The 112,246-nt window shown below is 48.9% G+C and overlaps 2 protein-coding genes across 2 annotated transcripts; both read right to left on the bottom strand.

The window, feature by feature from the left end:
• Nucleotides 1-3,952: 3,952 nt before the first annotated feature.
• LOC135536904 (unconventional myosin-XV-like) lies at nt 3,953-63,306 on the bottom strand. Its single transcript, XM_064963126.1, has 11 exons — nt 63,276-63,306; nt 62,249-62,384; nt 50,011-50,126; nt 45,733-45,851; nt 45,245-45,386; nt 42,165-42,276; nt 22,484-22,686; nt 22,075-22,263; nt 14,773-14,845; nt 4,735-4,808; nt 3,953-4,015 (listed from the first exon to the last, which is right to left on the bottom strand). The coding sequence occupies exons 2-11, from the start codon at nt 62,262-62,264 to the stop codon at nt 3,953-3,955; spliced, it is 1,107 nt and encodes a 368-aa protein (XP_064819198.1). The 5' UTR covers nt 62,265-62,384; nt 63,276-63,306.
• Nucleotides 63,307-63,397: 91 nt separating this feature from the next.
• LOC135536901 (unconventional myosin-XV-like) lies at nt 63,398-106,571 on the bottom strand. Its single transcript, XM_064963122.1, has 8 exons — nt 106,459-106,571; nt 82,822-82,889; nt 79,832-79,942; nt 75,563-75,638; nt 71,804-72,014; nt 68,117-68,210; nt 67,873-67,996; nt 63,398-63,703 (listed from the first exon to the last, which is right to left on the bottom strand). Exons 1-8 carry the CDS (start codon nt 106,559-106,561, stop codon nt 63,552-63,554), a joined length of 939 nt encoding a protein of 312 aa, XP_064819194.1. The 5' UTR covers nt 106,562-106,571; the 3' UTR covers nt 63,398-63,551.
• Nucleotides 106,572-112,246: the final 5,675 nt, after the last annotated feature.

Here is a 112,246-nt window from a genome sequence, read left to right as displayed (position 1 = left end):
AGACATCCTGACTGGTAGGGAGGGTTATAGATATAGTTAGGGTACCTTGGTAGTGGACTCCAGGACAGAGCGAGCAGACAGACAGACAGACAGACAGACAGACAGACAGACAGACAGGTATAACAGACATCCTGACTGGTAGGGAGGGTTATAGATATAGTTAGGGTACCTTGGTAGTGGACTCCAGGACTAGAGCGAGCAGACAGACAGACAGACAGACAGACAGACAGACAGACAGACAGACAGACAGTGGACAGGACAGAGCGAGCAGACAGGTATAACAGACATCCTGACTGGTAGGGAGGGTTATAGATGTAGTTAGGGTACCTTGGTAGTGGACTACAGGACTAGAGCGAGCAGACAGACAGACAGACAGACAGACAGGTATAACAGACATCCTGACTGGTAGGGAGGGTTATAGATAGTTAGGGTACCTTGGTAGTGGACTCCAGGACAGACAGACAGACAGACAGACAGACAGACAGACAGACAGACAGGTATAACAGACATCCTGACTGGTAGGGAGGGTTATAGATATAGTTAGGGTACCTTGGTAGTGGACTCCAGGACTAGAGCGAGCAGACAGACAGACAGACAGACAGACAGACAGACAGACAGACAGACAGACAGGTATAACAGACATCCTGACTGGTAGGGAGGGTTATAGATATAGTTAGGGTACCTTGGTAGTGGACTCCAGGACTAGAGCGAGCAGACAGACAGACAGACAGACAGACAGACAGACAGACAGACAGACAGGTATAACAGACATCCTGACTGGTAGGGAGGGTTATAGATATAGTTAGGGTACCTTGGTAGTGGACTCCAGGGACAGACAGACAGACAGACAGACAGACAGACAGACAGACAGACAGGTATAACAGACATCCTGACTGGTAGGGAGGGTTATAGATATAGTTAGGGTACCTTGGTAGTGGACAGGACAGAGCAGACAGACAGACAGACAGACAGACAGACAGACAGACAGACAGACAGGTATAACAGACATCCTGACTGGTAGGGAGGGTTATAGATATAGTTAGGGTACCTTGGTAGTGGACTCCAGGACTAGAGCGAGCAGCAGACACAGACAGACAGACAGACAGACAGACAGACAGACAGACAGGTATAACAGACATCCTGACTGGTAGGAGGGTTATAGATATAGTTAGGGTACCTTGGTAGTGGACTCCAGGACTAGAGCGCAGACAGACAGACAGACAGACAGACAGACAGACAGACAGACAGGTATAACAGACATCCTGACTGGTAGGGAGGGTTATAGATATAGTTAGGGTACCTTGGTAGTGGACTCCAGGACTAGAGCGAGCAGACAGACAGACAGACAGACAGACAGACAGGCAGACAGGCAGACAGACAGACAGACAGACAGACAGACAGGTATAACAGACATCCTGACTGGTAGGGAGGGTTATAGATATAGTTAGGGTACCTTGGTAGTGGACTCCAGGACTAGAGCGAGCAGACACCCTATAACAGTCAGGACAGACAGACAGACAGACAGACAGACAGACAGACAGACAGGATGTAGAGACATCTCTGACTGGTTAGAGGGAGGGATATATAAGATATAGATTAGAGTAGCCTTAGCCTCTCTGGACTGTCCTAGAGGTTAGAGGTCAGGGAGGTCAGATATACACTAACCCTATAACAGTCAGGATGACAGTAGCCCAGCCTCTCTGACACTGACAGACAGAGGTCAGGTCAGATATACAGACATCCTATAACAGTCAGGATGTAGAGTACAGCCTCTCTGACAACTGACTAGAGGTTAGAGGTCAGAGGTCAGATATACACTAACCCTATAACAGTCAGGATGTAGAGTAGCCTCCAGCATCTCTGACAACTGTCCCTAGAGGTTAGAGGTCAGAGGTCAGATATACACTAACCCTATAACAGTCAGGATGTAGAGTAGCCTCAGCCTCTCTGACAACTAGAGGTTAGAGGTCAGACAGTCAGACACACTAACCCATAACAGACAGATGTAGAGACAGAGCCTCAGACAGCCTCTCTGACAACATCTCTGAGGTTGGTAGGGAGTCAGATATACACTAACCCTATAACAGTCAGGATGTAGAGTAGCCTCCAGCCTCTCTGACAACTGTCCCAGGGTTAGAGGTAGAGCGAGTCAGATATACACTAACCCTATAACAGTCAGGATGTAGACAGAGCCTCTCTGACAACTAGAGGTTAGAGGTCAGATATACACTGGTAGGATTATAGCCTCTCTGACAATAGGTTAGAGGTCTTAGTTTTTGGAGCTGGTGTTTCCTGTGACCTGTTTCATCACCTGGCAGTAGGCTTCATCTTTCATCAGGACTCCCCACTGTGGCGACACAGACAGACAGACAGACAGACACACACACACACACACACAGACAGACAGACACACACACAGGTATAACAGACATGAGTGACTGGTAGTGAGTGGTTAGTAGATATAGTTAGTTCTGTCTGTCCCTTCAGAGGGTAGTGGAGTCCAGGAGTAGTGAGTGAGTGAGACAGTGAGTGACAGTGTGCAGACAGACAGTGAGTGTGCAGTGAGTGTGTACCTTTAGGATCATTGAGACCAGGTCCTGTTCTGTCTGTCCTTCAGAGGGTGGTAGTGAGTGTGTGAGTAGTAGAGTGAGTGTGTGAGTGTGTGAGGGTAGTGTGTGAGTGAGTGAGTGAGTGAGTGAGTGTGTGAGTGAGTGAGTGTGTACCTTTAGGATCATTGAGACCAGGTCCTGTTCTGTCTGTCCCTTCAGAGGGTAGTGTGAGTGAGTGTGTGAGTGAGTGTGTGAGTGACTGGTGAGTGAGTGTAGTGTTAGTGAGTGTGAGTGAGTGTGTGAGTGAGTGTGTGAGTGAGTGAGTGAGTGTGTACCTTAGGATCATTGAGACCAGGTCCAGTTCTTTCTGTCCCTTCAGAGGGTTCTGTCACGCCTTGGTCTTAGTATTGGAGCAGCTAGAGCTGCCAGTCTGCATGGAGCAGCTAGAGCTGCCAGTCTGCATGGAGCAGCCAGAATTGCCAACATGGAGCAGCTAGAGCTGCCAGTCTGCATGGGACAGCCAGAGCTGTCAGTCTGCTTGGAGCAGCCAGAGTTGCCAGTCTGCAAGGAGCTGCCAAACTGTTAGTCTGCATGGAACAGTCAGAGCTGTCAGTCTGCAAGAAGCCGCCAGAGCTGTCAATCTGCATGGAGCAGCCAGAGCCGCCAGTCAGCATGGAGCAGCCAGAGCCGCCAGTCAGCATGGAGCAGCCAGACAGACTCTTTCAGATCTGCCAGTCAACCAGACTCTTCCAGATCTGCCAGTCAGCCAGACTCTTCCAGATAGTGCCAGTCAGACTCCAGACTCTTTCAGATCTGCCAGTCAACCAGACTCTTCCAGATCTGCCAGTCAGCCAGACTCTTCCAGATCTGCCAGTCAGCCAGACTCTTCCAGATCTGCCAGTAGCCAGACTCTTCCAGATCTGCCAGTCAGCCAGACTCTTCCAGATCTGACAGTCAGCCAGACTCTTCCAGATCTGCCAGTCAGGACTCTTCCAGATCTGCCAGTCAGCCAGACACTTCCAGATCTGCCAGCCAGCCAGACACTTCCAGATCTGCCAGTCAGCCAGACTCTTCCAGATCTGCCAGTCAGGGAGACTCTTCCAGATCTGCCAGTCAGGGACTCTTCCAGATCCGCCAGTCATCCAGGATCTGCCAGATCTGATAGTCAGCCAGGATCCGACAGTCAGCCAGGATCTGCCAGATCTGATAGTCAGCCAGGATCCGCCAGTCAACCAGGACGGATCAACTGCCTGGCTAGGGGGCTTATAGATCTAGTACTGGGCTTCTTTCAGTACTGGGATGCCTCCAGGAGCTGCCCCTCAGTCCCGAGCTGACAGACAGTCCCGACAGACAGTCCAGAGCAGACAGTCCCGAGCTGCCCCTCAGTCAGACTGCTCCTCAGTTCAGTGGGGTTTGGGTAGGACTATTCGGCCATGGTCGGCGGCGTAGGGTGGATCATCCCAGGACTAGAGGGGAGGCATGACATTTATGGAGGGGTCCAGAACACCGCCACCATGGACAGACGCCCACCCGGACTATGGTTTTGAACAGTTAGGGAGTCCGACCTAGGGGGGACGCCTTGGTCTTAGTATTTTGTGTTTTAGTTAATTAGTTGGTCAGGCCAGGGTGTGACATGGGTTTATTGTTTGTTGTAATTCTTAGTGGGGTTTTTAGTTATTGGGATTGTGGCTGATTAGGGGTGTGTGTTGCACAGACAGACAGGCAGTTCTCAATCAGAGTCAGGTGATTCTCGTTGTCTCTGATTGGGAACCGTATTTAGGTATCCTGGGTTTCACTTTGTATTTCGTGGGTGATTGTTCCTGTCTCTGTGTTAGTGTTCGCCAGACAGGCTGTATAGGTTTTCAGTTCCGTTTGTTGTTTTTGTTATTTCATGATCGTCATTTGTTCTATTAAAAACATGAGTAACCAACACGGCATTTCGGTCCATCTCTTTCGACTGGAACGCCGTTACAGGTAGTGTGAGTGAGTGAGTGAGTGAGTGTGTACCTTCATGATCGTTGAGACCAGGTCCTGTTCTGTCTGTCCCTTCAGAGGGTAGTGTGAGTGAGTGAGTGAGTGAGTGAGACAGAGAGTGAGTGAGAGAGTGAGTGAGTGACAGGTAGTGAACAGACAGTGTGTGAGTGTGTGAGTGAGTGTGTGAGTGAGTGAGTGAGTGAGTGTGTACCTTTAGGATCGTTGAGACCAGGTCCTGTTCTGTCTGTCCCTTCAGAGGGTAGTCTCCCATGAACTTCATCACAGCTGCAAAGTGAAGAAGGTGAGACAGATTAAAGGGCAGAAACAAGCAGACAGTCACATTACATGTTCTATGAGAAATAAAATAACTACACTGAACAACAAGCAGACACAGTCACATTACATGAGAAATAATATAACTATACTGAACAACAAGCAGACACAGTCACATTACATGAGAAATAAAATAACTACACTGAACAACAATATTAACACAACATATAAAGTGTTGGTCTCATGTTTAATGAGAAACAAAAGATCCCAGAAATGTTCCAGACGCACAAATAGCTTCTTTCTCCCAAATGTTTTGCACAAAATTTGTTTACATCCCTGTTAGTGAGCATTTCTCCTTTGTCAAGATAATCTATCCACCTGACAGGTATGTCATATCAAGAAGCTGATTAAACAACATGATCATTACACAGGTGCACTTTATGCTGGGCACAATAAAAGGCCACTCTAAAATGTGCAGTTTTGTCACAGATGTCTCAAGTTTTGAGGGAACGTGCAATTGGCATGCTGACTGCAGGAATGTCCACCAGGGCTGTTGTCAGAGAAACTTCTCTACCGTAAGCGGCCTGCAACGTCATTTTAAAACATTTGGCAGTACGTCCACCCGGCCTCACAACCACGCCAGACCTCCACATCCAGCTTTCCACCTGTGGGATCGTCTGAGACCGGCCACCCGGACAGCTGATGAAACTGTAGGTTTGCACAACCCAAGAATTTCTGCACAAACGTCCAGAAATCATCTCAGGGAAGGTCATCTGTGTGCTCGTTACCCTCCCCATGGTCTGCACCTGACTGCAGTTCGACCCTCCCCAGGGTCTCCACCTGACTGCAGTTCGACCCTCCCCAGGGTCTCCACCTGACTGCAGTTCGACCCTCGCCAGGGTCTCCACCTGACTGCAGTTCGACCCTCCCCAGGGTCTCCAGACTGCAGTTCGACCCTCCCAGGGTCTCCACCTGACTGCAGTTCGACCCTCCCCAGGGTCTCCACCTGACTGCAGTTCGACCCTCCCCAGGGTCTCCACCTGACTGCTGACCCTCCCCAGGGTCTCCACCTGACTGCGGTTCGACCCTCCCCAGGGTCTCCACCTGACTGCAGTTCCACCCTCCCCAGGGTCTCCACCTGACTGCAGTTCCACCCTCCCCAGGGTCTCCACCTGACTGCAGTTCGACCCTCCCCAGGGTCTCCACCTGACTGCAGTTCGATCACCAGGGTCTCCACACTAACCCTATAACAGGGTCTCCACCTGACTGCAGAGACCCTCCCCAGGGTCTCCACCTGACTGCAGTTCGACCTCCCCAGGGTCTCCACCTGACTGCAGTTCGAACAGGGTCTCCACCTGACTGCAGTTCGACCCTCCCCAGGGTCTCCACCTGACTGCAGTTACCCTCCCAGGGTCTCCAGTCAGGATTACCCTCCCCAGGGTCTCCACCTGACAACTGTCCCGACCCTCCCCAGGGTCTTACTGAGACCCTCCCCAGGGTCTCCAGACTGCAGTTCCACCCTCCCCAGGGTCTCCACCTGACCCTACCCTCACCAGGGTCTCCACCTGACTGCAGTTCCACCCTCCCCAGGGTCTCCACCTGACTGCAGTTCGACCCTCCCAGGGTCTCCACCTGACTGCAGTTCGACCCTCACCAGGGTCTCCACCTGACTGCAGTTCTGACCTCCCAGGTCTCCACCTGTCAGTTACCCTCCAGGGTCTCCACCTGACTGCAGTTCGACCCTCCCCAGGGTCTCCACCTGACTGCAGTTCCACCTCCCCAGGGTCTCCACCTGACTGCTCGACCCTCACCAGGGTCTCCACCTGAGCAGGTCAGACCCTGCAGGGTCTCCACTGACCTCACACCAGGGTCTCCACCTGACTGCAGTTCGACCCTCCCCAGGGTCTCCACCTGACTGCAACACCCTCCCCAGGGTCTCCACCTGACTGCAGTTCGACCCTCCCCAGGGTCTCCACCTGACTGCAGTTCACCCTCCCCAGGGTCTCCACCTGACTGCAGTTCGACCCTCACCAGGGTCTCCACCTGACTGCAGTTCGACCCTCACCAGGGTCTCCACCTGGCAGTTCGACCCTCCCCAGGGTCTCCACCTGACTGCAGTTCGACCCTCCCCAGGGTCTCCACCTGACTGCAGTTCGACCCTCCCAGGGTCTCCACCTGACTGCAGTTCGACCCTCCCAGGGTCTCCACCTGACTGCAGTTCGACCCTCACCAGGGTCTCCACCTGACTGCGGTTCGACCCTCACCAGGGTCTCCACCTGACTGCAGTTCGACCCTCCCCAGGGTCTCCACCTGACTGCCGACCCTCCCCAGGGTCTCCACCTGACTGCAGTTCGACCCTCACCAGGGTCTCCACAGGGTCAGTTCCGACCCTCACCAGGGTCTCCACCTGACTGCAGTTCGACCCTCCCCAGGGTCTCCACCTGACTGCAGTTCGACCCTCCCCAGGGTCTCCACCTGACTGCAGTTCGACCCTCCCCAGGGTCTCCACCTGACTGCAGTTCGACCCTCCCCAGGGTCTCCACCTGACTGCAGTTCGACCCTCCCCAGGGTCTCCACCTGACTGCAGTTCGACCCTCCCCAGGGTCTCCACCTGACTGCAGTTCGACCCTCACCAGGGTCTCCACCTGACTGCAGTTCGACCCTCCCCAGGGTCTCCACCTGACTGCAGTTCGACCCTCCCCAGGGTCTCCACCTGACTGCAGTTCGACCCTCCACCAGGGTCTCCACCTGACTGCAGTTCGACCCTCCCCAGGGTCTCCACCTGACTGCAGTTCGACCCTCCCAGGGTCTCCACCTGACTGCAGTTCGACCCTCCCAGGGTCTCCACCTGACTGCAGTTCGACCCTCCCCAGGGTCTCCACCTGACTGAGTTCGACCTCCCCAGGGTCTCCACCTGACTGCAGTTCGACCCTCCCCAGGGTCTCCACCTGACTGCAGTTCGACCCTCCCCAGGGTCTCCACCTGACTGCAGTTCGACCCTCCCCAGGGTCTCCACCTGACTGCAGTTCGACCCTCCCCAGGGTCTCCACCTGACTGCAGTTCGACCCTCCCCAGGGTCTCCACCTGACTGAGTTCGACCCTCCCCAGGGTCTCCACCTGACTGCAGTTCGACCCTCCCCAGGGTCTCCACCTGACTGCAGTTCGACCCTCCCAGGGTCTCCACCTGACTGCAGTTCGACCCTCCCCAGGGTCTCCACCTGACTGCAGTTCGACCCTCCCCAGGGTCTCCACCTGACTGCAGTTCGACCCTCCCCAGGGTCTCCACCTGACTGCAGTTCGACCCTCACCAGGGTCTCCACCTGACTGCAGTTCGACCCTCACCAGGGTCTCCACCTGACTGCAGTTCGACCCTCCCCAGGGTCTCCACCTGACTGCGGTTCGACCCTCACCAGGGTCTCCACCTGACTGCAGTCTGACCCTCCCCAGGGTCTCCACCTGACTGCAGTTCGACCCTCACCAGGGTCTCCACCTGACTGCAGTTCGACCCTCCCAGGGTCTCCACCTGAAGTTCGACCCTCCCAGGGTCTCCACCTGACTGCAGTTCGACCCTCCCCAGGGTCTCCACCTGACTGCAGTTCGACCCTCCCCAGGGTCTCCACCTGACTGCAGTTCGACCCTCCCCAGGGTCTCCACCTGACTGCAGTTCGACCCTCCCCAGGGTCTCCACCTGACTAAGTTCGACCTCCCCAGGGTCTCCACCTGACTGCGGTTCGACCCTCACCAGGGTCTCCACCTGACTGCAGTTTGACCCTCACCAGGGACTCCACCTGACTGCAGTTTGACCCTCACCAGGGACTCCACCTGACTGCAGTTCGACCCTCCCCAGGGTCTCCACCTGACTGCAGTTTGACCCTCACCAGGGACTCCACCTGACTGCAGTTCGACCCTCCCCAGTGTCTCCACCTGACTGCAGTTCGACCCTCACCAGGGTCTCCACCTGACTGCAGTTCGACCCTCCCCAGGGTCTCCACCTGACTGCAGTTCGACCCTCCCCAGGGTCTCCACCTGACTGCAGTTCGACCCTCCCAGGGTCTCCACCTGACTGCAGTTCGACCCTCCCAGGGTCTCCACCTGACTGCAGTTCGACCCTCACCAGGGTCTCCACCTGACTGCGGTTCTGACCCTCACCAGGGTCTCCACCTGACTGCAGTTCGACCCTCCCCAGGGTCTCCACCTGACTGCAGTTCGACCCTCACCAGGGTCTCCACCTGACTGCAGTTCGACCCTCCCAGGGTCTCCACCTGACTGCAGTTCGACCCTCCCCAGGGTCTCCACCTGACTGCAGTTCGACCCTCCCCAGGGTCTCCACCTGACTGCAGTTCGACCCTCACCAGGGTCTCCACCTGACTGCAGTTCGACCCTCCCCAGGGTCTCCACCTGACTGCAGTTCGACCCTCCCAGGGTCTCCACCTGACTGCAGTTCGACCCTCCCCAGGGTCTCCACCTGACTGCAGTTCGACCCTCACCAGGGTCTCCACCTGACTGCAGTTCGACCCTCACCAGGGTCTCCACCTGACTGCAGTTTGACCCTCACCAGGGACTCCACCTGACTGCGGTTCGACCCTCCCCAGGGTCTCCACCTGACTGCGGTTCCACCCTCACCAGGGTCTCCACCTGACTGCGGTTCGACCCTCGCCAGGGTCTCCACCTGACTGCAGTTCGACCCTCCCCAGGGTCTCCACCTGACTGCAGTTCGACCCTCCAGGGTCTCCACCTGACTGCAGTTCGACCCTCCCCAGGGTCTCCACCTGACTGCAGTTCGACCCTCCCAGGGTCTCCACCTGACTGCAGTTCGACCCTCACCAGGGTCTCCACCTGACTGCCTCCACCCTCCCCAGGGTCTCCACCTGACTGCGGTTCGACCCTCCCCAGGGTCTCCACCTGACTGCAGTTCGACCCTCCCAGGGTCTCCACCTGACTGCAGTTCGACCCTCCCCAGGGTCTCCACCTGACTGCAGTTCGACCCTCCCCAGGGTCTCCACCTGACTGCAGTTCGACCCTCCCCAGGGTCTCCACCTGACTGCAGTTCGACCCTCCCCAGGGTCTCCACCTGACTGCAGTTCGACCCTCACCAGGGTCTCCACCTGACTGCAGTTCGACCCTCCCCAGGGTCTCCACCTGACTGCAGTTCGACCCTCCCCAGGGTCTCCACCTGACTGCGGTTCGACCCTCCCCAGGGTCTCCACCTGACTGCAGTTCGACCCTCCCCAGGGTCTCCACCTGACTGCAGTTCGACCCTCCCCAGGGTCTCCACCTGACTGCAGTTCGACCCTCACCAGGGTCTCCACCTGACTGCGGTTCGACCCTCACCAGGGTCTCCACCTGACTGCAGTTCGACCCTCCCAGGGTCTCCACCTGACTGCAGTTCGACCCTCACCAGGGTCTCCACCTGACTGCAGTTCGACCCTCCCAGGGTCTCCACCTGACTGCGGTTCGACCCTCACCAGGGTCTCCACCTGACTGCAGTTCGACCCTCCCCAGGGTCTCCACCTGACTGCAGTTCGACCCTCCCCAGGGTCTCCACCTGACTGCAGTTCGACCCTCCCCAGGGTCTCCACCTGACTGCAGTTCGACCCTCCCAGGGTCTCCACCTGACTGCAGTTCGACCCTCCCAGGGTCTCCACCTGACTGCAGTTCGACCCTCCCCAGGGTCTCCACCTGACTGCAGTTCGACCCTCACCAGGGTCTCCACCTGACTGCAGTTCGACCCTCCCCAGGGTCTCCACCTGACTGCAGTTCGACCCTCCCCAGGGTCTCCACCTGACTGCAGTTCGACCCTCCCCAGGGTCTCCACCTGACTGCAGTTCGACCCTCCCCAGGGTCTCCACCTGACTGCAGTTCGACCCTCCCAGGGTCTCCACCTGACTGCAGTTCGACCCTCCCCAGGGTCTCCACCTGACTGCAGTTCGACCCTCCCCAGGGTCTCCACCTGACTGCAGTTCGACCCTCACCAGGGTCTCCACCTGACTGCAGTTCGACCCTCACCAGGGTCTCCACCTGACTGCAGTTCGACCCTCCCCAGGGTCTCCACCTGACTGCAGTTCGACCCTCCCCAGGGTCTCCACCTGACTGCAGTTCGACCCTCCCCAGGGTCTCCACCTGACTGCGGTTCGACCCTCACCAGGGTCTCCACCTGACTGCAGTTCGACCCTCCCCAGGGTCTCCACCTGACTGCGGTTCGACCCTCCCCAGGGTCTCCACCTGACTGCAGTTCGACCCTCCCCAGGGTCTCCACCTGACTGCGGTTCGACCCTCCCCAGGGTCTCCACCTGACTGCAGTTCGACCCTCCCCAGGGTCTCCACCTGACTGCAGTTCTCCCTCCCCAGGGTCTCCACCTGACTGCAGTTCGACCCTCCCCAGGGTCTCCACCTGACTGCAGTTCGACCCTCCCCAGGGTCTCCACCTGACTGCAGTTCGACCCTCCCCAGGGTCTCCACCTGACTGCAGTTCGACCCTCCCCAGGGTCTCCACCTGACTGCAGTTCGACCCTCCCCAGGGTCTCCACCTGACTGCAGTTCGACCCTCCCCAGGGTCTCCACCTGACTGCAGTTCGACCCTCACCAGGGTCTCCACCTGACTGCAGTTCGACCCTCCCCAGGGTCTCCACCTGACTGCAGTTCGACCCTCCCCAGGGTCTCCACCTGACTGCGGTTCGACCCTCCCCAGGGTCTCCACCTGACTGCGGTTCGACCCTCACCAGGGTCTCCACCTGACTGCAGTTCGACCCTCCCCAGGGTCTCCACCTGACTGCAGTTCGACCCTCCCCAGGGTCTCCACCTGACTGCAGTTCGACCCTCCCCAGGGTCTCCACCTGACTGCAGTTCGACCCTCCCAGGGTCTCCACCTGACTGCAGTTCGACCCTCCCCAGGGTCTCCACCTGACTGCAGTTCGACCCTCACCAGGGTCTCCACCTGACTGCAGTTCGACCCTCCCCAGGGTCTCCACCTGACTGCAGTTCGACCCTCCCCAGGGTCTCCACCTGACTGCAGTTCGACCCTCACCAGGGTCTCCACCTGACTGCAGTTCGACCCTCCCCAGGGTCTCCACCAGACTGCAGATCGACCCTCACCAGGGTCTCCACCTGACTGCAGTTCGACCCTCCCAGGGTCTCCACCTGACTGCAGTTCGACCCTCACCAGGGTCTCCACCTGACTGCAGTTCGACCCTCCCCAGGGTCTCCACCTGACTGCAGTTCGACCCTCACCAGGGTCTCCACCTGACTGCGGTTCGACCCTCACCAGGGTCTCCACCTGACTGCAGTTCGACCCTCCCCAGGGTCTCCACCTGACTGCAGTTCGACCCTCCCCAGGGTCTCCACCTGACTGCAGTTCGACCCTCCCCAGGGTCTCCACCTGACTGCAGTTCGACCCTCCCAGGGTCTCCACCTGACTGCAGTTCGACCCTCCCCAGGGTCTCCACCTGACTGCAGTTCGACCCTCCCCAGGGTCTCCACCTGACTGCGGTTCGACCCTCACCAGGGTCTCCACCTGACTGCGGTTCGACCCTCCCCAGGGTCTCCACCTGACTGCAGTTCGACCCTCACCAGGGTCTCCACCTGACTGCAGTTCGACCCTCCCCAGGGTCTCCACCTGACTGCAGTTCGACCCTCCCCAGGGTCTCCACCTGACTGCAGTTCGACCCTCCCCAGGGTCTCCACCTGACTGCAGTTCGACCCTCCCCAGGGTCTCCACCTGACTGCAGTTCGACCCTCACCAGGGTCTCCACCTGACTGCAGTTCGACCCTCCCCAGGGTCTCCACCTGACTGCAGTTCGACCCTCACCAGGGTCTCCACCTGACTGCAGTTCGACCCTCACCAGGGTCTCCACCTGACTGCAGTTCGACCCTCACCAGGGTCTCCACCTGACTGCGGTTCGACCCTCCCCAGGGTCTCCACCTGACTGCGGTTCGACCCTCACCAGGGTCTCCACCTGACTGCAGTTCGACCCTCACCAGGGTCTCCACCTGACTGCAGTTCGACCCTCCCCAGGGTCTCCACCTGACTGCAGTTCGACCCTCCCCAGGGTCTCCACCTGACTGCAGTTCGACCCTCACCAGGGTCTCCACCTGACTGCAGTTCGACCCTCACCAGGGTCTCCACCTGACTGCAGTTCGACCCTCCCCAGGGTCTCCACCTGACTGCAGTTCGACCCTCACCAGGGTCTCCACCTGACTGCAGTTCGACCCTCCCCAGGGTCTCCACCTGACTGCAGTTCGACCCTCCCCAGGGTCTCCACCTGACTGCAGTTCGACCCTCCCCAGGGTCTCCACCTGACTGCAGTTCGACCCTCCCCAGGGTCTCCACCTGACTGCGGTTCGACCCTCACCAGGGTCTCCACCTGACTGCAGTTCGACCCTCCCCAGGGTCTCCACCTGACTGCAGTTCGACCCTCCCCAGGGTCTCCACCTGACTGCAGTTCGACCCTCCCCAGGGTCTCCACCTGACTGCAGTTCGACCCTCCCCAGGGTCTCCACCTGACTGCAGTTCGACCCTCCCCAGGGTCTCCACCTGACTGCAGTTCGACCCTCCCCAGGGTCTCCACCTGACTGCAGTTCGACCCTCCCCAGGGTCTCCACCTGACTGCAGTTCGACCCTCCCCAGGGTCTCCACCTGACTGCAGGGTTCGACCCTCCCCAGGGTCTCCACCTGACTGCAGTTCGACCCTCCCCAGGGTCTCCACCTGACTGCAGTTCGACCCTCCCCAGGGTCTCCACCTGACTGCAGTTCGACCCTCCCCAGGGCCTCCACCTGACTGCAGTTCGACCCTCACCAGGGTCTCCACCTGACTGCAGTTCGACCCTCACCAGGGTCTCCACCTGACTGCAGTTCGACCCTCCCCAGGGTCTCCACCTGACTGCAGTTCGACCCTCCCCAGGGTCTCCACCTGACTGCAGTTCGACGTTGGAGCTGACTTCAGTGGGCAAATGTTTACTTTCAATGGCCACTGGTTTCAATGTGCCACTGGTACCGGGCATCGTGTGGGCGAGCGGTTTGCTGATGTCAACGTTGTGAACAGAGTTCCCCATGGTGGAGGTGTGGTCATGGTATGGGCAGGCATAAGCTACATACAACGAACTCAATTGCATTTTTTCAATTGGGACAACATTCCACAGGCCACAATCAACAGCCTGATCAACTCTATGTGAAGGAGATGTGTCGTGCTGCATGAGGCAAACGGTGGTCACACCAGATACTGACTGGTTCTGATCCACACCAGATACTGACTGGTTCTGATCCACACCAGATACTGACTGGTTCTGATCCACACCAGATACTGACTGGTTCTGATCCACACCAGATACTGACTGGTTCTGATCCACACCAGATACTGACTGGTTCTGATCCACACCAGATACTGACTGGTTCTGATCCACACCAGATACTGACTGGTTCTGATCCACACCAGATACTGACTGGTTCTGATCCACACCAGATACTGACTGGTTCTGATCCACACCAGATACTGACTGGTTCTGATCCACACCAGATACTGACTGGTTCTGATCCACACCAGATACTGACTGGTTCTGATCTACACCAGATACTGACTGGTTCTGATCCACACCAGATACTGACTGGTTCTGATCCACACCAGATACTGACTGGTTCTGATCCACACCAGATACTGACTGGTTCTGATCCACCCCCCTACCTTTTGATTAAAGGTGTCTGTGACCAACAGATGCATGTCTTTATTCCCAGTCATGTGAAATCCATAGATTACAGACTAATTAATTAATTTAAATTGACTGATTTCCATATATGAACTGTAACTCAATAAAATCATTGAAATGGTTTCATGTTGCGTTTGATATTTTAGTTCTGTATATTTGATTAGAAGCCACTGGCTAAGTCCCAAATGGTACACAGTTCCCTACATAGTGCACTTCTGGAGCTGTGGTCTAAAGTAGTGTGTAGGGAATAGGGTTCCATGTGGAAACAGTGTTGTCTTACCCAGGGAGATGTCAGCTGCCACCTTGTTCATGTTGCTGTCTGTGAAGTCTATCAGAGACTCCTGGAGAGGGGACTGGGGAAACAAACACTCAGAATACACACCCAGGCTGAATACTCAGAATACACACCCAGGCTGAATACTCAGAATACACACCCAGGCTGAATACTCAGAATACACACCCAGGCTGAATACTCAGAATACACACCCAGGCTGAATACTCAGAATACACACCCAGTCTGAATACTCAGAATACACACCCAGGCTGAATACTCAGAATACACACCCAGGCTGAATACTCAGAATACACACCCAGGCTGAATTCAGAATACACACCCAGGCTGAATACTCAGAATACACACCCAGGCTGAATACTCAGAATACACACCCAGGCTGAATACTCAGAATACACACCCAGGCTGAATACTCAGAATACACACCCAGACTGAATTCAGAATACACACCCAGGCTGAATACCAGAATACACACCCAGGCTGAATACTCAGAATACACACCCAGTCTGAATACTCAGAATACACTCAGAATACACACCCATCTGAATACTCAGAATACACACCCAGGCTGAATACTCAGAATACACACTGAATACCAGAATACACACCCAGGCTGAATACACACCCAGTCAGAATACACACCCAGGCTGAATACTCAGAATACACACCCAGGCTGAATACTCAGAATACACACCCAGGCTGAATACACACCCAGGCTGAATACTCAGAATACACACCCAGAATACACACCCAGGCTGAATACTCAGAATACACACCCATCTGAATACTGAATACCCAGAATACACACCCAGGCTGAATACTCAGAATACACACCCAGGCTGAATACTCAGAATACACACCCAGGCTGAATACTCAGAATACACACCCAGGCTGAATACTCAGAATACACACCCAGGCTGAATACTCAGAATACACACCCAGGCTGAATACTCAGAATACACACCCAGGCTGAATACTCAGAATACACACCCAGGCTGAATACTCAGAATACACACCCAGTCTGAATACTCAGAATACACACCCAGTCTGAATACTCAGAATACACACCCAGGCTGAATACTCAGAATACACACCCAGAATACACACCCAGTCTGAATACTCAGAATACACACCCAGGCTGAATACTCAGAATACACACCCAGGCTGAATACTCAGAATACACACAGAATACACACCCAGTCTGAATACTCAGAATACACACCCAGTCTGAATACTCAGAATACTCAGAATACACACCCAGGCTGAATACTCAGAATACACACCCAGGCTGAATACAGAATACACACCCAGAAATACACACCCAGGCTGAATACTCAGAATACACACCCAGGCTGAATACTCAGAATACACACCCAGGCTGAATACTCAGAATACACACCCAGTCTGAATACTCAGAATACACACAGAATACACACCCAGTCTGAATACTCAGAATACACACCCAGGCTGAATACTCAGAATACACACCCAGAATACACACCCAGGCTGAATACTCAGAATACACACCCAGGCTGAATACTCAGAATACACACCCAGGCTGAATACTCAGAATACACACCCAGGCTGAATACTCAGAATACACACCCAGGCTGAATACTCAGAATACACACCCAGGCTGAATACTCAGAATACACACCCAGGCTGAATACTCAGAATACACACCCAGGCTGAATACTCAGAATACACACCCAGGCTGAATACTCAGAATACACACCCAGGCTGAATACTCAGAATACACACCCAGGCTGAATACTCAGAATACACACCCAGGCTGAATACTCAGAATACACACCCAGTCTGAATACTCAGAATACACACAGAATACACACCCAGTCTGAATACTCAGAATACACACCCAGGCTGAATACTCAGAATACACACCCAGAATACACACCCAGGCTGAATACTCAGAATACACACCCAGTCTGAATACTCAGAATACACACCCAGGCTGAATACTCAGAATACACACCCAGGCTGAATACCAGAATACACACCCAGGCTGAATACTCAGAATACACACCCAGGCTGAATACTCAGAATACACACCCAGGCTGAATACTCAGAATACACACCCAGGCTGAATACTCAGAATACACACCCAGGCTGAATACTCAGAATACACACCCAGGCTGAATACTCAGAATACACACCCAGAATACACACCCAGTCTGAATACTCAGAATACACACCCAGGCTGAATACTCAGAATACACACCCAGAATACACACCCAGGCTGAATACTCAGAATACACCCACTGAATACTCACACCCAGGCTGAATACTCAGAATACACACCCAGTCTGAATACTCAGAATACACACCCAGGCTGAATACTCAGAATACACACCCAGGCTGAATACGCAGAATACACACCCAGGCTGAATACTCTGAATACACACAGAATACACACCCAGGCTGAATACTCAGAATACACACCCAGGCTGAATACTCTGAATACACACCCAGGCTGAATACTCAGAATACACACCCAGGTTGAATACACACCCAGGTTGAATACTCAGAATACACACCCAGGCTGAATACTCAGAATACACACCCAGAATACACACCCAGTCTGAATACTCAGAATACACACCCAGTCTGAATACTCAGAATACACACCCAGGCTGAATACTCAGAATACACACCCAGAATACACACCCAGTCTGAATACTCAGAATACACACCCAGTCTGAATACTCAGAATACACACCCAGGCTGAATACAGAATACACACCCAGAATACACACCCAGGCTGAATACTCAGAATACACACCCAGGCTGAATACTCAGAATACACACCCAGGCTGAATACTCAGAATACACACCCAGAATACACACCCAGGCTGAATACTCAGAATACACACCCAGGCTGAATACTCAGAATACACACCCAGAATACACACCCAGTCTGAATACTCAGAATACACACCCAGTCTGAATACTCAGAATACACACCCAGGCTGAATACTCAGAATACACACCCAGGCTGAATACTCAGAATACACACCCAGTCTGAATACTCAGAATACACAGTCTGAATACTCAGAATACACACCCAGGCTGAATACTCAGAATACACACTGAATACCAGAATACACACCCAGCTGAATACTCAGAATACACACTGAATACCAGAATACACACCCAGGCTGAATACTCAGAATACACACCCAGGCTGAATACTCAGAATACACACCCAGGCTGAATACTCAGAATACACACCCAGTCTGAATACTCAGAATACACACCCAGAATACACACCCAGGCTGAATACTCAGAATACACACCCAGGCTGAATACTCAGAATACACACCCAGGCTGAATACTCAGAATACACACTCAGAATACACACCCAGGCTGAATACTCAGAATACACACCCAGGCTGAATACTCAGAATACACACCCAGGCTGAATACTCAGAATACACACCCAGGCTGAATACTCAGAATACACACCCAGAATACACACCCAGGCTGAATACTCAGAATACACACCCAGGCTGAATACTCAGAATACACACCCAGGCTGAATACTCAGAATACACACCCAGGCTGAATACTCAGAATACACACCCAGGCTGAATACTCAGAATACACACCCAGGCTGAATACTCAGAATACACACCCAGGCTGAATACTCAGAATACACACCCAGGCTGAATACTCAGAATACACACCCAGGCTGAATACTCAGAATACACACCCAGGCTGAATACTCAGAATACACACCCAGGCTGAATACTCAGAATACACACCCAGGCTGAATACTCAGAATACACACCCAGGCTGAATACTCAGAATACACACCCAGAATACACACCCAGGCTGAATACTCAGAATACACACCCAGGCTGAATACTCAGAATACACACCCAGGCTGAATACTCAGAATACACACCCAGAATACAGAATACACCCAGGCTGAATCAGAATACACACCCAGGCTGAATACTCAGAATACACACCCAGGCTCTGAATACCCAGGCTGAATCAGGCTGAATACAGAATACACCCAGGCTGAATACTCAGAATACACACCCAGTCTGAATACTCAGAATACACACCCAGGCTGAATACTCAGAATACACACCCAGGCTGAATACTCAGAATACACACACCCAGGCTGAATACTCAGAATACACACCCAGAATACACACCCAGGCTGAATACTCAGAATACACACCCAGGCTGAATACTTGAATACACACCCAGGCTGAATACTCAGAATACACACCCAGGAATACTCAGAATACACACCCAGGCTGATACACAGAATACACACCCAGGCTGAATACAGAAAACCCAGAATACACACCCAGAATACACACCCAGTCTGAATACTCAGAATACACACCCAGGCTGAATACTCAGAATACACACCCAGGCTGAATACTCAGAATACACACCCAGTCTGAATACTCAGAATAAACACAGAGAGGAGGATGTGTAACTGTTGTCTGTAGTACAGTACAGGGGATGTGTAACTGTTGTCTATAGTACAGTACAGGGGATGTGTAACTGTTGTCTGTAGTACAGTACAGGGGATGTGTATCTGTTGTCTGTAGTACAGTACAGAGGATGTGTAAATGTTGTCTGTAGTACAGTACAGAGGATGTGTAACTGTTGTCTGTAGTACAGTACAGGGGATGTGTATCTGTTGTCTGTAGTACAGTACAGGGGATGTGTATCTGTAGTCTGTAGTACAGTACAGGGGATGTGTATCTGCTGTCTGTAGTACAGTACAGGGGATGTGTATCTGCTGTCTGTAGTATGTCAGGAGTACAGGGGATTTGTATCTGTTGTCTGTAGTACAGTACAGGGGATGTGTATCTGCTGTCTGTAGTACAGTACAGGGGATGTGTATCTGCTGTCTGTAGTACAGTACAGGGGATGTGTATCTGTTGTCTGTAGTACAGTACAGGGGATGTGTATCTGTTGTCTGTAGTACAGTACAGGGGATGTGTATCTGCTGTCTGTAGTACAGTACAGGGGATGTGTATCTGTTGTCTGTAGTACAGTACAGGGGATGTGTATCTGCTGTCTGTAGTACAGTACAGGGGATGTGTATCTGTTGTCTGTAGTACAGTACAGGGGATGTGTATCTGCTGTCTGTAGTACAGTACAGGGGATGTGTATCTGTTGTCTGTAGTACAGTACAGGGGATGTGTATCTGTTGTCTGTAGTACAGTACAGGGGATGTGTATCTGTTGTCTGTAGTACAGTACAGGGGATGTGTATCTGTTGTCTGTAGTACAGTACAGGGGATGTGTATCTGTTGTCTCTGGTACAGTACAGGGGATGTGTATCTGTTGTCTGTAGTACAGTACAGGGATGTGTATCTGTTGTCTGTAGTACAGTACAGGGGATGTGTATCTGTTGTCTGTTGTACAGTACAGGGGATGTGTATCTGTTGTCTGTAGTACAGTACAGGGGATGTGTATCTGTTGTCTGTAGTACAGTACAGGGGATGTGTATCTGTTGTCTCTGGTACAGTACAGGGGATGTGTATCTGTTGTCTGTAGTACAGTACAGGGGATGTGTATCTGTTGTCTGTAGTACAGTACAGGGGATGTGTATCTGTTGTCTGTTGTACAGTACAGGGGGTGTGTATCTGTTGTCTGTAGTACAGTACAGGGGATGTGTATCTGCTGTCTGTAGTACAGTACAGGGGATGTGTATCTGTTGTCTGTTGTACAGTACAGGGGATGTGTATCTGTTGTCTGTAGTACAGTACAGGGGATGTGTATCTGCTGTCTGTAGTACAGTACAGGGGATGTGTATCTGTTGTCTGTAGTACAGTACAGGGGATGTGTAACTGTTGTCTGTTGTACAGTACAGGGGATGTGTATCTGTTGTCTGTAGTACAGTACAGGGGATGTGTATCTGCTGTCTGTAGTACAGTACAGGGGATGTGTATCTGTTGTCTGTAGTACAGTACAGGGGATGTGTATCTGCTGTCTGTAGTACAGTGCAGGGGATGTGTATCTGCTGTCTGTAGTATAGTACAGGGGATGTGTATCTGCTGTCTGTAGTATAGTACAGGGGATGTGTATCTGCTGTCTGTAGTACAGTACAGGGGATGTGTATCTGTTGTCTGTAGTACAGTACAGAGGATGTGTATCTGCTGTCTGTAGTACAGTACAGGGGATGTGTATCTGTTGTCTGTAGTACAGTACAGGGGATGTGTATCTGTTGTCTGTAGTACAGTACAGGGGATGTGTATCTGTTGTCTGTAGTACAGTACAGGGGATGTGTATCTGCTGTCTGTAGTACAGTACAGGGGATGTGTATCTGTTGTCTGTAGTACAGTACAGGGGATGTGTATCTGCTGTCTGTAGTACAGTGCAGGGGATGTGTATCTGCTGTCTGTAGTATAGTACAGGGGATGTGTATCTGCTGTCTGTAGTATAGTACAGGGGATGTGTATCTGCTGTCTGTAGTACAGTACAGGGGATGTGTATCTGTTGTCTGTAGTACAGTACAGGGGATGTGTATCTGTTGTCTGTAGTACAGTACAGGGGATGTGTATCTGTTGTCTGTAGTACAGTACAGGGGATGTGTATCTGCTGTCTGTAGTACAGTACAGGGGATGTGTATCTGTTGTCTGTAGTACAGTACAGGGGATGTGTATCTGTTGTCTGTAGTACAGTACAGGGGATGTGTATCTGTTGTCTGTAGTACAGTACAGGGGATGTGTATCTGCTGTCTGTAGTACAGTACAGGGGATGTGTATCTGTTGTCTGTAGTACAGTACAGGGGATGTGTATCTGTTGTCTGTAGTACAGTACAGGGGATGTGTATCTGCTGTCTGTAGTACAGTACAGGGGATGTGTATCTGTTGTCTGTAGTACAGTACAGGGGATGTGTATCTGCTGTCTGTAGTACAGTACAGGGGATGTGTATCTGTTGTCTGTAGTACAGTACAGGGGATGTGTATCTGTAGTACAGTACAGGGGATGTGTATCTGTTGTCTGTAGTACAGTACAGGGGATGTGTATCTGTTGTCTGTAGTACAGTACAGGGGATGTGTATCTGTTGTCTGTAGTACAGTACAGGGGATGTGTATCTGTTGTCTGTAGTACAGTACAGGGGATCTGTATCTGCTGTCTGTAGTACAGTACAGGGGATGTGTATCTGTTGTCTGTAGTACAGTACAGGGGATGTGTATCTGTTGTCTGTAGTACAGTACAGGGGATGTGTATCTGTTGTCTGTAGTACAGTACAGGGGATGTGTACCTCAACAGGTTGCTGTGTGTTTCTCACCTTAGAGTATGTAACCATGTCAGCTGGTTCTCTGGACTCCTTCCCCTTCCTGGTCTTCAGCTGGTCCCTGTGTCTCTGAGCCCGTCTGTAGTACTTCCTGGAGAACTCTTCCATGGTGTACTGACTGGCCTGTAGAGGGAGTCCCTCTAGATGGAGACTGCTGCTGTCCTCACCATACCCTACCACAGCCTGACACACACACACACACACACACACACACACACACACACACACACACACACACACACACACACACACACACACACACACACACACACACACACACACACACACACACACACACACACAGAGAATATTAGAGAGTGAATATACGCATGTCTGCATGTAGCATGTACTGTATGTGTGTGTGTGTGTGTCTGTCTGTCTCTGTCTCTGTCTGTATGTGTACCTCTGTGTTGAGGTCCAGTTCATGGGCAGCAACAGTAGAGCCCATCGCCACGGCGATTGCAGCGGAGGCGGCAACACGGCCGTGTCTGTCACGAGGCTCCGCCCTCTCAGCAGGGAGAATCAGGAAGTCTGGAGCGGCCACCGGCTGAACACACTCACCTGGAAACACACCCCACCGTCCGTACACCGCCCCGTACCGCCAGCCTACACACACACACACACACACACACAGAGTTATAACATACCGTGCAAATTCACCAGCATCACCGCCCGTACACCACCTGCCTACAAACACACGCAAGCACATGCACATGTGCGCGCGTGCGCGCACGCACGCACGCACACACACACACACACACACACACACACACACACACACACACACACACACACACACACACACACACACACACACACACACACACACACACACACACACACACACACACACACACACACAGTGTTTTCAGGCCCATTCATTTTATTTTTGCGTTTCTCACAGCCAGCGCAGCCGCAGAGTCTAGGCGGAAGAAGGCGACTTACTGTGCACTGATTGACAACTGAACAGCTAGTGTTCACTAGGTTAATAAAAGGTGTACCCAGTGTCACGGCTCCAGACCACCACCAGGGGGAGTTAAAGGTACCCAGTGTCACGGCTTCAGACCACCACAAGGGGGAGTTAGAGGTACCCAGTGTCACGGCTTCAGACCACCACAAGGGGGAGTTAGAGGTACCCAGTGTCACGGCTCCAGACCACCACCAGGGGAGTTAAAGGTACCCAGTGTCACGGCTTCAGACCACCACCAGGGGGAGTTAAAGGTACCCAGTGTCACGGCTTCAGACCACCACCAGGGGGAGTTAGAGGTACCCAGTGTCACGGCTCCAGACCACCACCAGGGGGAGTTAAAGGTACCCAGTGTCACGGCTCCAGACCACCACCAGGGGGAGTTAGAGGTACCCAGTGTCACGGCTCCAGACCACCACCAGGGGGAGTTAAAGGTACCCAGTGTCACGGCTCCAGACCACCACCAGGGGAGTTAGAGGTACCCAGTGTCACGGCTCCAGACCACCACCAGGGGGAGTTAAAGGTACCCAGTGTCACGGCTCCAGACCACCACCAGGGGGAGTTAGAGGTACCCAGTGTCACGGCTCCAGACCACCACCAGGGGGAGTTAAAATTATTTCCTGTTTCCTTTCCTAGGATGTCGGGGCTTGGCCAGAGTTCGAACTACTAATCTTAAAAATGACTCTCTCCAGAAATAAGTCTCTCACTGTTGCCGCCTGCTACCGACCCCCCTCAGCTCCCAGCTGTGCCCTGGACACCATTTGTGAATTGATCACCCCCCATCTAGCTTCAGAGTTTGTTCTGTTAGGTGACCTAAACTGGGATATGCTTAACACCCCGGCAGTCCTACAATCTAAGCTAGATGCCCTCAATCTCACACAAATCATCAAGGAACCCACCAGGTACAACCCTAAATCTATAAACAAGGGCACCCTCATAGACGTCATCCTGACCAACTGGCCCTCCAAATACACCTCCGCCGTCTTCAACCAGGATCTCAGCGATCACTGCCTCATTGCCTGGAGCCGCAGTCAAACGACCACCCCTCATCACTGTCAAACGCTCCCTAAAACACTTCTGTGAGCAGGCCTTCCTAATCGACCTGGCCCGGGTATCCTGGAAGGACATTGACCTCATCCCGTCAGTTGAGGATGCCTGGTCATTCTTTAAAAGTAACTTCCTCACCATTTTAGATAAGCATGCTCCGTTCAAAAAATGCAGAACCAAGAACAGATACAGCCCTTGGTTCACTCCAGACCTGACTGCCCTCGACCAGCACAAAAACATCCTGTGGCGGACTGCAATAGCATCGAAGAGTCCCCGCGATATGCAACTGTTCAGGGAAGTCAGGAACCAATACACGCAGTCAGTCAGGAAAGCTAAGGCCAGCTTCTTCAGGCAGAAGTTTGCATCCTGTAGCTCCAACTCCAAAAAGTTCTGGGACACTGTGAAGTCCATGGAGAACAAGAGCACCTCCTCCAAGCTGCCCACTGCACTGAAGCTAGGTAACACGGTCACCACCGATAAATCCATGATTATTTAAAACTTCAACAAGCATTTTTCAACGGCTGGCCATACCTTCCGCCTGGCTACTCCAACCTCGGCCAACAGCTCCGCCCCCCCGCAGCTACTCGCCCAAGCCTCCCCAGGTTCTGCTTTACCCAAATCCAGATAGCAGATGTTCTGAAAGAGCTGCAAAACCTGGACCCGTACAAATCAGCTGGGCTTGACAATCTGGACCCTCTATTTCTGAAACTATCCGCCGCCATTGTCGCAACCCCTATTACCAGCCTGTTCAACCTCTCTTTCATATCGTCTGAGATCCCCAAGGATTGGAAAGCTGCCGCAGTCATCCCCCTCTTCAAAGGGGGAGACACCCTGGACCCAAACTGTTACAGACCTATATCCATCCTGCCCTGCCCATCTAAGGTCTTCGAAAGCCAAGTCAACAAACAGGTCACTGACCATCTCGAATCACACCGTACCTTCTCCGCTGTGCAATCTGGTTTCCGAGCCGGTCACGAGTGCACCTCAGCCACGCTCAAGGTACTAAACGATATCATTACATTTACATTTTACATTTAAGTCATTTAGCTCTTATCCAGAGCGACTTATAACGGCCATCGATAAAAGACAGTACTGTGCAGTCGTCTTCATCGACCTGGCCAAGGCTTTCGACTCTGTCAATCACCATATTCTTATCGGCAGACTCAGTAGCCTTGGTTTTTCTGATGACTGCCTTGCCTGGTTCACCAACTACTTTGCAGACAGAGTTCAGTGTGTCAAATCGGAGGGCATGCTGTCCGGTCCTCTGGCAGTCTCTATGGGGGTGCCACAGGGTTCAATTCTCTGGCCGACTCTTTTCTCTGTATATATCAATGATGTTGCTCTTGCTGCGGGCGATTCCCTGATCCACCTCTACGCAGACGACACCATTCTATATACTTCCGGCCCGTCCTTGGACACTGTGCTATCTAACCTCCAAACGAGCTTCAATGCCATACAACACTCCTTCCGTGACCTCCAACTGCTCTTAAACGCTAGTAAAACCAAATGCGTGCTTTTCAACTGTTCGCTGCCTGCACCCGCACGCCTGACTAGCATCACCACCCTGGATGGTTCTGACCTTGAATATGTGGACATCTATAAGTACCTAGGTGTCTGGTTAGACTGTAAACTCTCCTTCCAGACTCATATCAAACATCTTCAATCGAAAATCAAATCAAGAGTCGGCTTTCTATTCCACAACAAAGCCTCCTTCACTCACGCCGCCAAACTTACCCTAGTAAAACTGACTATCCTACCGATCCTCGACTTCGGCGACGTCATCTACAAAATAGCTTCCAACACTCTACTCAGCAAACTGGATGCAGTTTATCACAGTGCCATCCGTTTTGTCACTAAAGCACCTTATACCACCGACCACTGCGACCTGTATGCTCTAGTCGGCTGGCCCTCGCTACATTTTCGTCGCCAGACCCACTGGTTCCAGGTCATCTACAAGTCCATGCTTGGTAAAGCTCTGCCTTATCTCAGTTCACTGGTCACGATGGCAACACCCACCCGTAGCACGCGCTCCAGCATATCTCACTGATCATCCCTAAAGCCAACACCTCATTTGGCCGCCTTTCGTTCCAGTTCTCTGCTGCCTGTGACTGGAACGAATTGCAAAAATCGCTGAAGTTGGAGACTTTTATCTCCCTCACCAACTTCAAACATCTGCTATCTGAGCAGCTAACCGATCGTTGCAGCTGTACATAGTCTATCGGTAAATAGCCCACCCAATTTTACCTACCTCATCCCCATACTGTTTTTATTTATTTACTTTTCTGCTCTTTTGCACACCAATATCTCTACCTGTACATGACCATCTGATCATTTGTCACTCCAGTGTTAATCTGCAAAATTGTAATTATACGCCTACCTCCTCATGCCTTTTGCACACAATGTATATAGACTCTCTTTTTTTTCTACTGTGTTATTGACTTGTTAATCGTTTACTCCATGTGTAACTCTGTGTTGTCTGTTCACACTGCTATGCTTTATCTTGGCCAGGTCGCAGTTGTAAATGAGAACTTGTTCTCAACTTGCCTACCCGGATAAATAAAGGTGATCTGGTCTACCTGGTGAAATAAAGGTGATCTGGTCTACCTGGTTAAATAAAGGTGATCTGGTCTACCTGGTGAAATAAAGGTGATCTGGTCTACCTGGTTAAATAAAGGTGATCTGGCCTACCTGGTTAAATAAAGGTGATCTGGTCTACCTGGTTAAATAAAGGTGATCTGGTCTACGTGGTGAAATAAAGGTGATCTGGCCTACCTGGTGAAATAAAGGTGATCTGGTCTACCTGGTTAAATAAAGGTGATCTGGTCTACCTGGTGAAATAAAGGTGATCTGGTCTACCTGGTTAAATAAAGGTGATCTGGTCTACCTGGTTAAATAAAGGTGAAATAAAATAAAATAAAATAAAAAAGACAGTGGCTATGTTTCCACTTGTCCAGTGAATTTCTGTCAACATTTAGAAAGATCGCATAGAAAATATACTGAATAAAAATTTGAAACGCAACATGCAAAGAGTTGGTCCTATGTGTTTCATCAGCTGTAATAAAAGATCTCAGAAATGTTCCATACTCAAAAAGTTTATTTCTCTCAAATTTTGCCACAGATGTCTCAAGTTTTGAGGGAGCGTGCAATTGACATGCTGACTGCAGGGATGTCCACCAGATCTGTTGCCAGAAACGTGAATGTTAATTTCTCTACCATAATCCGAGTCCAGCCGCCCTCACAACCACAGACAACGCGTAGCCACGCCAACCCAGGACCTCCACATCCGGCTTCTTCACCTGCGGGATCATGAGACCAGCCACACGGACAGCTGATCAAACTGAGGACTATTTCTGTCTGAAATTAAGCCCCTTTGTTTGGAAAAACTCATTCTGTTCGGCTGTGCCTGGCACCCCAAGTGGGTGGGCCTGGGAGGGCCCACCCATGGCTGCGCCCCTGCACGCGCCCCTGCCCAGTCATGTGAAATCCATAGATTAGGGCCTAATGAATTTATTTCAATTGAATGATTTCCTTATATGAACTGTAACTCAGTAAAATCTTTGAAATAGTTGCATGTTGCGTTTCGGGTCAGGTTGTGGTGAGCCTCATTCTGGTCCAAATATGATCATTAGGGTCAGGTTGTGGAGAACCTCATTCTGGTCCAAATATGATCATTAGGGTCAGGTTGTGGTGAGCCTCATTCTGGTCCAAATATGATCATTAGAGTCAGGTTGTGGTGAGCCTCATTCTGGTCAAATATGATCATTAGGGTCACAGCCTCATTCTGGTCCAAATATGATCATTAGGGTCAGGTTGTGGTGAGCCTCTTTCTGGTCCAAATATGATCATTAGGGTCAGGTTGTGGTGAGCCTCTTTCTGGTCCAAATATGATCATTAGGGTCATCAGTCTGGTCCAAATATGATCATTAGGGTCAGGTTGTGGTGAACCTCATTCTGGTCCAAATATGATCATTAGGGTCAGGTTGTGGTGAGCCTCTTTCTGGTCCAAATATGATCATTAGGGTCAGGTTGAACCTCAGTCTGGTCCAAATATGATCATTAAGGTTGTGGTGAACCTCATTCTGGTCCAAATATGATCATTAGGGTCAGGTTGTGGAGAACCTCATTCTGGTCCAAATATGATCATTAGGGTCAGGTTGTGGTGAGCCTCATTCTGGTCCAAATATGATCATTAGGGTCAGGTTGTGGAGAGCCTCAGTCTGGTCCAAATATGATCATTAGGGCCAGGTTGTGGAGAACCTCATTCTGGTCCAAATATGATCATTAGGGTCAGGTTGTGGAGAGCCTCTTTCTGGTCCAAATATGATCATTAGGGTCAGGTTGAACCTCAGTCTGGTCCAAATATGATCATTAGGGTCAGGTTGTGGTGAACCTCATTCTGGTCCAAATATGATCATTAGGGTCAGGTTGTGGTGAGCCTCATTCTGGTCCAAATATGATCATTAGGGTCAGGTTGTGGAGAGCCTCATTCTGGTCCAAATATGATCATTAGGGTCAGGTTGTGGTGAGCCTCATTCTGGTCCAAATATGATCATTAGGGTCAGGTTGTGGAGAGCCTCAGTCTGGTCCAAATATGATCATTAGGGTCAGGTTGTGTGAGCCTCATTCTGGTCCAAATATGATCATTAAGGTTGTGGAGAGCCTCATTCTGGTCCAAATATGATCATTAGGGTCAGGTTGTGGGGAGCCTCATTCTGGTCCAAATATGATCATTAGGGTCAGGTTGTGGTGAGCCTCATTCTGGTCCAAATATGATCATTAGGGTCAGGTTGAACCTCAGTCTGGTCCAAATATGATCATTAGGGTCAGGTTGTGGTGAGCCTCAGTCTGGTCCAAATATGATCATTAGGGTCAGGTTGTGGAGAGCCTCAGTCTGGTCCAAATATGATCATTAGGGTCAGGTTGTGGTGAGCCTCATTCTGGTCCAAATATGATCATTAGGGTCAGGTTGTGGTGAACCTCAGTCTGGTCCAAATATGATCATTAGGGTCAGGTTGAACCTCATTCTGGTCCAAATATGATCATTAGGGTCAGGTTGTGGGGAGCCTCAGTCTGGTCCAAATATGATCATTAGGGTCAGGTTGTGGAGAGCCTCAGTCTGGTCCAAATATGATCATTAGGGTCAGGTTGTGGGGAACCTCATTCTGGTCCAAATATGATCATTAGGGCCAGGTTGTGGAGAGCCTCAGTCTGGTCCAAATATGATCATTAGGGTCAGGTTGTGGTGAGCCTCATTCTGGTCCAAATATGATCATTAGGGTCAGGTTGTGGAGAGCCTCAGTCTGGTCCAAATATGATCATTAGGGCCAGGTTGTGGAGAACCTCATTCTGGTCCAAATATGATCATTAGGGTCAGGTTGTGGAGAGCCTCTTTCTGGTCCAAATATGATCATTAGGGTCAGGTTGAACCTCAGTCTGGTCCAAATATGATCATTAGGGTCAGGTTGTGGTGAACCTCATTCTGGTCCAAATATGATCATTAGGGTCAGGTTGTGGTGAGCCTCATTCTGGTCCAAATATGATCATTAGGGTCAGGTTGTGGAGAGCCTCATTCTGGTCCAAATATGATCATTAGGGTCAGGTTGTGGTGAGCCTCATTCTGGTCCAAATATGATCATTAGGGTCAGGTTGTGGTGAGCCTCTTTCTGGTCCAAATATGATCATTAGGGTCAGGTTGTGGAGAGCCTCAGTCTGGTCCAAATATGATCATTAGGGTCAGGTTGTGGTGAGCCTCATTCTGGTCCAAATATGATCATTAGGGTCAGGTTGTGGAGAGCCTCATTCTGGTCCAAATATGATCATTAGGGTCAGGTTGTGGGGAGCCTCATTCTGGTCCAAATATGATCATTAGGGTCAGGTTGTGGTGAGCCTCATTCTGGTCCAAATATGATCATTAGGGTCAGGTTGAACCTCAGTCTGGTCCAAATATGATCATTAGGGTCAGGTTGTGGAGAGCCTCAGTCTGGTCCAAATATGATCATTAGGGTCAGGTTGTGGTGAGCCTCATTCTGGTCCAAATATGATCATTAGGGTCAGGTTGTGGTGAACCTCAGTCTGGTCCAAATATGATCATTAGGGTCAGGTTGAACCTCATTCTGGTCCAAATATGATCATTAGGGTCAGGTTGTGGGGAGCCTCAGTCTGGTCCAAATATGATCATTAGGGTCAGGTTGTGGAGAGCCTCAGTCTGGTCCAAATATGATCATTGTAAGTCGCTCTGGATAAGAGCGTCTGCTAAATGACTTAAATGTAATGTAAATGTAATTAGGGTCAGGTTGTGGGGAACCTCATTCTGGTCCAAATATGATCATTAGGGCCAGGTTGTGGAGAGCCTCAGTCTGGTCCAAATATGATCATTAGGGTCAGGTTGTGGTGAGCCTCATTCTGGTCCAAATATGATCATTAGGGTCAGGTTGTGGGGAGCCTCATTCAGGTCCAAATATGATCATTAGGGTCAGGTTGTGGGGAACCTCATTCTGGTCCAAATATGATCATTAGGGTCAGGTTGTGGAGAGCCTCAGTCTGGTCCAAATATGATCATTAGGGTCAGGTTGAACCTCATTCTGGTCCAAATATGATCATTAGGGTCAGGTTGTGGTGAACCTCATTCTGGTCCAAATATGATCATTAGGGTCAGGTTGTGGGGAACCTTGGCGGAGTCGTGTTTTTGTAGTGAGCACCTAGCAAGAGGCTGTTGTTTAGCACCTAGCAAGAGGCTGTTGTTTAGTACCTAGAGGCTGTTGTTTAGCACCTAGCAAGAGGCTGTTGTTTAGCACCTAGCAAGAGGCTGTTGTTTAGCACCTAGCAAGAGGCTGTTGTTTAGCACCTAGCAAGAGGCTGTTGTTTAGTACCTAGAGGCTGTTGTTTAGCACCTAGCAAGAGGCTGTTGTTTAGCACCTAGCAAGAGGCTGTTGTTTAATACCTAGAGGCTGTTGTTTAGCACCTAGCAAAAGGCTGTTGTTTAGCACCTAGCAAGAGGCTGTTGTTTAGCACCTAGCAAGAGGCTGTTGTTTAGCACCTAGCAAGAGGCTGTTGTTTAGCACCTAGCAAGAGGCTGTTGTTTAGCACCTAGCAAGAGGCTGTTGTTGTTTAGCACCTAGCAAGAGGCTGTTGTTGTTTAGCACCTAGCAAGACGCCATTGTTGTTTAGCACCCAGGAAGAGGCTGTTGTTTTGCACCTAGCAAGAGGCTGTTGTTGTTCAGCACCTAGCAAGAAGCTGTTGTTGTTCAGCACCTAGCAAGAGGCTGTTGTTGTTCAGCACCTAGCAAGAAGCTGTTGTTGTTCAGCACCTAGCAAGAGGCTGTTGTTGTTTAGCACCTAGCAAGAGGTTGTTGTTTAGCACCTAGCAAGAGGCTGTTGTTGTTCAGCACCTAGCAAGAGGCTGTTGTTGTTTAGCACCTAGCAAGAGGCTGTTGTTGTTTAGCACCTAGCAAGAGGCTGTTGTTGTTTAGCACCTAGCAAGACGCCATTGTTGTTTAGCACCCAGGAAGAGGCTGTTGTTTAGCACCTAGCAAGAGGCTGTTGTTGTTCAGCACCTAGCAAGAGGCTGTTGTTGTTCAGCACCTAGCAAGAGGCTGTTGTTGTTTAGCACCTAGCAAGAGGCTGTTGTTGTTTAGCACCTAGCAAGACGCCATTGTTGTTTAGCACCCAGGAAGAGGCTGTTGTTTTGCACCTAGCAAGAGGCTGTTGTTGTTCAGCACCTAGCAAGAGGCTGTTGTTGTTTAGCACCTAGCAAGACGCCATTGTTGTTTAGCACCCAGGAAGAGGCTGTTGTTTTGCACCTAGCAAGAGGCTGTTGTTGTTCAGCACCTAGCAAGAGGCTGTTGTTGTTTAGCACCTAGCAAGACGCCATTGTTGTTTAGCACCCAGGAAGAGGCTGTTGTTTTGCACCTAGCAAGAGGCTGTTGTTGTTCAGCACCTAGCAAGAGGCTGTTGTTGTTTAGCACCTAGCAAGAGGCTGTTGTTTAGCACCTAGCAAGAGGCTGTTGTTGTTCAGCACCTAGCAAGAGGCTGTTCTTGTTCAGCACCTAGCAAGAGGCTGTTGTTTAGCACCTAGCAAGAGGCTGTTGTTTAGCACCTAGCAAGAGGCTGTTGTTGTTCAGCACCTAGCAAGAGGCTGTTGTTGTTTAGCATCTAGCAAGAGGCTGTTGTTTAGCACCTATCAAGAGGCTGTTGTTTAGCACCTAGCAAGAGGCTGTTGTTTATCACCGAGCAAGAGGCTGTTGTTTAGCACCTAGCAAGAGGCTGTTGTTTATCACCGAGCAAGAGGCTGTTGTTTAGCACCTAGCAAGAGGCCGTTGTTGTTTAGCACCTAGCAAGAGGCCGTTGTTGTTTAGCACCTAGCAAGAGGCTGTTGTTTAGCACCTAGCAAGAGAGTGCTGTTGTTTAGCACCTAGCAAGAGGCTGTTGTTTGTTTAGCAAGGGGCTGTTGTTGTTTAGCGCCTAGCAAGAGGCTGTTGTTTAGCACCTAGCAACATTCTGTTGTTTAGCACGAGCAAGAGGCTGTTGTTTAGCACCGAGCAAGAGGCCGTTGTTGTTTAGCACCTAGCAAGAGGCTGTTGTTTTGTTTAGCACCTAGCAAGAGGCTGTTGTTTAGCACCTAGCAAGAGGCTGCTGTTGTTTAGCACCTAGCAAGAGGCTGTTGTTGTTTAGCACCTAGCAAGAGGCTGTTGTTGTTTAGCACCTAGCAAGACGCCATTGTTGTTTAGCACCTAGCAAGAGGCTGTTGTTTAGCACCTAGCAAGAGGCTGTTGTTGTTTAGCACCTAGAAAGAGGATGTTGTTGTTCAGTACCTAGCAAGAGGCTGTTGTTTAGCACCTAGCAAGAGGCTGCTGTTGTTTAGCACCTAGCAAGGGGCTGTTGTTGTTTAGCACCTAGCAAGTGGCTGTTGTTGTTTAGCACCTAGCAAGAGGCTGCTGTTGTTTAAGAGGCTGCTGTTGTTTAGCACCTAGCAAGAGGCTTCTGTTGCTAGCAAGAGGCTGTTGTTTAGCACCTAGCAAGAGGCTGTTGTTGTTTGCACCTAGCAAGAGGCTGTTGTTTAGCACCTAGCAAGAGGCTGCTGTTGTTTAGCACCTAGGAAGAGGCTGCTGTTGTTTGCACCTAGCAAGTGGCTGCTGTTGTTCAGCACCTCACGACGCCAGGACAGCGGAGTCAATCACCACCCTCCGGAGACACCTGAAACCCCACCTCTTGAATTGTTTAGCACCTTAAATGATTTAGATGCACTATTGTAAAGTGGCTGTTCCACTGGATGTCAGAAGGTGAATTCACCAATTTTAGCACCCAGACTTAAATGTAATGTAATGTAATGTAAATGTACCTAGCAAGAGGCTGTTGTTTAGCGCACCTGTTGTTTTAGCAAGAGGCTGTTGTTTAGCACCTAGCAAGAGGCCGTTGTTGTTTAGCACCTAGCAAGAGGCTGTTGTTTAGCACCCAGCAAGAGGCTGTTGTTTAGCACCTAGCAAGGGGCTGTTGTTGTTTAGCACCTAGCAAGAGGCTGTTGTTTAGCGCCTAGCAAGAGGCTGTTGTTTAGCACCTAGCAAGAGGCTGTTGTTTAGCACCTAGCAAGAGGCTGTTGTTTAGCACCTAGCAAGAGGCTGTTGTTGTTTAGCACCTAGCAAGAGGCTGTTGTTTAGCACCTAGCAAGAGGCTGTTGTTGTTTAGCACCTAGCAAGAGGCTGTTGTTTAGCACCTAGCCAGGGGCTGTTGTTGTTTAGCGCCTAGCAAGAGGCTGTTGTTTAGCACCTAGCAACATTCTGTTGTTTAGCACCGAGCAAGAGGCTGTTGTTTAGCGCCTAGCAAGAGGCTGTTGTTTAGCACCTAGCAAGAGGCTGTTGTTGTTCAGCACCTAGCAAGAGGCTGTTGTTGTTTAGCATCTAGCAAGAGGCTGTTGTTTAGCACCTATCAAGAGGCTGTTGTTTAGCACCTATCAAGAGGCTGTTGTTTAGCAGCAAGAGGCTGTTGTTTTAGGCTGTTGTTTAGCACCTAGCAAGAGGCTGTTGTTTATCACCGAGCAAGAGGCTGTTGTTTAGCACCTAGCAAGAGGCCGTTGTTGTTTAGCACCTAGCAAGAGGCCGTTGTTGTTTAGCACCTAGCAAGAGGCTGTTGTTTAGCACCTAGCAAGAGAGTGCTGTTGTTTAGCACCTAGCAAGAGGCTGTTGTTTAGCACCTAGCAAGGGGCTGTTGTTGTTTAGCGCCTAGCAAGAGGCTGTTGTTTAGCACCTAGCAACATTCTGTTGTTTAGCACCGAGCAAGAGGCTGTTGTTTAGCACCGAGCAAGAGGCCGTTGTTGTTTAGCACCTAGCAAGAGGCTATTGTTGTTTAGCATCGAGCAAGAGGCTGTTGTTTAGCACCTAGCAAGAGGCTGTTGTTTAGCACCTAGCAAGAGGCTGCTGTTGTTTAGCACCTAGCAAGAGGCTGTTGTTGTTTAGCACCTAGCAAGAGGCTGTTGTTGTTTAGCACCTAGCAAGACGCCATTGTTGTTTAGCACCTAGCAAGAGGCTGTTGTTTAGCACCTAGCAAGAGGCTGTTGTTGTTTAGCACCTAGCAAGAGGCTGTTGTTTAGCACCTAGAAAGAGGATGTTGTTGTTCAGTACCTAGCAAGAGGCTGTTGTTTAGCACCTAGCAAGAGGCTACTGTTGTTTAGCACCTAGCAAGGGGCTGTTGTTGTTTAGCACCTAGCAAGTGGCTGTTGTTGTTTAGCACCTAGCAAGAGGCTGCTGTTGTTTAGCACCTAGCAAGAGGCTGCTGTTGTTTAGCACCTAGCAAGAGGCTTCTGTTGTTTAGCACCTAGCAAGAGGCTGTTGTTTAGCACCTAGCAAGAGGCTGTTGTTGTTTAGCACCTAGCAAGAGGCTGTTGTTTAGCACCTAGCAAGAGGCTGCTGTTGTTTAGCACCTAGCAAGAGGCTGTTGTTGTTTAGCACCTAGCAAGTGGCTGTTGTTGTTTAGCACCTACGACTCCCTCACGACGCCAGGACAGCGGAGTCAATCACCACCTTCCGGAGACACCTGAAACCCGACCTCTTCAAGGAATACCTAGGATAGGATAAAGTAATCCTTCTCACCCCCCCCCCCTTAAATGATTTAGATGCACTATTGTAAAGTGGCTGTTCCACTGGATGTCAGAAGGTGAATTCACCAATTTGTAAGTCGCTCTGGATAAGAGCGTCTGCTAAATGACTTAAATGTAATGTAAATGTACCTAGCAAGAGGCTGTTGTTTAGCGCTTAGCAAGAGGCTGTTGTTTTGCGCCTAGCAAGAGGCTGTTGTTTAGCGCCTAGCAAGAGGCTGTTGTTTAGCACCTAGGAAGTGGCTGTTGTTGTTTAGCACCTAGCAAGAGGCTGTTGTTTAGCGCCTAGCAAGAGGCTGTTGTTTAGCACCTAGCAAGAGGCTGTTGTTTAGCACCTAGGAAGTGGCTGTTGTTGTTTAGCACCTAGCAAGAGGCTGTTGTTTAGCGCCTAGCAAGAGGCTGTTGTTTAGCACCTAGCAAGAGGCTGTTGTTTAGCGCCTAGCAAGAGGCTGTTGTTTAGCACCTAGCAAGAGGCTGTTGTTTAGCACCTAGCAAGAGGCCGTTGTTGTTTAGCACCTAGCACCCAGCAAGAGGCTGTTGTTTAGCACCTAGCAAGAGGCTGTTGTTGTTTAGCGCCTAGCAAGAGGCTGTTGTTTAGCACCTAGCCAGGGGCTGTTGTTGTTTAGCGCCTAGCAAGAGGCTGTTGTTTAGCACCTAGCAACATTCTGTTGTTTAGCACCGAGCAAGAGGCTGTTGTTTAGCGCCTAGCAAGAGGATGTTGTTTAGCACCTAGCAAGAGGCTGTTGTTTAGCCTACATGTGATGGGAGAGTTTGAAAAACAAATACCCACTGGAGATAATAATGATGTCATTCTGCCAGGGAAGCGTAGGCAACTTTGTGGTTAAAATTGAATTAAGAAGGTTTCTGGGAAAGCCTTTCCCTCTGAAACACGACCCCGCCAAGACGCACTGCTTCTTGACACACTGCTCGCTTAACCCGGAAGACAGACGTACCAATTTGTCATAGGAAACACCGTACAGCTAGCTACTGAAGTCAGCGTGCACTGTGCCCGGCCGCCAGAAGGAGTCGCTAGAGCACAATGTGACAAGGACATCCCAGCCGGGCAAAGCTGGGTCAATTGTGCGGCGCCTCATGGGTCTCCCGGTAGCGGCCGGCTGTAACGCAGCCCGGGATCGAACCCGGATCTGTAGTGACGTCTCTAGCACTGCGATGCAGTGCCTTAGACTGGTAAACTTGATAAAGTATTCAATATTTTGTATTTCAGATTGAATCAAGGCAGTAGACCCTACCAGAGGACACCAACATAGAGCTCCTTCAGCAAACAAAATGTGAACACCAGGGGCGCCTGGCTTGCTACTTATTCTATTTGGCTGGCTACTCTGTGTACCTGTAGAAAACACTGCCTGGGGTCGCCTGGCTGGCTACTCTATGTACCTGTAAAAAACACTGCCTGGGGTCGCCTGGCTGGCTACTCTGTGTACCTGTAGAAAACACTGCCTGGGGTCGCCTGGCTGGCTACTCTGTGTACCTGTAGAAAACACTGCCTGGGGACACCTGGCTGGCTACTCTATGTATCTGTAGAAAACACTGCCAGGGGACACCTGGCTGGCTACTCTATGTACCTGTAGAAAACACTGCCTGGGGACACCTGGCTGGCTACTCTGTGTACCTGTAGAAAACACTGCCTGGGGACACCTGGCTGGCTACTCTGTGTACCTGTAGAAAACACTGCCTGGGGACACCTGGCTGGCTACTCTGTGTACCTGTAGAAAACACTGCCAGGGGACACCTGGCTGGCTACTCTGTGTACCTGTAGAAAACACTGCCTGGGGACACCTGGCTGGCTACTCTGTGTACCTGTAGAAAACACTGCCTGGGGACACCTGGCTGGCTACTCTGTGTACCTGTAGAAAACACTGCCTGGGGACACCTGGCTGGCTACTCTGTGTACCTGTAGAAAACACCTCCTGGGGTCGCCTGGCTGGCTACTCTGTGTACCTGTAGAAAACACTGCCTGGGGTCGCCTGGCTGGCTACTCTGTGTACCTGTAGAAAACACTGCCTGGGGTCGCCTGGCTGGCTACTCTGTGTACCTGTAGAAAACACTGCCTGGGGTCGCCTGGCTGGCTACTCTATGTATCTGTAGAAAACACTGCCTGGGGACACCTGGCTGGCTACTCTGTGTACCTGTAGAAAACACTGCCTGGGGTCGCCTGGCTGGCTACTCTATGTACCTGTAGAAAGAAAACCTGGCTGGCACTATGCTGTAGAAAACACTGCCTGGGGACACCTGGCTGGCTACTCTGTGTACCTGTAGAAAACACTGCTGGCTACTCTATGTATCACAGTCGCCTGGCTGGCTACTCTATGTTTAGAAAAACTGCCAGACCTGGCTGGCTACCTATGTAAGAAAACACTGCCAGGGGATTCACTACACCTGTAGAAAACACTGCCTGGGGTCGCCTGGCTGGCTACTCTGTGTACCTGGAAAAACTGCCTGGGGACGCCTGGCTGGCTACTCTGTGTACCTGTAGAAAACACTGCCTGGGGTCGCCTGGCTGGCTACTCTGTGTACCTGTAGAAAACACTGCCTGGGGACGCCTGGCTGGCTACTCTGTGTACCTGTAGAAAACACCTCCTGGGGTCGCCTGGCTGGCTACTCTGTGCACCTGTAGAAAACACTGCCTGGGGTCGCCTGGCTGGCTACTCTATGTACCTGTAGAAAACACTGTCTGGGGACGCCTGGCTGGCTACTCTACATGTAGAAAACACTGCCAGGGGACACCTGGCTGGCTATATACTCTGTGTACCAGATCTACTCTATGTATGAAAACACTGCACACACAGTTTATACAGTTTAAACAGACCCCAAGAACGATTCACTACACCAAACCACCAGCCTCCACACAGGGAGAAAGATGAACACAGTATTCATGTCCTATATATACTGTACCAGATCTACATGTCCTATATATACTGTACCAGATCTACATGTCCTATATATACTGTACCAGATCTACCATAGTCTACATGTCCTATATATACTGTCCTACATATATACTGTACCAGATCTACATGTCCTATATATACTGTACCAGATCTACATGTCCTATATATACTGTACCAGATCTACCATAGTCTACACATGTCCTACATATATACTGTACCAGATCTACATGTCCTATATATACTGAACCAGATCTACATGTCCTATATATACTGTACCAGATCTACATGTCCTATATATACTGTATCTACCAGATCTACATGTCCTATATATACTGTACCAGATCAGATCTATGTCCATATATCTACATGTCCTATATATACTGTACCAGATCTACATGTCCATGTCCTATATATACTGTACCAGATCTACATGTCCTATATATACTGTACCAGATCTACCATAGTCTACATGTCCTATATATACTGTACCAGATCTACATGTCCTATATATACTGTACCAGATCTACATGTCCTATATATACTGTACCAGATACATGTCCTATATATACTGTACCAGATCTACCATAGTCTACATGTCCTATATATACTGTACCAGATCTACCATAGTCTACATGTCCTATATATACTGTACCAGATCTACATGTCCTATATATACTGTACCAGATCTACATGTCCTATATATACTGTACCAGATCTACATGCCCTATATATACTGTACCAGATCTACCATAGTCTACATGTCCTATATATACTGTACCAGATCTACATGTCCTATATATACTGTACCAGATCTACATGTCCTATATATACTGTACCAGAGTCTACATGTCCTATATATACTGTACCAGATCTACCATAGTCTACATGTCCTATATATACTGTACCAGATCTACATGCCCTATATATACTGTACCAGATCTACATGCCCTATATATACTGTACCAGATCTACCGTAGTCTACATGTCCTATATATACTGTACCAGATCTACATGTCCTATATATACTGTACCAGATCTACATGTCCTATATATACTGTACCAGATCTACCGTAGTCTACATGTCCTATATATACTGTACCAGATCTACCGTAGTCTACATGTCCTATATATACTGTACCAGATCTACCGTAGTCTACATGTCCTATATATACTGTACCAGATCTACATGCCCTATATATACTGTACCAGATCTACATGCCCTATATATACTGTACCAGATCCTATATATACTGTACCAGATCTACATGCCCTATATATACTGTACCAGATCTACATGTCCTATATATACTGTACCAGATCTACATGTCCTATATATACTGTACCAGATCTACATGTCCTATATATACTGTACCAGATCTACATGTCCTATATATACTGTACCAGATCTACATGCCCTATATATACTGTACCAGATCTACATGTCCTATATATACTGTACCAGATCTACATGTCCTATATATACTGTACCAGATCTACATGTCCTATATATACTGTACCAGATCTACATGTCCTATATATACTGTACCAGATCTACATGTCCTATATATACTGTACCAGATCTACATGTCCTATATATACTGTACCAGATCTACCATAGTCTACATGTCCTATATATACTGTACCAGATCTACATGTCCTATATATACTGTACCAGATCTACATGTCCTATATATACTGTACCAGATCTACATGTCCTATATATACTGTACCAGATCTACATGTCCTATATATACTGTACCAGATCTACCATAGTCTACATGTCCTATATATACTGTACCAGATCTACATGTTTATATACTGTACCAGATCTACATGTCCTATATATACTGTACCAGATCTACATGTCCTATATATACTGTACCAGATCTACATGCCCTATATATACTGTACCAGATCTACATGCCCTATATATACTGTACCAGATCTACCGTAGTCTACATGTCCTATATATACTGTACCAGATCTACAGCCCTATTATACTCAGATCTACATGGATATATACTGTCCCAGATCTACATGCCCATATATCTGTACCAGATCTACATGCCCTATATATACTGTACCAGATCTACATGCCCTATATATACTGTACCAGATCTACATGCCCTATATATACTGAATCCAGATCTTTAGTCTACATGTCCTACTATACTGTACCAGATCTACATGCCCTATATATACTGTACCAGATCCATGTCCTTTATACTGGACCAGATCTACATGTCCCATATATACTGTACCAGATCTACCGTAGTCTGAATCCAGACTTTACTCAGTGGGACTAGACAGTCCCAATATACAGTACCAGATCTGACATCCAGACTTTACCAGATGGGACATAGTCTACATCCCTATATATACTGTACCAGATCTGAATCCAGACTGTACCAGATCTACATGTGGGACTATACTGTCCCAGATCTACATGTCCTATATATACTGTACCAGATCTACATGTCCTATATATACTGTATATATACTGACAGTTTAAGAAGGGGTAAGACAGACAGACAGACAGACAGACAGACAGAGACAGACAGAGACAGACAGACAGACAGACAGTTCACAGTCAGGAAACATGCCTGAGACCTCCAGACTTTAGCTCAGTGGGACTAGACAGTCCCAACAACAGCCTAGTCTGAATCCAGACTTTAGCTCAGTGGGACTAGACAGTCCCAACAACAGCCTAGTCTGAATCCAGACTTTAGCTCAGTGGGACTAGACAGTCCCAACAACAGCCAGTCTGAATCCAGACTTTAGCTCAGTGGGACTAGACAGTCCCAACAACAGCCTAGTCTGAATCCAGACTTTAGCTCAGTGGGACTAGACAGTCCCAACAACAGCCCAGTCTGAATCCAGACTTTAGCTCAGTGGGACTAGACAGTCCCAACAACAGCCCAGTCTGAATCCAGACTTTAGCTCAGTGGGACTAGACAGTCCCAACAACAGCAGAGTCTGAATCCAGACTTTAGCTCAGTGGGACTAGACAGTCCCAACAACAGCCCAGTCTGAATCCAGACTTTAGCTCAGTGGGACTAGACAGTCCCAACAACAGCAGAGTCTGAATCCAGACTTTAGCTCAGTGGGACTAGACAGTCCCAACAACAGCCCAGTCTGAATCCAGACTTTAGCTCAGTGGGACTAGACAGTCCCAACAACAGCCAGTCTGAATCCAGACTTTAGCTCAGTGGGACTAGACAGTCCCAACAACAGCCCAGTCTGAATCCAGACTTTAGCTCAGTGGGACTAGACAGTCCCAACAACAGCAGAGTCTGAATCCAGACTTTAGCTCAGTGGGACTAGACAGTCCCAACAACAGCAGAGTCTGAATCCAGACTTTAGCTCAGTGGGACTAGACAGTCCCAACAACAGCCCAGTCTGAATCCAGACTTTAGCTCAGTGGGACTAGACAGTCCCAACAACAGCCCAGTCTGAATCCAGACTTTAGCTCAGTGGGACTAGACAGTCCCAACAACAGCAGAGTCTGAATCCAGACTTTAGCTCAGTGGGACTAGACAGTCCCAACAACAGCCCAGTCTGAATCCAGACTTTAGCTCAGTGGGACTAGACAGTCCCAACAACAGCCCAGTCTGAATCCAGACTTTAGCTCAGTGGGACTAGACAGTCCCAACAACAGCAGAGTCTGAATCCAGACTTTAGCTCAGTGGGACTAGACAGTCCCAACAACAGCCTAGTCTGAATCCAGACTTTAGCTCAGTGGGACTAGACAGTCCCAACAACAGCAGAGTCTGAATCCAGACTTTAGCTCAGTGGGACTAGACAGTCCCAACAACAGCCCAGTCTGAATCCTAGTTGTTTCCTCACACAGCAACCAGAACACAACCAAACACGACGGGGTGTTAGTCACATGCAGGTCAACCACACACACAGGCCCCACCCACCAAACTCAGGAGTATCTCTCTTTAGTTCCTCCAGCAACATGACCTTCTTCCTGACGATGCAGCCGTAGCATCGGCCTACACCACACAATACAATGAGCAACACAGCTAACACAATGGGGACGTGTGTGTGTGTGTGTGTGTGTGTGTCTCACCCTCCTCCAGCCCCTCCGCGCTGTGTAATCTGATGATGTCTCCCTTGTGGAAGCTGAGCAGTGTTCTGTCCTCTGTGATGTAGTTCCTCACTGCCACCACATACTCAGAGTCCTGGGGAATAGACATTCCATTTGTCAAAATCAATCTGGACGCAGAAAAGGGGTGATAATGTGTCCATCCTTTCTATCAGGTTGTAGAGTGAAGCCTGGAGTCCTGTCACCCTCTAACCTGTCTAACCTGTCTCACCCTCTAACCTGTCTAACCTGTCTCACCCTCTAACCTGTCTAACCTGTCTCACCCTCTAACCTGTCTAACCTGTCTCACCCTCTAACCTGTCTAACCTGTCTCACCCTCTAACCTGTCTAACCTGTCTCACCCTCTAACCTGTCTAACCTGTCTCACCCTCTAACCTGTCTAACCTGTCTCACCCTCTAACCTGTCTAACCTGTCTCACCCTCTAACCTGTCTAACCTGTCTCACCCTCTAACCTGTCTAACCTGTCTCACCCTCTAACCTGTCTAACCTGTCTCTAACCTGTCTAACCTGTCTCACCCTCTAACCTGTCTAACCTGTCTCACCCTCTAACCTGTCTAACCTGTCTCACCCTCTAACCTGTCTAACCTGTCTCACCCTCTAACCTGTCTAACCTGTCTCACCCTCTAACCTGTCTAACCTGTCTCACCCCTCTAACCTGTCTAACCTGTCTCACCCTCTAACCTGTCTAACCTGTCTCACCCTCTAACCTGTCTAACCTGTCTCACCCTCTAACCTGTCTAACCTGTCTCACCCTCTAACCTGTCTAACCTGTCTCACCCTCTAACCTGTCTAACCTGTCTCACCCTCTAACCTGTCTAACCTGTCTCACCCTCTAACCTGTCTAACCTGTCTCACCCTCTAACCTGTCTAACCTGTCTCACCCTCTAACCTGTCTAACCTGTCTCACCCTCTAACCTGTCTAACCTGTCTCATCCTCTAACCTGTCTAACCTGTCTCACCCTCTAACCTGTCTAACCTGTCTCACCCTCTAACCTTTCTAACCTGTCTAACCTGTCTCACCCTCTAACCTGTCTAACCTGTCTCACCCTCTAACCTGTCTAACCTGTCTCACCCTCTAACCTGTCTAACCTGTCTCACCCTCTAACCTGTCTAACCTGTCTCACCCTCTAACCTGTCTAACCTGTCTCACCCTCTAACCTGTCTAACCTGTCTCACCCTCTAACCTGTCTAACCTGTCTCACCCTCTAACCTGTCTCACCCTCTAACCTGTCTCACCCTCTAACCTGTCTAACCTGTCTCACCCTCTAACCTGTCTAACCTGTCTCACCCTCTAACCTGTCTAACCTGTCTCACCCTCTAACCTGTCTAACCTGTCTCACCCTCTAACCTGTCTAACCTGTCTCACCCTCTAACCTGTCTAACCTGTCTCACCCTCTAACCTGTCTAACCTGTCTCATCCTCTAACCTGTCTAACCTGTCTCACCCTCTAACCTGTCTAACCTGTCTCACCCTCTAACCTGTCTAACCTGTCTCACCCTCTAACCTGTCTAACCTGTCTCACCCTCTAACCTGTCTCACCCTCTAACCTGTCTCACCCTCTAACCTGTCTAACCTGTCTCACCCTCTAACCTGTCTAACCTGTCTCACCCTCTAACCTGTCTAACCTGTCTCACCCTCTAACCTGTCTAACCTGTCTCACCCTCTAACCTGTCTAACCTGTCTCACCCTCTAACCTGTCTAACCTGTCTCACCCTCTAACCTGTCTAACCTGTCTCACCCTCTAACCTGTCTAACCTGTCTCACCCTCTAACCTGTCTAACCTGTCTCATCCTCTAACCTGTCTAACCTGTCTCACCCTCTAACCTGTCTAACCTGTCTCACCCTCTAACCTGTCTCACCCTCTAACCTGTCTAACCTGTCTCACCCTCTAACCTGTCTAACCTGTCTCACCCTCTAACCTGTCTAACCTGTCTCACCCTCTAACCTGTCTAACCTGTCTAACCCTCTAACCTGTCTAACCTGTCTCACCCTCTAACCTGTCTAACCTGTCTAACCTGTCTCACCCTCTAACCTGTCTAACCTGTCTCACCCTCTAACCTGTCTAACCTGTCTCACCCTCTAACCTGTCTAACCTGTCTCACCCTCTAACCTGTCTAACCTGTCTCATCCTCTAACCTGTCTAACCTGTCTCACCCTCTAACCTGTCTAACCTGTCTCACCCTCTAACCTGTCTAACCTGTCTAACCTGTCTCACCCTCTAACCTGTCTAACCTGTCTCACCCTCTAACCTGTCTAACCTGTCTCACCCTCTAACCTGTCTAACCTGTCTCACCCTCTAACCTGTCTAACCTGTCTCATCCTCTAACCTGTCTAACCTGTCTCACCCTCTAACCTGTCTAACCTGTCTCACCCTCTAACCTGTCTAACCTGTCTCACCCTCTAACCTGTCTCACCCTCTAACCTGTCTAACCTGTCTCACCCTCTAACCTGTCTAACCTGTCTCACTCTCTAACCTGTCTCACCTTCTAACCTGTCTAACCTGTCTAACCTGTCTCACCCTCTAACCTGTCTCACTCTCTAACCTGTCTCACCCTCTAACCTGTCTAACCTGTCTCACTCTCTAACCTGTCTCACTCTCTAACCTGTCTAACCTGTCTCACTCTCTAACCTGTCTCACTCTCTAACCTGTGTCACCCTCTAACCTGTCTAACCTGTCTAATCTGTCTCACTCTCTAACCTGTCTCACTCTCTAACCTGTCTAACCTGTCTCACTCTCTAACCTGTCTAACCAGTCTCACCCTCTATCCTGTCTCACCCTTTAATCTGTCTCACCTTCTAACCTGTCTCACCCTCTAACCTGTCTAACCAGTCTCACCTTCTAACCTGTCTCACCCTCTAACGTGTCTAACATGTCTCACCCTCTAACCTGTCTAACCAGTCTCACCCTCTAACCTGTCTAACCAGTCTCACCTTCTAACCTGTCTCACCCTCTAACCTGTCTAACATGTCTCACCCTCTAACCTGTCTAACCAGTCTCACCCTCTAACCTGTCTAACCAGTCTCACCCTCTAACCTGTCTCACCTTCTTCAGTTCTGTGATAAAGTAGTCCACCATGTGTTTAACCTGTGGAGCCTTGGCGGAGAACAGAATCAGCTTCTCATTGGTCAGGTTAAACTCCAACATGTTCTTAGATGGAATGGACACAAACAGGATGTCCGCGTAACTACGGAAAAACACAGAGAAACAAACAGGATGTCCGCGTAACTATGGAAACACACAGAAACAAACAGGATGTCCGCGTAACTATGGAAAAACACAGAGAAACAAACAGGATGTCCTCGTAACTACGGAAACAAACAGGATGTGTGTTTATTTATCCTTTATTTAACTAGGCAAGAACATTCTTATTTACAATGACGGTCTGGGAACAGTGGGTTAACTGCCTGTTCAGGGGCAGAATGACAGATCTTTACCTTGTCAGCTTGGGGATTCGATCCAGCAACCTTTCGGGTTACTTGCCCAATACTCTAACCACTAATGTGTGTGTATGTGTGTGTGTTTGTGTGTACCTGTAAGGGTGTAGCACTCTGAAGTAGTCTGGGACAACAGCGCTGCTTCTCACCATCTTCAGCAGCTTGATGCCTCGATGAGACACAGAGACCACCTGCACCCCAGTACCCACACTGCCCTGCAACACACACACACAGTTATGAGACCACCTGCACCCCAGTACCCACACTGCCCTGCAACACACACACTCTGTCAACATCAACAGGCTCACACACCCTGTTAACATGAACAGGCTCACAAACACACACAGTTATGAACTCAACCCAACACCTAGCTACCTCCACCTAGCTACCTCAACCCAACATCTAGCGACCTCAACCCAACACCTAGCTTAACCCAACACGTAGCGACTTACACCTAGTAACCTCAACCCAACACCTAGCGACCTACACCTAGTGACCTCAACCCAACACTTAACGACCTCAACCCAACACCTGGCAACCTACACCTAGTGACCTCAACCCAACACCTAGCGACCTTAACCCAACACGTAGCAACCTCAACCCAACACCTAGCGACCTCAACCCAACACCTAGCGACCTCAACCCAACACCAAGCTACCTCAACCCAACACCAAGCTACCTCAACCCAACACCTAGCGACCTCAACCCAACACCAAGCTACCTCAACCCAACACCTAATAACCTCAAGCGAACACGTAGCGACCTCAACCCAACACCTAGCGACCTCAACCCAACACCTAGCGACCTCAACCAAACACCTAGCGACCTCAACCAAACACCTAGCGACCTACACCTAGCGACCTCAACCCAACACCTAGCGACCTCAACCCAACACCTAGCAGCCTCAACCCAACACCTAGCGACCTACACCTAGCGAACTCAACCCAACACCTAGCGGCCTCAACCCAACACCTAGCGACCTCAACCCAACACCTAGCGACCTCAACCCAACACCTAGCGACCTCAACCCAACACCGAGCGACCTCAACCCAACACCGAGCGACCTCTACCCAACACCGAGCGACCTCTACCCAACACCGAGCGACCTCTACCCAACACCGAGCGACCTCTACCCAACACCGAGCGACCTCTACCCAACACCTAGCGACCTCTAACCAACACGTAGCGACCTCTAACCAACACCTAGCGACCTCAACCCAACACCTAGCGACCTCAACCCAACACCTAGCGACCTCAACCCAACACCTAGCGACCTCAACCCAACACCTAGCGACCTCAACCCAACACCTAGCGACCTCAACCCAACACCTAGCGACCTCAACCCAACACCTAGCGACCTCTACCCAACACCTAGCGACCTCTACCCAACACCTAGCGACCTCTACCCAACACCTAGCGACCTCTACCCAACACCTAGCGACCTCTACCCAACACCTAGCGACCTCTACCCAACACCTAGCGACCTCTACCCAACACCTAGCGACCTCTACCCAACACCTAGCGACCTCTACCCAACACCTAGCGACCTCTACCCAACACCTAGCGACCTCTACCCAACACCTAGCGACCTCTACCCAACACCTAGCGACCTCTACCCAACACCTAGCGACCTCTACCCAACACCTAGCGACCTCTACCCAACACCTAGCGACCTCTACCCAACACCTAGCGACCTCTACCCAACACCTAGCGACCTCTACCCAACACCTAGCGACCTCTACCCAACACCTAGCGACCTCTACCCAACACCTAGCGACCTCTACCCAACACCTAGCGACCTCTACCCAACACCTAGCGACCTCTACCCAACACCTAGCGACCTCTACCCAACACCTAGCGACCTCTACCCAACACCTAGCGACCTCTACCCAACACCTAGCGACCTCTACCCAACACCTAGCGACCTCTACCCAACACCTAGCGACCTCTACCCAACACCTAGCGACCTCTACCCAACACCTAGCGACCTCTACCCAACACCTAGCGACCTCTACCCAACACCTAGCGACCTCTACCCAACACCTAGCGACCTCTACCCAACACCTAGCGACCTCTACCCAACACCTAGCGACCTCAACCCAAAACCTATCGACCTCAACCCAACACCTAGCGGCCTCAACCCACACCTAGTGACCTCACCCCAACACTTAACGACCTCAACCCAACACCTGGCAACCTACACCTAGTGACCTCAACCCAACACCTAGCGACCTCAACCCAACAACTAGCGACCTCAACCCAACACCAATCTACCACAACCCAACACCTAGCGACCTCAACACAACACCAAGCTACCTCAACCCAACACCTAATAACATCAACCGAACACGTAGCAACCTCAACCCAACACCAAGCGACCTCAACCCAACACCTAGCGATCTCAACCAAACACTTAGCGACCTCAACCCAACACCTAGCGACCTACACCTAGCGACCTCAACCCAACACCTAGCGACCTCAACCCAACACCTAGCGACCTCAACCCAACACCTAGCGGCCTCAACCCAACACCTAGCGACCTACACCTAGCGACCTCAACCCAACACCTAGCGACCTCAACCCAACACCTAGCGGCATCAACCCAACACCAAGCTACCTCAACCCAACACCTAGCGGCATCAACCCAACACCAAGCTACCTCAACCCAACATCTAATAACCTCAACCCAACACCTATCGACCTCAACCCAACACCTAGCGACCTCTACCCAACACCTAGCGACCTCTACCCAACACCTAGCGACCTCTACCCAACACCTAGCGACCTCTACCCAACACCTAGCGACCTCTACCCAACACCTAGCGACCTCTACCCAACACCTAGCGACCTCTACCCAACACCTAGCGACCTCAACCCAAAACCTATCGACCTCAACCCAACACCTAGCGGCCTCAACCCACACCTAGTGACCTCAACCCAACACCTAGTGACCTCAACCCAACACCTAGTGACCTCAACCCAACACCTAGCGACCTCACCCCAACACTTAACGACCTCAACCCAACACCTGACAACCTACACCTAGCGACCTCAACCCAACACCTAGCGACCTTAACCCAACACGTAGCAATCTCAACCCAACACCTAGCGACCTCAACCCAACACCTAGCGACCTAAACCCAACACCTAGCGACCTAAACCCAACACCTAGCGACCTACACCTAGTGACCTCAACCCAACACCTAGCGACCTCAACCCGACACCTAGTAACCTCAACCCAGCACCAAGCTACCTCAACCCAACACCTAATAACCTCAACCCAACACCTAGCGACCTCTACCCAACACCTAGCAACCTCTACCCAACACCTAGCGACCTCAACCCAACACCTAGCGACCTACACCTTGCGCCCTCTACCCAACACCTAGCAGCATCAACCCAACACCTAGCGACCTCAACCCAACACCTAGCGATCTCAACCCAACACCTAGCGACCTCAAACCAACACCTATCGACCTCAACCCAACACCTATCGACCTCAACCCAACACCTAGCCACCTCAACCCAACACCTAGCGACCTCAACCCAAAACCTATCGACCTCAACCCAAAACCTAATAACCTCAAAACAACACCTAATAACCTCAACCCAACACCTAGCGACCTCTACCCAACACCTAGCGACCTAAAACCAACACCTATCGACCTAAAACCAACACCTATCGACCTCAACCCAACACCTAGCGACCTCAACCCAACACCAAGCTACCACAACCCAACACCTAATAACCTCAACCCAACACCTAGCGACCTCTACCCAACACCTAGCGACTTCAAACCAACACCTAGCGACCTCAACCCAACACCTAGCGACCTCAACCCAACACCTAGCGACCTCAACCCAACACCTAGCGACCTCAACCCAACACCTAGCGACCTCAACCCAACACCTAGCGACCTCAACCCAAAACCTAGCGACCTCAACCCAACACCTAGCGACCTCAACCCAACACCTAGCAACCTACACCTAGCGAACTCAACCCAACACCTAGCGACCTCAACCCAACACCTAGCAACCTCAACCCAACACCTAGCGGCCTCAACCCACAACTAGTGACCTCAACCCAACGCCTAGCGACCTCAACCCAACACCAAGCTACCTCAACCCAACACCTAGCGACCTCAACCCAACACCAAGCTACCACAACCCAACACCTAGCGACCTCTACCCAACACCTAGTGACCTCAACCCAACACCTAGCGACCTCAACCCAACACCTAGCGACCTCAACCCAACACCTAGCGACATCCAATGTGTAATGTGTTGTGTTGACAGTCGCTGGACCTGGGTAGGAGTCCTGGGTGGAGCTGCCCCAGATATAGCTACGGTATATAGGCTCACACACACACTCACCGAGGCAGGGAAGAGTCGTGAGAAATATATTTCCCAGGAGTCTCTGGCCATCGTCACAATCTTCTTCTTCACACTCTCATCCTGTGTGGCTCCATCCTGACCCACCTGGTGCTCCACTACACACACACACACACACACACACACACACACACACACACACACACACACACACACACACACACACACACACACACACACACACACACACACACACACACACACACACACGCGCGCGCGCACACACGCACACGCACACACGCACACACGCACACACGCACACACAGACACACACACTGAGTAATGATGGTTGAAATAGTTTGTGGTGTTTCCTGGTGGTTTGAGATGTTTCTTGATGTTTCGTGGTGTTTTATGGGGTTTTGAGGTGGTTTTTGTGGTTTGAGGGTGTTTTGTAGTGGTTTGAGGGCGTTTTGTGGTGGTTTGAGGGCGTTTTGTAGTGGTTTGAGGGCGTTTTGTGGTGGTTTGAGGGTGTTTTGTGGTGGTTTGAGAGTGTTTTGTGGTGGTTTGAGGGCGTTTTGTGGTGGTTTGAGGGTGTTTTGTAGTGGTTTGAGGGCGTTTTGTGGTGGTTTGAGGGTGTTTTGTTGTGGTTTGATGTGGTTTGAGGGTGTTTTGTGGTGGTTTGATGTGGTTTGAGGGTGTTTTGTTGTGGTTTGATGTGGTTTGAGGGTGTTTTGTTGTGGTTTGATGTGGTTTGAGGGTGTTTTGTGGTGGTTTGAGGGTGTTTTGTGGTGGTTTGAGGGTGTTTTGTTGTGGTTTGTGGTGGTTTGAGGGTGTTTTGTGGTGGTTTGAGGGTGTTTTGTGGTGGTTTGAGGGCGTTTTGTAGTAGTTTGAGGGCGTTTTGTGGTGGTTTGAGGGCGTTTTGTGGTGGTTTGAGGGCGTTTTGTAGTGTTTTGTGGTGGTTTGAGGGCGTTTTGTGGTGGTTTGAGGGCGTTTTGTGGTGGTTTGAGGGTGTTTTGTAGTGGTTTGAGGGTGTTTTGTGGTGGTTTGAGGGTGTTTTGTGGTGGTTTGAGGGTGTTTTGTTGTGGTTTGAGGGTGTTTTGTGGTGGTTTGAGGGTGTTTTGTGGTGGTTTGAGGGTGTTTTGTGGTGGTTTGAGGGTGTTTTGTGGTGGTTTGAGGGTGTTTTGTTGTGGTTTGAGGGTGTTTTGTTGTGGTTTGATGTGGTTTGAGGGTGTTTTGTTGTGGTTTGATGTGGTTTGAGGGTGTTTTGTTTGAGATTGCAGTGCAGTGTTTTGTGGGGGTTGTGGTGGTTTGATGGTGGTTTGTTGTGGTTTGATGGTGTTTTGTGGTGTTATGTGGTGGCTTGTTGTGATTTCATGGTGTTATGTGGTGGGTTGTGGTGTTGTGTGGTGGGTTGTAGTGTTGTGTGGTGGGTTGTGGTGTTGTGTGGTGGGTTGTGGTGTTGTGTGGTGGGTTGTGGTGTAATGTGGTGGGATGTGGTGTTGTGTGCTGGGTTGTGGTGGTTTCATGGTATTGTGTGGTGGGTTGTGGTGTTGTGTGGTGGGTTGTGGTGTGGTGTGGTGGGTTGTGGTGTTGTGTGGTGGGTTGTGGTGTTGTGTGGTGGGTTGTGGTGTTGTGTGGTGTTGTGTGTTGTGGTGTTGTGTTGTGTGCTGGGTTGTGGTGGTTTCATGGTATTGTGTGGTGGGTTGTGGTGTTGTGTGGTGGGTTGTGGTGTGGTGTGGTGGGTTGTGGTGTTGTGTGGTGGGTTGTGGTGTTGTGTGGTGGGTTGTGGTGTTGTGTGGTGGGTTGTGGTGTTGTGTGGTGGGTTGTGGTGTTGTGTGGTGGGCTGTGGTGTTGTGTGGTGGGTTGTAGTGTTGTGTGGTGGGTTGTGGTGTTGTGTGGTGTGGTGGTGTTGTGTGGTGGGTGGTGGTGTTATGTGGTGGGTTGTGGTGTGGTGTTGTGTGGTGGGTTGTGGTGTTGTGTGGTGGGTTGTGGTGTTATGTGGTGGGCTGTGGTGTTGTGTGGTGGGTGTGGTGTTATGTTGTGGGTTGTGGTGTTGTGTGGTGGTGTTGTGTGGTGGGTTGTGGTGTTATGTGGTGTTGTGTGGTGGGTTGTGGTGTTGTGTGGTGGGTTGTGGTGTTGTGTGGTGGTTTGAGGGTGTTTTGTTGTGGTTTGTGGTGGTTTGAGGGTGTTTTGTGGTGGTTTGAGGGTGTTTTGTGGTGGTTTGAGGGCGTTTTGTAGTGGTTTGAGGGCGTTTTGTGGTGGTTTGAGGGCGTTTTGTGGTGGTTTGAGGGCGTTTTGTGGTGGTTTGTGGTGGTTTGAGGGCGTTTTGTGGTGGTTTGAGGGCGTTTTGTGGTGGTTTGAGGGTGTTTTGTAGTGGTTTGAGGGTGTTTTGTGGTGGTTTGAGGGTGTTTTGTGGTGGTTTGAGGGTGTTTGTAGTGGTTTGAGGGTGTTTTGTGGTGGTTTGAGGGTGTTTTGTGGTGGTTTGAGGGTGTTTTGTGGTGGTTTGAGGGTGTTTTGTGGTGGTTTGAGGGCGTTTTGTGGTGGTTTGAGGGTGTTTTGTAGTGGTTTGAGGGTGTTTTGTGGTGGTTTGAGGGTGTTTTGTGGTGGTTTGAGGGTGTTTTGTGGTGGTTTGAGGGTGTTTTGTAGTGGTTTGAGGGTGTTTTGTGGTGGTTTGAGGGTGTTTTGTGGTGGTTTGAGGGTGTTTTGTTGTGGTTTGAGGGTGTTTTGTGGTGGTTTGAGGGTGTTTTGTGGTGGTTTGAGGGTGTTTTGTGGTGGTTTGAGGGTGTTTGTGGTGGTTTGAGGGTGTTTTGTTGTGGTTTGAGGGTGTTTTGTTGTGGTTTGATGTGGTTTGAGGGTGTTTTGTTGTGGTTTGATGTGGTTTGAGGGTGTTTTGCAGATTGCAGTGTTTTGTGGGGGGTTGTGGTGGTTTGATGGTGGTTTGTTGTGGTTTGATGGTGTTTTGTGGTGTTATGTGGTGGCTTGTTGTGATTTCATGGTGTTATGTGGTGGGTTGTGGTGTTGTGTGGTGGGTTGTAGTGTTGTGTGGTGGGTTGTGGTGTTGTGTGGTGGGTTGTGGTGTTGTGTGGTGGGTTGTGGTGTAATGTGGTGGGATGTGGTGTTGTGTGCTGGGTTGTGGTGGTTTCATGGTATTGTGTGGTGGGTTGTGGTGTTGTGTGGTGGGTTGTGGTGTGGTGTGGTGGGTTGTGGTGTTGTGTGGTGGGTTGTGGTGTTGTGTGGTGGGTTGTGGTGTTGTGTGGTGTTGTGTGTTGTGGTGTTGTGTTGTGTGCTGGGTTGTGGTGGTTTCATGGTATTGTGTGGTGGGTTGTGGTGTTGTGTGGTGGGTTGTGGTGTGGTGTGGTGGGTTGTGGTGTTGTGTGGTGGGTTGTGGTGTTGTGTGGTGGGTTGTGGTGTTGTGTGGTGGGTTGTGGTGTTGTGTGGTGGGTTGTGGTGTTGTGTGGTGGGCTGTGGTGTTGTGTGGTGGGTTGTAGTGTTGTGTGGTGGGTTGTGGTGTTGTGTGGTGTGGTGGTGTTGTGTGGTGGGTGGTGGTGTTATGTGGTGGGTTGTGGTGTGGTGTTGTGTGGTGGGTTGTGGTGTTGTGTGGTGGGTTGTGGTGTTATGTGGTGGGCTGTGGTGTTGTGTGGTGGGTGTGGTGTTATGTTGTGGGTTGTGGTGTTGTGTGGTGGTGTTGTGTGGTGGGTTGTGGTGTTATGTGGTGTTGTGTGGTGGGTTGTGGTGTTGTGTGGTGGGTTGTGGTGTTGTGTGGTGGTTTGAGGGTGTTTTGTTGTGGTTTGTGGTGGTTTGAGGGTGTTTTGTGGTGGTTTGAGGGTGTTTTGTGGTGGTTTGAGGGCGTTTGTAGTGGTTTGAGGGCGTTTTGTGGTGGTTTGAGGGCGTTTTGTGGTGGTTTGAGGGCGTTTTGTGGTGGTTTGTGGTGGTTTGAGGGCGTTTTGTGGTGGTTTGAGGGCGTTTTGTGGTGGTTTGAGGGTGTTTGTAGTGGTTTGAGGGTGTTTTGTGGTGGTTTGAGGGTGTTTTGTGGTGGTTTGAGGGTGTTTTGTGGTGGTTTGAGGGTGTTTTGTGGTGGTTTGAGGGTGTTTTGTGGTGGTTTGAGGGTGTTTTGTGGTGGTTTGAGGGTGTTTTGTGGTGGTTTGAGGGCGTTTTGTGGTGGTTTGAGGGTGTTTTGTAGTGGTTTGAGGGTGTTTTGTGGTGGTTTGAGGGTGTTTTGTGGTGGTTTGAGGGTGTTTTGTGGTGGTTTGAGGGTGTTTTGTAGTGGTTTGAGGGTGTTTTGTGGTGGTTTGAGGGTGTTTTGTGGTGGTTTGAGGGTGTTTTGTTGTGGTTTGAGGGTGTTTTGTGGTGGTTTTGAGGGTGTTTTGTTTGGTTTGATGTGGTTTGAGGGTGTTTTGTGGTGGTTTGATGTGGTTTGAGGGTGTTTTGCAGATTGCAGTGTTTTGTGGGGGGTTGTGGTGGTTTGATGGTGGTTTGTTGTGGTTTGATGGTGTTTTGTGGTGTTATGTGGTGGCTTGTTGTGATTTCATGGTGTTATGTGGTGGGTTGTGGTGTTGTGTGGTGGGTTGTAGTGTTGTGTGGTGGGTTGTGGTGTTGTGTGGTGGGTTGTGGTGTTGTGTGGTGGGTTGTGGTGTAATGTGGTGGGATGTGGTGTTGTGTGCTGGGTTGTGGTGGTTTCATGGTATTGTGTGGTGGGTTGTGGTGTTGTGTGGTGGGTTGTGGTGTGGTGTGGTGGGTTGTGGTGTTGTGTGGTGGGTTGTGGTGTTGTGTGGTGGGTTGTGGTGTTGTGTGGTGTTGTGTGTTGTGGTGTTGTGTTGTGTGCTGGGTTGTGGTGGTTTCATGGTATTGTGTGGTGGGTTGTGGTGTTGTGTGGTGTGTTGTGGTGTGGTGTGGTGGGTTGTGGTGTTGTGTGGTGGGTTGTGGTGTTGTGTGGTGGGTTGTGGTGTTGTGTGGTGGGTTGTGGTGTTGTGTGGTGGGTTGTGGTGTTGTGTGGTGGGTTGTGGTGTTGTGTGGTGGGCTGTGGTGTTGTGTGGTGGGTTGTAGTGTTGTGTGGTGGGTTGTGGTGTTGTGTGGTGTGGTGGTGTTGTGTGGTGGGTGGTGGTGTTATGTGGTGGGTTGTGGTGTGGTGTTGTGTGGTGGGTTGTGGTGTTGTGTGGTGGGTTGTGGTGTTATGTGGTGGGCTGTGGTGTTGTGTGGTGGGTGTGGTGTTATGTTGTGGGTTGTGGTGTTGTGTGGTGGTGTTGTGTGGTGGGTTGTGGTGTTATGTGGTGTTGTGTGGTGGGTTGTGGTGTTGTGTGGTGGGTTGTGGTGTTGTGTGGTGGTTTGAGGGTGTTTTGTTGTGGTTTGTGGTGGTTTGAGGGTGTTTTGTGGTGGTTTGAGGGTGTTTTGTGGTGGTTTGAGGGCGTTTTGTAGTGGTTTGAGGGCGTTTTGTGGTGGTTTGAGGGCGTTTTGTGGTGGTTTGAGGGCGTTTTGTGGTGGTTTGTGGTGGTTTGAGGGCGTTTTGTGGTGGTTTGAGGGGCGTTTTGTGGTGGTTTGAGGGTGTTTTGTAGTGGTTTGAGGGTGTTTTGTGGTGGTTTGAGGGTGTTTTTTGTGGTGGTTTGAGGGTGGTGGTTTGAGGGTGTTTTGTGGTGGTTTGAGGGTGTTTTGTGGTGGTTTGAGGGTGTTTTGTGGTGGTTTGAGGGTGTTTTGTGGTGGTTTGAGGGTGTTTTGTGGTGGTTTGAGGGCGTTTTGTGGTGGTTTGAGGGTGTTTTGTGGTGGTTTGAGGGTGTTTTGTGGTGGTTTGAGGGTGTTTTGTGGTGGTTTGAGGGTGTTTTGTGGTGGTTTGAGGGTGTTTTGTGGTGGTTTGAGGGTGTTTTGTGGTGGTTTGAGGGTGTTTTGTGTGGTTTGTTGTGGTTTGAGGGTGTTTTGTTGTGGTTTGAGGGTGTTTTGTGGTGGTTTGAGGGTGTTTTGTGGTGGTTTGAGGGTGTTTTGTGGTGGTTTGAGGGTGTTTTGTTGTGGTTTGAGGGTGTTTTGTTGTGGTTTGATGTGGTTTGAGGGTGTTTTGTTGTGGTTTGATGTGGTTTGAGGGTGTTTTGCAGATTGCAGTGTTTTGTGGGGGGTTGTGGTGGTTTGATGGTGGTTTGTTGTGGTTTGATGGTGTTTTGTGGTGTTATGTGGTGGCTTGTTGTGATTTCATGGTGTTATGTGGTGGGTTGTGGTGTTGTGTGGTGGGTTGTAGTGTTGTGTGGTGGGTTGTGGTGTTGTGTGGTGGGTTGTGGTGTTGTGTGGTGGGTTGTGGTGTAATGTGGTGGGATGTGGTGTTGTGTGCTGGGTTGTGGTGGTTTCATGGTATTGTGTGGTGGGTTGTGGTGTTGTGTGGTGGGTTGTGGTGTGGTGTGGTGTGGTGGGTTGTGGTGTTGTGTGGTGGGTTGTGGTGTTGTGTGGTGGGTTGTGGTGTTGTGTGGTGTTGTGTGTTGTGGTGTTGTGTTGTGTGCTGGGTTGTGGTGGTTTCATGGTATTGTGTGGTGGGTTGTGGTGTTGTGTGGTGGGTTGTGGTGTGGTGTGGTGGGTTGTGGTGTTGTGTGGTGGGTTGTGGTGTTGTGTGGTGGGTTGTGGTGTTGTGTGGTGGGTTGTGGTGTTGTGTGGTGGGTTGTGGTGTTGTGTGGTGGGCTGTGGTGTTGTGTGGTGGGTTGTAGTGTTGTGTGGTGGGTTGTGGTGTTGTGTGGTGTGGTGGTGTTGTGTGGTGGGTGGTGGTGTTATGTGGTGGGTTGTGGTGTGGTGTTGTGTGGTGGGTTGTGGTGTTGTGTGGTGGGTTGTGGTGTTATGTGGTGGGCTGTGGTGTTGTGTGGTGGGTGTGGTGTTATGTTGTGGGTTGTGGTGTTGTGTGGTGGTGTTGTGTGGTGGGTTGTGGTGTTATGTGGTGTTGTGTGGTGGGTTGTGGTGTTGTGTGGTGGGTTGTGGTGTTGTGTGGTGGTTTGAGGGTGTTTTGTTGTGGTTTGTGGTGGTTTGAGGGTGTTTTGTGGTGGTTTGAGGGTGTTTTGTGGTGGTTTGAGGGCGTTTTGTAGTGGTTTGAGGGCGTTTTGTGGTGGTTTGAGGGCGTTTTGTGGTGGTTTGAGGGCGTTTTGTGGTGGTTTGTGGTGGTTTGAGGGCGTTTTGTGGTGGTTTGAGGGCGTTTTGTGGTGGTTTGAGGGTGTTTTGTGGTGGTTTGAGGGTGTTTTGTGGTGGTTTGAGGGTGTTTTGTGGTGGTTTGAGGGTGTTTTGTAGTGGTTTGAGGGTGTTTGTGGTGGTTTGAGGGTGTTTTGTGGTGGTTTGAGGGTGTTTTGTGGTGGTTTGAGGGTGTTTTGTGGTGGTTTGAGGGGCGTTTTGTGGTGGTTTGAGGGTGTTTTGTAGTGGTTTGAGGGTGTTTTGTGGTGGTTTGAGGGTGTTTTGTGGTGGTTTGAGGGTGTTTTGTGGTGGTTTGAGGGTGTTTTGTAGTGGTTTGAGGGTGTTTTGTGGTGGTTTGAGGGTGTTTTGTGGTGGTTTGAGGGTGTTTTGTTGTGGTTTGAGGGTGTTTTGTGGTGGTTTGAGGGTGTTTTGTGGTGGTTTGAGGGTGTTTTGTGGTGGTTTGAGGGTGTTTTGTGGTGGTTTGAGGGTGTTTTGTTGTGGTTTGAGGGTGTTTTGTTGTGGTTTGATGTGGTTTGAGGGTGTTTTGTTGTGGTTTGATGTGGTTTGAGGGTGTTTTGCAGATTGCAGTGTTTTGTGGGGGGTTGTGGTGGTTTGATGGTGGTTTGTTGTGGTTTGATGGTGTTTTGTGTTGTTATGTGGTGGCTTGTTGTGATTTCATGGTGTTATGTGGTGGGTTGTGGTGTTGTGTGGTGGGTTGTAGTGTTGTGTGGTGGGTTGTGGTGTTGTGTGGTGGGTTGTGGTGTTGTGTGGTGGGTTGTGGTGTAATGTGGTGGGATGTGGTGTTGTGTGCTGGGTTGTGGTGGTTTCATGGTATTGTGTGGTGGGTTGTGGTGTTGTGTGGTGGGTTGTGGTGTGGTGTGGTGGGTTGTGGTGTTGTGTGGTGGGTTGTGGTGTTGTGTGGTGGGTTGTGGTGTTGTGTGGTGTTGTGTGTTGTGGTGTTGTGTTGTGTGCTGGGTTGTGGTGGTTTCATGGTATTGTGTGGTGGGTTGTGGTGTTGTGTGGTGGGTTGTGGTGTGGTGTGGTGGGTTGTGGTGTTGTGTGGTGGGTTGTGGTGTTGTGTGGTGGGTTGTGGTGTTGTGTGGTGGGTTGTGGTGTTGTGTGGTGGGTTGTGGTGTTGTGTGGTGGGCTGTGGTGTTGTGTGGTGGGTTGTAGTGTTGTGTGGTGGGTTGTGGTGTTGTGTGGTGTGGTGGTGTTGTGTGGTGGGTGGTGGTGTTATGTGGTGGGTTGTGGTGTGGTGTTGTGTGGTGGGTTGTGGTGTTGTGTGGTGGGTTGTGGTGTTATGTGGTGGGCTGTGGTGTTGTGTGGTGGTGTTGTGTGGTGGGTGTGGTGTTATGTTGTGGGTTGTGGTGTTGTGTGGTGGTGTTGTGTGGTGGGTTGTGGTGTTATGTGGTGTTGTGTGGTGGGTTGTGGTGTTGTGTGGTGGGTTGTGGTGTTGTGTGGTGGTTTGAGGGTGTTTTGTTGTGGTTTGTGGTGGTTTGAGGGTGTTTTGTGGTGGTTTGAGGGTGTTTTGTGGTGGTTTGAGGGCGTTTTGTAGTGGTTTGAGGGCGTTTTGTGGTGGTTTGAGGGCGTTTTGTGGTGGTTTGAGGGCGTTTTGTGGTGGTTTGTGGTGGTTTGAGGGCGTTTTGTGGTGGTTTGAGGGCGTTTTGTGGTGGTTTGAGGGTGTTTTGTAGTGGTTTGAGGGTGTTTTGTGGTGGTTTGAGGGTGTTTTGTGGTGGTTTGAGGGTGTTTTGTGGTGGTTTGAGGGTGTTTTGTAGTGGTTTGAGGGTGTTTTGTGGTGGTTTGAGGGTGTTTTGTGGTGGTTTGAGGGTGTTTTGTGGTGGTTTGAGGGTGTTTTGTGGTGGTTTGAGGGCGTTTTGTGGTGGTTTGAGGGTGTTTTGTTGTGGTTTGAGGGTGTTTTGTAGTGGTTTGAGGGTGTTTTGTGGTGGTTTGAGGGTGTTTTGTTGTGGTTTGAGGGTGTTTTGTGGTGGTTTGAGGGTGTTTTGTGGTGGTTTGAGGGTGTTTTGTTGTGGTTTGAGGGTGTTTTGTTGTGGTTTGAGGGTGTTTTGTTGTGGTTTGATGTGGTTTGAGGTTGTTTTGTTGTGGTTTGATGTGGTTTGAGGGTGTTTTGTGGTGTTTCGAAGGTGTTTTGCAGATTGCAGTGTTTTGTGGGGGTTGTGGTGGTTTGATGGTGGTTTGTTGTGGTTTGATGGTGTTTTGTGGTGTTATGTGGTGGCTTGTTGTGATTTCATGGTGTTATGTGGTGGGTTGTGGTGTTGTGTGGTGGGTTGTGGTGTTGTGTGGTGGGTTGTGGTGTTGTGTGGTGGGTTGTGGTGTTATGTGGTGGGTTGTGGTGTTGTGTGGTGGGTTGTGGTGTTGTGTGGTGGGTTGTAGTGTTGTGTGGTGGGTTGTGGTGTTGTGTGGTGTGGTGGTGTTGTGTGGTGGGTGGTGGTGTTATGTGGTGGGTTGTGGTGTGGTGTTGTGTGGTGGGTTGTAGTGTTGTGTGGTGGGTTGTGGTGTTGTGTGGTGGGTTGTAGTGTTGTGTGGTGGGTTGTGGTGTTGTGTGGTGGGTTGTGGTGTTGTGTGGTGGGTTGTGGTGTTGTGTGGTGTTGTGTGTTGTGGTGTTGTGTTGTGTGCTGGGTTGTGGTGGTTTCATGGTATTGTGTGGTGGGTTGTGGTGTTGTGTGGTGGGTTGTGGTGTGGTGTGGTGGGTTGTGGTGTTGTGTGGTGGGTTGTGGTGTTGTGTGGTGGGTTGTGGTGTTGTGTGGTGGGTTGTGGTGTTGTGTGGTGGGTTGTGGTGTTGTGTGGTGGGCTGTGGTGTTGTGTGGTGGGTTGTAGTGTTGTGTGGTGGGTTGTGGTGTTGTGTGGTGTGGTGGTGTTGTGTGGTGGGTGGTGGTGTTATGTGGTGGGTTGTGGTGTGGTGTTGTGTGGTGGGTTGTGGTGTTGTGTGGTGGGTTGTGGTGTTATGTGGTGGGCTGTGGTGTTGTGTGGTGGTGTTGTGTGGTGGGTGTGGTGTTATGTTGTGGGTTGTGGTGTTGTGTGGTGGTGTTGTGTGGTGGGTTGTGGTGTTATGTGGTGTTGTGTGGTGGGTTGTGGTGTTGTGTGGTGGGTTGTGGTGTTGTGTGGTGGTTTGAGGGTGTTTTGTTGTGGTTTGTGGTGGTTTGAGGGTGTTTTGTGGTGGTTTGAGGGTGTTTTGTGGTGGTTTGAGGGCGTTTTGTAGTGGTTTGAGGGCGTTTTGTGGTGGTTTGAGGGCGTTTTGTGGTGGTTTGAGGGCGTTTTGTGGTGGTTTGTGGTGGTTTGAGGGCGTTTTGTGGTGGTTTGAGGGCGTTTTGTGGTGGTTTGAGGGTGTTTTGTAGTGGTTTGAGGGTGTTTTGTGGTGGTTTGAGGGTGTTTTGTGGTGGTTTGAGGGTGTTTTGTGGTGGTTTGAGGGTGTTTTGTAGTGGTTTGAGGGTGTTTTGTGGTGGTTTGAGGGTGTTTTGTGGTGGTTTGAGGGTGTTTTGTGGTGGTTTGAGGGTGTTTTGTGGTGTTTTTGTGGTGGTTTGAGGGCGTTTTGTGGTGGTTTGAGGGTGTTTTGTTGTGGTTTGAGGGTGTTTTGTAGTGGTTTGAGGGTGTTTTGTGGTGGTTTGAGGGTGTTTTGTTGTGGTTTGAGGGTGTTTTGTGGTGGTTTGAGGGTGTTTTGTGGTGGTTTGAGGGTGTTTTGTTGTGGTTTGAGGGTGTTTTGTTGTGGTTTGAGGGTGTTTTGTTGTGGTTTGATGTGGTTTGAGGTTGTTTTGTTGTGGTTTGATGTGGTTTGAGGGTGTTTTGTGGTGTTTCGAAGGTGTTTTGCAGATTGCAGTGTTTTGTGGGGGGTTGTGGTGGTTTGATGGTGGTTTGTTGTGGTTTGATGGTGTTTTGTGGTGTTATGTGGTGGCTTGTTGTGATTTCATGGTGTTATGTGGTGGGTTGTGGTGTTGTGTGGTGGGTTGTGGTGTTGTGTGGTGGGTTGTGGTGTTGTGTGGTGGGTTGTGGTGTTATGTGGTGGGTTGTGGTGTTGTGTGGTGGGTTGTGGTGTTGTGTGGTGGGTTGTAGTGTTGTGTGGTGGGTTGTGGTGTTGTGTGGTGTGGTGGTGTTGTGTGGTGGGTGGTGGTGTTATGTGGTGGGTTGTGGTGTGGTGTTGTGTGGTGGGTTGTGGTGTTGTGTGGTGGGTTGTGGTGTTATGTGGTGGGTTGTGGTGTTGTGTGGTGGTGTTGTGTGGTGGGTGTGGTGTTATGTTGTGGGTTGTGGTGTTGTGTGGTGGTGTTGTGTGGTGGGTTGTGGTGTTATGTGGTGGGTTGTGGTGGGTTGTGGTGTTGTGTGGTGGGTTGTGGTGTTGTGTGGTGGGTTATGGTGTTGTGTGGTGGGCTGTGGTGTTGTGTGGTGGGTTGTGGTGTTGTGTGGTGGGTTGTGGTGTTATGTGGTGGGTTGTGGTGTTGTGTGGTGGGTTGTGGTGTGGTGTTGTGTGGTGTGGTGGGTTGTGGTGTGGTGTTGTGTGGTGTGGTGGGTTGTGGTGTTGTGTGGTGGGTTGTGGTGTGGTGGGTTGTGGTGTTGTGGTGTTGTGTGGTGGGTTGTGGTGTTGTGGTGTTGTGTGGTGGGTTGTAGTGGTGTGTGGTGGGTTGTGGTGTTGTGTGGTGGGTTGTGGTGTTGTGTGGTGGGTTATGGTGTTGTGTGGTGGGTGGTGGTGTTGTGTGGTGGGTTGTGGTGTTGTGGTGTTGTGTGGTGGGTTGTGGTGTTGTGGTGTTGTGTGGTGGGTTGTAGTGGTGTGTGGTGGGTTGTGGTGTTGTGTGGTGGGTTGTGGTGTTGTGTGGTGGGTTATGGTGTTGTGTGGTGGGTTGTGGTGTTGTGTGGTGGGTTGTGGTGGTGTGTGGTGGGTTGTGGTGTTGTGCGTTGTGGTGTTGTGGTGTTGTGTGGTGGGTTGTGGTGTTGTGTGGTGGGTTGTGGTGTTGTGTGGTGGATTGTAGTGTTTTGTGGTGGGTTGTAGTGTTTTGTGGTGGGTTGTGGTGTTGTGTGGTGGGTTGTGGTGTTGTGTGGTGGGTTGTGGTGTTGTGTGGTGGGTTGTGGTGTTTTGTGGTGGGTTGTAGTGTTTTGTGTTGGGTTGTCGTGTTTTGTTTTGATGGTGTTTTGTGGTGGTTCTAATGGTTGGTACCAAATAGAGCCTTCATCTTGGTCCTCTCCTCCTGAGTGATGCGGATGCAGGCCTCTGAGAAGGTGTCGTGGACTACCTGTCTGAACAGCAGCTCCAGCAACAGAGGAGTGTTGAAGTTGTCTTTAGGGTAGAACACCTGCAGTACCACAACATCAACATAGACAATATCAAGACTTGGAATGAGCTCATTGGTTGGACAAACAATTATTTTACTTGTTCCTAATTGGCTTGAAGGATCATGATTGATTGTGACTGATTGACAGGTAAATCTACCAGGGTGTGTTAGTGTGTGGGCCCCTCCTTCCTCAGGTAAATCTTCCAGGGTGTGTTAGTGTGTGGGCCCCTCTTTCCTCAGGTAAATCTTCCAGGGTGTGTTAGTGTGTGGGCCCCTCCTTCCTCAGGTAAATCTCCCAGGGTGTGTTAGTGTGTGGGCCCCTCCTTCCTCAGGTAAATCTCTCAGGGTGTGTTAGTGTGTGGGCCCCTCCTTCCTCAGGTAAATCTCCCAGGGTGTCTTAGTGTGTGGGCCCCTCATTCCTCAGGTAAATCTCTCAGGGTGTGTTAGTGTGTGGGCCCCTCCTTCCTCAGGTAAATCTACCAGGGTGTGTTAGTGTGTGGGCCCCTCCTTCCTCAGGTAAATCTTCCAGGGTGTCTTAGTGTGTGGGCCCCTCATTCCTCAGGTAAATCTCTCAGGGTGTGTTAGTGTGTGGGCCCCTCCTTCCTCAGGTAAATCTCTCAGGATGTGTTAGTGTGTGGGCCCCTCCTTCCTCAGGTAAATCTCTCAGGGTGTGTTAGTGTGTGGGCCCCTCCTTCCTCAGGTAAATCTCTCAGGGTGTGTTAGTGTGTGTACCTCTGTCCTCAGGTAAATCTCCCAGGGTGTCTTTGTGTGTGGGCCCCTCCTTCCTCAGGTAAATCTCTCAGGGTGTGTTAGTGTGTGTACCTCTGTCCTCAGGTAAATCTCTCAGGATGTGTTAGTGTGTGGGCCCCTCCTTCCTCAGGTAAATCTCCCAGGGTGTGTTAGTGTGTGTACCTCTTTCCTCAGGTAAATCTTCCAGGGTGTGTTAGTGTGTGGGCCCCTCCTTCCTCAGGTAAATCTCTCAGGGTGTGTTAGTGTGTGTACCTCTTTCCTCAGGTAAATCTTCCAGGGTGTGTTAGTGTGTGTACCTCTGTCCTCAGGTAAATCTTCCAGGGTGTGTTAGTGTGTGTACCTCTTTCCTCAGGTAAATCTTCCAGGGTGTGTTAGTGTGTGGGCCCCTCCTTCCTCAGGTAAATCTCCCAGGGTGTGTTAGTGTGTGTACCTCTTTCCTCAGGTAAATCTCCCAGGGTGTGTTAGTGTGTGTACCTCTTTCCTCAGGTAAATCTTCCAGGGTGTGTTAGTGTAAGTGTAGTGTTCTTCACTGCTCCTGTGGTGTAGCTGGGTCTGGCTGGTCTCTTCCTCTACAGGCAACTCTCTGGACACTATAAACACACACACCAACACATAAACACATACACACACAAACACCAACACAAACAAGAACAATGAAAATTGTCTGGTTCAGTTCAGGACTGATTCTAGTTATGGTCTGGTTCAGGTCTGGATCTAGTTCAGATTTGGATCTAGTTCAGTTCTGGTTCTAGTTGAGGTCTGGATTTGGTTCAGGTCTGGGTCTGGCCAGACCTGAACTATGACCAGACCTGAACCAGACCTAAACTACAACCAGACCTAAACTATAACCAGACCTGAACTATTACCAGACCTGAACTACAACTAGGCCTGAACTAGAACCCGCCAGACCTGCACTAGAACCTGAATTAGAACCAGACCTGAAGTTCAGGTCTGGTTATAGTTCAAGTTGTAGATCAGGTCTGGTTGTAGTTCAGGTCTGGTTCTAGTTCAGGTCCGGTTATAGTTCAGGTCCGGTTGAAGTTCAGGTCTGGTTCTAGTTCAGGTCTGGTTCTAGTTCAGGTCTGGTTGTAGTTCAGGTTATAGTTCAGGTCTGGTTCTAGTTCAGGTCTGGTTCTAGTTCAGGTCTGGTTCTAGTTCGGGTCTGGTTCTAGTTCAGGTCTGGTTCTAGTTCAGGTCTAGTTATAGTTCAGGTTATAGTTCAGGTCTGGTTATGGTTCAGGTTATAGTTCAGGTCTGGTTATAGTTCAGGTTTGGTTATAGTTCAGGTCTGGTTGTAGTTCAGGTCTGGTTCTAGTTCAGGTCTGGTTATAGTTCAGGTCTGGTTATAGTTCAGGTCTGGTTATAGTTCAGGTTATAGTTCAGGTCTGGTCATAGTTCAGGTCTGGTTATAGTTCAGGTCCGGTTATAGTTCAGGTCTGGTTATAGTTCAAGTTGTAGTTCAGGTCTGGTTGTAGTTCAGGTCTGGTTCTAGTTCAGGTCCGGTTCTAGTTCAGGTCCGGTTCTAGTTCAGGTCCGGTTGAAGTTCAGGTCTGGTTCTAGTTCAGGTCTGGTTCTAGTTCAGGTCTGGTTGTAGTTCAGGTTATAGTTCAGGTCTGGTTCTAGTTCAGGTCTGGTTCTAGTTCAGGTCTGGTTCTAGTTCAGGTCTGGTTCTAGTTCAGGTCTGGTTATAGTTCAGGTTATAGTTCAGGTCTGGTTATAGTTCAGGTCTGGTTATAGTTCAGGTTATAGTTCAGGTCTGGTTATAGTTCAGGTTTGGTTATAGTTCAGGTCTGGTTGTAGTTCAGGTCTGGTTCTAGTTCAGGTCTGGTTATAGTTCAGGTCTGGTTATAGTTCAGGTTATAGTTCAGGTCTGGTTATAGTTCAGGTCTGGTTATAGTTCAGGTCCGGTTATAGTTCAGGTCTGGTTATAGTTCAGGTCTGGTTCTAGTTCAGGTCTGGTTGTAGTTCAGGTTATAGTTCAGGTCTGGTTCTAGTTCAGGTCTGGTTCTAGTTCAGGTCTGGTTCTAGTTCAGGTCTGGTTCTAGTTCAGGTCTGGTTCTAGTTCAGGTCTAGTTATAGTTCAGGTTGTAGTTCAGGTCTGGTTGTAGTTCAGGTCCTTTTAAAGTTCAGATCTGGTTATAGTTCAGGTTGTATTTCAGGTTATAGTTCAGGTCTGGTAATAGTTCAGGTCTGGTTGTAGTTCAGGTCTGGTTCTAGTTCAGGTCTAGTTATAGTTCAGGTTATAGTTCAGGTCTGGTTGTAGTTCAGGTTGTATTTCAGGTTATAGTTCAGGTCTGGTAATAGTTCAGGTCTGGTTGTAGTTCAGGTCTGGTTCTAGTTCAGGTCTAGTTATAGTTCAGGTTATAGTTCAGGTCTGGTTCTAGTTCAGGTCTAGTTATAGTTCAGGTTATAGTTCAGGTCTGGTTGTAGTTCAGGTTGTATTTCAGGTTATAGTTCAGGTCTGGTTATAGTTCAGGTCTGGTTGTAGTTCAGGTTGTATTTCAGGTTATAGTTCAGGTCTGGTTATAGTTCAGGTCTGGTTGTAGTTCAGGTCTGGTTCTAGTTCAGGTCTGGTTATAGTTCAGGTTCTAGTTCAGGTCTGGTTATAGTTCAGGTCTGGTTATAGTTCAGGTCTGGTTGTAGTTCAGGTCTGGTTGTAGTTCAGGTCTGGTTGTAGTTCAGGTCTGGTTGTAGTTCAGGTCTGGTTATAGTTCAGGTCTGGTTATAGTTCAGGTCTGGTTATAGTTCAGATCTGGTTATAGTTCAGGTTGTATTTCAGGTTATAGTTCAGGTCTGGTAATAGTTCAGGTCTGGTTGTAGTTCAGGTTGTAGTTCAGGTCTGATTGTAGTTCAGGTCCTTTTATAGTTCAGATCTGGTTATAGTTCAGGTCTGGTTGTAGTTCAGGTCTGGTTATAGTTCAGGACTGGTTATAGTTCAGGACTGGTTATAGTTCAGGTCTGGTTATAGTTCAGGTTGTAGTTCCGGTTATTGTTCAGGTCAGGTTATAGTTTAGGTCTGGTTATAGTTCAGGTTATAGTTCAAGTCTGGTAATAGTTCAGGTCTGGTTATATTTCACGACTGGTTATAGTTCAGGTCTGGTTGTAGTTCAGGTCCTTTTATAGTTCAGGTCCTTTTATAGTTCAGGTCTGGTTATAGTTCAGGTCTGGTTGTAGTTCAGGTCTGGTTGTAGTTCAGGTCTGGTTGTAGTTCAGGTCTGGTTGTAGTTCAGGTTATAGTTCAGGTCCGGTTATAGTTCAGGTCTGGTTGTAGTTCAGGTCTGGTTGTAGTTCAGGTCTGGTTATAGTTCAGGTTATAGTTCAGGTCTGGCTATAGTTCACGTCTGGTTATAGTTCAGGTCCGGTTATAGTTCAGGTTATAGTTCAGGTCTGGTTATAGTTCAGGTCTGGTTATAGTTCAGGTTATAGTTCAGGTCTGGTTATAGTTCAGGTCTGGCTATAGTTCAGGTCTGGTTATAGTTCAGGTCTGGTTATAGTTCAGGTCTGGTTGTAGTTCAGGTCTGGTTATAGTTCAGGTCTGGTTATAGTTCAGGTCTGGTTATAGTTCACGTCTGGTTGTAGTTCAGGTCTGGTTGTAGTTCAGGTCTGGTTGTAGTTCAGGTTATAGTTCAGGTCTGGTTATAGTTCAGGTCTGGTTATAGTTCAGGTTATAGTTCAGGTCTGGTTGTAGTTCAGGTCTGGTTATAGTTCAGGTCTGGTTATAGTTCACGTCTGGTTATAGTTCAGGTCTGGTTGTAGTTCAGGTCTGGTTGTAGTTCAGGTTATAGTTCAGGTCTGGTTGTAGTTCAGGTCTGGTTATAGTTCAGGTCTGGTTGTAGTTCAGGTTATAGTTCAGGTCTGGTTATAGTTCAGGTCTGGTTGTAGTTCAGGTCTGGTTATAGTTCAGGTCTGGTTATAGTTCAGGTCTGGTTATAGTTCAGGTCTGGTTATAGTTCAGGTCTGGTTGTAGTTCAGGTCTGGTTATAGTTCAGGTCTGGTTATAGTTCAGGTTGTAGTTCAGGTCTGGTTGTAGTTCAGGTCCGGTTATAGTTCAGGTCCGGTTGTAGTTCAGGTCTGGTTGTAGTTCAGGTCTGGTTATAGTTCAGGTTATAGTTCAGGTCTGGCTATAGTTCACGTCTGGTTATAGTTCAGGTTATAGTTCAGGTCTGGTTATAGTTCAGGTCCTTTTATAGTTCAGATCTGGTTGTAGTTCAGGTCTGGTTATAGTTCAGGTCTGGTAATAGTTCAGGTCTGGTTATAGTTCAGGTCTGGCTATAGTTCAGGTCTGGTTATAGTTCAGGTCTGGTTATAGTTCAGGTTATAGTTCAGGTCTGGTTGTAGTTCAGGTCTGGTTATAGTTCAGGTTATAGTTCAGGTCTGGTTATAGTTCAGGTCTGGTTATAGTTCAGGTCTGGTTATAGTTCAGGTTATAGTTCAGGTCTGGTTATAGTTCAGGTCCTTTTATAGTTCAGATCTGGTTGTAGTTCAGGTCTGGTTATAGTTCAGGTCTGGTAATAGTTCAGGTCTGGTTATAGTTCAGGTCTGGCTATAGTTCAGGTCTGGTTATAGTTCAGGTCTGGCTATAGTTCAGGTCTGGTTGTAGTTCAGGTCTGGTTATAGTTCAGGTCTGGTTATAGTTCAGGTCTGGTTGTAGTTCAGGTCTGGTTGTAGTTCAGGTCTGGTTATAGTTCAGGTCTGGTTGTAGTTCAGGTCTGGTTCTAGTTCATGTCTGGTTCAGGTCTTGTTCAAGTCTGTTTCTAACCTGGTGGGGGGAGGGGGCTGTTGTGGGAGTCGGCTAGGGCAGGTGGGCGGGGTTTTGTTGCCTTGGTGACTTTGGATCCACCCTCCTCCTTTGGTTCCCGAGGTGCCGCCGGAGAGAAAGACTTCTGAAAGAGAGAGAGAGACTGTGTGTGTGTGTGTGTGTGTGTGTGTGTGTGTGTGTGTGTGTGTGCGTGCGTGCGTGCGTGCGCGTGCGTGCGTGCGTGTGCGTGCGTGCGTGCGTGTACCTGTGGTGGTGGGTTGGCCATCTGGTCTTTCAGGATATACATGGCTTCATCATGAGGGTCCGGCTTCTTCGTAAACATCTTCCCCTCCCCCCTCCTACACACACACATTCACATTACTGTGCTCCCTGTGTGTGTGTGTGTGAGTTACCTGTGTGTCTGTGTCTGTGTGTTACCTGTGTGTGTGTGTGTGAGTTACCTGTGTGTGTGTGTGAGTTACCTGTGTGTGTGTGTGAGTTACCTGTGTGTGTGTGAGTTACCTGTGTGTGTGTGTGTGTCTGTACTTTGTAAACATCTCCCCTCCCCCCTCCTACACACATACATTCACATTACTGTGCTACCTGTGTGTGTGTGTGTGTGTTACCTGTGTGTGTGTGTGTGTCTGTGTGTGTCTGTACTTTGTAAACATCTTCCCCTCCCCCCTCCTACACACACATTCACATTACTGTGCTACCTGTGTGTGTGTGTGTGTGTGTGTGTGTGTGTGTGTGTGTGTGTGTGTGTGTGTGTGTGTGTGTGTGTGTGTGTGTGTGTGTGTGTGTGTGTGTGTGTGTGTGTGTGTGTTACCTGTGTGTGTGTGAGTTACCTGTGTGTGTGTGTGAGTTACCTGTGTGTGTGTGTGAGTTACCTGTGTGTGTGTGAGTTACCTGTGTGTGTGTGTGAGTTACCTGTGTGTGTGTGTGAGTTACCTGTGTGTGTGTGAGTTACCTGTGTGTGTGTCTGTACTTTGTAAACATCTCCCCTCCCCCCTCCTACACACATACATTCACATTACTGTGCTACCTGTGTGTGTGTGTGTGTTACCTGTGTGTGTGTGTGTGTGTGTGTGTGTGTGTGTGTGTGTGTGTGTGTGTGTGTGTGTGTGTGTGTGTGTGTGTGTGTGTGTGTGTGTGTGTGTGTGTGTGTGTGTGTGTGTGTGTTACCTGTGTGTGTGTGTGTGTGTGTGTGAGTGTGTGTGTGTGTTACCTGTGTGTGTGTGCAGGCTGGCTGGGTGTGTGTGTGTGTGTGTGTGTGTTACCTGTGTATGTGTGTGTGTGTGTGTGAGTGTGTGTGTGTGTTACCTGTGTGTGTGTGCAGGCTGGCTGGGTGTGTGTGTGTGTGTGTGTTACCTGTGTGTGTGTGCAGGCTGGCTGGGTGTGTGTGTGTGTGTGTGTGTTACCTGTGTGTGTGTGCAGGCTGGCTGGGTGTGTGTGTGTTACCTGTGTGTGTGTGCAGGCTGGCTGGGTGTGTGTGTGTTACCTGTGTGTGTGTGCAGGCTGGCTGGGTGTGTGTGTGTTACCTGAGTGTGTGTGCAGGCTGGCTGGGTGTGTGTGTGTTACCTGAGTGTGTGTGCAGGCTGGCTGGGTGTGTGTGTGTTACCTGAGTGTGTGTGCAGGCTGGCTGGGTGTGTGTGTGTTACCTGAGTGTGTGTGCAGGCTGGCTGGGTGTGTGTGTGTTACCTGTGTGTGTGTGCAGGCTGGCTGGCTGGGTGTGTGTGTGTGTGTGTTACCTGTGTGTGTGTGCAGGCTGGCTGGGTGTGTGTGAGTGTGTGTGTGTGTTACCTGTGTGTGTGTGTGTGTTACCTGTGTGTGTGTGTGTGTTACCTGAGTGTGTGTGCAGGCTGGCTGGGTGTGTGTGAGTGTGTGTGTGTGTTACCTGTGTGTGTGTGTGTGTTACCTGTGTGTGTGTGTGTGTTACCTGAGTGTGTGTGCAGGCTGGCTGGGTGTGTGTGTGTTACCTGAGTGTGTGTGCAGGCTGGCTGGCTGGGTGTGTGTGTGTTACCTGTGTGTGTGTGCAGGCTGGCTGGGTGTGTGTGTGTGTTACCTGTGTGTGTGTGCAGGCTGGCTGGCTGGCTGGGTGTGTGTGTGTGTGTGTGTTACCTGAGTGTGTGTGCAGGCTGGCTGGCTGGCTGGGTGTGTGTGTGTGTGTGTGTTACCTGAGTGTGTGTGCAGGCTGGCTGGCTGGGTGTGTGTGTGTGTTACCTGTGTGTGTGTGCAGGCTGGCTGGGTGTGTGTGTGTGTTACCTGAGTGTGTGTGCAGGCTGGCTGGGTGTGTGTGTGTGTGTGTTACCTGAGTGTGTGTGCAGGCTGGCTGGGTGTGTGTGTGTGTGTGTTACCTGTGTGTGTGTGCAGGCTGGCTGGGTGTGTGTGTGTTACCTGAGTGTGTGTGCAGGCTGGCTGGGTGTGTGTGTGTGTGTGTGTTACCTGTGTGTGTGTGCAGGCTGGCTGGGTGTGTGTGTGTGTGTGTGTGTGTTACCTGTGTGTGTGTGCAGGCTGGCTGGGTGTGTGTGTGTGTGTGTGTGTGTTACCTGTGTGTGTGTGCAGGCTGGCTGGGTGTGTGTGTGTGTGTGTTACCTGAGTGTGTGTGCAGGCTGGCTGGCTGGGTGTGTGTGTGTGTGTGTTACCTGTGTGTGTGTGCAGGCTGGCTGGGTGTGTGTGTGTGTGTGTGTGTGTTACCTGTGTGTGTGTGCAGGCTGGCTGGGTGTGTGTGTGTGTGTGTTACCTGAGTGTGTGTGCAGGCTGGCTGGCTGGGTGTGTGTGTGTGTGTGTTACCTGTGTGTGTGTGCAGGCTGGCTGGGTGTGTGTGTGTGTGTGTTACCTGAGTGTGTGTGCAGGCTGGCTGGCTGGGTGTGTGTGTGTGTGTGTTACCTGAGTGTGTGTGCAGGCTGGCTGGCTGGGTGTGTGTGTGTTACCTGAGTGTGTGTGCAGGCTGGCTGGGTGTGTGTGTGTGTGTGTGTGTGTGTTACCTGTGTGTGTGTGCAGGCTGGCTGGGTGTGTGTGTGTGTGTGTGTGTGTGTGTGTGTGTGTGTGTGTGTGTGTGTGTGTGTGACCTGTGTGTGTGTGCAGGCTGGCTGGGTGTGTGTGGGTGTGTGTGTGTGTTACCTGTGTGTGTGTGCAGGCTGGCAGGGTGTGTGTGTGTTACCTGAGTGTGTGTGCAGGCTGGCTGGGTGTGTGTGTGTGTGTGTGTGTTACCTGAGTGTGTGTGCAGGCTGGCTGGGGGTGTGTGTGTGTGTGTGTGTGTTACCTGTGTGTGTGTGCAGGCTGGCTGGGTGTGTGTGTGTGTTACCTGTGTGTGTGTGCAGGCTGGCTGGGTGTGTGTGTGTTACCTGTGTGTGTGTGCAGGCTGGCTGGGTGTGTGTGTGTTACCTGTGTGTGTGTGCAGGCTGGCTGGGTGTGTGTGTGTTACCTGTGTGTGTGTGCAGGCTGGCTGGGTGTGTGTGTGTGTGTGTGTGTGTGTGTTACCTGTGTGTGTGTGCAGGCTGGCTGGGTGTGTGTGTGTGTGTGTTACCTGAGTGTGTGTGCAGGCTGGCTGGGTGTGTGTGTGTTACCTGTGTGTGTGTGCAGGCTGGCTGGGTGTGTGTGTGTGTGTGTTACCTGTGTGTGTGTGCAGGCTGGCTGGGTGTGTGTGTGTGTTACCTGAGTGTGTGTGCAGGCTGGCTGGGTGTGTGTGTGTGTGTGTTACCTGAGTGTGTGTGCAGGCTGGCTGGGTGTGTGTGTGTGTGTGTTACCTGTGTGTGTGTTACCTGTGTGTGTGTGCAGGCTGGCTGGGTGTGTGTGTGTTACCTGTGTGTGTGTGCAGGCTGGCTGGGTGTGTGTGTGTTACCTGTGTGTGCAGGCTGGCTGGGTGTGTGTGTGTTACCTGTGTGTGCAGGCTGGCTGGGTGTGTGTGTGTTACCTGTGTGTGCAGGCTGGCTGGGTGTGTGTGTGTTACCTGTGTGTGTGTGCAGGCTGGCTGGGTGCAGGGTTAGATGGATGTTGGTACTGTCTGATCATATCCTTGATGTTGTGGGAGGGGCTTTCTGAGTTAGACAAATCGGACTGGACCAATCCTTCTGGAGGGGGGGCCCTGGACCGCACCAAGTCATCAGGAGGGGGGGCCCTGGACCGCACCAAGTCATCAGGAGGGGCCACCCGTGTCGCAGCTGGAAAAATCGACACCATCATCACTAGAGCTGTGTTCCAATACCCATACTAACATACTGTATACTACATACTATATACTATTAGTCTATAGGTCTAGAGCTGTGTTCCAATACCCATACTAACATACTGTATACTATATACTATATACTATTAGTCTATAGGTCTAGAGCTGTGTTCCAATACCCATACTAACATACTGTATACTACCTACTATATACTATTAGTCTATAGGTCTAGAGACAAGAGCTGTGTTCCAACACCCATACTAACATACTGTATACTATATACTATATACTATTAGTCTATAGGTCTAGAGACAAGAGCTGTGTTCCAATATCCATACTAACATACTGTATACTACATACTATATACTATTAGTCTATAGGTCTATAGGTCTAGAGCTGTGTTCCAATACCCATACTAACATACTGTATACTACATACTATATACTATTAGTCTATAGGTCTAGAGCTGTGTTCCAATACCCATACTAACATACTGTATACTACATACTATATACTATTAGTCTATAGGTCTAGAGCTGTGTTCCAATACCCATACTAACATACTGTATACTACATACTGTATACTATTAGTCTATAGGTCTAGAGCTGTGTTCCAATACCCATACTAACATACTGTATACTACATACTGTATACTATATACTATTAGTCTATAGGTCTAGAGACTAGAGCTGTGTTCCAATACCCATACTAACATACTGTATACTACATACTATATACTATTAGTCTATAGGTCTAGAGCTGGGTTCCAATACCATACTAACATACTGTATACTACATACTATTAGTCTATAGGTCTAGAGCTGTGTTCCAATACCCATACTAACATACTTTTTACTACATACTGTATACTATATACTATTAGTCTATAGGTCTAGAGACTAGAGCTGTGTTCCAATACCCATACTAACATACTGTATACTACATACTGTATACTATTAGTCTATAGGTCTAGAGCTGTGTTCCAATACCAATACTAACATACTGTATACTACATACTATATACTATTAGTCTATAGGTCTAGAGACAAGAGCTGTGTTCCAACACTCATACTAACACACTGTATACTACATACTGTATACTATTAGTCTATAGGTCTAGAGCTGTGTTCCAATACCCATACTAACATACTGTATACTACATACTGTATACTATATACTATTAGTCTATAGGTCTATAGACAAGAGCTGTGTTCCAACACCCATGCTAACATACTGTATACTATATACTATATACTATTAGTCTATAGGTCTAGAGACTAGAGCTGTGTTCCAATACCCATACTAACATACTGTACACTATATACTATATACTATATACTATTAGTCTATAGGTCTAGAGACTAGAGCTGTGTTCCAATACCCATACTAACATACTGTATACTATATACTATTAGTCTATAGGTCTAGAGCTGTGTTCTAATACCAATACTAACACACTGTATACTATATACTATATACTATTAGTCTATAGGTCTAGAGACTAGAGCTGTGTTCCAACACCCATGCTAACATACTGTATACTATATACTATATACTATTAGTCTATAGGTCTAGAGACTAGAGCTGTGTTCCAATACCCATACTAACATACTGTACACTATATACTATATACTATATACTATTAGTCTATAGGTCTAGAGACTAGAGCTGTGTTCCAATACCCATACTAACATACTATATACTATATACTATTAGTCTATAGGTCTAGAGACAAGAGCTGTGTTCCAACACCCATACTAACATACTGTATACTATATACTATATACTATTAGTCTATAGGTCTAGAGCTGTGTTCCAATACCCATACTAACACACTGTACACGACATACTATATACTATATACTATTAGTCTATAGGTCTAGAGACTAGAGCTGTGTTCCAATACCCATACTAACATACTGTATACTATATACTATTAGTCTATAGGTCTAGAGCTGTGTTCTAATACCAATACTAACACACTGTATACTATATACTATATACTATTAGTCTATAGGTCTAGAGACTAGAGCTGTGTTCCAACACCCATGCTAACATACTGTATACTATATACTATATACTATTAGTCTATAGGTCTAGAGACTAGAGCTGTGTTCCAATACCCATACTAACATACTGTACACTATATACTATATACTATATACTATTAGTCTATAGGTCTAGAGACTAGAGCTGTGTTCCAATACCCATACTAACATACTATATACTATATACTATTAGTCTATAGGTCTAGAGACAAGAGCTGTGTTCCAACACCCATACTAACATACTGTATACTATATACTATATACTATTAGTCTATAGGTCTAGAGCTGTGTTCCAATACCCATACTAACACACTGTACACGACATACTATATACTATATACTATTAGTCTATAGGTCTAGAGACAAGAGCTGTGTTCCAATACCCATACTAACACACTGTACACGACATACTATATACTATTAGTCTATAGGTCTATAGACTAGAGCTGTGTTCCAATACCCATACTAACATACTGTATACTACATACTATATACTATTAGTCTATAGGTCTAGAGCTGTGTTCCAATACCCATACTAACACACTGTATACTACATACTGAATGAGTATACACTACATACTATATACTATTAGTTCATTTTAGTATACTGTAAACCAACGGTATCCTTTCAGTTGAGTGTACTAGCGCTTTGCCTGTCTACCGGACGTTGATGCTGTTGCTATGCAACTTCTTGCCAGCTTATTAGCATAGCAAATGACTAGCTAGCCATCTTACGGCTCCATTAATAATGTCCATTGAGAACGCTCAACGACTATACCACTTAGCTAAGCTACGAATGAGGTGAATAATCAAGTCAATAGGTTGGTAAATTCCCTCCGGATATCTGCTCTGATTTCAGAGGACTCTCGTCTGTGTGCCAGAGAGCGCAGAATAACTGCCGAATACACCAACGCTCTGAACCTGTTGAATACGAGCCAGGGGTCAGGAAACATCGTCAAAGACAGCGTCATTAAAATGAGGCCAACAGTTACATTCACCAACGCTCTGGATAACACGAAAACAGCCCAACCAGCTCTGCTAGGGAGAGTAACATGGTCAGATGTTCTCTCATTATGTGTCTGGAAGTAGCTAGCCAATGTTAGCCAGTTAGCTCGGGTGCTTTTGACTGCCGTTGTGAGGTCAGAACTATCGGATCAACCAGAGTGTCCAGTGTCCACTCTGAGAGCGAAACGCAATGTCCGAACACACAGTTGGGTAGTTAGTTAGATAGCATATAGTTAATACTGGCAGGTTTGATGGTAGCCAACTAACGTCAGGTAGTTAACTAACATACCGGTACATACTGCTGTAATGATATGCTACAGTGGGGCAAACAAGTATTTAGTCAGCCACCAATTGTGCAAGTTCTCCCACTAAAAAAGATGAGAGAGACCTGTAATTTTCATCATAGGTACACTTCAACTATGACAGACAAAATGAGAGAGAAAAAATCCTGAAAATCACATTGATTTGTAATGAATCTATTGACCTACTGTGTTGCCTGGAGGAGGGCTGGTGCTGGGCGGGGTTCAGGCTGGCCTGGTAAGGGCTCTCTGGAGCTTCTTCAGTCTGGAAGGAGATAAAGAGAGTGACAGGGTTGATGTTTTCATTTCACCTTCATTTAACCAGGTAGGCCCAGTTGAGAACACCTTTGTTTAACCAGGTAGGCCCAGTTGAGAACACCTTTATTTAACCAGGTAGGCCCAGTTGAGAACACCTTTATTTAACCAGGTAGGCCCAGTTGAGAACACCTTTATTTAACCAGGTAGGCCCAGTTGAGAACACCTTTATTTAACCAGATAGGCCCAGTTGAGAACACCTTTATTTAACCAGGTAGGCCCAGTTGAGAACACCTTTATTTAACCAGGTATGCCCAGTTGAGAACACCTTTATTTAACCAGGTAGGCCCAGTTGAGAACACCTTTATTTAACCAGGTAGGCCCAGTTGAGAACACCTTTATTTAACCAGGTAGGGCCAGTTGAGAACAAATTCGCATTTATAACTGTGACCTGGCCAACATAAAGCAAAGCAGTGAGACACAAACAACAACACAGAGTTACACATGGAATAAACAAACGTACAGTCAATAACACACTAACCCTAACCCCTAACCCTAACCCCTAACCCCAACCCAAACAACACAGAGTTACACATGGAGTAAACAAACGTACAGTCAATAACAAACTAACCCTAACCCCTAACCCTAACAACACAGAGTTACACATGGAGTAAACAAACATACAGTCAATAACACACTAACCCTAACCCCTAATCCTAATCCTAACACCTAACCCAAACCACTAACCCTAACCCTAACCCCTAACCCTAACAACACAGAGTTACACATGGAGTAAACAAACATACAGTCAATAACACACTAACCCTAACCTCTAACCCTAATCCGTAACCCCTAACCCTAACCTCTAACCCTAATCCGTAACCCCTAACCCTAACCCCTTACTCTAAGCCTAACCCTAACCCCTAACCCCAACCCAAAAAACACAGAGTTACACATGGAATAAACAAACGTACCCTAACCCTAACCCCTAACCTTAACCCTAACCCCTAACCCCTAACCCCAACCCCTAACCCTGTATGGAGTAGGTACTGCTCTGTTTCAGCTGGTATGGTCAGTCTAGCTGTATGGAGAAGGTACTGCTCTGTTTCAGCTGGTATGGTCAGTCTAGCTGTATGGAGGAGAAGGTACTGCTCTGTGTCAGCTGGTATGGTCAGTCTAGCAGTATGAAGGAGAAGGTACTGCTCTGTTTCAGCTGTTATGGTCAGTCTAGCTGTATGGAGAAGGTACTGCTCTGTTTCAGCTGGTATGGTCAGTCTGGCTGTATGGAGGAGGAGGTACTGCTCTGTTTCAGTTGGTATGGTCAGTCTAGCTGTATGGAGGAGGAGGTACTGCTCTGTTTCAGCTGGTATGGTCAGTCTAGCTGTATGGAGGAGAAGGTACTGCTCTGTTTCAGCTGTTATGGTCAGTCTAGCTGTATGGAGAAGGTACTGCTCTGTTTCAGCTGGTATGGTCAGTCTGGCTGTATGGAGGAGGAGGTACTGCTCTGTTTCAGTTGGTATGGTCAGTCTAGCTGTATGGAGGAGGAGGTACTGCTCTGTTTCAGCTGGTATGGTCAGTCTAGCTGTATGGAGGAGAAGGTACTGCTCTGTTTCAGCTGGTATGGTCAGTCTAGCTGTATGGAGAAGGTACTGCTCTGTTTCAGCTGGTATGGTCAGTCTAGCTGTATGGAGGAGAAGGTACTGCTCTGTTTCAGCTGGTATGGTCAGTCTAGCTGTATGGAGGAGAAGGTACTGCTCTGTTTCAGCTGGTATGGTCAGTCTAGCTGTATGGAGGAGAAGGTACTGCTCTGTTTCAGCTGGTATGGTCAGTCTAGCTGTATGGAGAAGGTACTGCTCTGTTTCAGCTGGTATGGTCAGTCTAGCTGTATGGAGGAGAAGGTTCTGCTCTGTGTCAGCTGGTATGGTCAGTCTAGCTGTATGGAGAAGGTACTGCTCTGTTTCAGCTGGTATGGTCAGTCTAGCTGAATGGAGGAGGTACTGCTCTGTTTCAGCTGGTATGGTCAGTCTAGCTGTATGGAGGAGAAGGTACTGCTCTGTTTCAGCTGGTATGGTCAGTCTAGCTGTATGGAGAAGGTACTGCTCTGTTTCAGCTGGTATGGTCAGTCTAGCTGTATGTAGGAGAAGGTACTGCTCTGTTTCAGCTGGTACGGTCAGTCTAGCTGTATGGAGGAGAAGGTACTGCTCTGTTTCAGCTGGTATGGTCAGTCTAGCTGTATGGAGGAGAAGGTACTGCTCTGTTTCAGCTGGTATGGTCAGTCTAGCTGTATGGAGGAGGTACTGCTCTGTTTCAGCTGGTATGGTCAGTCTAGCTGTATGGAGAAGGTACTGCTCTGTTTCAGCTGGTATGGTCAGTCTAGCTGTATGGAGGAGAAGGTACTGCTCTGTTTCAGCTGGTATGGTCAGTCTAGCTGTATGGAGAAGGTACTGCTCTGTTTCAGCTGGTATGGTCAGTCTAGCTGTATGGAGAAGATACTGCTCTGTTTCAGCTGGTATGGTCAGTCTAGCTGTCTGGAGGAGAAGGTACTGCTCTGTTTCAGCTGTTATGGTCAGTCTCGCTGTTTGGAGAAGGTACTGCTCTGTTTCAGCTGGTATGGTCAGTCTAGCTGTATGGAGGAGAAGGTACTGCTCTGTTTCAGCTGGTATGGTCAGTCTAGCTGTATGGAGAAGGTACTGCTCTGTTTCAGCTGGTATGGTCAGTCTGGCTGTATGGAGAAGGTACTGCTCTGTTTCAGCTGGTATGGTCAGTCTAGCTGTATGGAGGAGAAGGTACTGCTCTGTTTCAGCTGGTATGGTCAGTCTGGCTGTATGGAGAAGGTACTGCTCTGTTTCAGCTGGTATGGTCAGTCTAGCTGTATGGAGAAGGTACTGCTCTGTTTCAGCTGGTATGGTCAGTCTAGCTGTATGGAGGAGGTGCTGCTCTGTTTCAGCTGTTATGGTCAGTCTAGCTGTATGGAGAAGGTACTGCTCTGTTTCAGCTGGTATGGTCAGTCTAGCTGTATGGAGGAGGTACTGCTCTGTTTCAGCTGGTATGGTCAGTCTAGCTGTATGGAGGAGAAGGTACTGCTCTGTTTCAGCTGGTATGGTCAGTCTAGCTGTATGGAGGAGGTGCTGCTCTGTTTCAGCTGGTATGGTCAGTATAGCTGTATGGAGGAGGTGCTGCTCTGTTTCAGCTGTTATGGTCAGTCTAGCTGTATGGAGGAGGTGCTGCTCTGTTTCAGCTGGTATGGTCAGTCTAGCTGTATGGAGGAGGTACTGCTCTGTTTCAGCTGGTATGGTCAGTCTAGCTGTATGGAGAAGGTACTGCTCTGTTTCAGCTGGTATGGTCAGTCTAGCTGTATGGAGGAGGTACTGCTCTGTTTCAGCTGGTATGGTCAGTCTAGCTGTATGGAGAAGGTACTGCTCTGTTTCAGCTGGTATGGTCAGTCTAGCTGTATGGAGAAGGTACTGCTCTGTTTCAGCTGGTATGGTCAGTCTAGCTGTATGGAGGAGAAGGTACTGCTCTGTTTCAGCTGGTATGGTCAGTCTAGCTGTATGGAGGAGGTACTGCTCTCTTTCAGCTGTTATGGTCAGTCTAGCTGTATGGAGAAGGTACTGCTCTGTTTCAGCTGGTATGGTCAGTCTAGCTGTATGGAGGAGAAGGTACTGCTCTGTTTCAGCTGGTATGGTCAGTCTAGCTGTATGGAGGAGAAGGTACTGCTCTGTTTCAGCTGGTATGGTCAGTCTAGCTGTATGGAGAAGGTACTGCTCTGTTTCAGCTGGTATGGTCAGTCTAGCTGTATGGAGGAGAAGGTACTGCTCTGTTTCAGCTGGTATGGTCAGTCTAGCTGTATGGAGGAGAAGGTACTGCTCTGTTTCAGCTGGTATGGTCAGTCTAGCTGTATGGAGGAGGAGGTACTGCTCTGTGTCAGCTGGTATGGTCAGTCTAGCTGTATGGAGAAGGTACTGCTCTGTTTCAGCTGGTATGGTCAGTCTAGCTGTATGGAGAAGGTACTGCTCTGTTTCAGCTGGTATGGTCAGTCTAGCTGTATGGAGGAGGTACTGCTCTGTTTCCATACAAAGACCTTTGAAATGTTTGAATCCTTCTTCTATTTTAATTTGTGGATTCAAATTAAGTATTTAAAATGTGTGTGTGTGTGTGTGTGTGTGTGTGTGTATGTGTCAGTGTGTGTGTGTGTGTCCTCACATGGCTGGAGGTGCGGGGGGGTGGTTGTGTGGGAGGGGCCTGGGGGGCGAGGGGGAAGGAAGACAACATCTGCTGCTGGAAAGCCATAGCCTGCATGGTCATCTGCTGGGCCTGAAAAAACAGGAACATAGTAGTATTGCAGTAGTATTACAGTAGTATTACATTAGGATTACAGTATTACAGTAGTATTACATTAGGATTACAGTATTATAGCAGTATTACAGTAGGATTACAGTATTATAGCAGTATTATGGTAGTATTACAGTAGTTTTATAGAAGTACTGTAGCAGTATTATAGTAGGATTGCAGTAGTATTACAGTATTATAGAAGTTCTGTAGCATGTTTATAGTAGTATTACACTATTATAGCAGTATTATAGTAGTATTACAGTGGTATTATAGAAGTATTTTATCATTACTACAGAGCATTATAGTAGATTACAGTATGATTATAGCAGCTTATAGTACATAAAGTGAATCGTACAATACTGGATCCGACACTCGCCGGATGTGGCAGGGCTTGCAAACTTTTAGGGACTACAAAGGGAAGCACAGCCAAGAGCTGCCCAGTGACACGAGCCTACCAAACGAGAGAAATAACTTCTATGCTCGCTTCGAGGCAATCAACACTGAAGCATGCATGAGAGCATCAGCTGTTCTTGATGACTGTGTTCTCACGCTCTCCGTAGCCGATGTGAGTGAGACCGTGAAACAGGTCAACATTCACAAGGCCGCAGGGCCAGATGGATTACCAGGACGTGTACTCCGAGCACTGACCAATGTCTTCACTGATATTTTCAACCTGTCCCTGACCGAGTCTGTAACAACAACATGTTTTAAACAGACCACCATAGTCCCTGTGCCCAAGAACACCAAGGCAACCTGCCTAAATGACTAACGACCCATAGCACTCATGTCTGTAGCCATGAAGTGCTTAGAAAGGCAGGTCATGGCTCACATCAACACCATTATCCCAGAAATCCTAGACCCACTCCAATTTGCATACCGCCCTAACAGATCCAGAGATGATGCAATCTCTTTTGCACTCCACACTGCCCTTTCCCACCTGGACAAAAGGAACACCTATGTGTGAATGCTATTCATTGACTACAGCTCAGTGTTCAACACCATAGTGTCTCAAAGCTCATCACTAAGCTAAGGACCCTGGGACTAAACACCTCCCTCTGCAACTGGATCCTGGACTTCCTGACGGGCCTGAAGGGTAGGTAACAACACATCTGCCACGCTGATCCTAAACACAGGAGCTCCACAGGGGTGCATGCTCAGTCCCCTCCTGTACTCCCTGTTCACCCATGACTTCATGGCCAGGCACGACTCCAACACCATCATTCAGTTTGCCGATGACACAATAGTGGTAGGCCTGATCACCGACAACGATGAGACAGCCTATAGGGAGGAGGACAGAGACCTGACCGTGTGGTGCCAGGATAGAAACGTCTCCCTCAACGTGATCAAGACAAAGGAGATGATTGTGGACTACAGGAAAAGGAGGACTGAGCACGTCCCCATTCTCATCGACGGGGCTGTAGTAGCTGGTAGTGCGTACGTCCCAGTACATCCCTGGGGCCAAGTTTCCTGCCATCCAGGACCTCTATACCATGCGGTGTCAGAGAAAGGCCCTAAAAATTGCCAAGGGCTCCAGCCACCCTAGTCATAGACTGTTCTCTCTGCTACCACATGGCAAGCGGTACTGGAGCGACCAAGTCTAGGTCCAAAAGGCTTCTTAACAGCTTCTACCTCCAAGCCATAAGACTCCTGAACAGTTGATCAAATGGCTACCTGGACTATTTGCATTGTCCCTCCGCATTCGGCCGCTGTTTATTATGTCACTTTACCTACATGTTGCCTCGACGAACCGGTGTCCCCGCACATTGACTGTACCACCTTTATATAGCCTCGCTACTGTTATTTTATTATTGCTCCTTAATTATTATTTTTTTAAATATATATATTCTTGTATTATTAATTATTTGTTCTTTTCTTATTATAAAAAAATAAAATCATTTATAATTTTTTTTATTTTTACTTTTAATTTAGAAAAATACTTCACTGTATAATAATAATCACTGTACAATTGTGGTATTCGGTGCATGTGACAAATAAAAATTGATTTGCTTTTGAATTGATAGTTTTTATGCTGAACTAAAATAAAATGCAACAATTTCAAAGATTGTACTAAGTTACAGTTCATAGAAGGAAATCAGTCAATTGAAAGACATCCATTCGGCCCTAATCTATGGATTTGGGCAGGGGCACAGCCATGGGTAAACCTGGGAGGGCATAGGCCCACCCACTTGGGAGCCAGGTCCTGCCAATCAGAATGAATTGTTCCCCAGATAACGGGCTTTATCACAGACAGATGTACTCCTCCTCCTCAGACAATCCCGCAGGTGAAGAAGTCGGATATGGAGGTCGTGGGCTGGCGTGGTTACACGTGGGCTGGCGTGGTTACACGTGGTCTGGCGTGGTTACACGTGGTTACACGTGGTTACACGTGGTCTGCGGCTGTGAGGGCGATTGGACGTACTGACCAATTCTCTGAAATGTCGTTGGAGGCGGCTTATGGTAGAGAAATTAACATTCACATTTTGGGCAACACCTCTGTTGCACATTCCTGCAATCAGCATGCAAATTGCACGCTCCTTCAAAACTTGAGACATCTGTGGCATTGTGTTGTGAGACAAAACTGCACATTTTAGAGTGGCCTTTTATTGTTCCCAGCACAAGGTGCATCTGAGGAATGATCATGTTGTTTAATCAGCTTCTTGATATGACACACCTGTCAGGTGGATGGATTATCTTGACAACGGAGAAATGCTCACTAACAGGGATGTCATTTGGGGACAAAATTTGGGAGAAAGAAGCTTTTTGTGCTTTATGGAACGTTTCTGGGATCTTTTGTTTCAGCTCATGAAACATGGGACCAACACTTTACATATTTTTGTTCAGTATAGTATAATGAGACAAACCAGTATGATGGCTTGCTGGTTGATGATGGTCTGTTGCTGCTGAGCCATCCCTGTCTGTTCTGGAGACCCTGGAGCAACACACAGACAGAGAGTTTCAACACAACTAGAAACAACCGTCCTCCTCTTGAGATACAAAAAGATGAACACACACACGGTATGGTACAGGGTTAGTGTCTGACTTGGTAGGGTACAGGGTAAGTGTCTGGGTTAGTGTCTGACTTGGTAGGGTACAGGGTTAGTCTCTGACTCAGTAGGGTACAGGGTTAGTGTCTGACTTGGTAGGGTACAGGGTTAGTGTCTGACTTGGTAGGGTACAGGGTAGGGTACAGGGTTAGTGTCTGACTTGGTAGGGTACAGGGTTAGTGTCTGACTTGGTAGGGTACAGGGTTAGTGTCTGACTTGGTAGGGTTGCAGGGTTAGTGTCTGACTTGGTAGGGTACAGGGTTAGTCTCTGACTCAGTAGGGTACAGGGTTAGTGTCTGACTTGGTAGGGTACAGGGTAGGGTACAGGGTTAGTGTCTGACTTGGTAGGGTACAGGGTTAGTCTCTGACTCAGTAGGGTACAGGGTTAGTGTCTGACTTGGTAGGGTACAGGGTTAGTGTCTGACTTGGTAGGGTACAGGGTTAGTCTCTGACTCAGTAGGGTACAGGGTTAGTGTCTGACTTGGTAGGGTACAGGGTTAGTGTCTGACTTGGTAGGGTACAGGGTAGGGTACAGGGTTAGTGTCTGACTCGGTAGGGTACAGGGTTAGTGTCTGACTCGGTAGGATACAGGGTAGAGTACAGGGTTAGTGTCTGACTTGGTAGGGTACAGGGTTAGTGTCTGACACAGTAGGGTGCAGGGTTAGTGTCTGACTCAGTAGGGTACAGGGTTAGAGTCTGACTCGGTAGGGTACAGGGTAAGTGTCTGGGTTAGTGTCTGACTTGGTAGGGTACAGGGTTAGTGTCTGACTCGGTAGGATACAGGGTAGAGTACAGGGTTAGTGTCTGACTTGGTAGGGTACAGGGTTAGTGTCTGACACAGTAGGGTGCAGGGTTAGTGTCTGACTCAGTAGGGTACAGGGTTAGAGTCTGACTCGGTAGGGTACAGGGTTAGTGTCTGACTTGGTAGGGTACAGGGTTAGTGTCTGACTTGGTAGGGTACAGGGTAGGGCACAGGGTTAGTATCTGACTCGGTAGGGTACAGGGTTAGTATCTGACTTGGTAGGGTACAGGGTTAGTGTCTGACTTGGTAGGGTTAGTGTTAGGGTAAAGGTTTAGTGTCTGACTTGGTCTGGTACAGGGTAGGGTACAGGGTTATTGTCTGACTCAGAAGGGTACAGGGTTAGTGTCTGACTTGGTAGGGTACAGGGTAGGGTACAGGGTTAGTGTCTGACTCAGTAGGTTACAGGGTTAGTGTCTGACTCAGTAGGGTACAGGGTAGGGTACAGGGTTAGTGTCTGACTTGGTAGGGTACAGGGTAGGGTACAGGGCTAGTGCCTGACTTGGTAGGGTACAGGGTTAGTGTCTGACTTGGTAGGGTACAGGGTTAGTGTCTGACTTAGTAGGGTACAGGGTTAGTGTCTGACTTGGTAGGGTACAGGGTTAGTGTCTGACTCAGTAGGCTACAGGGTTAGTGTCTGACTTGGTAGGGTACAGTGTAGGGTACAGGGTTAGTGTCTGACTTGGTAGGGTACAGGGTAGGGTACAAGGTTAGTGTCTGACTCAGAAGGGTACAGGGTTAGTGTCTGACTCAGTAGGGTACAGGGTAGGGTACAGGGTTAGTGTCTGACTTGGTAGGGTACAGGGTTAGTGTCTGACTTGGTAGGGTACAGGGTAGGGTACAGGGCTAGAGCCTGACTTGGTAGGGTACAGGGTTAGTGTCTGACTTGGTAGGGTACAGGGTTAGTGTCTGACTTGGTAGGGTACAGGGTTAGTGTCTGACTTGGTAGGGTACAGGGTTAGTGTCTGACTCGGTAGGCTACAGGGTTAGTGTCTGACTTGGTAGGGTACAGTGTAGGGTACAGGGTTAGTGTCTGACTTGGTAGGGTACAGGGTAGGGTACAAGGTTAGTGTCTGACTCAGAAGGGTACAGGGTTAGTGTCTGACTCAGTAGGGTACAGGGTTAGTGTCTGACTTAGTAGGGTACAGGGTTAGTGTCTGACTTGGTAGGGTACAGGGTAGGGTACAGGATTAGTGTCTGACTCGGTAGGGTACAGGGTTAGTGTCTGAGTGAGTAGGGTACAGGGTTAGTGTCTGACTCGGTAGAGTACAGGGTTAGTGTCTGACTCGGTAGGGTACAGGGTTAGAGTCTGACTTGGTAGGGTACAGGGTTTGTGACTGACTCAGTAGACTACAGGGTTAGTGTCTGACTTGGTAGGGTACAGGGTTTGTGTCTGACTTGGTAGGGTACAGGGTAGGGTACAGGGTTAGTGCCTGACTTGGTAGGGTACAGGGTTATTGTCTGACTCAGTAGGGTACAGGGTTAGTGTCTGACTTGGTAGGGTACAGGGTTTGTGTCTGACTTGGTAGGGTACATGGTTAGTGACTCACTCAGTAGCCTACTGGGTTAGTGTCTGACTTGGTAGAGTACAGGGTAGGGTACATGGTTAGTGTCTGACTTGGTAGGGTACATGGTTAGTGACTCACTCAGTAGCCTACAGGGTTAGTGTCTGACTTGGTAGGGTACAGGGTTAGTGTCTGACTTGGTAGGGTACAGGGTTAGTGTCTGACTTGGTAGGGTACAGGGTTAGTGTCTGACTCAGTAGGCTACAGGGTTAGTGTCTGACTTGGTAGGGTACAGTGTAGGGTACAGGGTTAGTGTCTGACTTGGTAGGGTACAGGGTAGGGTACAAGGTTAGTGTCTGACTCAGAAGGGTACAGGGTTAGTGTCTGACTCAGTAGGGTACAGGGTTAGTGTCTGACTTAGTAGGGTACAGGGTTAGTGTCTGACTTGGTAGGGTACAGGGTAGGGTACAGGATTAGTGTCTGACTCGGTAGGGTACAGGTTTAGTGTCTGACTTGTTAGGGTACAGGGTTATTGTCTGACTCAGAAGGGTACAGGGTTATTGTCTGACTTGGTAGGGTACAGGGTAGGGTTCAGGGTTAGTGTCTGACTCAGTAGAGTACAGGGTTAGTGTCTGAATTGGTAGGGTACAGGGTAGGGTACAGGTTTAGTGTCTGACTCAGTAGAGTACAGGGTAGGGTACAGGTTTAGTGTCTGACACAGTAGGGTACAGGGTAGGGTACAGATTTAGTGTCTGACTCAGTAGAGTACAGGGTAGGGTACAGGTTTAGTGTCTGACACAGTAGGGTACAGGGTAGGGTACAGATTTAGTGTCTGACTCAGTAGAGTACAGAGTAGGGTACAGGGTTAGTGTCTGACTTAGTAGGGTACAGGGTAGGGTACATGGTTAGTGTCTGACTTGGTAGGGTACATGGTTAGTGACTGACTCAGTAGCCTACAGGGTTAGTGTTTGACTTGGTAGGGTACAGGGTAGGGGACAGGGTTAGTGTCTGACTCAGTAGGGTACAGGGTTAGTGTCAGATATGGTAGGGTACAGGGTAGGGTACAGGGTTAGTGTCTGACTCAGTAGGGTACAGGGTTAGTGTCTGACTCAGTAGGGTACAGGGTTAGTGTCTGACTTGGTAGGGTACAGGGTTAGTGTCAGATATGGTAGGGTACAGGGTAGGGTACAGGGTTAGTGTCTGACTCAGTAGGGTACAGGGTTAGTGTCTGACTCAGTAGGGTACAGGGTTAGTGTCTGACTTGGTAGGGTACAGGTTTAGTGTCTGACTTGTTAGGGTACAGGGATATTGTCTGACTTGGTAGGGTACAGGGTTATTGTCTGACTTGGTAGGGTACAGGGTAGGGTTCAGGGTTAGTGTCTGACTCAGTAGAGTACAGGGTTAGTGTCTGAATTGGTAGGGTACAGGGTAGGGTACAGGTTTAGTGTCTGACTCAGTAGAGTACAGGGTAGGGTACAGGTTTAGTGTCTGACACAGTAGGGTACAGGGTAGGGTACAGATTTAGTGTCTGACTCAGTAGAGTACAGAGTAGGGTACAGGGTTAGTGTCTGACTTGCTAGGGTACAGGGTAGGGTACATGGTTAGTGTCTGACTTTGTAGGGCACACGGTTAGTGACTGACTCAGTCGCCTACAGGGTTAGTGTCTGACTTGGTAGGGTACAGGGTAGGGGACAGGGTTAGTGTCTGACTCAGTAGGGTACAGGGTTAGTGTCAGATATGGTAGGGTACAGGGTAGGGTACAGGGTTAGTGTCTGACTCAGTAGGGTACAGGGTTAGTGTCTGACTCAGTAGGGTAAAGGTTTAGTGTCTGACTTGGTAGGGTACAGGGTTAGTGTCAGATATGGTAGGGTACAGGGTAGGGTACAGGGTTAGTGTCTGACTCAGTAGGGTACAGGGTTAGTGTCTGACTCAGTAGGGTACAGGGTTAGTGCCTGACTTGGTAGGGTACAGGGTTATTGTCTGACTCAGTAGGGTACAGGGTTAGTGTCTGACTTGGTAGGGTACAGGGTTAGTGTCTGACTTGGTAGGGTACAGGGTTAGTGACTGACTCAGTAGGGTACAGGGTTAGTGACAGACTTGGTAGGGTACAGGATAGGGTACAGGGTTATTGTCTGACTCGGTAGGGCACAGGGTTAGTGTCTGACTCGGTAGGGTACAGGGTAGGGTACAGGGCAGGGCAGAGTGCAGGGCAGGGTACAGGGCAGGGTGCAGGGCAGGGTACAGGACAGGGTACAGGACAGGGTAGGGTGAAGGGCAGGGTAGGGTACAGGGCAGGGTACAGGGTAGGGTACAGGGCAGGGTGCAGGGTAGAGTAGGTTACAGGGCAGGGTACAGGGTACAGGGCAGGGTACATGGTAGGGTACAGGGTAGGGTACAGGGCAGGGTACAGGGCAGGGTACAGGGTAGGGTACAGGGCAGGGTACAGGGTACGGTACAGGGCAGGGTACAGGGTACGGTACAGGGCACAGGGTGCAAGGCAGGGTACAGGGCAGGGTGCAGGGCAGGGTGCAGGGCAGGGTACAGGGTACGGTACAGGGCAGGGTGCAGGGCAGGGTACAGGGCAGGGTACAGGGCACAGGGTACAGGGCAGGGTACAGGGCAGGGTACAGGGTACGGTACAGGGCACAGGGTGCAAGGCAGGGTACAGGGCAGGGTGCAGGGCAGGGTGCAGGGCAGGGTGCAGGGCAGGGTACAGGGCAGGGTACAGGGCAGGGTACAGGGCAGGGTACAGGGCACAGGGCAGGGTACAGGGCAGGGTACAGTAACACTGCATGATAAACACACTAACACACCATACCTGGCATCACACCTGGCATCTGAGGTAGGCCTGGCATGGAAGGCATGAGTGGCATCCCATGGAGGGGGGGCATGGTTAGGGGAGGTGCAGCAGGGGGTGTAGCAGTAGTGGTTGGGGGAGCTGAAGGAGCTCGAGCAGGAGGATGGTTGTGGTAGGGGTGGCGGGCAGCAGGGGGAGAGGCAGGAGAGGTAGGCTGGGTGTGGTAGGGGTGGTAGGCAGCAGGGGGTGAGGCAGGAGAGGTAGGCTGGGTGTGGTAGGGGTGGTAGGCAGCAGGGGGTGAGGCAGGAGAGGTAGGCTGGGTGTGGTAGGGGTGGCGGCCAGCAGGGGGCGAGGCAGGAGAATTAGGCTTGGTGTGATAGGGGTGGCGGCCAGCAGGAGGCGAGGCAGGAAGCTGGTGGTACTGATGGTGGGAAGGGCTTGGCATTGTGGGTATAGGGGGTATCATCCCTCCCATCACTGGAAGCACTGGCACAGCTAGGTGCAGACAGACAGGAGACAGGGTTAGGATACAGCTGGGTAGCAGACAGACAGGAGACAGGGTTAGGATACAGCTGGGTAGCAGACAGACAGGGTTAGGATACAGCTGGGTAGCAGACAGACAGGAGACAGGGTTAGGACACAGCTGGGTAGCAGACAGACAGGAGACAGGGTTAGGATACAGCTGGGCAGCAGACAGACAGGCTTAGGATACAGCTGGGCAGCAGACAGACAGGAGACAGGGTTAGGATACAGCTGGGTAGCAGACAGACAGGGTTAGGATACAGCTGGGTAGCAGACAGACAGAGTTAGGATACAGCTGGGTAGCAGACAGACAGGGTTAGGACACAGCTGGGCAGCAGACAGACAGGGTTAGGATACAGCTGGGTAGCAGACAGACAGGGTTAGGATAGAGCTGGGTAGCAGACAGACAGGGTTAGGATACAGCTGGGTAGCAGACAGACAGGAGACAGGGTTAGGATACAGCTGGGTAGCAGACAGACAGGAGACAGAGTTAGGATACAGCTGGGTAGCAGGCAGACAGGGTTAGGATACAGCTGGGTAGCAGACAGACAGGGTTAGGATACAGCTGGGTAGCAGACAGACAGGAGACAGGGTTAGGATACAGCTGGGTAGCAGACAGACAGGAGACAGGGTTAGGATACAGCTGGGTAGCAGACAGACAGGAGACAGGGTTAGGATACAGCTGGGTAGCAGACAGACAGGGTTAGGATACAGCTGGGTAGCAGACAGACAGGGTTAGGATACAGCTGGGTAGCAGACAGACAGGAGACAGGGTTAGGATACAGCTGGGTAGCAGACAGACAGGGTTAGGATACAGCTGGGTAGCAGACAGACAGGGTTAGGATACAGCTGGGTAGCAGACAGACAGGGTTAGGATACAGCTGGGTAGCAGACAGACAGGGTTAGGACACAGCTGGTCAGCAGACAGACAGGGTTAGGATACAGCTGGGTAGCAGACAGACAGGGTTAGGATACAGCTGGGTAGCAGACAGACAGGGTTAGGATACAGCTGGGTAGCAGAGAGACAGGAGACAGGGTTAGGATACAGCTGGGTAGCAGACAGACAGGGTTAGGACACAGCTGGTCAGCAGACAGACAGGGTTAGGATACAGCTGGGTAGCAGACAGACAGGAGACAGGGTTAGGATACAGCTGGGTAGCAGACAGACAGGGTTAGGATACAGCTGGGCAGCAGACAGACAGGGTTAGGATACAGCTGGGTAGCAGAGAGACAGGAGACTGGGTTAGGATACAGCTGGGTAGCAGACAGACAGGGTTAGGATACAGCTGGGCAGCAGACAGACAGGGTTAGGATACAGCTGGGTAGCAGACAGACAGGGTTAGGATACAGCTGGGTAGCAGACAGACAGGGTTAGGATACAGCTGGGTAGCAGACAGACAGGAGACAGGGTTAGGATACAGCTGGGTAGCAGACAGACAGGGTTAGGATACAGCTGGGTAGCAGACAGACAGGGTTAGGATACAGCTGGGTAGCAGACAGACAGGGTTAGGATACAGCTGGGTAGCAGACAGACAGGGTTAGGATACAGCTGGGTAGCAGACAGACAGGGTTAGGATACAGCTGGGTAGCAGACAGACAGGGTTAGGATACAGCTGGGTAGCAGACAGACAGGGTTAGGATACAGCTGGGCAGCAGACAGACAGGAGACAGGGTTAGGATACAGCTGGGTAGCAGATAGACAGGAGACAGGGTTAGGATACAGCTGGGTAGCAGACAGACAGGGTTAGGATACAGCTGGGTAGCAGACAGACAGGAGACAGGGTTAGGATACAGCTGGGTAGCAGACAGACAGGGTTAGGATACAGCTGGGCAGCAGACAGACAGGAGACAGGGTTAGGATACAGCTGGGTAGCAGATAGACAGGAGACAGGGTTAGGATACAGCTGGGTAGCAGACAGACAGGGTTAGGATACAGCTGGGTAGCAGACAGACAGGAGACAGGGTTAGGATACAGCTGGGTAGCAGACAGACAGGAGACAGGGTTAGGATACAGCTGGGCAGCAGACAGACAGGAGACAGGGTTAGGATACAGCTGGGTAGCAGACAGACAGGGTTAGGATACAGCTGGGTAACAGACAGACAGAGTTAGGATACAGCTGGGTAGCAGACAGACAGGGTTAGGATACAGCTGGATAGCAGACAGACAGGAGACAGGGTTTGGATACAGCTGGTCAGCAGACAGACAGGTTAGGATACAGCTGGGTAGCAGACAGACAGGGTTAGGATACAGCTGGGTAGCAGACAGACAGGAGACAGGGTTAGGATACAGCTGGGCAGCAGACAGACAGGGTTAGGATACAGCTGGGTAGCAGAGAGACAGGAGACTGGGTTAGGATACAGCTGGGTAGCAGACAGACAGGGTTAGGATACAGCTGGGCAGCAGACAGACAGGGTTAGGATACAGCTGGGTAGCAGACAGACAGGGTTAGGATACAGCTGGGTAGCAGACAGACAGGGTTAGGATACAGCTGGGTAGCAGACAAACAGAGTTAGGATACAGCTGGGTAGCAGACAGACAGGGTTAGGATACAGCTGGGTAGCAGACAGACAGGGTTAGGATACAGCTGGGTAGCAGACAGACAGGGTTAGGATACAGCTGGGTAGCAGACAGACAGGGTTAGGATACAGCTGGGTAGCAGACAGACAGGGTTAGGATACAGCTGGGTAGCAGACAGACAGGGTTAGGATACAGCTGGGTAGCAGACAGACAGGAGACAGGGTTAGGATACAGCTGGGTAGCAGACAGACAGGAGACAGGGTTAGGATACAGCTGGGCAGCAGACAGACAGGAGACAGGGTTAGGATACAGCTGGGTAGCAGACAGACAGGGTTAGGATACAGCTGGGCAGCAGACAGACAGGGTTAGGATACAGCTGGGTAGCAGACAGACAGGGTTAGGATACAGCTGGGTTAGGATACAGCTGGGTAGCAGACAGACAGGGTTAGGATACAGCTGGGTAGCAGACAGACAGGGTTAGGATACAGCTGGGTAGCAGACAGACAGGGTTTGGATTCAGCTGGGTAGCAGACAGACAGGAGACAGGGTTAGGATACAGCTGGGTAGCAGACAGACAGGGAACAAGCTTAGGGTTTAGGATGTAGGGCTAGGGTACAGAAGACAGATTTAGGTTACAGGGTTAGGGAACACCCTATACCCTAAATAGGGTTTAGGGTATAGGGCAAAGCATCAAGATCTCCAGGACTTTCTGAACGGAAACTTCATCTCACTAAAAAAAAAGCCTAACAGCTGAACATAAAACCAACCCCTGAATCATTAGATATCACTGAAAACACTTCCAGTAGTGGTTTATTGTGTATGAGATCAGACAGAGAGGCCTGGTTTAAACAGGAACACACAGAGAGGCCTGGTTTAAACAGGGACACACAGAGAGGCCTGGTTTAAACAGGGACACAGAGAGAGAGAGAGAGAGGCCTGGTTTAAACAGGAACACAGAGAGAGGCCTGGTTTAAACAGGAACACAGAGAGTGAGAAAGGCCTGGTTTAAACAGGAACACAGAGATTGAGAGAGGCCTGGTTTAAACAGGAACACAGAGAGAGAGAGAGAGAGGCCTCGTTTAAACAGGAACACACACAGAGAGAGAGAGAGAGAGAGAGAGAGAGAGAGAGAGGCCTGGTTTAAACAGGAACACAGAGAGAGGCCTCGTTTAAACAGGAACACAGAGAGAGAGAGGCCTGGTTTAAACAGGAACACAGAGAGAGAGAGAGGCCTGGTTTAAACAGGAACACAGAGAGAGAGAGAGAGAGAGAGAGAGAGAGAGAGAGAGAGAGAGAGGCCTGGTTTAAACAGGAACACAGAGAGAGGCCTCGTTTAAACAGGAACACAGAGAGAGAGAGAGGCCTGGTTTAAACAGGAACACAGAGAGAGAGAAAGGCCTGGTTTAAACAGGAACACAGAGATTGAGAGAGGCCTGGTTTAAACAGGAACACAGAGAGAGAGAGAGAGAGGCCTCGTTTAAACAGGAACACACACAGAGAGAGAGAGAGAGAGAGAGAGAGAGAGAGAGAGAGGCCTGGTTTAAACAGGAACACAGAGAGAGGCCTCGTTTAAACAGGAACACAGAGAGAGAGAGGCCTGGTTTAAACAGGAACACAGAGAGAGAGAGAGGCCTGGTTTAAACAGGAACACAGAGAGAGAGAGAGAGAGAGAGAGAGAGAGAGGCCTGGTTTAAACAGGAACACAGAGAGAGAGAGAGAGAGAGAGAGAGAGAGAGAGAGAGAGAGAGAGAGAGAGAGAGAGAGAGAGAGAGAGAGAGAGAGAGAGAGAGAGAGGCCTGGTTTAAACAGGAACACAGAGAGAGGGAGAGGCCTGGTTTAAACAGGAACACAGAGAGGCCTGGTTTAAACAGGAACACAGAGAGTGAGAAAGGCCTGGTTTAAACAGGAACACAGAGAGAGAGAGGCCTGGTTTAAACATGAACACAGAGAGAGAGAGAGGCCTGGTTTAAACAGGAACACAGAGAGGCCTGGTTTAAACAGGGACACACAGAGAGAGAGAGAGAGAGGCCTCGTTTAAACAGGAACACACAGAGAGAGAGAGAGAGAGAGAGAGAGAGAGAGAGAGAGAGAGAGAGAGAGAGAGAGAGAGAGAGAGAGAGAGAGGCCTGGTTTAAACAGGAACACAGAGAGAGAGATAGGCCTGGTTTAAACAGGAACACACAGAGAGAGAGGAGTGGTTTAAACAGGAACACAGAGAGAGGCCTCGTTTAAACAGGAACACAGAGAGAGAGAGGCCTGGTTTAAACAGGAACACAGAGAGAGGCCTGGTTTAAACAGGGACACACAGAGAGGCCTGGTTTAAACAGGGACACAGAGAGAGAGAGAGAGAGGCCTGGTTTAAACAGGAACACAGAGAGAGGCCTGGTTTAAACAGGAAGACAGAGAGGCCTGGTTTAAACAGGAACACAGAGATTGAGAGAGGCCTGGTTTAAACAGGAACACAGAGAGAGAGAGAGAGAGGCCTCGTTTAAACAGGAACAACACACAGAGAGAGAGAGAGAGAGAGAGAGAGAGAGGCCTGGTTTAAACAGGAACACAGAGAGAGGCCTCGTTTAAACAGGAACACAGAGAGAGAGAGGCCTGGTTTAAACAGGAACACAGAGAGAGAGAGAGGCCTGGTTTAAACAGGAACACAGAGAGAGAGAGAGAGAGAGAGAGAGAGAGAGAGAGGCCTGGTTTAAACAGGAACACAGAGAGAGTTTAAACAGGAGAGAGAGAGAGAGAGAGAGAGAGAGAGGAGAGAGAGAGGCCTGGTTTAAACAGAGAGAGAGAGAGGCCTGGTTTAAACAGGAACACACAGAGACAGAGAGAGAGAGAGAGAGGCCTGGTTTAAACAGGAACACAGAGAGAGGGAGAGGCCTGGTTTAAACAGGAACACAGAGAGGCCTGGTTTAAACAGGAACACAGAGAGTGAGAAAGGCCTGGTTTAAACAGGAACACAGAGAGAGAGAGGCCTGGTTTAAACATGAACACAGAGAGAGAGAGAGGCCTGGTTTAAACAGGAACACAGAGAGGCCTGGTTTAAACAGGGACACACACAGAGAGAGAGAGAGAGAGAGGCCTGGTTTAAACAGGAACACAGAGAGGCCTGGTTTAAACAGGAACACAGAGAGAGGCCTGGTTTAAACAGGAACACAGAGAGAGGCCTGGTTTAAACAGGAACACAGAGAGAGGCCTGGTTTAAACAGGAACACAGAGAGAGGCCTGGTTTAAACAGGAACACAGAGAGAGAGATAGGCCTGGTTTAAACAGGAACACACAGAGAGAGAGGAGTGGTTTAAACAGGAACACAGAGAGTGAGAAAGGCCTGGTTTAAACAGGAACACAGAGAGAGAGAGGAGTGGTTTAAACAGGAACCCAGAGAGAGGCCTCGTTTAAACAGGAACACAGAGAGAGAGAGGCCTGGTTTAAACAGGAACACAGAGAGAGAGAAAGGCCTGGTTTAAACAGGAACACAGAGAGAGAGAGGAGTGGTTTAAACAGGAACCCAGAGAGAGGCCTGGTTTAAACAGGAACACAGAGAGAGAGAGGCCTGGTTTAAACAGGAACACAGAGAGTGAGAAAGGCCTGGTTTAAACAGGAACACAGAGAGAGAGAGAGGCCTGGTTTAAACAGGAACACAGAGAGAGAGAGAGGCCTGGTTTAAACAGGAACCCTCCTCTGTAAACTGGTCATCTCTGTATACCTGTCTCAAGACCCACTGGTTGATGCTTATTTATAAAACCCTCTTAGGCCTCACTCCCCCCTATCTGAGATACCTACTGCAGCCCTCATCCTCCACATACAACACCCGTTCACTCCCCCCTATCTGAGATACCTACTGCAGCCCTCATCCTCCACATACAACACCCCTTCACTCCCCCCTATCTGAGATATCTACTGCAGCCCTCATCCTCCACATACAACACCCGTTCACTCCCCCCTATCTGAGATATCTACTGCAGCCCTCATCCTCCACATACAACACCCGTTCACTCCCCCCTATCTGAGATACCTACTGCAGCCCTCATCCTCCACATACAACACCCGTTCACTCCCCCCCGATCTGAGATATCTACTGCAGCCCTCATCCTCCACACAACACCTGTTCACTCCCCCCTATCTGAGATACCTACCGCAGCCCTCATCCTCCACATACAACACCCGTTCACTCCCCCCTATCTGAGATATCTACTGCAGCCCTCATCCTCCACATACAACACCCGTTCACTCCTCCCTATCTGAGATATCTACTGCAGCCCTCATCCTCCACATACAACACCCGTTCACTCCTCCCTATCTGAGATACCTACTGCAGCCCTCATCCTCCACATACAACACCTGTTCACTCCTCCCTATCTGAGATATCTACTGCAGCCCTCATCCTCCACATACAACACCTGTTCACTCCCCCCTATCTGAGATACCTACTGCAGCCCTCATCCTCCACATACAACACCTGTTCACTCCCCCTATCTGAGATACCTACTGCAGCCCTCATCCTCCACATACAACACCTGTTCACTCCCCCCTATCTGAGATACCTACTGCAGCCCTCATCCTCCACCCGTTCACTCCCCCCTATCTGAGATACCTACTGCAGCCCTCATCCTCCACATACAACACCTGTTCACTCCCCCCTATCTGAGATACCTACTGCAGCCCTCATCCTCCACATACAACACCTGTTCACTCCCCCCTATCTGAGATACCTACTGCAGCCCTCATCCTCCACCCGTTCACTCCCCCCTATCTGAGATACCTACTGCAGCCCTCATCCTCCACATACAACACCTGTTCACTCCCCCCTATCTGAGATACCTACTGCAGCCCTCATCCTCCACATACAGCACCCGTTCACTCCCCCCTATCTGAGATACCTACCGCAGCCCTCATCCTCCACATACAACACCCGTTCACTCCCCCCTATCTGAGATACCTACCGCAGCCCTCATCCTCCACATACAACACCCGTTCACTCCCCCCTATCTGAGATATCTACTGCAGCCCTCATCCTCCACATACAGCACCCGTTCACTCCCCCCTATCTGAGATATCTACTGCAGCCCTCATCCTCCACATACAACACCTGTTCACTCCCCCCTATCTGAGATACCTACTGCAGCCCTCATCCTCCACACAACACCTGTTCACTCCTCCCTATCTGAGATATCTACTGCAGCCCTCATCCTCCACATACAACACCTGTTCACTCCCCCCTATCTGAGATACCTACTGCAGCCCTCATCCTCCACATACAGCACCCGTTCACTCCTCCCTATCTGAGATACCTACTGCAGCCCTCATCCTCCACATACAACACCCGTTCACTCCCCCCTATCTGAGATACCTACTGCAGCCCTCATCCCTACAACACCTGTTCACTCCCCCATCCTCCACATACAACACCCGTTCACTCCCCCTGAGATATCTGAGATACCTGAGATACTACTGCAGCCCTCATCCTCCACATACAACACCCGTTCACTCCCCCCTATCTGAGATATCTACTGCAGCCCTCATCCTCCACATACAGCACCCGTTCACTCCCCCCTATCTGAGATACCTACTGCAGCCCTCATCCTCCACATACAGCACCCGTTCACTCCTCCCTATCTGAGATACCTACTGCAGCCCTCATCCTCCACATACAACACCCGTTCACTCCCCCCTATCTGAGATATCTACTGCAGCCCTCATCCTCCACACAACACCTGTTCACTCCCCCCTATCTGAGATATCTACTGCAGCCCTCATCCTCCACATACAACACCCGTTCACTCCCCCCTATCTGAGATACCTACTGCAGCCCTCATCCTCCACATACAGCACCCGTTCACTCCCCCCTATCTGAGATACCTACTGCAGCCCTCATCCTCCACATACAACACCCGTTCTGCCAGTCACATTCTGTTAAAGGTCCCCAAAGCACACACATCCCTGGGTCCCTCGTCTTTTCATTTCGCTGCAGTTAGAGACTGGAATGAGCTGCAACAAACACTCAAACTGGACAGTTTTATCTCAATCTCTTCATTCAAAGACTCAATCATGGACACTCTTACTGACAGTTGTGGCTGCTTTGTGTGATGTATTGTTGTCTCTACCTTCTTGCCCTTTGTGCTGTTGTCTGTGACCGATAATGTACCATGTTGTGTTGCTACCATGTTGTTGTCATGTTGTGTTGCTGCCATGTTGTTGTCATGTTGTGTTGCTACCATGTTGTTGTCATGTTGTGTTGCTACCATGTTGTGTTGCTACCATGTTGTTGTCATGTTGTGTTGCTACCATGTTGTTGTCATGTTGTGTTGCTACCATGTTGTGTTGCTACCATGTTGTTGTCATGTTGTGTTGCTGCCATGTTGTGTTGCTGCCATGTTGTTGTCATGTTGTGTTGCTACCATGTTGTTGTCATGTTGTGTTACTACCATGTTGTTGTCATGTTGTGTTGCTATCATGTTGTGTTGCTACCATGTTGTTGTCATGTTGTGTTGCTGTCATGTTGTGTTGCTGCCATGTTGTTGTCATGTTGTGTTGCTACCATGTTGTTGTCATGTTGTGTTACTACCATGTTGTTGTTGTGTTGCTACCATGTTGTTGTCATGTTGTGTTGCTAACATGTTGTTGTCATGTTGTGTTGCTACCATGTTGTGTTGCTACCACGTTGTTGTCATGTTGTGTTGCAACCATGTTGTTGTCATGTTGTGTTGCTACCATGTTGTTGTCATGTTGTGTTGCTACCATGCTGTGTTGTCATGTTGTGTTGCTACCATGTTGTTGTTATGTTGTGTTGCTACCATGTTGTGTTGCTACCATGTTGTGTTGCTACCATGTTGTTGTCATGTTGTGTTGCTACCATGTTGTTGTCATATTGTGGTGCTACCATGTTGTTGTCGTGTTGTGGTGCTACCATTTGTTGTTATGTTGTGTTGCTACCATGTTGTTGTCATGTTGTGTTGCTACCATGCTGTTGTCGTGTTGTGGTGCTACCATGTTGTTGTCGTGTTGTGGTGCTACCATTTGTTGTTATGTTGTGTTGCTACCATGTTGTTGTCATGTTGTGTTGCTACCATGCTGTTGTCGTGTTGTGGTGCTACCATGTTGTTGTCATGTTATGGTGCTACCATGTTGTTGTCATGTTGTGGTGCTACCATGTTGTTGTCATGTTGTGTTGCTGCCATGTTGTTGTCATGTTGTGTTGCTTCCATGTTGTTGTCATGTTGTGTTGCTACCATGTTGTGTTGTCATGTTGTGTTGCTACCATGTTGTTGTTATGTTGTGTTGCTACCATGCTGTGTTGTCATGTTGTGTTGCTACCATGTTGTTGTTGTGTTGCTACCATGTTGTTGTTATGTTGTGTTGCTACCATGCTGTGTTGTCATGTGGTGTTGCTACCATGTTGTTGTTATGTTGTGTTGCTACCATGCTGTGTTGTCATGTTGTGTTGCTACCATGTTGTTGTTGTGTTGCTACCATGTTGTTGTTATGTTGTGTTTCTACCATGCTGTGTTGTCATGTGGTGTTGCTACCATGCTGTGTTGTCATGTGTTGCTGCCATGTTGTTGTTGTGTTGCTACCATGTTGTTGTCATGTTGTGTTACTACCATGTTGTTGTCATGTTGTGTTGCTATCATGTTGTGTTGCTACCATGTTGTTGTCATGTTGTGTTGCTGTCATGTTGTGTTGCTGCCATGTTGTTGTCATGTTGTGTTGCTACCATGTTGTTGTCATGTTGTGTTACTACCATGTTGTTGTTGTGTTGCTACCATGTTGTTGTCATGTTGTGTTGCTAACATGTTGTTGTCATGTTGTGTTGCTACCATGTTGTGTTGCTACCACGTTGTTGTCATGTTGTGTTGCAACCATGTTGTTGTCATGTTGTGTTGCTACCATGTTGTTGTCATGTTGTGTTGCTACCATGCTGTGTTGTCATGTTGTGTTGCTACCATGTTGTTGTTATGTTGTGTTGCTACCATGTTGTGTTGCTACCATGTTGTGTTGCTACCATGTTGTTGTCATGTTGTGTTGCTACCATGTTGTTGTCATATTGTGGTGCTACCATGTTGTTGTCGTGTTGTGGTGCTACCATTTGTTGTTATGTTGTGTTGCTACCATGTTGTTGTCATGTTGTGTTGCTACCATGCTGTTGTCGTGTTGTGGTGCTACCATGTTGTTGTCGTGTTGTGGTGCTACCATTTGTTGTTATGTTGTGTTGCTACCATGTTGTTGTCATGTTGTGTTGCTACCATGCTGTTGTCGTGTTGTGGTGCTACCATGTTGTTGTCATGTTATGGTGCTACCATGTTGTTGTCATGTTGTGGTGCTACCATGTTGTTGTCATGTTGTGTTGCTGCCATGTTGTTGTCATGTTGTGTTGCTTCCATGTTGTTGTCATGTTGTGTTGCTACCATGTTGTGTTGTCATGTTGTGTTGCTACCATGTTGTTGTTATGTTGTGTTGCTACCATGCTGTGTTGTCATGTTGTGTTGCTACCATGTTGTTGTTGTGTTGCTACCATGTTGTTGTTATGTTGTGTTGCTACCATGCTGTGTTGTCATGTGGTGTTGCTACCATGTTGTTGTTATGTTGTGTTGCTACCATGCTGTGTTGTCATGTTGTGTTGCTACCATGTTGTTGTTGTGTTGCTACCATGTTGTTGTTATGTTGTGTTTCTACCATGCTGTGTTGTCATGTGGTGTTGCTACCATGCTGTGTTGTCATGTGTTGCTGCCATGTTGTTGTTGTGTTGCTACCATGTTGTTGTCATGTTGTGTTGCTATCATGTTGTGTTGCTACCATGTTGTTGTTATGTTGTGTTGCTACCATGCTGTGTTGTCATGTTGTGATGCTACCATGCTGTGTTGTCATGTTGTGTTGGTACCATGCTGTGTTGTCATGTTGTGTTCGTTTGCTAAGTCAAACGACACTGCTGGTTCTGCTCACACTGCCCTACCCTGTGCTCTGACCTCTTTCTCCCCTCTCTCTCCAGATGAAATCTCGCTTCTTGTGACGGCCGGCCGCCCAACAACCTGCCCGCTTGACCCTATCCCCTCCTCTCTTCTCCAGACCATTTCCGGAGACCTTCTCCCTTACCTCACCTCGCTCATCAACTCATCCCTGACCGCTGGCTACGTCCCTTCCGTCTTCAAGAGAGCGAGAGTTGCACCCCTTCTGAAAAAACCTACACTCGATCCCTCCGATGTCAACAACTACAGACCAGTATCCCTTCTTTCTTTTCTCTCCAAAACTCTTGAACGTGCCGTCCTTGGCCAGCTCTCCCGCTATCTCTCTCAGAATGACCTTCTTGATCCAAATCAGTCAGGTTTCAAGACTAGTCATTCAACTGAGACTGCTCTTCTCTGTATCACGGAGGCGCTCCGCACTGCTAAAGCTAACTCTCTCTCCTCTGCTCTCATCCTTCTAGACCTATCGGCTGCCTTCGACACTGTGAACCATCAGATCCTCCTCTCCACCCTCTCCGAGTTGGGCATCTCCGGTGCGGCCCACGCTTGGATTGCATCCTACCTGACAGGTCGCTCCTACCAGGTGGCGTGGCGAGAATCTGTCTCCTCGCCACGCGCTCTCACCACTGGTGTCCCCCAGGGCTCTGTTCTAGGCCCTCTCCTATTCTCGCTATACACCAAGTCACTTGGCTCTGTCATAACCTCACATGGTCTCTCCTATCATTGCTATGCAGACGACACACAATTAATCTTCTCCTTTCCCCCTTCTGATGACCAGGTGGCGAATCGCATCTCTGCATGTCTGGCAGACATATCAGTGTGGATGACGGATCACCACCTCAAGCTGAACCTCGGCAAGACGGAGCTGCTCTTCCTCCCGGGGAAGGACTGCCCGTTCCATGATCTCGCCATCACGGTTGACAACTCCATTGTTTCCTCCTCCCAGAGCGCTAAGAACCTTGGCGTGATCCTGGACAACACCCTGTCGTTCTCAACTAACATCAAGGCGGTGGCCCGTTCCTGTAGGTTCATGCTCTACAACATCCGCAGAGTACGCCCCTGCCTCACACAGGAAGCGGCGCAGGTCCTAATCCAGGCACTTGTCATCTCCCGTCTGGATTACTGCAACTCTCTGTTGGCTGGGCTCCCTGCCTGTGCCATTAAACCCCTACAACTCATCCAGAACGCCGCAGCCCGTCTGGTGTTCAACCTTCCCAAGTTCTCTCACGTCACCCCGCTCCTCCGCTCTCTCCACTGGCTTCCAGTTGAAGCTCGCATCCGCTACAAGACCATGGTGCTTGCCTACGGAGCTGTGAGGGGAACGGCACCGCAGTACCTCCAGGCTCTGATCAGGCCCTACACCCAAACAAGGGCACTGCGTTCATCCACCTCTGGCCTGCTCGCCTCCCTACCACTGAGGAAGTACAGTTCCCGCTCAGCCCAGTCAAAACTGTTCGCTGCTCTGGCCCCCCAATGGTGGAACAAACTCCCTCACGATGCCAGGACAGCGGAGTCAATCACCACCTTCCGGAGACACCTGAAACCCCACCTCTTCAAGGAATACCTAGGATAGGATAAAGCAATCCTTCTCACCCCCCCCCCCTTAAATGATTTAGATGCACTATTGTAAAGAAGGTGAATTCACCAATTTGTAAGTCGCTCTGGATAAGAGCGTCTGCTAAATGACTTAAATGTAAAATGTAAATGTTGTGTTAATACCATGTTGTTGTCATGTTGTGTTGCTACCATGTTGTTGCCATGTTGTGTTGCTACCATGTTGTTATTATGTTGTCTTGCTACCATGTTGTTGTCGTGTTGTGTTGCTACCATGCTGTGTTGTCATGTTGTGTTGCTACCATGCTGTGTTGTCATGTTGTGTTGCTACCATGTTGTTGTTGTGTTGTGTTGATACCATGCTGTGTTGTCATGTGTTGCTGCCTTGCTATGTTGTTGCCTTAGGTCTCTTTATGTAGTGTTGTCTCTCTTGTTGTGATGCGTGATTTGTCCTATATTTATATTGTACTTTTATTTTATGTTTTGAATCCCAGCCCCCGTCCCCATAGGAGGCCTATTGCCTTTTTGGTAGGCCGTCATTGTAAAGAAGAATTTGTTCTCAACTAACTTGCCTGGTTAAATAAATGTTAAGTAAACAACAACAAAAAACAAAGCCATCACCCACAGAGAGATGAACCTGGAAAAGAGTCCCCTAAGCAAGCTGGTCCTGGGGCTCTGTTCACAAACACAAACACGCCCCACAGAGAGATGAACCTGGAGAAGAGACCCTAAGCAAGCTGGTCCTGGGGCTCTGTTCACAAACACAAACACATCCTACAGAGCGATGAACCTGGAGAAGAGACCCTAAGCAAGCTGGTCCTGGGGCTCTGTTCACAAACACAAACACATCCTACAGAGCGATGAACCTGGAGAAGAGTCCCCTAAACAAGCTGGTCCGGGGGCTCTGTTCACAAACACAAACACATCCTACAGAGAGATGAACCTGGAGAAGAGTCCCCTAAACAAGCTGGTCCGGGGGCTCTGTTCACAAACACAAACACACCCCACAGAGACATGAACCTGGAGAAGAGTCCCCTAAGCAAGCTGGTCCGGGGGCTCTGTTCACAAACACGAACACAAACACACCCTACAGAGAGATGAACCTGGAGAAGATTCCCCTCAGCAAGCTGGTCCGGGGGCTCTGTTCACAAACACGAACACAAACACACCCTACAGAGAGATGAACCTGGAGAAGAGTCCCCTAAGCAAGCTGGTCCGGGGGCTCTGTTCACAAACACGAACACAAACACACCCTACAGAGAGATGAACCTGGAGAAGATTCCCCTCAGCAAGCTGGTCCTGGGGCTCTGTTCACAAACACAAATACACCCCACAGAGCCCCAGGACAGCAACACAAACAGACCCCACAGAGTCCCAGGACAGCAGCACAAACAGACCCTACAGAGCCCCAGGACAGCAACACAAACACACCCTACAGAGCCCCAGGACAGCAGCACAATTAGACCCTACAGAGCCCCAGGACAGCAACACACCCTACAGAGCCCCAGGACAGCAGCACAAACAGACCCTACAGAGCCCCAGGACAGCAACACAAACACACCCCACAGAGCCCCAGGACGGCAACACACCCTACAGAGCCCCAGGACAGCAGCACAAACAGACCCCACAGAGCCCCAGGACAGCAACACACCCTACAGAGCCCCAGGACAGCAGCACAAACAGACCCTACAGAGACCCAGGACAGCAACACAATTAGACCCCACAGAGACCCAGGACAGCAGCACAAACATACCCTACAGAGCCCCAGGGCAGCAGCACACCCTACAGAGCCCCAGGACAGCAACACACCCTACAGAGCCCCAGGACAGCAACACCCTACAGAGCCCCAGGACAGCAACACATCCTACAGAGCCCCAGGACAGCAACACACCCTACAGAGCCCCAGGACAGCAACACACCCTACAGAGCCCCAGGACAGCAACACATCCTACAGAGCCCCAGGACAGCAACACACCCTACAGAGTCCCAGGACAGCAACACACTCTACAGAGCCCCAGGACAGCAACACACCCTACAGAGCCCCAGGACAGCAACACACCCTACAGAGTCCCAGGACAGCAACACATCCTACAGAGTCCCAGGACAGCAACACATCCTACAGAGCCCCAGGACAGCAACACACCCTACAGAGTCCCAGGACAGCAAAACACCCTACAGAGTCCCAGGACAGCAACACACCCTACAGAGCCCCAGGACAGCAACACACCCTACAGAGCCCCAGGACAGCAACACACCCTACAGAGCCCCAGGACAGCAACACACCCTACAGAGCCCCAGGACAGCAACACACCCTACAGAGTCCCAGGACAGCAACACACTCTACAGAGCCCCAGGACAGCAACACACCCTACAGAGCCCCAGGACAGCAACACACCCTACAGAGCCCCAGGACAGCAACACCCTACAGAGCCCCAGGACAGCAACACACCCTACAGAGCCCCAGGACAGCAACACACCCTACAGAGCCCCAGGACAGCAACACACCCTACAGAGCCCCAGGACAGCAACACACCCTACAGAGCCCCAGGACAACAACACACCCGACAGAGCCCCAGGACAACAACACACCCTACAGACAGACAACAACACACCCCAGGACAGCAACACACCCTACAGAGCCCCAGGACAGCAACACACCCTACAGAGCCCCAGGACAGCAACACACCCTACAGAGCCCCAGGACAGCAACACCCTACAGAGCCCCAGGACAGCAACACACCCTACAGAGCCCCAGTACAGCAACACATCCTACAGAGCCCCAGGACAGCAACACACCCTAGAGAGCCGCAGGACAGCAACACACCCTACAGAGCCCCAGGACAGCAACACACCCTACAGAGCCCCAGGACAGCAACACACCCTACAGAGCCCCAGGACAGCAACACACCCTACAGAGCCCCAGGACAGCAACACACCCTACAGAGCCCCAGGACAGCAACACATCCTACAGAGCCCCAGGACGGCAACACACCCTACAGAGCCCCAGGACGGCAACACACCCTACAGAGCCCCAGGACACCAGCAGAATGTGTCAAATAAATAACAAAAAAAACAGAGCAAACTAGAATGATATCTGGCCCTAAACAGAGAGTACACATTGGCAGAATACCTGACCACTGTAAACAGAGAGTACACATTGGCAGAATACCTGACCACCGTGACTGACCCTAAACAGAGAGGACACCGTGGCAGAATACCTGACCACTGTGACTGGCCCTAAACAGAGAGTGGCAGAATACCTGACCACTGTGACTGACCCTAAACAGAGAGGACACCGTGGCAGAATACCTGACCACTGTGACTGACCCTAAACAGAGAGGGCACAGTGGCAGAATACCTGACCACTGTGACTGGCCCTAAACAGAGAGGGCACAGTGGCAGAATACCTGACCACTGTGACTGGCCCTAAACAGAGAGGGCACAGTGGCAGAATACCTGACCACTGTGACTGACCCTAAACAGAGAGGGCACAGTGGCAGAATACCTGACCACTGTGACTGGCCCTAAACAGAGAGGGCACAGTGGCAGAATACCTGACCACTGTGACTGGCCCTAAACAGAGAGGGCACAGTGGCAGAATACCTGACCACTGTGACTGGCCCTAAACAGAGAGGGCACAGTGGCAGAATACCTGACCACTGTGACTGGCCCTAAACAGAGAGGACACCGTGGCAGAATACCTGACCACTGTGACTGGCCCTAAACAGAGAGGGCACAGTGGCAGAATACCTGACCACTGTGACTGACCCTAAACAGAGAGTGGCAGAATACCTGACCACTGTGACTGACCCAAAGTTAAGGAAAGCTTTGTAGAGACTCAGTGAGCATAGCCTTGCTATTGAGAAAGGCCGCCGTAGGCAGACATGGCTCTCAAGAGAAGACAGGCTATGTGCTCACTGCCCACAAAATGAGGTGGAAACTGAGCTGCATTTCCTAACCTCCTGCCCAATGTATGACCATATTAGAGAGACATATTTCCCTCAGATTACACAGATCCACAAAGAATTAAAAAACAAACTCAATTTTGATAAACTGCCATATCTACTGGGTGAAATACCAGTGTTCCATCACAGCAGTAAGATGTGTGACCTGTTGCTGCAAGAAAAGGGCAACCAGTGAAGAACAAACACCAGTGTAAATACAACACATATTTATGCATATTTATTTTCCCTTTTGTTCTTTAACTATTTGCACGTAAAATTACATTTTAAATGTGTTTATTTTTTGGGAACTTCTGTGAGTGTAATTTTTATTATTTCTTTCACTTTGTTTATTATCTACTTCACATGCTTTGGCAATGTTAACATGTTTCCCATGCCAACAAGCCCTTTAATTGAAATTGAAATCGACAGACAAACAGACAGACAGACAGACAGACAGAGAAAGAATTGGGGAGCAGAAAAAGACAGACAGACAGACAGACAGACAGACAGACAGACAGACAAAGAATTGGGGAGCAGAAAGACAGACAGACAGACAGACAAAGAATTGGGGAGCAGAAAGACAGACAGACAGACAGACAGACAGACAGACAGACAGACAAAGAATTGGGGAGCAGAAAGACAGACAGACAGACAGACAGACAGACAGACAGACAGACAGACAGACAGACAGACAAAGAATTGGGGAGCAGAAAGACAGACAGACAGACAGACAGAGACAGACAGACAGACAGACAGACAAAGAATTGGGGAGCAGAAAGACAGACAGACAGACAGACAGACAGAGACAGACAGACAGACAGACAGACAGACAGACAGACAGACAGACAGACAGACCTCCGGGCTGTAGTCCTGGGGGATATGGTCTGCTGGAGGGGGCCTGACCCCTCTCCTCCTCCCCTCCTCCTATTCCTCCTCCTCCCTTCATCCGGCCTGTCATACTGGCTGGCTTGTCCAGGTCCTGAGAGAGACGGAGAACAGTGTTGAGACTGAAACAGGCTGATGGACGGAGAGACAGAGGAAAGGACAGAGAGGAACAGAGAGGGAGGTCTGTAATTGGCCCAGTCACTGGAACTCTATCCTCCCTGGGTAATACCATACACACCCTAAGAGCTGCACACACAACCTTCTGCTGCCAATCCCCCAGACAGACACACAACCTTCTGCTGCCAATCCCCCAGACAGACACACAACCTTCTGCTCTCAATCCCCCAGACAGACACACAACCTTCTGCTGCCAATCCTCCAGACAGACACACAACCTTCTGCTCTGCTCCCAATCCTCCAGACAGACACACAACCTTCTGCTCTCAATCCCCCAGACAGACACACAACCTTCTGCTCTGCTCCCAATCCTCCAGACAGACACACAACCTTCTGCTGCCAATCCCCCAGACAGACACACAACCTTCTGCTGCCAATCCCCCAGACAGACACACAACCTTCTGCTGCCAATCCCCCAGACAGACACACAACCTTCTGCTCTGCTCTCAATCCTCCAGACAGACACACAACCTTCTGCTCTGCTCTCAATCCTCCAGACAGACACACAACCTTCTGCTGCCAATCCCCCAGACAGACACACAACCTTCTGCTGCCAATCGCCCAGACAGACACACAACCTTCTGCTGCCAATCCCCCAGACAAACACACAACCTTTTGCTGCCAATCCTCCAGACAGACACACAACCTTCTGCTCTGCTCCCAATCCCCCAGACAGACACACAACCTTCTGATCTGCTCCCAATCCCCCAGACAGACACACAACCTTCTGCTCTGCTCCCAATCCTCCAGACAGACACACAACCTTCTGCTGCCAATCCTCCAGACAGACACACAACCTTCTGCTGCCAATCCTCCAGACAGACACACAACCTTCTGCTCTGCTCCCAATCCCCCAGACAGACACACAACCTTCTGCTCTGCTCCCAATCCCCCAGACAGACACACAACCTTCTGCTCTGCTCCCAATCCTCCAGACAGACACACAACCTTTTGCTGCCAATCCTCCAGACAGACACACAACCTTCTGCTCTGCTCCCAATCCCCCAGACAGACACACAACCTTCTGCTCTGCTCCCAATCCTCCAGACAGACACACAACCTTCTGCTGCCAATCCTCCAGACAGACACACAACCTTCTGCTGCCAATCCCCCAGACAGACACACAACCTTCTGCTCTGCTCCCAATCCTCCAGACAGACACACAACCTTCTGCTGCCAATCCTCCAGACAGACCCACAACCTTCTGCTGCCAATCCTCCAGACAGACACACAACCTTCTGCTCTGCTCCCAATCCCCCAGACAGACACACAACCTTCTGCTCTGCTCCCAATCCTCCAGACAGACACACAACCTTCTGCTGCCAATCCTCCAGACAGACACACAACCTTCTGCTGCCAATCCCCCAGACAGACACACAACCTTCTGCTCTGCTCCCAATCCTCCAGACAGACACACAACCTTCTGCTGCCAATCCTCCAGACAGACCCACAACCTTCTGCTGCCAATCCCCCAGACAGACACACAACCTTCTGCTGCCAATCCCCCAGACAAACACACAACCTTCTGCTCTCAATCCCCCAGACAGACACACAACCTTCTGCTGCCAATCCCCCAGACAGACACACAACCTTTTGCTGCCAATCCTCCAGACAGACACACAACCTTCTGCTCTGCTCCCAATCCTCCAGACAGACACACAACCTTCTGCTCTCAATCCCCCAGACAGACACACAACCTTCTGCTCTGCTGCCAATCCCCCAGACAGACACACAACCTTCTGCTCTGCTCCCAATCCCCCAGACAGACACACAACCTTCTGCTGCCAATCCCCCAGACAGACACACAACCTTCTGCTGCCAATCCTCCAGACAGACACACAACCTTCTGCTGCCAATCCCCCAGACAGACACACAACCTTCTGCTCTGCTCCCAATCCTCCAGACAGACACACAACCTTCTGCTCCCAATCCCCCAGACAGACACACAACCTTCTGCTCTCAATCCCCCAGACAGACACACAACCTTCTGCTGCCAATCCCCCAGACAGACACACAACCTTCTGCTCTGCTCCCAATCCCCCAGACAGACACACAACCTTCTGCTCTGCTCCCAATCCCCCAGACAGACACACAACCTTCTGCTGCCAATCCCCCAGACAGACACACAACCTTCTGCTGCCAATCCCCCAGACAGACACACAACCTTCTGCTGCCAATCCCCCAGACAGACACACAACCTTCTGCTGCCAATCCCCCAGACAAACACACAACCTTCTGCTGCCAATCCCCCAGACAAACACACAACCTTCTGCTCTGCTCCCAATCCTCCAGACAGACACACAACCTTCTGCTCTGCTCCCAATCCCCCAGACAGACACACAACCTTGTCCTCTACTTATGATGTATTATGTTATGATGTATTATGTTATGATGTGTTATGTTATGATGTGTTATGTTATGATGTATTATGTTATGATGTGTTATGTTATGATGTGTTATGTTATGATGTATTATGTTATGATGTATTATGTTATGATGTGTTATGTTATGATGTGTTATGTTATGATGTGTTATGTTATGATGTATTATGATGTATTATGTTATGATGTATTATGATGTATTATGTTATGATGTGTTATGATGTATTATGTATTATGTTATGATGTATTATGTTATGATGTATTATGTTATGATGTGTTATGTTATGATGTATTATGTTATGATGTATTATGTTATGATGTGTTATGTTATGATGTATTATGTTATGATGTATTATGTATTATGTGTTATGTTATGATGTATTATGTATTATGTTATGATGTATTATGTATTATGTTATGATGTATTATGTTATGATGTATTATGTTATGATGTGTTATGTTATGATGTATTATGTTATGATGTATTATGTATTATGTTATGATGTATTATGTATTATGTTATGATGTATTATGTTATGATGTATTATGTTATGATGTGTTATGTTATGATGTATTATGTTATGATGTATTATGTTATGATGTGTTAGGTTATGATGTATTATGTTATGATGTATTATGTTATGATGTATTATGTATTATGTTATGATGTATTATGTTATGATGTATTATGTGTTATGTTATGATGTGTTATGATGTGTTATGTTATGATGTATTATGTTATGATGTATTATGTTATGATGTATTATGTTATGATGTGTTATGATGTGTTATGATGTGTTATGTTATGATGTATTATGTGTTATGTTATGATGTGTTATGTTATGATGTATTATGTTATGATGTGTTATGTATTATGTTATGATGTGTTATGATGTATTATGATGTATTATGTTATGATGTGTTATGATGTGTTATGTTATGATGTGTTATGATGTATTATGATGTATTATGTTATAATGTATTGTGTTATGATGTGTTATGTTATGATGTGTTATGTTATGATGTGTTATGATGTATTATGTTATGATGTGTTATGTATTATGTTATGATGTGTTATGATGTATTATGTTATGATGTATTATGTTATGATGTATTATGTGTTATGATGTGTTATGATGTGTTATGTTATGATGTATTATGTTATGATGTATTATGTTATGATGTGTTATGTTATGATGTGTTATGTTATGATGTATTATGTTATGATGTGTTATGTAAAATGTTATGATGTATTATGTTATGATGTATTATGTGTTATGATGTGTTATGTTATGATGTGTTATGATGTATTATGTTATGATGTATTATGTGTTATGATGTGTTATGATGTGTTATGTTATGATGTATTATGTTATGATGTATTATGTGTTATGTTATGATGTATTATGTGTTATGATGTGTTATGATGTGTTATGTTATGATGTATTATGTGTTATGATGTGTTATGATGTGTTATGTTATGATGTATTATGTTATGATGTATTATGTGTTATGTTATGATGTATTATGTTATGATGTGTTATGTTATGATGTATTATGTTATGATGTATTATGTTATGATGTATTATGTATTATGTTATGATGTATTATGTTATGATGTATTATGTTATATGTATTATGTTATGTTATGATGTATTATGTTATGATGTGTTATGTTATGATGTATTATGTTATGATGTATTATGTTATGATGTATTATGTTATGATGTGTTATGTTATGATGTGTTATGATGTGTTATGTTATGATGTATTATGTGTTATGTTATGATGTGTTATGTTATGATGTATTATGTTATGATGTGTTATGTATTATGTTATGATGTGTTATGATGTATTATGATGTATTATGTTATGATGTGTTATGATGTGTTATGTTATGATGTGTTATGATGTATTATGATGTATTATGTTATAATGTATTGTGTGTTATGATGTGTTATGTTATGATGTGTTATGATGTTATGATGTGTTATGATGTATGATATGTTATGATGTTATATGTTATGTATTATGTTATGATGTGTTATGATGTGTTATTATGTTATGATGTGTTATGATGTATTATGTTATGATGTTATATTATGTTATTATGTTATGATGTATTATGTTATGATGTGTTATGTTATGATGTGATGTATTATGTTATGATGTGTTATGTTATGATGTGTTATGATGTGTTATTATGATGTATTTATGTATTATGATGTATTATGTTATGTGTTATGATGTGTTTGATGTATTATGTTATGATGTATTATGTTATGATGTGTTATGATGTGTTATGTTATGATGTATTATGTTATTATGTTATGTTTATGTTATGATGTGTTATGTTATGATGTATTATGTTATGATGTATTATGTTTGATGTTATGTTATGATGTATTATGTTATGATGTATTATGTGTTATGATGTGTTATGATGTGTTATGTTATGATGTATTATGTTATGATGTATTATGATGTTATGTTATGATGTTATGATGTATTATGTTATGTTATATGTTTATGATGTGTTATGATGTGTTATGTTATGTATGATGTGTATTATGTTATGATGTGTTATGATGTGTTATTATGTTATGTGTTATGATGTATTATGTTATGATGTTATGATGTGTTTATGTTATGATGTGATGTGTTATGATGTATTATGTTATATGATGTATTATGTTATGATGTATGTTATGATGTGTTATGTTATGATGTATTATGTTTGATGTATTATGTTATGATGTGTTATGTTATGATGTGTTATGTTATGATGTGTTATGTTATGATGTGTTATGTTATGATGTATTATGTTATGATGTGTTATGTTATGATGTGTTATGTTATGATGTGTTATGATGTATTATGTTATGATGTGTTATGATGTATTATGATGTATTATGTTATGATGTATAATGTTATGATGTATTATGATGTATTATGTTATGATGTGTTATGATGTATTTTGTTATGATGTATTATGATGTATTATGTTATGATGTGTTATGTTATGATGTATTATGTGTTATGTTATGATGTGTTATGTTATGATGTATGTTATGTATTATGATGTTATGTTATGATGTGTTATGTTATGATGTATTATGATGTTATGATGTGTTATGTTATGATGTGTTATGTTATAATGTGTTATGTTATGATGTGTTATGATGTATTATGTTATGATG

This window comes from Oncorhynchus masou, unplaced genomic scaffold (genome assembly GCF_036934945.1).
Source record: "Oncorhynchus masou masou isolate Uvic2021 unplaced genomic scaffold, UVic_Omas_1.1 unplaced_scaffold_682, whole genome shotgun sequence".
Classification (NCBI taxonomy): Eukaryota; Metazoa; Chordata; class Actinopteri; order Salmoniformes; family Salmonidae; genus Oncorhynchus; species Oncorhynchus masou.
This window is presented reverse-complemented; position numbering and strand designations above follow the sequence as displayed.

Bases quoted from the DNA above. Each gene is read 5' to 3' on its own strand.
- LOC135536901 (XM_064963122.1), bottom strand. From the start codon at position 106,561: ATGACAGGCCGGATGAAGGGAGGAGGAGGAATAGGAGGAGGGGAGGAG. The intron at 75,639-79,831 runs GTGAGGACACAC...ATCTCCTTCCAG, and splicing joins CCCCCCGCACCTCCAGCCAT to ACTGAAGAAGCTCCAGAGAG. The intron at 68,211-71,803 runs GTAACACACACA...GTGTGTGTGTAG, and splicing joins CAGCCTGCACACACACACAG to GAGGGGGGAGGGGAAGATGT.
- LOC135536904 (XM_064963126.1), bottom strand. The intron at 45,387-45,732 runs GTACACACAAAC...GTTTTTCCGTAG, and splicing joins AGAGTGCTACACCCTTACAG to TTACGCGGACATCCTGTTTG. The intron at 22,687-42,164 runs GTGAGACACACA...GTGTGTGTGTAG, and splicing joins CGCGGAGGGGCTGGAGGAGG to GCTGGCGGTACGGGGCGGTG.